General features: G+C 41.8%; 7 protein-coding genes across 17 annotated transcripts; 4 read left to right on the top strand and 3 right to left on the bottom strand.

The window, feature by feature from the left end:
• Positions 1 to 43,062: 43,062 nt before the first annotated feature.
• Positions 43,063 to 45,118, bottom strand: LOC117894601 (SOX domain-containing protein dichaete). Its single transcript, XM_034801750.1, has one exon. It carries the CDS (start codon positions 44,867 to 44,869, stop codon positions 43,682 to 43,684), a length of 1,188 nt encoding a protein of 395 aa, XP_034657641.1. The 5' UTR covers positions 44,870 to 45,118; the 3' UTR covers positions 43,063 to 43,681.
• A 9,281-nt stretch (positions 45,119 to 54,399) lies between these two features.
• LOC117893628 (transient receptor potential cation channel subfamily V member 6) lies at positions 54,400 to 57,436 on the bottom strand. Its single transcript, XM_034800310.1, has 7 exons — positions 57,013 to 57,436; positions 56,705 to 56,931; positions 55,851 to 56,638; positions 55,555 to 55,781; positions 55,341 to 55,492; positions 54,730 to 55,261; positions 54,400 to 54,664 (listed from the first exon to the last, which is right to left on the bottom strand). Exons 1-7 carry the CDS (start codon positions 57,409 to 57,411, stop codon positions 54,491 to 54,493), a joined length of 2,499 nt encoding a protein of 832 aa, XP_034656201.1. The 5' UTR covers positions 57,412 to 57,436; the 3' UTR covers positions 54,400 to 54,490.
• A 4,950-nt stretch (positions 57,437 to 62,386) lies between these two features.
• On the top strand, positions 62,387 to 108,992 carry LOC117895838 (peptidyl-prolyl cis-trans isomerase-like). 11 transcript variants are annotated; one of them, XM_034803780.1, is made up of 12 exons: positions 62,388 to 63,133; positions 75,502 to 75,650; positions 75,725 to 76,031; positions 76,263 to 76,331; positions 77,821 to 77,865; positions 89,481 to 89,519; positions 90,884 to 90,998; positions 107,244 to 107,378; positions 107,451 to 107,907; positions 107,966 to 108,114; positions 108,449 to 108,487; positions 108,756 to 108,992. In XM_034803780.1, exons 2-12 carry the CDS (start codon positions 75,518 to 75,520, stop codon positions 108,882 to 108,884), a joined length of 1,617 nt encoding a protein of 538 aa, XP_034659671.1. In that variant the 5' UTR covers positions 62,388 to 63,133; positions 75,502 to 75,517; the 3' UTR covers positions 108,885 to 108,992. The 11 variants fall into 11 exon arrangements, with proteins under 11 accessions (XP_034659673.1, XP_034659671.1, XP_034659676.1 ...); XM_034803782.1 differs by lacking the exon at positions 108,449 to 108,487 and having other exon boundaries at positions 62,387 to 63,133; XM_034803783.1 differs by lacking the exon at positions 77,821 to 77,865 and having other exon boundaries at positions 62,391 to 63,133.
• On the top strand, positions 80,825 to 81,615 carry LOC117895840. Its single transcript, XM_034803792.1, has 2 exons — positions 80,825 to 81,141; positions 81,217 to 81,615. The coding sequence occupies exons 1-2, from the start codon at positions 80,901 to 80,903 to the stop codon at positions 81,567 to 81,569; spliced, it is 594 nt and encodes a 197-aa protein (XP_034659683.1). The 5' UTR covers positions 80,825 to 80,900; the 3' UTR covers positions 81,570 to 81,615.
• A 1,617-nt stretch (positions 108,993 to 110,609) lies between the features above and the next one.
• LOC117895839 lies at positions 110,610 to 111,740 on the top strand. Its single transcript, XM_034803791.1, has 2 exons — positions 110,610 to 110,704; positions 110,766 to 111,740. Exons 1-2 carry the CDS (start codon positions 110,671 to 110,673, stop codon positions 111,656 to 111,658), a joined length of 927 nt encoding a protein of 308 aa, XP_034659682.1. The 5' UTR covers positions 110,610 to 110,670; the 3' UTR covers positions 111,659 to 111,740.
• Positions 111,741 to 112,813: 1,073 nt separating this feature from the next.
• On the bottom strand, positions 112,814 to 113,398 carry LOC117893868. The gene is made up of 2 exons (XM_034800641.1): positions 113,251 to 113,398; positions 112,814 to 113,190 (listed from the first exon to the last, which is right to left on the bottom strand). Exons 1-2 carry the CDS (start codon positions 113,276 to 113,278, stop codon positions 112,880 to 112,882), a joined length of 339 nt encoding a protein of 112 aa, XP_034656532.1. The 5' UTR covers positions 113,279 to 113,398; the 3' UTR covers positions 112,814 to 112,879.
• Positions 113,399 to 114,339: 941 nt separating this feature from the next.
• On the top strand, positions 114,340 to 115,710 carry LOC117893487. The gene is made up of 3 exons (XM_034800119.1): positions 114,340 to 114,439; positions 114,500 to 115,483; positions 115,555 to 115,710. Exons 1-3 carry the CDS (start codon positions 114,400 to 114,402, stop codon positions 115,620 to 115,622), a joined length of 1,092 nt encoding a protein of 363 aa, XP_034656010.1. The 5' UTR covers positions 114,340 to 114,399; the 3' UTR covers positions 115,623 to 115,710.
• Positions 115,711 to 136,802: the final 21,092 nt, after the last annotated feature.

The raw sequence follows: 136,802 nt of genomic DNA, 5'->3' as shown, positions 1-136,802 counted from the left end.
AGTTTTTCGAAATGCATTCTGGCTGTGCCTGTGCCTGTGTCTGTCTCTGTTTTCTGTTTGTCTATCTGGTCATTGTGTGTTTGTCATATTTATCATGGCAGTTGCTTTAGCTTTTGCATTTGCCATTGCATTCTCTGCACTTGCAAATAAATGTTAATGAGTAGTTAGACAAAAAGCGCTGACAATGGCGGACTTTGACTGACAGACTGACTGAGTGACTGACTGCAACTAAAATACATGATAATGTGATGAGCAACCTGATGAGGGATTTACCATCTTGCTGAGCAGCGGCGAAAAAGAAGCAACAATCGCAACGAAAAGAATTTCAATGAAGCTCTAATGCCTAAATCGCTATTGTTGGTTGGGGCTGGGGCTGGGGCTGGAGAGGTTGCCGAGTTGAGCATGGGGGATACATCCATACTCACTCCTGTCACGCTTCTCATTTTGAATAGAACATTTTGTAAAGACTCAAACAACAATTGGGGGAGGCTTGAGGTGAAAAGACTTCGTTGCCATGTAAATTTGTGCACTTTTTTTTGCTCATTAATGTTAATCAAAACGCAGAAAAAGACGAGGAAAATCATTCGAATTTTGGGTCGTGTTTTGCCTGCCGCTTGGGACTGAGGGACTGAGGCCATTCATTCCCATTCCAGTTCTTCATTCCCCTCAGATTGAAATCATATAGAATTTCATAGGCCACAAGACAAACAGTTTCTGCTCAAGCGATCGGAACATCAGCATCAATCCATCGAACAATTGTCGCAAACAAATGAGATTGCCATCATTGGGCCTGAGTGCGTTTAATCCTTGCGAATCCTTCCAGAACACATGACAGGAGATACAGCTACAGACCCTAACAAAGCCCAGATTTGCTGCAAATAGATAAGCAAAAGGAGAAAAAAATGAACCGCACTGAAACTGGCACACCGATTGATACGTCGATTTCAGATAACAATGAAAAACTCATATGATTTCTGCGTTTAATACCACAAAGGAACTTAAACTCTGGTATATCTATGGAGGTAACTTGCAAGAAATGAACAGTTCTCCAAAATGTAGTCAGAGTTTAGTGCGTGTCGAAAAAATCGAAATAAAGAAGGATAAGAGAGACGGTACGATTGGAAAACATACGACTTAGGGCTTTGCTGTTTCCCATGCTTGCAGCGGCTCTGGGGTCTGGGGTTTCGATAACATCTTGTCCTTTATTTGACGAATAATCGTCGGCATTTAAAATTACCAATCGGTTGAGAGACAGCCCAACTGTCTGTCCTCGTCATGGATGTCCCAGACTACTGCCAGACTACTTGTCCATTAGTACAGTCCATTCCAGTTCCCATTTTTATTTTACTTGTCTGGGACACTGACCAACTGTTTTTTAAAGCCTGTGAACAACATGATTAAGCATTTTGATAGGACTGTTTATGTCTACAATCAAGGCCAGGCACAGGGGGAAAGATAGCTCCTCTAATCAATTGATCAGTGCGACAGGCTGTCTGGACTACATATGAACTCTAGTCCAGTTCCGTTTAAGTTGTTTATTTCGCGAAAAGTTTAGAAATCAGAGTAGAACCACATACATAACATCGATTTGACGCCTATTTAAATATATACTTTTGTTTTCAAAATGCCCTAAATGTTGGCACTTGACCTTGCCTCACTTTTTTGAGATTTTGGTTGAGTTTTTTTTTGCGTTGCTCTCTTTGTAGACTGCTTCTGGTACATCTGTTCCTGCTGGTTCCTGGTATATTCAAATCTCGCTCTCTCTCTATCTCCTTCTTGCTGTCTCTTTACGTCCCTCTTGCGGGGAGGTGAGCATTATCCTGTCGGCCATTCGTAACGCTCCACCCGCTGCGTCTTTGTCCCATAGACATCAACGGGCACCGGGTTAGAGACAATGACGCGCACAAAAACACCTACGTGCCCGGCCTGAATGGCAGGACGCGGGCGGCTGTTGCCAAGACAATGGACATGCAGCAAATTGAAAATTCATTCATGTGAAACGAGGCACGCTGTCGGGGAGTAGACAGTCAGCAAGGTGGAAGTCTGACCACGTCCACGTCCAGGGGTCTTGGGCATTAAAACACCTTAAAGCGGATTATGGGAATTTTGACACTTTTTCGGCGTATCCTTAGCCCTGCCGAGAGAGGAGAGCCGAGAGTCGAGTGCCGCAGAGACCATAAGAGAAGACGTTGCGCCATTGAGAGATTCGTTCGGGATGTGATGCGACTGCTGTGGTTCCCTTGGTGCCGCCGCCAGGCTGTCTGGCTGCTCAATGAATTGTCGTCCTCCGACTCCGGCTCCTCTCCAGCATGAATGGACTAAAAAAGGAAAAAATTCCCAGCACAAAAGTCAATTACATGCATTCTCCTGCCATCCTCCATCCCAGCCCCGGTCAGGTAATATATTTTGTTGTATTTCTGTTATTTTGTGTCTTGTTGCGCTTTTCTTTGGATTCTTTGAATTTCTATTCAGTCTTTTTTTCTCCTTTGCTTCTATTTTTCTTACACAAATCTGCCAGTTGAAGGGTTTTCTTATAATATGATTTGTCCGTCACTTTGTTCATTTCTTTTGCCACTGTGGAGGCGTTAACTGGTGGGATGAGTTAAATGTTACGTATGTGTGTGATATTTTATTTTGAATTGGATTGTGTTGAGTTGAGTTGAGGTGCAACCAGTAGGCAAAGCATACATACATATATTCGGAATTAGACGGAAATATAATAAAATGGTTTCAATGGGATCTGAGGCTAACATCTAAGCCGAAAATAGTCCAGAGTCCTGGGCAAAATTATATTTATCCCAATATATTTAATTAGAAGAAGTAATTTAAAGGGTAAATATCTTATCTTATTTTGCCAAGACTCTTCACAGCATTATGCGAATCCTCGAATGAGAGCCTTTCCTAGTTATCAGTTGAGGGAATGGTAAGCTTTCCATGGTAGAATTACCCATTTCGCTTTACATTTTTAAGGGTTAACTTTTCTTGGCTCATTTCATTTAGTCCGCCAATGACTAGTGAGCAATTAGCGTAGTGTATTGTGGCCAGGCCATACTTGGCAGCTGCGACGCCTCACGAAGCACTTGAGGTAATGGCCAGACCACGATCAAGATGGAGGATCTTTTGATCCATTGAAGGATCTTGGGGAGGGGGCAGAGGATGAGGATGAGGCAGAGAAAAAGTAACAGCCAGATCAAGTCAAGTAAATTAGCGCGCCCTCGGCCCTGGTCACGGATCCTTTTGATGATGAATTCCTCTCGAAGAGTTACGCATCGTTTTGTGTCAAGAGTGTGTCGACTTGATTGGTTCTGACAGCGCGCGAACCTCTCCGAGAAGGACTCCAGTCGAAGGACAAGATACCGCTAAAGATGAAGCTGACTCACCCTGGTCGAATATGCAGCAGCTGCGAGACGGAAGAATGCGATGATCTCGATTTTGATCTTGATGATGATCTGGCTGATGGTAGTCACAGGTCGCACCGATGATGATGAACTGTTCAAGGCGACATAAGTGTAGCAACTCTTTGTTGATCTCTTTGTTTTGGAGAGGGTCAGCGGATGCATATGCAAATCAGAAAGGATTCTCGAAGCTGTTGCTGTTGCTGTAGCTGCTGATGAGCATTTATTGTTCTGCTCCGCATTGCGAAAGTGACCGTGAGGCCCTTGAAGACCCCTTTGATTGAATGCAAATTAAAGTTGAATCGGCTTCAGCTTCAGCTTCTCTTTCTTTTTTGTTTCTCTGAAATCTGGTTCCAAAACCCAGCGAGTTCCATTTCAAGAATAATTTGTGTTCTATATGATATCTAGTTCTGTCCATTGGCTGTAACAAATAAGCTGGCCAACGCAACGGTTAAGCCTTTGAAACGATTGTAACATTTGTTGGCCTATTTATTTTGGACAAGATTTTGCAATTATAATTTAACAAAGAATAAAACTTTCAAAAGCGACTCCGCGAAGGGAAGGGAAGGGCGGTCCCGATGCATAGCGAAATTTAATGGCCAAACTTTGTCAAAGAAAGAACATGCGGTCGAGCAGAAGGAACAACCGAAATGTAACCCTTTACCACCAACCCCGACAAAAATAACAATCGAATATCCAACTGTATATATGAGAATGTACATACCTACTCGTATCCATAAATGTAGTACAGCTGAGGAGGCGTTTCCCTGGTGGTCCATTAAAAAATTTGCCAATTTTCACATTTTACGCAATTTTTTTATCGGCAACGCCTAGCGATTGACAAATGTCAAAAATTGGGAAAAACTATTCTTAATGGCTTCATTAAATGGGCCCAATGCTCACTCCCCTAACTGTCAGCGTCCCATGTCTCTCCCTTGGTTTTGTGCCAACTTCTGTTCTAACCCCTTCTCATATACGATTTGCATTTAATTTTAACAAACATCGATTAATGGCCGTTACAAATGTTTTCCATTTATCTGCGTGTGTCGCCATCATTCCCCCTAGGTTGCCCTTTACGAGATCATACCCTTCTCTGCTGATTTTTTCTCGACTTGTTTTTGCAAATTTCTTTATTGCTGGAAAATTTGCGTATCGATTTCGCCAACCCTCGCTATAATTTATGCGAATTTTCGATACGCATCTCCGATAGAACAGAATAGAAAACTTTTCAATGATGGAACAAGAAATTGAATATGAAATAAATTGTTAAAAGAACAAACCCCATGGCATGATACGAGACCAATGTCTTATGGGATATCGCAGGTACATCGCCATCAAATTTGTGTTTTTTATACCCGGTACTCGAAGAGTAAATAGGGTGTATTGTATTTGTGCGAATAACGGTTGTATGTAACGCACAGAAGGAAACGTTTCCGACCCCATAAAGTATATATATTCTTGATCAGCATCAATAGCCGAGTCGATTGAGCCATGTCTGTCTGTCCGTCCGTCCGTCTGTCCGTCTGTCCGTCTTGTTTGTCGGCTAGTTCTCAGAGACTATAAGAGCTAGAGCAACCATCCAGACTGCTGTATGCTCACACTGAAACCTGTGCATTTCAAAAATGAGCCCCCTTCCGCCCCCGCAAAGGGCGAAAACCTCCCAAATCTACAATTTTGAAGATAACAGAATAACTAAATAACTAAAAACGCCATTCCGTAGGGAATGACCATATCTGTCAGATCACCAAATGGGGATCCGATTGGATCATTATTATAGCCACAATGAAGAAATTAATTTGCTTATATTTGTTTTACACATTCTCTCATTCACACTCTGCTTCGTGCAGTTTATGGCCTCTGCCCCTGACACGTCTCTGCCGCTGCCTCTACCGCGACTCTGCCCTGACTCTGCAAAGTGTGTCTCTAGGGGAGGGTGGCGAGCTAAAAGAGCGTGTTGGCGTGAGTAGTGTTGTTGATGTAGATGACAGATGAAGAAAAAATGTAAAATTTGACAAATAACCGCTAAGTTGCAGATGTAGTACTGAGTGCCGGGTATAAAAGTTGTGACGCGTAAGAAGCGTCTCAGACGTCCCTTCTCGTTTAAACTGTAACTAATAAAGAACATATAAACTTGACTGACTTCGGTAGCTGAAAAAATCTGTTCAATTTATACGAATTTAATTAGAAACTGAAAATTTCAAAAGTTCGAACGATAGAAGACTCTTGTTTTAGGGCCTCTCAGTGTTGAGTCGGTACTTGTCTGATAATACCTGTTCTAGTGCTTATCTGTTGGCAACCCCTGAACGATACTATGCCATATCTGTTTTCAGATCTGCGTGAAGATGACCAGTTTGTCCCGAACATCCCGCCACACATCCTTCCCGTGGAAGCATCCGTTCGCTTCATTAAGGTTATCTTTGGACTTGTTCCCGTTCTCTCTATTTTTTTTTTTTTCAACTTTTGAACCTATGAATTTAATTTAATTTAAATTTTAGCCCCGATTCTGTCAATTGCTGACAAACGGGGGCAACATTTGACCCTTGTCGACTTAACCAAGGCACCCTTTGTCTTATATCTGACCCCGGATTGAGTTTTTGAGCAACCCTTTTGTCACCTAAGCATTTGATGAACTCTTCCGGCCAACCTCTTTTCCTTCCCCGGCCCCTGCCAGCATCAAGTAATCACAGTAGTAGGCCCAGGTCCATGCAAAGACGGCATTCACATCACCAGGCTCATCAGAGGGATCATCGGGCTTGATCTCAGGCCCGGTCTGTTGCCTTGTCAGTTTTGATTAGTCGAACCACTTCAAGTCGCCTTTCCTGCCATGTCCTGTCCCGTGTGGGAATGCGCAGAAGCTGAATCCGTACGGACCCAGGCTATTACCTGGCTGGGAGTAATTCGAGTGTTGATCGCCACCCGATAACGCGATCGTTGCAATCTTTTGCAATTTTCGTTGTTCATTATGCGGAGTCCGAAGTTTGTTTGTTTGGCTGCTTTTTATAATTTTCACATGACCAAAACAGCTTAAGATCAAGTTAGCCATCTAAGCTGACAGCTGGCAGTTCCCTTTTTATGATGGTTTGCAAAAAAATATTCGTATGTAAGAACGCTAATCCCCATCCTTGGGTAAGCTCTACTGGCTCGAGTGCTATCCATTTCCATTTCCATTTCAATTTCATTTGTTTGTCTCGCCTTTGGCTGGATCGTTGTGTTGGCCCGGAAAGTTTTCCCAAAACATTGGCAAGTTAATCCCGAGAACCTGTTCCTCATGCAAATGAGCGACGATTTGAATTCGAAGACAACTCTAGATCCAGTTCGTCACTCATTCTGTTTTTCTACCATTCTAGGCCCTTTGGGTCTCTCCTTCGCGGGACTGATGATCAATAATAATCATAATGACAGTCTTAAGTGGGTTAGTATATTTGCATTTCAAATTTCTCCTCCGCCTTTGATGGATAGCTCTGAATCCTTACATCATCTTCGTATCCAGGAGCAATCAATCAGCTTAGCTCGGGGCAGATTCAGACTTCAGGCTTCAGCTTCATTACGATTGTGTGTGTGTGTGCATATTTAAATGGCAATTTTCATGCCAAGATTGTCAAGATGTAATCCCTCCCAAAGTCCCAGACCTCCTTTTGTCCACAATCTCTCTTTTTGTGTGGTCTTTCCCATTCTTATTGTGTGCGGTTCCTTATATTGAATGTCTGCCATTAATTCCTTTATAATTTGCGCCTGACTGACCAACTAAAAGAGCTTCACCTACTCCCAAACCAACTCGCCCTCACTCCCTGACTACAAACGAAAAATATGAAAGGAAAAATATCCCACAAAGAAAAAAGGAAACTGAAGTGCACATGAGTATTTGTCCAGCTTTTTTGTGTGTTTTTTGTCAAAGTAAAAGCCAAGACTTTGCGGGTGTCCAAGTCCAAGTCCGACCATGATGCCTTGGAGTGCTCTTCTCCCCTGGCCAGGGATGACTCTTTTTTCTTGTCTGCCTCCCACAACGGTCAGCCGCAAATCGGATTATCCTTAAGCTATTTTGGCACTTGTCCTCAATTCAATTAGGTCGCCTGAGAGGGCTTTGGTAGGTGGTTGGGCCTGGCAATTACCTTCTTGTCCTGTCCTTCTCTAGTTTGGGCAAGCGCAATCCCCCTGCCCTGTCATTTGCTGCCACTAATTGGCCACACCTTAAAAGAGGAAAGGCCTGTCCCTTCTTCGTTCTCAGCCTCATAAATTACAAGTTTGCCAATGTTCAAAAAGTCACAGGACATAAAAGAGGAGAGAAAAGAAAATTTAGCGCATCCCATTGCGGTGCCTTCATAAATTTCCTCTTTTTACCCTAATTTAATGATAATGATGATGCCTCCGCTAGCTACCCAAGTCCAAGGCCCATAAAATTTCAACTTACAATCTGAGAAAATGTGTTTTTCTTTCGCCTATCCAGGGGTGTGTTCCCCATACCAGCCCAAATCAGATCAGCCCAGCCCAGCCCAGCCCATCCCGGGCAAAGACAATAACCAGACTGACTGACTGACCCAAAGACCCGTTCCGTTGACATCTTCGCTTAAAAAAAGGATGGAAAGTGTAGAGGAAATTTGTAAAAATTTTATGGATACCCAAATACACGATGAAGGGAAAGCAGTTCCGCTTGTGAAATATCAAAAAATATGTGTTTCCACTGATTTTCCTAAAAGGAAACACTAAAGAAACTCTTTATCCATTCTGTCATGAACAATTTTAGAAATTTGTATCTGCTGCCTTGCTCAAATCCAATTTTAGAAAAACAAACTCCGATTTCAACAAAAAAACAAAACAATTAAAAAACAAATGCTACACGCAAGAAATTTACAATAAGTACATAAATATGTAAAGTTATTTTTATTGCCACAATGTGTTACTTTGAAATGCAACAGGAATGAAAATGTTTGTGATTAAAAGGAAATTCATTTATGGACGATTATTGCATGATATTTGTACTTATCCACTTGGATTATTTATTCTCCAATAAACACCATTTGCTATACCAAACTTCTCCCACACTAAATTAAAATATAAAATACATCTATTACTGATATGAAACTATTTCTGAAAATAACAACCAGTTTTGTAAGATACTAAAGGAGTGGAATGAATATTTCCCTTTATTACCAACTTTTTTAAGTCCGCTCTGTCCGAAACGAACTGAAACGAATAACAAGGGATTTTTTAGATTATTTTTTTTCGAGGCTTTTCTTCTGTTTCTTTAATATTCTTCCCTTTTTTTGTCGACTTAAAGGCGTGAAACACTGCAACAAAAGCGAACATTAACATTTTGTTTGTTTTCTGTTGTATTTCTCATTGTTATGCCTTTTTCGGTTATGTTTTCATATTCTGTTTAAGTAGTGGTGATTGATGCGCCCAAACGTGCTAAAAGATGAGGCGCAAAAGTGATTTGTATCTGTAAGACACACTCGCATGCTCTTGAGTAGGAGAAGGAAGCATCGAAGGGGTGAATGGAGTGCTGCTGTGAATTAGTAATTTGTTTTGAATTTTCTCTCTTAGCTAATCGAGCTGCAGTAGGGTGGAACATTTTAACGTGGAAGAAAAGTTCACGATATCTAAGCTAAATTTAGCTTCATAGGACAGTTTTCAATATTGGGTCTCGAATAGGGAAGTCATAGTCGACATTGTTAATTGGCATTGAACTTAAATCAGAATACCATAACCCATGGACGCCATCAATACATATGATGGGTATTTGGTGTAACCAAGATTAAAAACGAGAAGGGACGTGTGAGACGCTTCTTACGCGTCACAACTTTTATACCCGGCACTCAGTACTACATCTGCAACTTAGCGGTTATTTGTCAAATTTTACATTTTTTCTTTATCTGTCATCTACATCAACAACACTGCTCACGCCAACACGCTCCTTTAGCTCGCCACCCTCCCCTATAGACACACACTGCAGAGTCAGGGCAGAGTCAGCGGCAGAGTCAGCGGCAGAGGCAGCGGCAGAGGCAGAGGCAGTGACGTGTCAGGGGCCAGGCCATAAACAGCGCGAAGCAGATTGTGAATGCTGCGGGACGGGGTGGGTTTGGCTACTGCAAATTAATTTCTTCATTGTGGCTATAATAATGATCCAATCGTATCCCAATTTGGTGATCTGATAGATATGGTCGTTCCCTACGGAATGGCGTTTTTAGTTTTCTGCTATCTTCAAAATTGTAGATTTGGGAGGTTTTCGCCCTTTTGCGGAGGCGGAAGGGGGCGTGGCTCATTTTTGAAATACACTTGTAACAGTGTGAGCATACAGAAGTCTGGATGCAAAATTTGGTGGCTCTAGCTCTTATAGTCTCTGAGTACTAGGCGCTCATCAGGACGGACAGACGGACAGACGGACAGACGGACAGACAGACAGACAGAGACTCGGCTATTGATGCTGATCAAGAATATATATACTTTATGGGGTCGGAAACGTTTCCTTCTGTGCGTTACATACAACCGTTATGTGCACAAATACAATATACCCTATTTACTCTTCGAGTACCGGGTATAATTACTTTTTTGATGTTCACTTGTTCCACTTTTTCAAACATACGTATATGTGGTGCTTTCTTAAAAAGATAATTTCCGAAACTATCTGAGAAGAGATCTAATTTTTCCCATCGATCCACTATCCGCTGAGAGCTTTGCCCATCAGCTGCCTGATATTCGATCGGTCTGATAAGCAAGCTTACAACAATGACAATTGGCTTTTTCATCTAATACAAAGTTTCTTATAATTAAAATTTCGATGGACAAACAAAGACCAAACAAGAACGAGAGCAACAATTGCAGCTGGGGATGGTGGACAGTGGACGGGGGACTGGGGACAAATGGTGAAAGAAACGGACAGAAAGAGTAGCGAAACGAATGCGACAAAGTCCGGGCAGAGAAAGGCAAGACAAAACAACGACAGCAAACCAATCGAATGACAAAAGCCCACAAATCGGATTGTGGCTAGGGCAGCCTATTCATGCCGTTCAATAACTAAACAACGTACAAATTTTTGTATTTTGGTATTGGTATTGGTGGCATATTACCAAGAAACGCGAGCGGCCGTCTCTGAATCCACTACAAACTGGACAAAAAAAAAAAACGGTTCGATTCGGCTCGAATCAGCGGTGTAAAAACTTTTAGTTTCGACTGCTTCCCAAAACGGTTCCGTTCTTTCTTCATTACAGTGCTTCGGTAATTATAATTAGCGTTGAGAGAAAGAGTCTTTCACTTCTGTTCTGTTATTTTGGGGATTTTCTATCGATACTTGAAATTTTTGCAGTGGTATAAAAGAGAGGCACTCATCCCCAATCAGTTTAAATCCATCTATTTTATTTGTCATGGATCATCCCCATATGTTTTTCCCTGCTATTTCTGAGTTACTGTTCCAAAATAAAGTGTATCACAGTATGCCCTCAACAGCAGTTTCAGTTTTTCTACTATCGCTTTTCGTAGCAGTTATAAGTATTCGGTTTCCGCTGTTGACTTTATTGAATTGTCTAATTATTAAGCAATATTTGATTGATTGCGAATTTCATTTCATCTGTTGTTATGTTTTCTTAAGCTTTCTCGGGCTGCTGCCGTCCGCTGTTCAGTTTTTATAAATGGTTTCATGTATCTGTTGAATCTTTTGATCATTTTGTCGCTGACTCTCATTATTGTTATTACTTTTCAATCGTTATTTATATTTCCAGTTACCTATTAATTGTTTCTTTCGCAGCTCACATTATTGCAACAACTTTTTCGACCCAATTCCTATCCACTCTTTGCCATTGAATGACAATTTCCAAACACCTCAAATATTGGCCCATGAAAGAAAGAAATACTCGTACGAGTATGGTGGACGTGAAGAGCAGTGGGCTTCGAGCAAAGGGTCTGTTCTACTTGGGCATGGCCCCCACCCACATCTGGTCATAAATATTCAGTCGTGACAATGTTGCTGCGTCCAGGGCCTCAAATGAACTACACTACCGATGGACGCCATATGAACTACAAATTGCCATTAAATGGCATGTGGGGGAAAGCAGAGGCCAACAAAAAGAGAATTTAAAAATCCAAACAAATTTTACACATTTTTCTAGCTTTTTTTTCTCGTTTTATTTGGTGTTGTATTGGTTGTGCCTTTTTATTTGTCGCAATGCACTGTGGAGCAAGAGCTGTTAAGTGTATGGAAGGGAGGATAATACTTTCTTGTGGAATACACAAAGAAAGAAAACCATTTTGAAATATGTACTCCATTCTCGTAAGGCTATTTTCAGGTTCTTGATTCAATCGTGTATTAAATGTATTTGAAATGATTCCACTGTTCAAGGAAGTCCAATGCATATAACAAAATATTCGAAGCACTGTGCCACATGTAGCAGTCGTAATTCAGCCATTTCGCTTTCATTAGCTGCTCACTCACAAAGCCCACCCAGATTTCTTTTTGGATTGTTGGTGTTGTTATTGGAGACAGAAATGATCCCTTTGGCGCTGATAGGCGCAACATTTTTGGTTTTTTGCATTGATAAAGTGTGCCATAGCTTGGGGTTAATGTCGTGCCAATGATTTAGCACCTTGTTACAGACCAGGCCCAGCCCAGCCCAACTGAATGCCCAAGCCGAACCCGATCCGATCCGATTCGACTCTTAATTGCACTGATCGTGTGGACAGGACAGGCTTGAGGAGCTGGACTAGGGCCTGAGCCGAATCTGAGCCCCGAGGAAGGAGAAGCCCACCATGGGCGCGTGTCCAATTGGTTTTGTGTGGGTGCTCGCCCTGATTTGTTGTGATAAATAAGTGGCAGCCTATAGTTCCCCATAGAGGATCAAAGGAAAGGTGGAAGGATGGCACCTCATCTCCATTCTCTTATGGGTTTTCATTAACATTTTTTAGATTTCTGTGCAGCGGCTCGACCTTTTTAATAAGAACAAACAGGCCGTTAAGTCTGGACAATCGATTGGCGCCCCATGGTGCCCCATATATGAATTCTTGTGCCTCGCATAATCACCAGAAGAGCCCGCGAAAGACATAAAATTTGATTATTTATGGATGGCATTCGGCCACATATCCTGCGGCCATTCTTTTTCATATTTCTCTCATATATTCATTGGCATTTATGACACGACCGAAATTCCAATTGTTTCTGCCGACCTCCTGTTCGGTCTGGTCTGGTCTGTCTATCCGTCTGTCTCTCTTTCTCTTTCTCTTTCTGTTTATGTTTCTGTCCTCATGTCCAAGTGTAAGGGATCGCTGGAATGGGCTTTGATTAACCTTAAGCGCATAAATAGTGGATTCAATCAGACACAGCCGGAGCACAGAATACGTTTAGGAGTACAATGGGATACGGTCACAATAATTGCAGTCAGAAATCTGAGAGCAAAGCTCTCAAAGCTCTCATTCTTGTAAGGCATTATTTTGCTGGTTTAATAATTACTCTATGCACTATAAACCAATCAGCAAGTGGAAGGAGAAGAGGTTCAAAAATAGACTTATGCCCTTAGAGCAATTAAACATAAAATAAAAATTAATAACAAATAAGTATATTTTCCTTATGTATTAAGGTTTGCTTTTAAGACACTTTTCTTTTCCCTCAGCTGCTTTGAAATGTTCCACAGTGCCTGCTAACCGGTCCAAGCCGCGGCGAGCCGATCGGTCTCCGACGTTCTGCTCTCCAACTCATTAGGCTCGATTCTTCTTCTGGGGCCTTCACAAGAAAAAACTTTTTGCGGCAGCGTCATTGTTATTGTTGGACTCGGGAAGGAGTGACTTTTGTTGTGCCATGCTGTTGTTAGTATTGTTTGCTTGCACCGATACAGTAACAACTGTGGATGTGCTTTTGTCATTTGTGTAGATGCAGATATCGAATGGAAAATGGAAATGTTACTCTATTGATTATTGGATATTGATTGCTGTGTGCTGTGTGCTGTCTTTTAGTGCAAGGCAAGCAGCAACAAGAAACGAGAAAAGAAATCATTTCTCTCCTCCCTAGACATTCCAAGAGTCGGGAGACAAGTGGATGGGATGGGGGAATGGATATAGATGGGCTTGGGTATGGCCGCCACCTGGTCTGGCTGAGGCCAGACAGACTGGAACCACCAGCTGCGAGAGTGTATGTGAAGACTGTGGAGACCTGCCCTGCCACTCTGCTCCGCTCCGAGTCACTCCACTTAACTCCTATCGAAATGCATTTCATACAAAGTCATCGTGGCCGTTGTGGAAATGACAGTCGCCACTTTATGTGGGGCTGATCAATGGCTGGATCGCTTGGCTCTTGTCTTTGAGAAATGCATTTCCATATTGTTTTGATCTCAAAATTCATTCGAATTTCCGATTCCCAGAATTTTGACAGTTGCATTTGGAACGTTCATGAAATTCTCCGGCAAGATAAAGTTAATTGAGTTGTTTTAGCCCTGGCAGCTGATTAGTTAGGCTGTTACGGATTCCATGCCTGGACAACAAATGCTACGATGTTGTATGGCATGCCTAATTGGAAAATTGTTGTTAAAGTTGCCCCATTAGGCTGCTCCATGGCATTGTGCCGCAAGAGCCCACGCACCCACACAAAAAGAAGCTCAGCCACAAGAAATTTCATGCAAATTTATTTCACTTTTAAAATACCCTTGCAAATCCTATAACAAACATTATGAGAAGCTGGAAAGTGTCTCCAAAAATGTATGTTTATAGTTTACTTATACTTATGAGAGGCTATGGACTTGATATGTGGCTCAGAGCTACACTGAAAAGTCAAAGGTTTTTATTGATTTGGATGGTAGGACAGGGTATTAACATTTCCGAATTATGTTGCAAAGGCGTACGCACAAAGTTTCCCAGCGATCTTTAAGTCAGGATAAAAGATTCAATTACAGAGATCCGTGTGACTTTGCACCGAGGAGGCACAGCGCTGTAAATAAACAACAACAAACAAACATGGAGGGGGAAAAAAAGTTAAGCAAAATGCAAAAAACCCATCAAAATGATGGATGACACTTTGATGGTGCGCTGCACTTCAGGAAACCGCAATTGGCAAGCCAGCTGCCGCAGTCGCCTCAAGATCTCTAAGCGAAAGAAAATCAAGAAAATAAATTATAAATCAACAAACAGTAGCCAAGGTGATGTCAATGAATTTGAGATGCATGCAAATGCCAGCGGGCTAATTCCAATGCCAAATGTCCTGTGTCTTGGATTGGCAAAAAGGGCATCTTCGCTACGCAACGAGTACAAATGTCGCACAATCGATTCAAGATTGAAAACGTATGACGGGTGGTAGTTTCTCTTCATTTTCGCCACGGTTGCAATTCTCTATTGTTGTGCAATGAAATTGAATCTTTATGCATAATATATTTGATATTTGCATATACGTATGTACATATATCGCTTTGGCCAGATCGCTGGCACACACACTTGATTGGTTTTGAATGGGCTCTGGAATCAATGCATTTGATTTGCAAATTCCGACTGAATGCGGTTCTGGGAAGGGGATGGGGATGGGGATGGGATAGGGGGTAAAGTGATACTTTATTGAATTGTTAGTTAGCTTTGCTCTTTTATCTTCCGTCTGTCGGTTGCCGCGTTGTGATCTTTTGGTGAAGATGTGATCTACCCGAGGGGCGGGCCATTGATCATTTCTTGGGGGAAACCGCTAAACGAAATTTTAGTGATCGCAAAAACGTTCGCACAGATCTTTATGGTCATTCTATCAAGGATTATTTGGTGGAAAAATTCGCGGATATCTTTCAAAACCTTTGAAAGAAGTTGGAGTGATCATACAGATCGGGTTTCACATACAGTATTCAATGAAACGGTCATTTATTGAGAATTGAGAAGCGAACTATAGAAGTATAGGGGATCGTTAGATCAATGATCGTGTACACTATGTCATATATAATTGTGGATCTATTATATGTTAGATGAAAAATATTCAAACTTTTAAGAAAATAATTGAAAGGATTCTATGAAAAATTCTGCAAGCACAAATTGGCATCCCGACCCTTTTCAGACTTAATACAAATCAATCAATGCGTTGGATTTCATTTATGCAGAAAGAAGCTGACAACTTCTTTCCATTCTTTTATTTGCATTAATTTGTATGTAACCTTTACCAGATCCGTCAGCGAAATCCTATCCAATCCAATCATAAGTGCGACTCCTTGCAAGTCTACACATACAACATACTTCCCGAATGTTCAAACACTTCTTTTGGTGGCCTTTCGGGACGAAATTTCTCCTCTTCTGTTTCGCTTTGCATGTTATTGCAATCAGGATCGCATTGTTCGATCGCGAATGCAAAAAGAACCTTTGCCAAGTCCCACACTGATCTGCTCTACTTTTCCTGCTCTGATGCCAATAAATACACAACAAAGGAGTTAAGTTCAATTTCAACTCTTCCTTTCCTGCCGCAACCCTTTCCCAAAAAATGAATAGGAGAGGGAGAAGAGAAGGAAAAACTACTTTTTGCTGCCGCCCTTGGCGCGTTTGTCAATCCCTGACAATTACATACTTGCAAATTTTTTGTTCACAACCTTTCGAACTCAATTATTTTGCACCTTTTGAACCGATCGAAGTTCACAGATCGCAGATCAGAGTTCGCTCACATTGAACGCAAAAACTCAATCAAGTCGAAAACCCTAGAATCTTTTTATTCCTTCCTTTTTGGCAAATGTAAAAAGGTGCGTGACCCTTTTTTTAATTTCAACAACATGTCCTTTTCTCATCTGCTTTACTTTTTTTTGTCAACTACGCAGGTGAGATCCCCTATTTTTCATGATTTTTCGAAGGGGTGCTCAAGTCGAGGCCGAAATCCTGATTTGATTTCTTGACGGCGAAAACAAAAATACTAAAAGGAAGAAGGAAGAAGGGTTCAGGTCGCGACCTTTCCATGACAATCGATTGCCTAACGAAGGCGAATCTTGCAATTTTCTTTAATTTCATTTGACATTTTTTCCGTGATTTTCTGGGTTATTGTGTCGGTTCTGGAAATGGTTTTGAATTCGATCTGGATCTCATAAATCATTTTTAAACTTTAACCCTTGACTATCCTTGACTTTGCGATCTCAAATCGTACTCATGTATATGTATACGTATATACATATGTATGGATATACGTACATGCATACATATAAACTAGAGCCCTGCATGAAGGAGCAAAGGATTCGATTCGGAGGGATTCGGTATTGGCATCGTCCGGTCCGTTAGAATCAGTAGTTCATAATATACCCGATACTCAAAGAGTTAAAGATCTCAATTCGGTGATAGACATGCTCATTCCCTACGGAATGGCGTTTTTATCTTCAAAATTGTGGATACAGCAGATTTTCGTTTTTGCGGGGGCCTAAGAGGGCGTGGGAAATTTTTTAAATACACTTGTAGCAGTGTGAGCATACAGCCATCTGGGTGCAAACTTTGGTGGCTCTAGCTTTTATAGTCTCTGAGATCCAGGCATTCAACATGACGGACGGACAGACGGACGGACAGATCGACTCGGTTATTGATGCTGATCAAGAATATATGTATACACGTTGTGGGGTCGGAAACGCCTTCTTTTGTGTGTTACATTTTTCCTGCACAAATACAATATCCTCTATTTACTCTTCGAGTACCGGGTATAAAAATCAGCCAAATGCCAAGAATCTTTGCTATGAAACGAATGCCTCTGCCTGCCACTGTCGATGGCGAAGAGCTGCAGTGATCTTAGCAAGGCAGAAATTCCCACAATTTGCATGCGGCTTCTAATTATACAAATCGCTGCTGAGCTGCGGTTATTTAAATTTGGCCAAGACCAGCCAACCGTTATGTTCGGTTCGCTCGAGATTTGTCGTATGAGATGTATCCTATGGACTGATAAGTAAAAGCCGGCTTAGAGAGCGGCTTACTTCCTGCGTTGATGTTCCTGCGGCTGCCCAGCTGGGCTTGAGAAGAGAGGAGAGTTGAGCCTGGGAAAATCCACTGTGTGCTTCAGGTGCTTCTCTCAATGTCATCCTACGACCCTACCCCGACGACTGGCTGTGGAGGACCACCTGTTCAGTGCGTGTGTGTGTTGGCATTGTCTTGGCTTTAACTACCTTTTATTTGGGAATTTCCCAAAACAAATGAAAATAAAGTGCAAGGCACAACAAAAGTCAAATGGCCTCAGGGCACGGGCTCGCTTAAGGAACGGCAAGAGAGACAGCAATACTAACCAGGGAGGGAGACAGACCAGACCGACCGATCGAGATCAGTTACCACGACTGAGTAGGAGGCCATTGTTTTCTGCTCCCTTGCATCTCCTCTCTTGCTGTCCCGTCCCTCACACTTCGTAAGTGATCCTCTTGTCTTGTTTCTTCTCTTCTTCAATTGTATTTTTGTCTCGCTCTCATTGTGCGTGTTGTTGTCTCTTGTCTGCTACTTTTTGGTTCTTCCCTTTTGTTGCTGCCGCTGCTCGCCTTCTTCTCCACACATACTCCTTCATGTCTTTTTTTTGGCGACATGCTGTCTAGCGAGTCGGGGACAGGGTTGCACCTTATGTATCGTATAATTTGTGTGGGTCGCTGACTGCACATAGGGTTTCCATAAGGAAATGTGAATAGTTCTCTCTCTCTCTCTATTCTTGATCTGGAATCATTAATATTATAGGATTATTGCTTCGGACATGAGTGCACTCATATGTTTGGATGAGGGTTGTATTATGCTCTACTCTCTTGATCTGAGCTGAGCTGAGTGGGATTAGAGTATTGTAATATGATTGTTAAATGATTCGGTACATTTCTCCGAGCTTTGACAAACATACATACATATATACAATACATATGTATGTACATATGTAAATATGTACATACATAAGTACAAACATTAGAGGAAGACAAATTATCCAAAGAAAGTCGTTTCCAGACTTATTTCATAGTTTCCAAGTGATTCTATGATCTGTTCACTATATCTATTCCAACCATGAGGTGCTCTGTACAAAAGATTTCTTACTTTATTAGGAACCCCTGAGTTCATGGATTTACATGATACATTTTTAGTTAATAATTGTTTCAGATACATCAGATTTCAACAAGCTCTTTGGGTTCACTAATCGCACTTTATGTTTGCTGTCCGAGCATAGTCAGTCCAAAAGCAAGTTTAAACGGTTCAGCATAGTCCAACAACCCTTGCTACATACATATATACATATGTATGTACATATGTAAATACATGTGTACATATTTCATATATGGTCATACTATATACATACATACATACATACATATATATGTACATTTATGTATATTATGTACATAGATACATACTTATGTGGTGTATATATGTACATACATACATGTGTATATAGAATCAATCGATAATTTGAAATCATTGAGAATTAAGGCTGTAATGTTTAAGCTATACTAATTCGCATCGTTACCGTCAGCTCACAACATTATGAAAAACATTAAAATGATGAATTAGTCCATTTTCGGAAACAAAAATTGCTTAAGTAGATACGCTTTCGTTTAGATATGGAAGAAAATAGTTCACTATACATGTTCCTTATCAAACGTCACCCCAGTCAGAATGATGTTTATCATATCAGCCACGGCATACGAAACGTTTCTTGAATGGTTACAGTTTCCTTTCAAGATCCACTGAGTATCCATTCACACTTTTTTACGAGCCTAAGGGTAGAACAAAAGGAAACTAAAGTTCTGCCCTAACAACTCGGCTGTGTATCGAAGCCATTCTTTGAGACTATCAAACCAAATGACACTCCAATTTGGAGAGGCATTTCCACATTAATAAGCAGCAACACATTGGGAATAAAAAAGCATCGAAATAAATGGATGATAATGGAAACTAGACTGAATTGAGAACTGTATTTTGTATGGGGCGCAGTCAACGGAGAAGTCGTTGTCCCGGACGGGACCCTCTGTGTCCCAGTGTCTCCCTTCTGTTCCACCGGTTGTCACACACTGTTCTACGAAAAGCGTGTGGCCAACAATGGGATCTGATCCTAAGCAGACGCATAAACTATGGTCAATGGACAATGGCCAGGGCAACGGGGACTTCCTCTCCTGGAGAAAAACCTACCTGCTGCCACTATCCGACGACTGACTGTCTGGCCGAGCAAACCGATGGCTTATTGTTTTCGATCGCAGTCGCCAGTATGTCTAGCAAGATCAGCAGTTTTTGGAAACAATGGAACGTCGCCCTCATGGACGGTAGATTAGTAAAGAATTGCTGAGATCATTCTGAAATTTTATTTCGTTTCATTCATGGCATAATCTATTTTCTTTCAAATGTTTTATACACTCTCTCTTTCTGTCTCTGTTTGAATGGGCATTGGAGTGGCGACAAACTGTCTGGCAGGATCATGTTCGGTCACACCGGGAACCCAACTTGTCTTGTCTGGCTTGGTCTAGGTTAAATGTTTTATAGCTCTGAGCTGGGTCTAAGAATCATGACAATTCACTAAATAGTTTTCTTTTTCGAGGCTGCTCATTTGTAGGGAATGAAAAGAAATGCTGGAAAGACAAAGGAGTGGTGTCGTCTCACAGGCAAGTGTCGTCTCTAGATGTTGAGCTTACATTTCCTTTTGACAGTTGCAGTTTGACACATCATACCCCACCCTCAAAAATAAACCTCGAAGGGAGGCAATACCATCCTCCTGGCCACCCTCCTAGAAGCAATTGACCAAAAGCGACCCTAAAACTACGTACTCCTCTCGAAACAATCAACAATCCACCCCTCTTCAATTGCCAGACAATGGGAAATTTTAAATCCCGAAGCTTAGTATAATAAAAATTCAAACGAGCGTAAAACGCTAATCTCTGCCACAGAGCAGAGGTTGTCTCTGTGTACGTGTATCTATGTTATGCATCCATGCCGTGCCATGCCTTGCCATGTCATGCATCCGTAAGTACGTGTATCTATTCCATGTGCAAATTTGTTTATTGGAAAATCTGTGCAGCGATGCATTGATTGTCTACCAAATGTCAGATTAGATCAGCGTGGGATATGCTTCAGAGATTTTGCCCTTCAACGAAAGGACGGTGAGGCAGTTAGTGTGAGTACAGTCATGCCTGCTCAGCGGTAGCGGACCGAAATTGTTTATGAACTAATTAATGCATATTTTGATATATTTCATTGACTTATGTATGTTCGTACATACATTCATAGTTATCTATTCAGAGGTGAAAAACAAACCATTTCTCTCAGTGAGTTTATTTGAGGAGTACACAGTACTGGCACAGGACAGGGGTAGCTGCTCAATTAAGCCATGGCCAATGCTGTCACAATGCGCACTTAGTTGCTTCTCCATATATACAAAGTAATACCTCCATTTCCTATTCGATCAATAGGAAATATCAGGCCTAATAAAACGGAATTCCAAAAACATAAAAAATCGCCAACACAGCAGAAGGCAAAAACACTCTCTCTCTCTCTCTCTCTCTGTCTATCTTTTTTCTTTCTGTCTCCCTCTCAAATCCGCTGAAAAACACCCAACAACAATGAAAGGCGGCAACAATAACGAGAGAACAACAAAAAAAACTGAATAATAGGAGGAATACATATAAATATTACGCAGGATATACATATGTATGTTTAAGGACACTGTCGAGTGGCAATGGGGTGGGGGATTGGAGTAGGGAGGAGTTGGACTGTGGTGGGGGATTTATGTTTCAACAACTTCAATTGTTTCCTAATGTTTTTGAATTGCGTTTTTACCTTTTGTATCCGGAATTGTCTGATATTTACGTGCATATGTATGTTTATGTCTGGGTACCGCTCTTGTTCTGTGGATGGGGGAGGGGTTGAACGATTGTAGAAGCAGAGTTCAAAGATTATGCAATCGGGTATTGCATTTCCAGTGCTTAATATCGATAAGGTTAAGGCTTAGGAGTCTATATGGCAGCCTTCATCCCCGCCCTCGCAGGAATGTGTGACATTTCCATGGAATTTTCACAGAGACCCCGACCCGACTGAGAAATCAGCGCGGGCAAGCGTTAATCGTCCGCCTTCTCCGAAGCTGGGACTGGGTTAATTTCGGAGTTTCCTGTCTTCGATAAAAACGCACACACTAATAAGGCCAAACAGGCCCGATTCAGGACCAGCCCAGAACTCAATCCAGTCCAAACCCAGGAGCATTAGCATTAGTGGAAATAATAGATTGGCCAGGCAGTCAGCTTTTGTCCCTGGACACGCGTCCTTTTCACGGGTTTCAACGGGAATACCCACAACTACTCGCGGGGCTCTCGCGTCTGTTTCTACTTAGGATTAGGCTGATCATTGATCGCCCATCGTCCCACGCGGGTCGCTGATCAAGGTAACGGCCGTCATAAAGGTCACAGTTTGCCTAATAACTTTAGGTCAGAGAGAAGGCCTCGCAATCACTCCCACACGAAGCACTGACTGCTGATCGATCAAGGCAAGGACACTGACACACACATGGGTATCGTCGGCAGGCGTATCTATGATTTTATGAGGCCCTTTGAAAAATGGGTGGGTTGTATGAAGATCTCATCATGTTTGCTTGAGTGGCAGAACTAATTAATATGACTGACTGCTTGCAGTACAGTAATAATAATACTGTAATAATAATAATAAGTAATAATACTCCTACCTATGTACATTCAAAACCATGCAGCACCATTTTAGTAAACAATTTTCTTTTGCATGTAAACATAAAGCAACTGCTCAAAGGTAAATCAATTTCAGCTCCCGTTCAAGGTGTACTCCTACATCAGCAGAAAACGAACTCGTTTTTTTATCGCGCAAGGGAATAATATCTAAACAGAAACATAAGAGCACATACGTATGAATATTTATTCTTTCTTTTTATGGACCCATTCAGTTGGGGGCTTTTTGTGTTGAAGGAAGGTGCCAAACTGCGCAGAGAAACAATGAAAAATGGTTTATAACCCTGCCAGGAGAGCACGTGCAGCCTGTAAAGCGAACAGCAAAGGAATGGTGACCCCGACGGCTAAGAGATCATTGGGAATCGGTGCATCGGGGGGATGACATAGGATAAGAAGAGAAGAGAAGCTACAAAAGCTGCTCGAGGAGATGCTTTTGGTGGCATTTTTGCCGTCTTGCTAACAATATGAAAATTTATACGACAAGTCTGTCATATTTTTACAAACGTTATAAATCACACCTCCCAACAGTTACACATGGATGCGTGATGGTGTGATGGCGACGGTGATGGTCAGGGTGAGGACGAGGACAAGGTAATGCAAATATTGCTGCAAGGCACGCGATGCAACAGCTCTCCGTTCGGTGGTTCGCTTTTATTGCCCTGAGTCTCGTCTCGTTGCGAGAGTTTTATGGGCCTCATTTTTGCCTTGCGGTGGGTCTCTGTCTCAGTCTCTGTCGAAGTCGCAGTTCCACACTTCTTACGGAACTACTTCTAAGGAAAAAAACTGAGGCGCAGTGCAGAAAGAAAACTTGAACGAAAAATGCTAATTTGGTTACAGGCCTTGGCAAGAGCGAACCCTGAAGGGGACTTCAGGACAATTGTCATTGTCAATTGTTTGGTGGTTCTGTGTCGCGCGGTTCGCTTCAAAAGACCCTGCAGAGAATGACAGCACGGACAGTAGTAGCATAGTACAACGGCATACAGGACAATCACACAAAAAGGACAATTGCGTATTTAAAATTTTAATTTGGGTTAAGGAATTGTCTTTTTGTCTAGCAACAAGCAAAGAGAGAAAGAGACCACATAAAGTCATATTGGGAGGTCCTGGGACGCAAAGACAAAGGCAGCGTTTAGTGGTAAGTGTCCATCAAAATACAGAAGGGAAAAGATTTCTCTACTCCATATCCCCGTCTAAGCCACTGATGTTCCTTTAAAGAGATTATTTTAAAACAGAGAATACTTCCACATAGAACATCACATCTATATGCGGTTCGTCCATCTGGCAAATATTCACTTAGTCCAGCGAGTGACGCGTAAAAAAACGAGTGGATTTCGTGGATATCGTGCAAACCCGAGGATGAGTAGGAGCTGGCCTCTTCAGAGTACGGTGCGCGCTTGGCGGGGTCCTTAGTTTGATGGGGCTCGGCTCTTAATTACGTTGGATTCATACGCTTCTGCATGGGGAACAAGCTCTGGCAAATGTTTCCACATGCTTTGGCATTTCCGTTTCCACTTGGCGCCAACACCATATTCCATCCGCCCAATACCGTAGTCGTCGCTTCATTGTCCGTCTGTTGCCAGCTGCCGAATCGTTTTCAAAAGTCAAGTGGCGTAAATTAATTACAGCACCCATGGATTCCCTGAATGTTAGCTTTGAGAGAGCTTCCTGATATACGTGTATCTACTTTTCTGGCTTTGTTTTATTCTTGTCCAACAACATTATACACCCAAGGCCTTCTAATTGCTCGTTGGGGTTTTGGCTTTAGATCTGGGTTTGGAATTGGGCTTGGGTCTCGATTCGCTTAGGTGCCTGGCATTGTTTATATTTTTGTTAAGGAATAACGTGTTTTTCAGTGGAATCATGGCGACATTTTTTAATTGCGTATCGTTATTAGTGCATTGAAAACAGCGATTGCAATTAAAAGGAGCAAATATTTACATTAAACTGAGTTACTGGGAGTAAAAACCTTAGGATCATCTCATAAAATAAAAGACATTTTTGAAGGTAGGACTGATATTAAATTCAAAATGGAAATCCTCACTTTACGCATTCCGAAACCAGATTAATTGTTTTTAGAAGTCCGCTCCCGCTCTTCCCACAGGCCCATCTACCAGTTTCACCCCATAAACATAATAGAACAGTAATTAACACAAAAATCCCAAATTATAAAAATCCCTGAGACAACCCTCAACCAGCATAAAAACAGAATAAAAACTTTGCCACTTTTTTTGACGTTTTGTTGGTCCTTCTGAATGACCATTTATCATAGGCAGGAGCCGGGTCGAGTACACCCATTGACGGCCCATTTGCTACAGGAAGCGCGTTTTGCAGACAACACAATGGACAAAGTGGCCATCTGATGTCAGCCTGTTTGGTCAGGAATAGTATCTTGTAGATCTGTTTAATGTCATCGTGCTTGGACTCGGCTCTTCTCTAACTCTGGGACCGAAGGAGTCTATGTGCAACAATTTGACCGCAGTTGCGGCATATTTGAACCCAAATTACTTGAGATAAATGCGTACTTAATTTGCAAGACTTTTGAGTGGTGGTATCAAAATAATAATCAATGTTCCATTATCCCCTCAGCTCAAGCTCAGTTCTCTCGGGGACTGCGTGAAGATTATGAGCGACACGTCCCTTGGGTTCCCCCTTTTTGCTTTGTGCATGCAAATTCCAGTCGAACCCGTTCCGGGCTCGGTTTCTGTTTCGAGGGAAACCAACAAACTATCCTCCGCCTTGGGCACCGTCTCTTCTCTGGCTGTGCGAAAAGTTTTGTCGGTGCGAAAATTTGGACATGTTATGTGTTTGCCGAAGTTAAATAGCTGCCGGCTCGGGGTCAAAGGTTTACCAAGGATTTGCCGTGTTTTCGTTGTCCCTTTCCCAGTCCTTGTCCTTACCGTACCAACCATCGCTAAGGAAGTCTTCAACAAGGCTCTGATTGGAAAATTCAGTTAAGTTCTTATTCTTGCTCTCAGGCTATGGAAAACTACACTTGGTGCTGATGAAGCTAATGCAAAATTTCAGATCTTGCCACTATATAATAGCTGAAACGTTGAGTATTAATAATCATGAAAATCCTTCCCTTCGAAGGAATGGTTTTTTTACAGTCTGAACGTATAGTTATCTACATAAATTGTAAACTTTTGTTGCTTCAGATAATCCAACCAACCCGTAGTGCCTGTGCCTGTGCACGTTTGAACCAAATCAAGTGTCTTTATTATTTAGCTGTCATGGGAATAAACGTTTTTAAAGACATTTTCTGATTTTGATTTTGAAGCCTCGTCTTGCCCAATCTAGTCTAATCGACTGCGCATTAGCACGAGAGGTTTTGAATGCTTTATGCAAATCCAATTTGAGTTGACTACGATCAAGACAGGTAGGCGTGTTAGGCCTTATGGCATGGTAGCCCCATATTGTTACGTACAGAAATCAAGTTGGATCCAAGTGAACAAAAGGTGACCGAAACATTAAAACAAAAGTAAATCAGAGCTTAGTGTCAAAGATGTTAATTTTATGACTGCCTCTCGCTACCTTTTCTGGTTCGCATTTTGGTCGATATTTTTAGGTTCACCCAAAAATTTATGCAGTGGAAAGGGGCGCGGCAGCAGGCTCATAAAAATTCATTTCGAACGTCACAAATCTATCGATTTGGTTTCCATTTTTTGTTTACCGATCTGAGATCTCTGAACTAAACGGTCAGTGTTTGTTGTTCTCCTGCCCTCGAACGCGCTCCCGCATCTACAATTTTGTCATCTAAAAGAAGGAAATCAAGTCGAAAAAAGTCATCGTCATTAGCATGGTTTCAATCAGTTTATTGATGGTCTGACTACCAGCATTTAAGTGGATGGTCACCAGGATTGGATCATGGAGAAATGGATTGTGGAAAAATCTATTCTTTCTTCCACTCACATGAGCGGGTCAGTTATGCTCGTACTCTAACGATTTTAGCTAATTAATGCTAATGATTTCTACTGCAATACTCGAATGTTTTTGTGCAAGAAGTGTATGCGGTAACACGCAAAGAAGAGATAGTTATGCGGATCATGGAGTTCCTGCCAATCCACCGTAATCTCTTGCACGACCAGGGCCCCTGTCAAGGCCCCTACTTGAGAGGCCCAATCAATCTCTGGCCATTCAAATGCATTGTCACAGTTTGTTATGTGCTATGAGCATATATGTATTATAAGACACATTTCAAAAGAAACCTTTCTCTAAACAAACGCGAGCAACGGTTTCACCGCTTCCCAAAGCACGTGCCACTTGAAGATACAACAAACTCATAAGAGATTTTCGGAGCTCCAGCTCCAACTGTCGAAAAGTCCACCAGTCCACAGCCCCTGCCTGGCTGACTTTATAATTTGACGCAATTGTTATGGGATCGATTTGAAATGATTTTTGAATTGTCAAGGGCTAAGGAACTTGAACAGTTAATGTCAAACATATTCATATACATATGTATATACATATGTACGTAAATTGAGCATTTAAAGCGCTTTCAAATGTCACTGAAAATGTCATAAAACAAAATCGTGAAATCAAAATGGCTGCAGCCACAAAAAAAAAGATACAAATCTATCTTTCGGGTTGCTACTGCCAAGACAGCTACCGCGCTGATCCCCAGTTGTGATCACAGCAGGCGGTTCGAGCTTTAGATGTCTGCAATGGATTTGGGTTAAAAGCTTTTATTTTGGCACTGCCGCAATCGCAATCCTTGAGTCATCGAGTGAGAGAGCTTTGCGATTAAACTGTTTGGGTAGTCTGACTTTCAGATGAGCTTGGCTCGTTTTTGCATAAAATTAATCGAAGTGCTCAAGAAATGAATAAAATAATGGACAATTTCAAGCCCTACCTGCTGTTATTAGAGTATACCCAACGCGGCGTGTAGTAGCGAAAAGTTTTCTCATTCAGCCTCAGCTTAACTCAAGTTTTTAATTGGCTTTTGTTGTGATCACATTGTTGTTGCCGTGGCATTGGGCTGGGAGTCTGTTCTGTCTCTCCTTTTATTTCTATGCGAACAGAAAGCAATTCATCATAATTCATTATAGATATTTTTGACATTTTCCCGGGGCTCGGCGAAGCAGTGTTGTGGAAACTAATAAAGATGTCATTGGTCACAGGAGACAATCGCGATACGGTGCGATACAGCCCTAAACGGGTAGATCCATGATCGAGAACGCATGTGTCTGCTGCAGTGGGCCATAAAAATGGTTTATATCCATGGCTATCCTGAAGGCAATTCATAATTTTCATAATTTACGTTTTGTTTGCCAAAACATTTGGCGCCTCCAAGGAGCATTTTCCAGCAAATGGTAAAGGAAAATGGGTTCGAAATAGGGTGTGTTCTGTTGTTTTGCTCTCCGAGAACCGCAGAGGTTTCATCTTCAATAAGTCAAATTTATGGATCCTCTACCTACTCCGTAAATCATAGAAATGCCCTGGTCCAAGTGCAGCAGAATTTCAGAAATTCATAATTAATTTTTAATGCTTGACTGCTTGCAGTACTCGCTCCCGTCTCTCACTCTTTTATTTTTTCTCTGATTTTTGATTTATAATTCTTTCCTTTTCTCCTTTTTCACTTTCAACAATTCACTTGAATGTTTTCGAGTGCATTTTGGCTCCGAGTTGAAGCCGTTTAATGCCCGCGCAATATTATATTGTAATTGCAAAGTGAAATGTCATTATGTATTGCATTTTGTAGCCATTGAAGCAGCGTCAAGTGGTCGGGCCTGTTCCGGAACCGCAATGATGCACTGAGAGAAACTACATACATATGTATGTCTTCATTAAAGATTGAAATGCAATAACAATGTAAATTAGTTAAATATAAATTTATAGCTAGTTACACTTAACACTGATTTATTCAATGTTTGTATTTGTTACATCAAATAAACATTTGTACACATTTAAAGCCAAACTTGAATTATTCCATGTTCGTTGTCTGTATTCGTATTTCATTTAAACTTCATTTTCGAACCCATTATTTCTCCCAGTCCACCATGAAGGCTTGAGCATAACCCGACAGCTGGTGCTGGCCGCCTGCCAACTCGAGTGTGCGGAAAAAGGCAAACTCGACTCCAACAGCTCAAAAGACTTTTCGATTTCAGATTTCATATTTGCCGTCGGCATAACTCGACGGCGGAGACGAGTCCCGTCACACATGTGTTATATGTATGTATGTACATGTGTACAAGTGTATGTTTGTGTGTATGTATGACAGCTCCGACTTCCACTCCTACACTCCTTTGTTGATCCTTTCTTTGGCTAACTGTCAGCTGTGGCTAATTAAATGAAAGCCCGACAAGTGCTGGAACTCTCGCTAGTTGGATGCTGTTGCCGTTGCTGTTGCTCCTTAGCTTGGGTCTTAGATGAGTTCGCTCTCCTCTACTCTGATGTTGGGTGGCGTTTTTCTGCTTCCAGAAGCGCATAATTCTCAGAGGTTACATAACCCTTTGGCTGGCATGAGTGTGATAAACATACACATGAACATACATATGTATGTACTATGTAGGTACAAGCCCGTGTGTGTGTTGGTGTCCAACACCTAGGAATAATATATTTACATAGTGTGTGGTCTGCGGTGGGGTAGGTCTGATTAGGTTATGTTTACTCTTAACCACAAAACAATAAGTATGCATGCAGAACTTAAATGCCGAAAGAGTCAAATTATTGGGAACCAATTAATTGGGTTCCAGAGGAACGGTTATATTTGCGACTTAAGAGAAGAACTGTTAATCAGCTTAAACGCTTCTGTTAATTAACATTAATCCATCATGGCATTGTCGCTGATTTGAATATGGAAATTCAATAACAGACTAACACGTTAATTAACATCTATCTACTTACGAGTAATTTTATTTGTGTGGATTCACTCAATCCAATAACCTTGCATTTGATTCCTATTTAGCAACAATAAGTATTCCGCACTCAATTGTAAAACGCTTCGCATATTTAACCCTTAAATATGTTTTTGTACTCTTTTGGCCCAGCCGTTCTCAGCAAACCTAATTGTCTGTCTAATTGTGCGAACCACAGCTGGCCTCCTTCAAGGATATCAAGGAGTTTTCGGCAAAAAATAAAAAAAAACCACAGAACGTTTTTACCGAAGCTCACATCCTGCACTTCCCCCGCTGGCCTAGCCCAGCTGCAGTAGCGTAACGCGAAAAATATGCTAGTTCTTTATGTGAGTGAGAGAGAGTACGAGTAAGCACTCAGCCTCTCAATTATCGTTTCGGGAAATCTGACCCCGGCTCGGATTTTACTTTTTTATGCGAACCGAAAAAAGCGGAGTTTCTTTTTTGATAATTGTTATTTTTCGCGCACTCTTGAGTCTAATGAATAAATAACATTAAACATGCTCTAATGGGCGCGCGGTGACGCAGCGGCGGCGGTGGAAATGGAGGGGTGGAAAATCTGAAAGGGAGAAAAACATTTGCTTTGTGCGCATTCGACTGAAGTGGGCTGGGAGCCGGAGCCCGGAACACTTGAGCCCAGTTTCAGCCAGAAGCCGGAGAGAATATTATCCCGAATTGCCATCAAATGTGGCTAACTGAAGAGCACCTACAGGAAAGTTCGGACAGAAACTGTTCCAACAGGTGATAAATAATCGATTGATGTCGATACAGTTGCACCAAAAAAGTTTTCAATAAACAATTATCGATCTCGTATTTTGCTATCACCGACAAAAGGCAATTGTCACCATCGAATGTAAATCAAGCCACAGATTGGGTCCACAAAGGCCGCGCTAATTGGCAACGCCAATTGCGATCGTCATAGCCAAAATCGCACACAACGATCGACAATGGATAGTCAACACAATATAACAAATTGTAAATGCATCAATCGATATAACCAACAACGTATCGACGAGATCGAAGATGTGGTAGAAGAGTCGACCACTCTACCACGTGGTTATACATAGACATTTGCATACATATGTACATATATGCATGAATGTACATATTTACAGTGCTCAATGAAATATAAGTCTAGTAGTCTAACTCATCACTTTCAAAACTATTTTTTAGAACCGTCCAAATGAGCAAGTGATACATTTTTAATTAGACTGGAATGCAAGCTATAGAAACCCAAAGAAATCCCTTTTTATTTGAATTCAATCTTCTTGTTTTTTATGACTTCGGCAAAATACGTGGAAACCTGCTGTTCAATGAAAAGAAGTGCAAGTATGTTAAAAAAATTAAATTTAATTAGAAAAGTCAAGATTAATATTTTGTTGAAAGGAAAATTTGAACATATCGGTACTACTCTTTTTGGAGCGTAGAAGAAATCAGTGCCCGTTCCAAAAAAGGAGACCTAAGATTCAGACTAAAAACTAAATCCCTTAATATCTTATTTAACTATTTAAACTAGAAGAAGAACCCTGAAAAGAAACATTTTATGCTAATAACTTGTCATTTCGAATATGGTCGAAAATGGATGAATGCAAAATACTTAAAATGTATGGGAACAATTTTAAATAGCTGTGTAAGTGTTTTGACAGTTCGTAGACAACTGATTATGCAATATTTAATTACAAGAAGTTCCAGAAAGCTACGCGTCTCAGAATTATAGCACATGGGTACGCGACTAATTTTCGTGAAAACGCACGTAGGCTACCTGTGTCACAAGCACGAGAAACTAGGTGTATTATATGGTAAGGTATCTGATTACTGCCCAAATTCTTGAAAAACAGCATTGTTAGGTTGAGCCTTACGAGCTCCAGCCCACACAAGCTAGTAATTCCTATCCTGGCAGTAATATTACTATTGAAAAATGCATCTCAAAAGCATCTTTTAACAAGATAATGATATTTAACACGCAAGAAAGTTCGCTAGGAATTGAATTTCATTCGAAAATTTGACACTTTTCAATATATCATCTCATAGCTCAGTCCAAAATCCCATCGAAATCTTATGGTGGAATGTTAAAGAAGTTGTTGCCACTTCAAATCCGTCAACGAGAGCACAGTTCTGGCATGTGGCTTCAGAATTCTTGGCTAAAATCATATTGAAGCTTGGGCAGGACCTTATTGACCCATGCCAGATGGCAGTAAGGCCGAAGTGAAAAAAAAATTAGATTAAAGACTAAAGAAAAAACCTCAAGAAAGATGTTGAAAGTGAAAAAAAGGCATTCATTTAAGTTTAGTTGTTTTTTTTTATTTTACAAAAAAAACACTATAATTCAAAATTCCATAAAAACATGAAGATGCAATGCAAGAGTAACTTGATGTCCGCGGGTTTATAATACATACATTTCCGGCTTTCTAAAGAGGTATTACTTGTTCAATTTAGACTGGAAATATCTAAAAAATATTTTTTGAAAATTGTGATGTGCGGTATGTATGTTGCTTATCTGCATTATTTGACAAATTATTATTCCCCATCAATTAAAACTTCCTTCGAGATTCACATATAGTTTATAATTGATCAGAATAATCGATTAAGTTTATGTGGGAATCTTAAACATTTAATTTTCAATGAAATAATCGTATTAATTGGCTAAGATGTGGCTCTAGGGGAGGGTGGCTAGCTGAAAGGGCGTGTTGTAGAGAAGTGATGTAGATGTAGATGACATATGTAGAAAATATGTAAAATTTGATAAAAACCACTAAGGTACAGATCTCCTACTGAGTACCGGGTATACAAGTTGTGACGCGTAAGAAGCGTCTCACACGTCCCTTCTCTCTTTATTTTATATTAATCCATGTATACATAAGTATATATGTACATACATATGTACACGTAGGTACGTACATTTAGACACATACATATGTACATACGTACATATTTGTACATATCTAAAGATGATGTGTATGGATGATGCAAATCATCACTCCAGAAACCACACACCACAACAAAGACTATCAAATCATAGAAAATAAATGCAAGTCCCGAAATAGCCACTCAAATATGCGAGATGGCCAATGAAACAAAGCCACGCAATGGGACCCAGCAATCATTTTGTGGTTCCATTGAGGGAACGAAATCAACGATCGCATAAACAAGCCAAATTAATTGATAACCAGCCAGGGCAAGCGATAAAAGTGTGTGAAAAGAAATTTACAAATTAGTCTGGAGTGTGGCTAGAACACCGCAAAAGCTAAAACCCGCACACGCCCCTAAGGCCAGTGGATAATTTCGATAGGACCGCGAGATAAACATTGGGAATTAGCTGGAGAGGCAGACGGAACGAGAGCGACTGAGAATGAGACCAAACAACTGATGGTTATAATCAGATATTTTCGAATAAGTGCAGCTGAGGCGCTCGAGCTCAGAGTCCTCTGAAGTGGGCAGGCAGGCAGCAATTAGGGGTTGTACGGGTAGGACTTGGCACGGCAAACAAACGACTCGCGCCCCAAATCAAAAAAAGGAAAAAAAACGCAACAAAGTGTAAATAAATGTATTAAAGCAATAGCAAGTAGGGGTTAAAAAAATGTAACAAAGAAAAACATAAAATAGAAAGCGCAGCAGTTTTCGCGCCATTTGAGCCATTTACGGATAGTACAAACAAAACGAATATAAATGTAACAAAAACAAATAGAGATCATTGAACAAACAATGCCAATTTTCTCTTTAAACGCAATTGTTTTATATTTCTGTATTTTGTTTCTTTTTGCGTAACAGTAGCAACGGGCAGGCTGAAAAAAAACCCGTCCATAGGCGATGCGTAGGTACAGCCACAGTACACCTGTGCAATCGCCATTTGCTGCTCCATTCCATTCCCATCGAAACCGAGTGACGCAGTTACAGTTACCCAGTTTTTTCACCCAATTAATCCGCTTCATTGCGTACCAAAAGTCTGAACAAAATTTCGCCCAAAAACACAGCTTTCAAGCTATTCTCCCGAAAAGTCAATTTAGGTTTTCCTAAAATATGTTTTTGGATGCTACGGACGTTTGTACTTAAACATAGAATGAAATATGAAAGGGAACACGACGTAAGAATTTCCCAATGAACATATGCAATATTCACAATGCGCTTTTAAACATCTGGTGTTATTTACTCTTCTCCCTAGTTTAAGCAGTTTATTAGTTTGTTTTATAATGAAAATACGTCTACATCTGTTTTCATCACTTCAAATCGTAGGATTAATAAAAAAGATTCTTTGAGAAACAAGATACTTCTACAACAATGCAATTTTATGGATATAATATTGACAACAATTATTGTCACATCCTTATATTTTTAACACGAATTAGAATTTTTTTTAAATTCCCAACTCATTTTGATTTCTCCATGTGTGAAACATAATTTTTGTTGTATAACCTTTTGCCATAGAAACAATTTTGTTCAGGCGCTAATTGGTTTTACACGCCTCGATTGGCAGCAATCCTTTATGTCCGTGCCCGCTCTCCAGCACTTCTCCCATACATACATACGTACATATGTACATATATGTAAATATGTAGGTATTTATGTACCCCGCCGATACCATACGAGTACTTCGAGTACACAGCTCCCTCTCGATACGCTTTGCTGTATTTTGTACATGAATTCAGCGAAAAATGTCTCGTCAAAAGTTTGCATTCCGCTCTGCATATTTTTTATCCGACTCGATTGTGAGGCCATCGAAGCCTTTCTCTAGCCATACAGGCTGCTCCCTTTGCCGGGCTGCTCCTTTTTGTGACAGTTTCGAGTCCTTTTGTATGCGCAGAGATGAGTAAAAGTTTGGTCGGGTCGGCCATCAACAGTCGGCGAATGTGCACTTTAGTTTTAGTGGGCAGAAGAGTCGCAGATTGCACATCTGTGTACTACTAGTATTTCTGGTAATCCGATACCGGACAGACTCCGAATGTTTTGTGTAATAAATTCCGAAACACTACACTTCCGTCACATCATAAATCAAGCAAAAAATGTATCGAGAGGGAGCGGTCTCATACCGATATCGCATGCCCTGCGCTACCCTCATATCTATGTACATACTACATATGACGAGGGGCACAAAGAATTAACGTAATTATGTTCGCAACAAAATCTCGGCACGAATGGAGCGAAATTTGCAATGGTATCGAGCGTAAACGAAAACAAAGATCAAACAATGCCCAGACGAAATCAAACGAAACAGAAAACACCTTTTTTCTGGACATCTAATATAATGAACCTTAATGATATCCGAACAGGGGCAAGCAGCTGTGGAGTGTGGGGTGGGGTGGGGATCGCATCGGATCGGATCGGATCGCTCTATGATCGAACACTCGTGCTAAACAACAAAACCAATCGAGTGTTAAGCGGGCCAGCGGAGAGCAATCGAACCCTATGAATTACATAGCCAAATACACAAAAGTCAAGCTACAAATGGCCCAAAACAAATAGTTTGAAAACCGCTCTTGTTGTTCCTCTTCATTTGCATATCTGAGGGAGAGCGAGACAGGGGATACACTGTAAAATGTTACCTATTACTAACCTAAATATCAAACCAAGCAATTCAAAAAAGCAATTCGTTTTCCCAAGTAAATTCTATCAATTTACTCTTATTTCTATCGGAAACTTGGGGTTCTTTGGCTCAGTGTAGGGGCAGCAGGAAATTTGCTGCAGCTGAAAGATCCAGTTGACACTACCACAGCTGGTTGGTAGCCAATCGAGCCTGTTGCTCCTCTATTTGCTATCGTTTAGTGGCCAGCAGTCAAACCAAACAGATCTCCAGAGACCCGACTTTAACAGTAGTTGAGCCTTGTCGGGAGCTGACTCATAGCAAACGATTGTTAATTGACTTGTACACATTCGGCGGCCGCGTTGTTCTCTTCTTGACCTTTAACTGGAATTTGTCGCTTCGTGTTTTGTCAGTCTGAAACGGCTGTAGTATAGAGGCTGAGGCTATAGAACGATTTTCTGTAATTAACATAGCCCAGGCTCAAGGCTCGCCAGGATTCCTTTATATTGATTTTGTCGCGACTTTGTTTGAGCTCTGGGGAGACAGCGCTCAGATTCCATTCCATTTCCTGGTAATAACAGACCTCGGTGACAGGAGTACAAATAAAATGGACAATACCAACGTCATACATTCGATTAGTTCGAATAAATATCAGAATTCTTGTACAGTTCTTGATTGGAACTCCTCCAACAGAGCAGGTGTTAAACAACAGTCTTATTTGAGACAGAAACTAACTAAACAACTAACTAAGTTCTATCCCATCCATACCATTTCGTTTAAAATTTACTAAACAACAAGCAGCCATAGATATCACTTGTTCAACATAAATGCTCAATCATTTAGGTCAGGCACTGGCCAAACCTTTCATTTGGCTCTTTACATAATTATTGGAACGTAACATTTGTCACACAAATTGCCAGAGAGTGGAGTCGAGGCGAAAGTGTTTGGCCTGGCCCAACCCAGAGCCGGACCCAGCCGGACCCAGCCGGACGCAGCCGAACCAGAGCCCAACCCAGTGCCAGTCTCAGTCCGAACGTACAACACAAGTAAAATTGCGTGCCAAACTGCAACTAGCAGAAATTATCTCACTATTTGGATTGGCTTTTATAGTACTCCTATTTTGTTATGACAAAATGCAATTAATTGCTGGGATTGTTTTTAGAGATGAGCGCTAGAAGATTAAAGATAATTATGGGTTCTGTTTCCCGATCTGGATTCCTATCAGGGCCTCTTTAATGAATGAACCGTGCATTTCGTGGAATGCCCCAAAAGCAAAACGATGACTCGCCATCGCAATCATCATCGCCTTTGCTCTTTATTACTTCATTAAAACCGCATTAATACCGCTCTTCACTTGCTGTTCGATTTGTTTAAATCAATAATGAAAACAAACACAATGAGATTTTCGGTCAAGAAAAAAAGAGTCCAAATCAAAGTGCCACAACGAACAAGCCAAGCTGGAGGAACCAATCCCATCCCATCCCAAACCAACCGAGCCGTGAGGCTTCGTTGGACAATGCCGATAAATTAGAAAATAATGCGCAACCATTGTCCGCTGGCTTTGTTTCATTTAAGCGCTTTTGTTGTTTGCGTTTTGTTATTATTATGGGGGCCCCCAGACGAGGTCCAATACCCCATCTCTGGCTCCTACTCTGGTGTGAATCGGTGGGAAAGACTGCACGTACATATGTACATACGTACATCTCTTGATGTCCTCTTGGACGTGGGTGCACAGTGCTCAGACTGTACATTAGTCGAATTAGGGAAAAACAAATTCTTACATAGAACATCTAAGTATTTGGAGCTGTTTACTTTGATTATAATCACACACATAAAAAGTTAATATTTAAGCAAATAAACCCAATTTTGTTTTTATAGAGTATCAAATCCTACTTAATACATTTTATTTTATAATATTCCGTTCGTTATTCAGTCTCCAGACTTGTAGGCCCTCTTCTCTGTCTACCTGTGTTTATGCTCCACGTTTCTCAGCTCTTTCAATTTTTGTTGAATGCGGCTGATTACTCAAATTTGGTTTTGTCTACGATTCGTCAGGGTGATGAGTTCGATGAGTTGAGCAGAGTTGAGGCCAAAAACAGAAAACGAGTTGTTATTAAATGTGATTAGTGTCTGGCAAAAAAAGAGAGCACATTCTGGTGTCCCAACTGTTCTCTGGCCCTCAGAAGGCTACAGTTATAATCCTAAGCTATTGGCAGTTAGGAGTGCCAGACAACCATCTGGTGGCGTTTAACCCATTGAGGAGATCAGAGACTGACAAAGGGGGAAAATTCAGTTATCGACAACAACTTTGTATTTGTCTATTTATGTTTCCATTGCTGTTTCTTTCGGCCGTGTTTTGCTTTCTTTTCGGGATCTCTTTCTGTTTCTGTTTCTGGCTCGGCTTTCTTTTGGTTTTGTGTCGCATCGGGCATCGGGCATCGGGCACCAGACGTCATCAGACACAGCTGTCGCTTGGTGCGGACCTTGCGGATCTGGCCATTGTTGGGGGACCTTTTGTCCCGACTCCTGCCTAGTCCCCCCCATTCCTACATCTGTCCCTGGATCTGGCTCTGCCGCTCGCCGAGTACGGGTTATTTGTTTGTCCGCAGCGCTGTTTAGAGCCTGCACTTCCGTTTGGTGTTTGCCAAAAATGTAAACATTTTGCGTTTTGTGCGTAATCGGCAACGTAATCCCTCCTACTCCTGCCCTCCATTTAGCGTTATGTAATCGCTTGTCGGCCCAAACGAGGAGTTAATTATGTCATAATAGACGCTGCTCCCTATTCAGGACGGAACTCAACTCGTTCAGCCCGCCTCAGTCTGTTGTGCTCCCTCCTTGCGATCTGTTTGCCTTGTGGCAGTTATTTTGGGTTCGTCTGACTGCCGCACACGTCTCTGCTCTGCAGTGGAGCCCTGTAACTCCCTTTGTCCGATTTCTGCCATCGGGACTGATAGCTTGGGACACGGGACAAATCAATCCCCTAACCCAGCAAAAATTAAGCCAAATCCCTTCCCCATATTTTAGCGGAATGAGACAGAATGCAATGTTGCAGGATGCTTTGATTGTAGGCTTAAGGTTTAAGGTCCAGGAAATAGATTAGTGAAAGGTGTTTCTCAGTTCCTGAACAATTTCATTCCTAAAATGATACACTTTCTAACGCTGTTCTCATATCTTTTCTTAGTTGGTGCGTAAATTAACATTTGACATTTACAAATACATATGCACATATGTACATACATACATACATACATACATATGTATGTATATGCAATAATTTTAATATTCCCTTCAGAACCTGGACCCACCTTGGCTGAAACCTCTGTACCTTCCCATGAAAGTTTCCGTTCAACTGATCTCTTTCATCATCAGAGACCATATATCATCATCAGTGGCCATTGAGGCCCACAAAGCGAAGGTGACAAATTTTTAACAAATTAATAAAAATGAAAAAAAAAAAACATAAAAAAGAAGCCAAATGAGAAAAACACCCGCAACCAGCCACAAATCAAAGGCAGTTCAAGGGGGGAGGATTCGAGATGAGAGTGCCTCGGAACATGCTAATAAAACACAAATTGACGATAAAATTATTACAAATTTATGCAAATATTTGCAGCAGAGTGAGAGGAGGGAGAGGGTCGCAAAGTAGCTGCCACCCCGGGTGCTGGCCTAAGCAAATTAATGGGCAAACACTTGAGTTTGAATCAGGGGGCGATGCAGTGAAGATGGGTCACATGGCCATGGATCTGAGCCGGTCTGGTTTGGACTATCTGGTGGTGGTTTCGGCGCTCGGTACTCCGGACTCGGTGTTTTCTGAGTCCATGATTCGGGCAATAATTTATACGCCAATGCGCACGCGGCTGGCTGGATGAATGTGAAATGTCCTGCTGCGCGTAAACAGGAAACAAATTACGCTCGAGAGCAGTTATGAAACGCCATAAAGACTCGAGCGTCTCCCGACTGTTGTCCTCGTCTCACTGGACAGGAACAATAATGCATTAGGCGGCCGCAACCATGGCTGGATCGCATCGCATCGGGTCGACTCCAGATAGTTGCACACCCGGAACAGACAATGTGGCAACGAGCCAGGACTTAGCGGCAGGCGGGCCCACCTTCCGTTCCTGTCTCCATACTAATGCCACATGGTGAGGAGCGACCAAGAGTGGAACGGAAGCATCCACTCGCTTGCGCCATAAAAATCCTTTCAATTTTCTAAACCATTGTCATGCCAACGATGGACGCCCGCCAAGAGCTTAAAAAATGAATGGAAACGGTTATGAAAGGTACTCCTGAGGATCGATAGAATCGATTTGACCAAAAGATATACATAAATATATTTGAAATTTTTTCATTTATTTCATAAAAATCCCGCAATTCCTAGTTTGAAAACTGGTTATCCTTCCAAAAAGCTTTAAATCGGGGTAAAGTGTGTGCTCTCCAATTGAAGCTCTGAGTTAATCCAGTGGCGAATTTAACGGATGGTTTCCAAGGATTTAAGTCTTCTATGCCGGTCCTAGCATTCTTAGACATGTTATTGAATTAATTTAAACTTATTCATTTGTATAAGAGTAGTCGCAATTTAGAAACTGATTGGAAATGATCATCCAAACTTTTCTTCCTAAGCAAAAACCTTAGCAACTCTCCCTGTTTGGAGAATTATGGTTACTCTTCTTCTAAGCAATTCAAGCTAATTTGCATGCTAATGACGATGATCGTTTTGCTGCTTTTCACCCTTTTTCTATCTGGGTGCAAAGTTTCTGTGTGATTTTTCAATTCCCAGACGACAGTGATCATCAGCCAAAAATTCAGGGCGTAAGTGTTTTGGCACTCGACGCGTTGACGTCTCGAGCGTCCAGCTCATCAATCCCTGTCGCTGTCGTGGAGGGTTGGGCCCGGGCAAACCACATCAAACCACAGACAGAATTTGTCTCCCCGGGTCGGGGCATATTCTGCTTTGACAAATGTCTCGCACCTAATCAAATTTGATACAATTGAATGAGCCTCGGCCCCGCAGCAGTTTCCGTTTATGCAAATGCTTTTGGATGTTCCCGGTAGGTCCTGTTCCTGGTTCTGCTCCTGGTCCTGCTCCTGCTACTGCTGCTGCTGCTGCTCCTTCCTCTCATGTTCCTGCGCTCAGCAATCAGTTGTCAAGTCGAGGTTTGTTGCAAATTTATCATCATTTAATTTCCATTTGGCGTTCGTTCGTGCCAAATGTTAATGACGCTGTTGACAACGACTCGAGTACTCCGGGAGAGGCAAATCAACGTTATCCTTCTGGTTGCCTCCTTGCTGCACTTGCCAATGCAGTCTCCGTGCTGCTTTGACGCGCTCCATCCACCCATATACCCATCCACGAGCGACTCGTCCTCACTGACAAATTATGTCCCCATTGACATCGCTCATACGCCTCGTGGGTCTCTCGCCAGCGCTGCTCATTTGCCTAAGTGCGCCCGTTCTGTGGTGGAGGCTTTTAATTAATTGTTAGCCTGCGACTTATTGACGGTCTGGTTGGTTGGTTAGCGGCGACGAATTGGGGTTGGGTGCTACTTGCTGACTGAAATATGAGCCATGACACTGAAAAACAAAAATTTGGGTAAAAGAAAACAGTTCGCATTCACTTCTATTAGTTCTAGCAACTCTGATGTTTTTCACGTTAACCAAAACGATCCAATCCAGGCACGTGCTATTCAGAAAAACGTATTTCATTCCATCGAGCAGATCCCTTTGAAAGTTGCATTAACCTGCAGCATAGTGTAACTTCCCAGCAACCCTGCCAAGCAATTGCAATGTGAAACATTTTGACAAAAGCAACCACCCACAAATTAGGCTGCAGGCCTGGAGAGGAGGAAGAACCAGAGAGAGAGAGAGACAGACAGAGTCTGGGATGGCATGACAGACGATAGAAAACGTCGCCATGTTTAGTCCAAGTCACGGCGGGGAAGTGGAAATGTGCCGGCCAGAGCAAGTGGAGACATAGGGAGTGGAGGAATAATGGAAACATCAGGGAGATGCGGCTGCAACAGCCTGACCCCTTTGCAAGCTAACAAACCTTCATCCAGGCTCGGTTTATGGCACCCACGACGCAACCCGTCCCAGCACAACCCAGCACAACGAAGTGAAGCGGACCTTCCATGTAAAAACAATGCGAAAATTGCCACGAAATACTTGAAAATTAAATGTCGACGAGGTCGTTGCAATCATTTAGCCAGTAAATTGTATCACCGCTATGCTAATCCGACTGGGCCTAATCCGGCGGATTAGCGAGCGCGTCTTTCGCCTAAAAAAGTGCACAAAAATAAAGACAGTTTTTGGGAAAACTTTAACGAAATCAAGAGTCTGTTGTCTTTATGAGGTTAATCCGGGTCGGGCCGTCTCAGGTAGAGCTACGCAAGGAAACATAAAAGGAGCTAAAATGGCAACAGCCAAAACAGACATAGCTACAATCACAGATACAGAAAGATATACATATGTATGCCCAAAATCTCGTGACATTTTGCACACTCCTTTCTGGAGGACGCTAATCCCGGTCATAAAGTCGTAAAAAAAAACAATATTACGATGTGAGCATGAAATTATGTTTGTACACATCCCAAAACGGGCTAAGGCGTTGTCCGAGTTGTCCGAGTAGGTTTCTTGGGCGTTTGGCCATAAAATCTTCAGACAATCCTTAAAAACTGCTCACGTTCCCGATGAGTTGGATTGGAATTTCAATTAGTTGGTTTGCACGTATTAGCTCCCTTCAGTGGAGTACATGGGTGAATAAATATTAGGGCATTGGTTCCAATCTGCGATTTCAGCTTGGCTTGCCCTCTTGTTTGCGTGCTTGGATTATACATTTAATCTTAAGTTGATCACTTCCACAAAGGTGAATCTTAGTAAATGAGAGGTTATACCAAAGAAGAGACAACCTTAACCTCATTTTGTACCATATAATGTGTGGGACATACATTCTTACATATGTACATAAGAGAAATAAGTCCATTGTGTAACTTTTTTGTATATAGTTGTTTGTCGATCCGATCCACAAACGGTTAATCACTTACGAGTATCTCCTTTAATGTACTATATTACATTCAACCCCTACTCCATATAAACTTTACAATGATCTAAGCACCATTTCTCGGCTAGAAACAGTATAAAAAGGGCCCTAAGCCTGAAAAATATAATTTTTTATATAATTATTCAATATCACGTCAATGCTGGGTAAATATTTGTGAAACTTATATCTCGAATGGAGAATGGAATGGAGAAACACGACAAACAACAATACGCATAATAACAACAATAATCAATATTTGATATTTTAACACATTTGACATACACAGAGAGAAGGAATGGGCAGACGACTGAAGTGGAGATAGAGGTGGAAAAAGATTGAATGTAAACCAAAGAGTAGAAAACGGCAATCGAAATGTGAGGGAACAGATCAGAGGAGAAGACAATGCAAGTGGATTTATTAATGACCGAAATTATTCTTATTATTATTACAAGAAGAAGTCAGAGATCAAAACGCGTAAAAAACAACATCTCGTTGATTTCTTTCGCCAGGGGATTCTGTTTCACTCGGAGTGTGAGCAGCGGGCGGCCCCCCGTTGCTCTCCAAAAAAAAACAAAAATAAGACGGTGACCCCCAGTCAAAAGATCGATACACAGACGACCTTTTGTCCACACTATCGGATTCTGTCTTAGAGGCGCAAAATAAACAGCGCATTAATCAATAGAATTTAATACACAACGGCAAATAGTTGTATAATGCCAAATCAAATTTCAGCTTTTTCTTCCCTTCGCAGCGGGTGTAAAAACCCAACCTTAAAAAAATGAGCAAAATGATAGTAAAGATACATACAACATATACATATACATATGTATATATGTACATACATACATACATACTGTAATTACATACATACATTCATAGGTATAGACTTGAAACGATTTAGCTTGATGAAGATGCAAATTTAACCAAAAGACTCACTCATTGGAACTGATAATATTATGGTAATTCTCATGAATATTGGAATCGAATATGATTTTTGATGGTTCTGATGTCAGTAGAAAACATCAACTAATTATTATATATTATTGGGTCTGGAGGCGATTGAAAAATGAGGAACATGTGATGATCAAACTGTAAAAATCCAATTAATTGAATTTGCATATTAATTTGGGAAACTAAAATTATAAAATTGATCTTTCTCTATAAACCGAAATTATGTATAATTGAAAGTGTGAGCTGAACTGATTTAGTGGGCACAATCAGATTCGATTCCCTTTATAAACGTATTTTTAAGAAACAAAATTTGTAGGCATTAAGCGATATCCAAAAATTATAGTATTCTAAGTTTAAGGTTCATTATAAATTTCGATATTTGAAAGGTAGTTGTGACCGTTACTAGGATAGAATCGAGCTATGGGTATCACCCGGACATTATTTATATTACCTGTTCTATCACAAAATCTGTCTGCAATCGTTATATGTACATATATTGGGCATTTGAAGAGACATACATATGTAACTACATATGTACATATGTACATATAGATTTATGTACATATGTAAATATGTACATATGTATGTGCTTCTATTCATTTAAACTATGGTTTCAATTGGGAAGGTCTGAAAAGTTTCTTGATGAAACGGCATTCCTAGTCACCCGAGTTGTAAATAGTTTTCAAAAAATATACTTATTTTTGGGTTTTTGCAATATTTTTGTTTTATTCATTTTGAAATGTCTTTGTTTTGTGTGAGCTTTTACGTTTACTCCGCTTAGATTATAACGTTTTTTTTAGTACATTAATAATACAATAATACACTGATGTATTTATATACGACTTCTGGGGACTCTCACTCTGTAACGAAATAAGAGTGGACTGGGATATTTACAATTTGAGTTGGTTAGACACTAAAGACTACAACTTAGGTTAGGTCTGGTGCTGGGGTGCTGACACAAAAAACAACAAGGAGGATGATCTCTCAATGCTTAAAACTAAATAAAATTAATTTAAAATTAGGATTTTCCATAAATATATATCTTTTCTTTTGATACTTTTCTTGGTTTCCTTAATTGGTTAGTGCAAGAAATAAATTATAGTTTAGCGTAGATTATAGATGGTGTTTTGTGTGTATTGGCTAGGAGTGTGGTTTCTTGTGTGTGATTTTTCTTTCTTAAATCTGTTTAGAGATTTCACTAGAAGTAAGCGGGGAGGATTGATAGGGAGGAGAGGACTGATAGAGGTTGGCTTACTTAGAGCTTTTGAAGATTTAAAACCAGTGGATCACTTTGGGAATGCTTCAACAATTGTACTCTACTCTGTACTCTACGCTGGGACGGGACTCTAATAGAGGACCGGCACCGGTCGCCTTAGGGCGCTGTCCATTGAGCCGTCCATTCCGTTGGGTGTAATGGTTCCCGGCGAGGATCCTGGCGAGGAGGTGGACGATGAGGTGTACAGGCCAGCGGCTGCAGCATTGGCGGAGTGGGCGGCGTACAGGGAGGGTGCCGACATGCCCGAGTAGATGCCGGAGTAGAAGCTGCTCAGGGATGTCGGAGGAAGCTGGGGCGGTGCTTGCTGGGAGTCCAGCACCTTGTGGCCCTGGTTATTGACCGCCGCCGCGGCTGCGGCCTGCGACTGATGCAGTTTTGAAAGGGCCAAAGGATCAAATCCCCCGAAGTACGGCACCGGGTACGGCTGATCGAGATGGTGCGAGGGGGCAAAGTACGGAGGCAGTTGGTGGAAGGGATTGTAACCCCCGGCACCGGCTCCTGGACCACCGCCCAACTTCTGTTGTCCCATTCCGTTGGCCTGCATCTGGAGTCCGCCCTGGGGGCCTGCGGTCATGGGATTCTTGGGCTTGCGGCGCGGGCGGTACTTGTAGTCTGGGTGCTCCTTCATGTGGAGGGCACGAAGGCGCTTGGCCTCGTCGATGAACGGCCGCTTCTCGGACTCGGCCAGCAGCTTCCACTCGGCGCCCAGGCGCTTGGATATCTCGGAATTGTGCATCTTGGGGTTGTCCTTGGCGATCTGACGGCGCTGGAGCCGCGACCACACCATGAAGGCGTTCATGGGGCGCTTGATGTGTCCCTCCTGACCAGGCGATGTGGCCAGGCTGTGCATCCCCGAGGACTGGTGGTTGGAGTGCCCCGAAGAACCGAGGCTGCCACCGTTACCCATGCCACTGCTGCCCAAGCTGCTCTGGCTGCCCAGACTCCCGGCGGAGCCGATGGAGCTGTTCGGCGACAGAGTCTGCTGGGCGGACACGGCGCTATGCATGTGATGGGGCGTCATATGATGGTGGTGGCCCATACCGGCGCTGCTGGGAATGCCATTGCCGTTCGGTGAGCCGCCCATGGCAGCTAGACTCTGGGAGTAGTGCAGCACACGCTTGATATCCATGTCCATGCCGGGGCTCAGCTGCAGCTGACCCTGGTGGGCGTAGTCGCTTGGCGAGGGGAGCTCCAGGCTCTGGCCGCCGCCGGCGCCCAGGTGGAAGCCGTAGTTCGGGTGCGACGATAAGGTAGCCATTCTAACTGTTTGTCACTCGACAAATATTTTTTTTCAATCAACAAATGTTTTTTCTGTCTCTGTTCTTCTTTGTTCGGTTTCTTTTTTTTAGGAATGTATTCACTTCACTGTTTCTCACAAATGTCTCTGTTCTGTTATTTTTTATTTGGTTCTTTTTGTGGACTTGTGCTCTCAACGGAACGTCTCTGACTGGTTTCTAGAGCTGCTCGATGCTTCTGTTTGGGCCAACAGCTATTTTCTGACTGATTTGTCTGCGCAATTGTTGGGACCGACACGACTGTAGTCAAATCCAGTTTTTCTCTCGGTCCGGTCGCTGGGAGAGCGAAGCAGCGGAGCAACCACCCTGGGCACAGGTAAGTGGCGGGAGTGCGACTGTGATGGCATGAGAGGACGTCAGGCTACCTGAATGCTTGCCGTCGCTCTTCCTCGCTTTGGCTGCGTTATTGTTGGCTTTGTTCCATTGGCTCTTTTATATCGGTTATAGTTGTTCGCCCATTGAGGGGTGTGTTCAATAGACGAGTGAATAGAGCCAAAAGCTAACATCAGCAGAAGCAACAGCAACAGCAACAACAACAACGACAGTTTCTGTGTTCGGCTCTGCTTCGTGTTTCTTATCGTTTGCTGTTGCGACCTCATTTGGGTGTTCACAGAGAAAGAGAGTGAGTGAGAGAGAGAGTGAGAGAGAGCGCGGGTGGGAGCGAGAGAGAGGAGCAGAGGAGAATCTTCTCTCTTAGGGTCGGAGAACATTGATTTTTGCACAGATTTCCGTAATTGTTCTGCAGCGACGTTGCACTTCCGTGGACGGGCTGCATTGAGGGAGAGATGGGAAGAACAAGCGACTCGCTCTCCTCTCCCTCTTTTCATCTCTCTTTTGTACAAAATTCTTTCTTTCTCTTTCTCAGACTCTCTCATTCTGGCTTTCCCTATGAGCATGAGCATGAGCATGAGTGTGTGTGTGTGTGTGTTGGGCCAATCACAATGGCTCTTTGGTGTGAATTTTAGTCCATTGTGGGTGGCTGTGTGCGGCTATGTACAGGGTCTATATGGCCGGGGGAGCTGTAATTGTGTGTGTGCATGTGAATAGGACTTTTTAGTTTGTGAAAAGGACATGGAAACACGCTTTCCATTCTCTCGCTCTCCGCTCTCTATGGCCATTCTTTCATTTCGTCTTCCTTTCTTCCCCATTCTTTTCCCTTCCCTTGTTTTGTTGTGCTACTTCTTCCCGTCCGCCCAAAAAGGATATTACTGCAATTATTTACTTATTTGGCCAAAGAAAAGGGAGTCCGGATAAAGGAGCACACAAAGAAATGAGTGGAAATGAGGCGAAGCTCAGCCAAAATGCATGTAAAGTGTTCCTATATGCTTTCCCCTGGCTGTACGTGGAGTGGTCGTAGGACGTTGTAGGGTGGTATGAGGGTGGTGCGGGTGGCCACCTAGTTGCCTGTGATTACACAATGCCCGACAAAAGAATACGTTGAAAAATGTATAACGACAAAAAGCATATATTTTGATACTTTTCGTTGAGTGGAATTTGTTGTACTCTTACCCTGCAGAAGGTACTGTACTGGAATTGAATATTTGGATACTTTGCATGCATATGTACTATGTACATACATATGTTCATATAATCGTTTTTGTTACTCTGCTAAGATTTTATATGGTTTAATCTTAATTAAGCTTTTAATTTTGGGTGTGTACCACACGCACAATATGCAGCATTAAGCTGGTGTAATTGTGTCTCCGAAACAACCCATAGAAGCTTTAGACTCGAATCTGGCACTTTCTCAAACGCTCACACACCAACAGTGCCGTTTGCAATTGCATTCAAAATGCTCTTATACCTGACTCAGAGCATAGAGCATAGAAAGCTTTCAGCGTTCTTAACGTTTCCTTTGTGTCTCTGCGTTCGACAAAAAAAAGGAATAAAACAACAAAAAACTCAAATAATAAATAAAGAAGAAAAAAAACTGTTGATTTGTTGTGTAATGGAAAAAGTTTTGTTCCTGCAACGTTTTCCTTTCTATCCATTCAGTTTTTTCCTTAGAAAAAGGCGGTAGGGGGATCAAGGCGGAAGCACACATAAGATGTAAGGCTGCTGTATTGAGGAAGAGAGACAGATAGAGGTTTTGCTTTTTAAGGAGCTGTCCTTAGTCCCTGCGTGTACGAGTACTTCTGCTTAACTGCGATAATAACGTTAAATGTATTACAAATTTGGAATAAGTTGTATTCTCTTTTTTAAATGTTCATATGTACATACATATGTACATATGTGTGTATGTATGTATTTGTTAACCTATTAACCATTATCCATTATCCTTCCACCTTTCTCTGTGTTCTGTTTAACCGCGGCCCAACTCCTTCTCAGTGCTATGATTCACATTCTATTCAGAAGTCGCGCGTTTCATCGTTTGCCTCTCGCTTTTGGTGATTGTCATTCAATTGTCATTACGGGAACTGGTTCTCTATATACTCTTTTCATTATTTAAAAACAATTAAATTCAAAAACCATTGAAAAATTGTAATTCAACAATTATCACAATGCATGAATGACAATGAAAAAAATGAAACCAAAATAAAAGCCAAACAAGGTTACATTCAGCCTTTTAATCGAAATGATTGAATTGTTCAATTATTGATGGATGTATGCATATGTATGTACATATGTACATACATACATACATACATATGTATTTTTGCAATCTGAATTTCATGTATCCTTATATAATTCTGTATGCACGACACCTGGCATTCGATGAGGAAAAATACAACATTTTAGCTGGATTTTCTCACGTATTTAGTTCCGCCTTTGTTAATTTTGCATTCGAATCGAATTTCCCCATCAAACACTCTGCCACCCACCGGATTTATCTTTGGTTTCTCCTCGTTGTGCGGACGTGTCCATTTGATTGCTTCACAGATTTCAGCGCTTTTCTCATGTCATTCTAGTTAAGAGGATTTTTGGCATTCTCACGAATTTTCCTTCATTTCCCCCGATATTCCACTCTTCGGATGGTGTCTTCGTGCTCTTTTTGAGTTGAAAAATGAAAAATTATGGCATATTTATCAGGCAATGGGGTCGAGAGAAAGAGTCGTCGGGGCTGGCAGATCCTGGTTGGGCTAATGAAACATTTGGGTGGAGAAATAACGATAAGTAAGATGACGCTGAAATGTTTATTAAAAATGTGTAGAGAGTTGTGTATCCATTTCCAATATTTAAATGTATTAAATTAAATTAAAATTTCTCACGATTTAGAGATAACAATCTAACGCGTTTACGAATCTTCCTTAAATATACCCGGTACTCGAAGAGTAAATAGGTTATATTGTATTTGTGGGAAAAAAATGTAACACACAATGCCGAGTCGTTATAGCCATGTCTGTCTGTCCGTCCGTCCGTCTGTCCGTCCGTTTTGTTAAGCGCCTGGATTTTAGAGGCTATAAAAGCTAGAGCCACCAATTTTTGCATCCAGATGGCTGTATGATCACACTGCTACAAGTGTATTTAACAATTTCGCACGACACAATTTTGAAGATAAAAGATAAAAGAATGAGCATATCTATCACAGAATTGGGATCAGATTGGATAATTATTATAGCCAGAATGAAGAAATTATTTTTGAGTGGCTAAACCCACCCCGTCCAGCAGCTTTTTTAATTTTTTGGCACATTCTCTGATTCCACACTCTGCTCCGTTCAGTGTGCGGCTTTAGGAGAGGGTGGAGATGTAGATGTATATGTAGATGACATATGTAGAAAAAATATAAAATGTAAGATTCAAAAAATCATTAGGTTAAACATGTACATATGTACATACATATCTACATATGTAACCCTAGTGTGAATGAATATGTACATAAATACAGGTGTAAAAGTTGTAAAAAGCGTCTCACACGTCCCTTCTCGTTTTTTGTGTTCATTAATTTATACATTCATATAAATCTATACTCAATTACTTATCTAAACTTACACCACATCTCCTTGGCGAAATTATTTGATCATTTAAAAAATCATCGCCAAATATACCGAAACTATGCTTGTGAAACATGGGAACACAAATGCGAGCTACCTGTTAAGAGCCAGGCGTGATTTCCGACAAGAAATGGCCAAATTGTCTCCGAAATGTTGCTCTTCAGCTTACCAGAGGCTCAGACCATTAGGAGAACAAAACGAGATAATATTCAATAGAAACTGTCCCTATAGATAGGAAAAGGACGCCCACATGTGTCTCCGACTTCCGTTACGGCTTCACCTGATGATGCGAGCCGGTTCTGTCATGGATATTGCACAATCTCGTCCCGAGCAGGAACAACTTTTGTATCCGTTTTCCCCCATTGTTACCCTCTCTATGTAGTTCAAGGGAACTCCAAGAATGCATTTTGTTGCTTTGTTTACTATTTCTATATACAATGCTTTGCAGTGGACTATTTCCGGGGTCAGTTATTGTTATTGATAATAATATTTTTTCCAATATCATCCTGGACAAAGCAATTCATCCGTTTTCCAAACAATTTGCGGTATTTGCTAAAGGGATAATTGGTTGAGAAAACACGTGTAAGCCCGCATGACTTGGTCGCTCTGGTCGCGAAGGAATGTGGGAAAATCGAATGCCATTCAAATTTCGGAGCTGTCAGAGCGTAGGCCATCGATGGCCACTCATAATCCATGCTCGATTTGAGCTCATTACGGTTCCAGGTCCTAGATGTCATAACAGATTAACCAGGAAACCCTCTGATTCTGATTCCGATTCCGCCTCCTTCACTTGCTCCATGGTTCAGAAAAGTTCCTCCATCAGCCACTTCGACTAAACGATGTTAATTTCGTGAACGGGTATGAAGTGGATAGGGTTAGAGGTAGGCTTCCAGGTTCTGTTCTGCCTTTTCGTACCATTCCCTGGCTAGGGGCTCATCTTGAGGATTTTTTCTTCCCATTTGTAATCGAAACGAGCCACTTAAAGAGCTGCGCGATCCTTGAGTCAAATTTCTTTATACTTGGTTTTCATATTTCATTTCTTCTCATGTCTGCATATTTAGGGGTTGACTCCGAGGGGGTGTGCCGGGCAGCATTGTGGTGGCGGGGCAGCTATTAAAGTGCTTTGGTAGGTCTAATTTTTGTTTTCGCTCGTCTCGGGGCAAATCGTCGCCGTCAAAGTGCCCACTCGATGCGACTTCCACTCAAGTGCGGGCCCGGCCATGGAGTGGCCTACAAAGCGGAGGAGAGCTGAGTTCCGTTCCTGATCGGCGTGCCGAATCCCACGGTGTGTGTTTACGACCAACAAGCACAGTTGGAATGAGTCCAGAACGGGCTGTGTGTAACTCGGGGACGGTGTCGGGGTCGGTGTCTGGCCGGCCCTCGCTCTGGGTATAAGTCTGGGAGTACAGCCTCCGTGCAATGCGAGAGGAATTAGCTACCCAAATTGTGTCAAAATCTTGTGGCTAGCCCGAGGGCCAAACATCGGTTTGTCATAGAAGGGGGTGGTCGTGGGGCGTTTCCCCGGAAAAGCCTCAGCCAAATGAGGTCCACTCACCTGATGGGTGAGCGAAGGCCTGTCAAAAGCAGTTTATCGTTGGCGTTGACGATGACGTTTTCAACCCCTAACGACTGGAATCGGTTTGACAACCTGCAATCATCTTTGGTGCTGTTGGACGCCCACTTTTGAGAGGGTTTTAAAACTTGATTAGAAACTGCAGATAGGAGTAACTCCAATTGTTCCTTTCATAATATCTGCACAGAGATTTCCGATCCATCAAGAGCGAGCGATAGTTTAAACATACCGACAGATTAAGTTAATTGAATCTTTATATCAAATGGTCTTGTACACAGACAAATGATTTATTTCTAAAAATATCTGACTCCCCTTTTTTTGCTACCTGTCCTTTTGCTGTGTTTCCCTTTTATTTAATCGTATCCCCTCCCCACCAGATGGCATCCCGTCTGCCAAACTCAATTTCAATTACACTTGGCTGTTTTTCCTCGTTTTGCTTTGACTTTTTTAGGTGCGGCTTCTTCGCGTAATTAATTTCACTCATTTGGCAAATGGTTTCCCACAAAGTCAAAGGGTTTTATTGAGCGCGCTTAATGTGGCCAGAGATCAAAGCGGTCTTTAAGCAATTGAAAGACACCTTGACACAGGAAAAGGAAACACGCTCCTCTGGCCCCTTTGCTTCGCTTGTTTGTTTGTGTTTTCTATTTTCTATTTATTTTCCTTGTTGGAATGCAACATTTTCACTCAAGTGATTTGATTTGGCGAATTGAATTTTCATTCTAAGTATGTATGCATATCAAGACCATAGCTTGGAATATCAGAGGTCCCCCACCTATCCGCCACTCAATATCCCCGTCAATCAGTCAATCTGCCATTCAGTCACTCAGGCAGTCAGACTTGGCGGCGTCGCCGTCGACGTTGTCGTAGCTGATGTTGATGTTGTGCTGTTTGTTTGCTTAGCGTCCTCCCGCGAGACTCAAGTGGCAAAACATTATTTTGTTCAGGAAATTCAATTAAAACTTTGCGGTTTTTTGTTAGAATTTGTTTTTTTTTCGCTGTGGCTGCTGCTGCTTCTCTGCTGCTTTCAATATTCAAGTGGTTTTCAATCAAAACGAGGCGTATTATTGAACCTATGTATGGGGTCTGGGAGGGAGCACGGGAACCTTCCATGGGCAGGAGTCAGCTCGATATATTGAAGGTGAGAGTGAGGTGATTTGATTTTTCTAGGTGATTTGTGCCCACAAACACTCTCAATGGAGCAGCAGTTAATGGAACTAAAAGCAGTTACCGATTAGGGCTTTAATTTAGACATGTTGAGAATTTGAGTAATTGGCAATTGTTCATTGATCCCCAATCCAACCATTCCCGATAACATAATTCTTTTTTGTCTGACCATTTGTCATCATACTTTTTGGAAACTTGAACGGTCCTTCAATGCGATCCGAACTATTATCAAATCCACATAATCGATGACTGACTGGCTGTAAGGGATGAGAAATCGCAGCCACAAGTGTCGAAGCATGCCAATGACAGGCCGCCTGGCAGCCCTGCCCCAAACACACACAAATATCAAATTCAAATTCACTCAAAACAGCGCGTAATAAAATCAATGTGCTTAAAAAGTTTACCCCCAAAAAAAGAGAACACAATCGTGGAAAATCATCAATTTCACGTTTTGGGTGCTAGATAAATTTACATTTCCATATGGGTGAGTGGAGCCACTGGAGTGGCAGCAGCACCCCAATACTCTCCCTCCATGCACTGCCCAGTCGCCCAGTCGCCCAGTCGCCCAGTCGCAGTGTTAAATCAAAGAGCAAAGCTCAAATGCAAACAAAGTTAACAAAGGTCAAACCCTTTACCCTTGCCCAGACCTCCCCCAAACCCAAAAAAACGTTTGCCAAAAAAGAAAAATAAATTGCAAACATTTTCTTTTGAACATTGCTTTGCATAAATAATTTACTTTAAACAAACTCTTGAGTATCCGAAGAAAAGAACGCAAAGAAATCTGAGCAGTCAAAGCCAAAGGTAAATCGAATTTCCTTTGGTTCTAGTGGCAGTTCACCTGGGAAAAGTCCATAATTCTTCCTTGAATGCTTTTTTAACAATCTACCTTTGCCCGAGCCCAAGCCCAAGCCCAAGCCAACTCCCAAAGGCTTCAACTTGAGTTCAGCAACATTATTCAGGTTGTTTTTTTTCGTCTCGCTGTGTGCTGTGAAAGAACAGACCCAGAACAGAGCAAAACAATTACGATAGTTAAGGCCGAATCACAGACGGCATTTAAAAGTCATTTGGCAAACGCCCCTCGCCGAAACTGCGCTATAAACGGTGTTGCTCAAGGATCATAAAGCGGGTCCTCGGCCAATATTTTCCTGGGAAAAATGAGAATGTGAAAAACTGTTTGCATTAGCATTTCACATATTTTCCCTTCGCACATTATTTACTCGTACGAACCTTCCAGCGCTCAGCTCGTTTTTATTGTTATTGTTTTACAATGTTTGTGTGGGCCGAGCAGGGGCGTAATTAAACAGCTCTCCCAACCTTTTTTATTGCTGGAAATTCTCACAAGTCGACTGAGGAAAAAGCAAGAATCCTTACCAACTGCTTACTCTACAAATTTTTGCTGTAAAGTATAATTGTTTAATAAATAAAAATAATAGAAATATAAACACATTTTTGACAATGATACAAAGTTAAGGGTTCATTATTTCCATACAACAAACGGAGCTTAGTGATACTTATAGAAGCGTTCCTTCCACTCTGAAAAATAAAAAATAATATTACACTGCCGAGAAGTTCAGGGAAATGTTTTATGACGAACAAAATAATAGAGGAAGTGGGCGTTAATCGGGGCCTGGAGGTGGGCGTGCCACACCATTCACAGCTGCCACCGAAGCTGAAGCCAAAACATATGATTACCCGTCGAACTCGACACCTCAGACTGAGTGTGTAATTATTACATGTGGACCCACCCGGCACACAGAGCCAAAGCAAAGCCAAGGCCAACGCCAATCGCTAAGCCAAAGCTGGGAACATACTTTCTGGCCACACTGTGACATATTCAAATGGTTATTGTAGGAACGAGTCCCTTTTGTTGTGATCGCCAAGGGTTGGACACCGTATCATTAGCGCCACACCCGAGCGGAAAGTGTTTAGAAGGGGTTTGTGCTGGGAACTTTGGCTGGGATCGAACGAGATCGCAAAATCAGAAGACGGAGACTTTCGGCATGGCCATGGCACCGAACGCAGCGGGAACTAAATTGCTCTATTCAAACTCAATTAAAGTCAAGCTGCGGCAAGCTGGGCCTCTGAGCGCTCAGATAGTGAGTAGTGAGTGATCCTTGCTCTTTAACACTTTTGTACAGAACTCTAGGGCTCTGGCTACCCTCTCTCGTTGTTTCATTTCTTTGTGTTCGCTTGAACGCGAACAAAGGCGCTCGCTAAACGCTTCCGGCAGCGAGCGAACTAGAGGGAGAGCCTTGAGGATAGAGGATCAGATACCAGCGATGCCGATGCCGGTGCCGGTGCGGATCCCACGCATAATCCGACAACGCTCCCATTGATGTCAATCATCGATATCCCTCGCGATAGGGACACAACAATGCAAGGTGTCAGGCCTTTGTTTGCGAATATTTTTCACCCAACCTTCAATCTCCGGCCTTCATCTTTTATCCATTATTTGCCTTCTCTTTACTGCTGCTGTTGCTGATACAATTTCAATTACGTAATCGTTATCATCATGTGCAAATCGATAAGCGGATGTTGTCGACTCCGCCTCCCGTCCTCCGCGGACTCCATCTTTATTGGCCCAGACCCATAAAAGTTGTTGGCTTAATTCAAATGGCCGCCACTTGCCGCGACTTTGCTCTGTTTGCCAACTCATAAAGCGGAACATATGTATACATCTGTTGTGTCTTGTGGGTATGAGGGTGAGATGCGGGTGGATAGGACGGATTGGGCAGTAAGGTTCATTACTATATGGCACTTGTATACAGAACTCTATATTCATCTATCCGAAGGAGCAGTGAACTGTTGCTGTGGAAGTGACTGTATGTCGACTCTCAGTTTATTGCACAAATCGAACAGATTTCAACAAGGCTCAATAAAACTTGAACTAATTAAGTGCTGCGGGGGGTCGAGCCTCAGAAGTTGTTGTTGTCAGAACTCTCCGACTTGCGGGCGGTGCCAAAGAACTTCTCGTACTCCTGCTGGCGGCGACGCGCTCGTGCCTCCCGCTCCATTTGCCGCTTATTGGAGAAACGATGATGAATGCGCTTCATTTCCTGGACCTCCTTCATCTCCTCCTTCTCCTCGTCCTGCAAAAGAGAGCTTATGCATCACATCATTTGCTTAGAAAACGAAAACCCTGGGCAAAACCTACGGTCATATTGAGGCGCAGGACCAGGGCTCTTCGGCCATCCGACATGGGCTGACTGTAGTGCATAAAGTTCTTGAGACGCTCCGCTGGCGGGACGCTCCGCTCCACGACAAGGACAATCCGGGCCCACTGCCGCTGCCACTCGTTGCGAATCTCGGCTATCTTCTGGTAGGTATTGCCCATCATCGCGATCAACATGTTCACCAGCAGCACACTCACAATCACCATGAACAGGAAGAACAGAATCTTCGCCTCGTACTCGTGCTGTGTGGACACCATAGCCCCGTAGTAGTCCCCGAAGTTGGTCAGCGACATCAGGAACATGGCCACAATGGACTCCATCGGCGAGGGCATGGGATTGGACTCTGCATCCTGGTCTTCTGGCGTCGAGGGATTATCAAAGGTGAGGAAGATGATGTAGAAGGCCTGGGAGAAGCCCAGCACAAACACCAAATAGATGGAGACAAAGCGGAGCAGATCGCCCATCACCATGCGATATATCATCACCACGAAAGGACCAACGGTCTTGAAGCCACTGCGAATGATCAGACGAAAGTGCCAGCAGAGGCTTAAAGACTTGCTACTCTATATAATAAGTAACTGGAGCTATTTACCGACAGAAAAACAGAAAGTACGGAGCTGTGGTCAACATTATAAAAACCGTGACGTGGTCGTCGATCTCGGTAAGGCAGGAGACCCTCAGCCAGGGTATGGTCATCATCAAGGCACAAGAGAACAAGAACATGACTCTCGAGGGAGCCGTCATCTGTGGGAAAGATTAACACCCAAGGTGAGGGTTATGCATTGAGGAACACCCGCGGAACTTACCAAGTTTTCAACAAACATTTTATAGCCTAGAAATCTAGCCTCCCTGAGAGCCACGAGCAGATACAGGATGGCGCCCACAAAGTTGAGCATCTCGGCCATGATGCGTAGCTTGGCCAGATCGGACTCGAGATTCATAAGCGGACACTGGGCATAGCTCTCCCACCAGGCGGGCAAGACTTCCACCTCATTGGGGTCGTAATACTCCGTGAAGTTCAACCAGAAGGTTTCTGAAAGGAAACGGAAAAGTTAAAGACTTTCAGCGGGCAGGAGAACCCCACTTCGGAGCAGTACTCAACTGTATTCGGTGCTCGGGGAAGAGCCCCTCTTGCTCTGTTGATGATGAACATCAGAGCTCTCGTTTCTGTAGAGATCTAAAGTGCTGTTCGAATTTTCTTCATCCTCGCTCTTGGCATCCGGGCCTGGGCGCAGTATAAAGCTGAAAAGCGAGATCAGAAAGTAGAACGCGAACATGTAGAACTGCTTATAGAATCGGGACTTGCAGAATGTGTCCCATTTGGTCTTCAGGAGGTCTATGACCACGCCATCCAACAGCTCCAGATGCTCCAACTTATCCCCAAATACGACGAAATTCAGCACGCTGTCCTTATTGATGTTCCCAGTCTGCTCGTTGATCGTGTCGATCATGAGCAGGGGGTACGCGGCACAGGTGATGCTGCCCAGCTGCCAGTATATCTCCCTCTCGATGCTCATCACATGGAAGAACATCTCCACGCGTCCCAGCTTGGCGGCCAGCGTGAGTGGGGTTAGGTTCTGAATGTTTTTCACGTGGATATTGGAGCCCACCTCGTAGCCCACATCGAACATTTCCATTTTCTCGTAGATGACGAGCATGTGGAGCACGGTATTGCCATTGGTGTCCTGGAAGTCGGGGTCCGCTCCTCGGGCCAATACCAGACGGAAGCACTCCTCCTGCGACAGGCAAGCTGCAAAGCTCAAAGGATACTCGCCCCAGTAGACATAGCCGTCGTAATTGGTGATGGGGCACAGAGCCACGAACTCGTGATCTGGCGAATCCGTGCGCGAGAACTTTGTGTCCTCCGCCGACATGAAGGCCCCGCAGCAACTAATTGCAATAGAATCGAGCGGTCAAAGCGTTGGCGTTGGCCTACGGAGTTCGATGGGTACTCACCGCTCCTGGACATCGGCATTGGCATCCAGCAGATACTTTACCATTGCCGGATCTTCGTTCACTATGGCTATGTGCAGGACGCTCTCCCCGTAGTACTCGTCGCTCATGTAGATGTCCAGGATCAGCTTTGGGTAGAACTTGAGCAGCCGCTTGGCCAGGTCCGCGTGCAGCGAGGAGGCGTTGAGCAGGCACAAATGGAGGATGGTCTCGCCCACGGCTCCACGCTCCTGCAATGCATTGCATGCGATGCACAAAGGGAATAAATGGAGAGCGCTTCTTGACCCCAGCAACTGGACAGCTCCACTCACATTCAGATCCCAGCACACGAATCGGTAGGCAGTCGGGTTGGAGATGTACTCGGCCTCCGATACCTCGGGACAGTAGTCGTGGATGTTGAAGTCGTCGTCGGGGTTCTCCAGGGAGCGGATTTCGGGCAGCTGGCGCGTCCTTGGGCGGTCTCGATTTCGCAGCAGCACCAGTTTCGAAATGGGGAAGTACCGTCCTGCACCCTTGTTGTAGAGAAAGGGTTCGACCTTGGTCTTGATGGCGTGGTCGATTTCGGCGAACTGTTTTGTCTGGCAGGCGCGCTTCATCATGTCCACGAGAAGGCCTCCGCCCTTGAGATTGACAAATTTGTATAGGGCTTGGGTGGAGACTCCCGCTTGCTTCTTGACGCCGCTGGTCACGTTGCTTTCCGTATTCCCCATGACCACAGAATACCTTTAACCTCCTGGCTCGCTCCGAGTTGCGTTTTATTCTTTTTTTTTACTAGTTTTTGTTTTTATATCGCGACATTGCCGGATTGAATTAAATCTATCTGTTCAGGGAGTTCACTCTGTTATGGCAATTTAGTGTGGTCCTTGTCCGTTTGGGCTATCGACAAAACATTCCATCGAGCTCCTCGTTTCCAATGCAACAGCTGAACTTGAGCTCCATTTTCCTGTTTACCTCGCGTTGCCAGGCCATCTCGTACCTGTTGCACCCGTCCGCTCAACAAGTTCAGGTTTGTAGCATTGTTTTGCGTGTTCCGTGCGTATTTACTATTGGTTACGGAAACTTGTAGAATGCGGGTTAATGAAACGCCTTATCTGTGTTATTTTAATGCTTCATATCATTCGTCCGGAAGGTATTTATTTATTTATTCCCACTGTTTGACGCCGGCTGCGGTCCCATTCCAGACTGCATTGAAATTTCTTGGATTTTGCCATTTGGCTCAGGACTATTAATTAATTAATGTGCAATTTACTAAATTTAAACATACCAGGGCTGGAAAATACGAACAGTAAATTTATACATACATATATAATTTCGTATATATTACTCGTATAATAGTACACTTCATGTTGAAGTTCATGTGCAGGGTACATGTAAGATACATGTAAGAGACGAAAACAAAAAATGTTTTTTACACAGTGGCGCTCTCTATACTCCAGAAATGAAACCAAAATGATCAGCGTTTTTGATAATTTTAATAGATTATCGCTAAAATAAAATCGCTGAAAGTTAAACAAACTGCCGGTATTTATTTTGAAAGCTTTCAAGGTGACCGGAAACTAAAACAGATAAAGCCCCGGAACAGATTTCTAAAAGTCTGGCACTACGTTCTCATCAACATGTATTCAACCTGTATAAGACTTATATTTTCGAAACATTAGACACATCATTTTTCTGCAACATTCAAATAAAAAGTTAGTACGAAAATTCTAAAAATGCAACATTGGTTTGTTCCCCAACATTTCCTACAATATACGTACATATGTTGCAAAGAGAACGCCACATCAGTTGTAGCTTGAAATCAGTGGCGCCACTAGGTTTTTTGGCAATTTTAAGACCTTTGATGGTTATTTAAGGAACTCTGGCGCTAGTTCTACCAAATATTGCAAATATGGTGTGTGACTTTTCAGTCGTGACAAGTGATGTAAGAGTAGATGAAAAATGTAGAAAAAATTTAAAATTCAAGAAAAACATAAGGTTACGTGTGCACGAAGTACGAACAAGATAAAGCTAAGTACTGGAGTTAACACATTGTATGGCTAGTTTTAACAGGATTCCCACGAAACATATTGGTAAATTGATAAAGAAGTGGATTTCAGACCGAATTTTGCACTAAATATGAGTCTCGTGGACAATTTGACTCCATTCAATTGATAGCAAAATAATTAATTTAAAAAACCTCTTGATTTGGAAGTCTATCTTGTTTCTTTAAAAGTAAAAAATATTTATTTTTTTCATACTCACTCGTAGCTAAATTTTTTTAATTATTTTTCAAATGAAAAACTCCCGAGTCCTGAATATTTTACTTTGAAATTGGAAAATGATCTCCGCACGATCTCGTACGATTAAGACGTCGAAAGTGAGTTAAACAGAATTACAGTTAATGATAAATACATATGTATGTATAACCTATTTCATCAATCCAGACAATACGTAGAATCCATTCTAATTTCTGAAATGTTCTAATTAAATATATAATAATTTAATTAATGTTTTTAGCTCTTTTTTTTTAATTTCAGTTTGACTTTCAGTCATATATTAACATAAATTTGAACAGAATTATAAAACCAGGAAAAATTTGAGGACTCTTAGTTTAATTTTTACTTCAACTGGAAAGGCCACGCCGTATAATATCATTTCAGACCCGCAATTTCTTTAAAATGGCTGGTTCTAATATCTAATATATAGTATGTATAGCTAAAAAACATGTCAATCTAAGTAAAGTCATTAATAAATCATATAATATAGTAAATTAAGTAAAGCAAACTACCGGTTGACGATCAACAAGTGTTTAAATGACGTTACATTTCAGGCCCACTTACGTTTTTACACAATATGTAGTTAAAATGTAGAAAATGTGTAGTTACCGTGTGGTGTGGTTTGGTATATTTATGGGGTATTTTGTGTGCTCATACCTGAAACGCAAACATGAGTCCATCTAGCTTATGGGCCAGTGTTGCCAGTTTAGCTATTTTCGCAATAGATCTAGCGTTTTTCAATTTCTCAATTTACAGTGTGCTCATGTTGAGCAGCAAAAAATGAGGAGAGTATCTTGCTCTCTCTGCTGACCTAATTCTCTCTTTGGCATGTGACGGCAAGATAAGGTATGGCAAGCAGGTACAAAAAATGACGAGCTTTTTTAAGGCTCACACCTTTTTCGCACCTGTTTAAAGGATCCGTAATAGTGCTTGCGAGAGCTTCTGGAAGCAGAGGATATTCCTGACCGTTTAGACACAGGAGAGGCTTTCCCTGACCGTTTAGACACAGGAGAGAACTTCCCATGTAGGATTAAAATGGCCGGTGTAATTTACCGGCGCACCTGCAATTTTTTGTGACGTATTTACCTGTTGTCGACACCTTAGGTTTTGGTACAAATTTCGCACCATGAGAGCTCCCTTGGTTTGATAAGGGAGTTTTAAAAGCTCTTTTCCTTTGCGAAGGGATTTTGAACAACTAATGAGAACTTAATATACAATAAAATACATACATATGTACATATTGATATTTGACTATGGAAAATATATTGTATATATAATTTGTTTATTTATTTATTTTCACTTAAGAATTAACTGCTAATTATGGAATATGGAATAAGAAAAAATATAAATTAAATATGTAAATACAGAAGGGGAAGGAAAGATACAAATAAATGGTAAATGTTATATACAATTTTTTCAAGGGAACAAGGGGACTAGAAGTAATTATAATTAATGGTTCCTGTGCTTCATCAAGGGGAAGTTGTAGGCGAGTATGCAAGTACCAGTCGCAAAAGGACTAACTTTAACGTCATCAGCATACATATGTACATTAATGTAACTAAGTGCAAAATAACTTGAGGCAGGTCGTTCACAAACAGGTTGAATTCATGCAGAATACTTAGTGTGGTCTGGCCATGTAGACGGTTCCAAAGCTTTGGATACAAGAGAATCGAGAAGAATAATTTTGAATGATGAGAAATTTAGTTATAATGAAGTTATCAGGCGACTATTTGAGATTAGAGCTTAGATGTATTTTGACATCTTTCGGTGTGGCTCCTGGTATAAGACTAGAGACAAAGATTGCTTTGCGGGGGATCACTGTTATAAGAGGCCAGAACGAGCGAGCTGGAGGTACAGCAACTGAGTCCGAAGTTAGATTGACAGTGGTATGGATTTTTGAGGCAACTACAATGTTGTTAGGCGTGAGAAAGGCTGGAGCCTCTGACGGCGGATGGACATCCATCGGTGAAGGTTGGCCTCTAGGAATAGTAAAAGAGTCCATCTGTTTTAGGTGAGAGTATATACAAATAAAAGAAAATAAAATAAACCCAAAGAAATCAGTGATTAGTTAGACGATAATGATGATTTTTTCATCATTATCCGGTGTTCCTTAGGAAAAGAAAGGAGTAATTACAATGTATAAACCGGAGTCTAGTCCCAATTATGTTGTAAGGATATAAGAGCTGCCCCCCAAACCACTCCGAGCTTATTATAATATTTCCTTATGTTCCCTTTCCCTTTCAGGAAAACAATAGAATTTCTTTTTCTCTTTTGTTTTGCGCGCTATTTTTCAAACTATTCAATGTTATCAGTTAACATGGATCTGTTAATGGTTTACGCAAATTTACATTGGAGGTGGAGAACTATCGAAAGTTAACGATAGTACATTTTAAATCATCCATAGTGGTCGATAGTCGCAATAGAAAATTGTTTTTTTAGAGGCGGGTAGCACAAAAACAAAAAATTCTTGCCAAACTTCATATAAAAAAACTGAGCCAAACATTTTTGGTTTGAATTTTTGTTTCTTGAGTATCCAGCAACGTCAACAAAATCCACAGATTCTTATCGATATATCGGTTCGAAGTGCGTGTGTGGACTGAGAGAACAGCTGGTACACAGGCAAAAAATATATGGTTGACAATTATTTCTGGAGTTTGCGAAATGGAGGAAAAACTGAGCGCAAAAACGTAAAAGAGAGTCGAAATAGATCGTCGGAGTCAAATGGAAAATGAAATCATTTTACTGAATTTAATAAATTTCTTACTTACTTTCTCTGCTCTTTTGGCAATAATAATCCTTTGGCAACCCATTTGCATTATTGGCAAATGCCAAATTAGTTAGTTACGTTCCACGCACAAGCAAAATGTATGGCAAATTTTTGGATAGAGTTTTTTGTGATGTTGGATACCCGCCTTTTAAAGCGCGCAAAAATGTATTTCAGTGATGTGAAAAGTAAACTATCGTGATATATTCGGCCACTATCGAGTCTTCAAACCATCGATGGTGAGCTAGGTCGATAGTCCAGTACCGATAGTGCCATCGATAGTTCTCTATCTCTAACCCGCAAACCATTACAAAAATAACACAAAAAAATATCAAACCGAGGCATTTCAATTCGTATTAAATTATTGTTTCAGAGTAAATAAGTCTTTGCAAGCTAGTAATATCAAAATCGAGGAACAGTGCTTGTATATTACTTGTGGGATTTCTGTGCTCGATTTTCAGTGCAAAAATGAGTGTCTTGCTCTCTCTGCTGAAAAAAATCCTCTCTTTGGCATGGTAGGTAAAGAAAGGTAAGAACAGTAGGTGAAAAAAGTACGAATTTTCAACTTTTTCTCCCATTTCGCACCTGTTGAAGGTTTTCATATAATATAACATATGATGGATTTCGTTTGTATAATCAAAATCATTTTTGGTACAAAATTTAAACACCAACTAAACACAAACCGGACAAGAACACAACGTAGTATCGGGCAGAAGTTTCTTTTCCCACAATAATCTCGAAAATTATTGCAAAAATTAAATAAATTAAACGCCGCGAATATAATATCTTAATAAATAATATATGTCTCTGGCTTGGAAACAAGTCGGCGATAATTTGAAATAATTAAATTTTGAGACGTCGAGCAGGGTCGTCATTCGTCGTCACCGGAAAATTCGAAGCAAACAAGTCTACAACTGCAGTCGGACTTTTAGACAAAAAACTTTTGTCGTTCGGAGCGAGCCAGATTAGCGGAAAAATCGCGGCACAGCCAACAGTAGTGGTTGCCAACGTTACGCACGCGTACAATACCTTTACAAGAGCGAAAACACACCTATGCAAAGCGAAGAGTGAAGAAATGCCTGTGCGTTGAGTGAAAGTGCAAGAAAAGAGCCTCAGTGTACGTTTTTAAGACCATTTCGTATTGTTTGCGCAACAACAACAACGGAAAGAACAACAACAACAGCGACTACCTGTAGCAGCCGTATCATCCACAACCCTACACCAAAAATCCATCTGTTGAGCGTAGCCACCGGCTCTCGCGTGTGTGAGTGTGGTGTCTCTGTGTATGTGTGTGTGTCTACATTTGTGCAAAAATAGGTTTAATTGTTGTTAAATAAATTAATGCTATATTAACTGGTCTGCTGCTGACACAGCCACTGCTGATCTAATTGGGATACCAACACATTTAAACAGGTGCGTTAGCTTTAAGTACCTCTCTAATCTTTTCAGTGATTTCAAAATTCGATTGTATTTAAAAACTGTAGAGCTCTCAATGCATGCCAATTAGCAAAAACAGTCAGTGAGAATGACAGAGGAATGAAATAATTTAAAACGAGAAGGGACTTGTGAGACGCTTCTTACGCGTCACAACTTTTATACCCGGCACTCAGTACTACATCTGCACCTTAGCGGTTATTTTACATTTTTTCTTCATCTGTCATCTACATCAACAACACTACTCAAGCCAACACGTTCCTTTAGCTCGCCACCCTCCCCTAGAAACACACACTGCAGAGTCAGGGCAGAGTCGTGGCAGAGGCAGAGACGTGTCAGGGGCAGAGGGCATACACTGCGCGAAGCAGAATGTGAATGAGAGAATGTGTAAAAAACAAATATAAGCAGCGGGACGGGGTGGGTTTGGCCACTGCAAATTAATTTCTTCATTGTGGCTATAATAATGATCCAATCAGATCCCAGTTTGGTGATCTGATAGATATGGTCATTCCCTACGGAATGGCGTTTTAAGATTTCTTTTATCTTCAAAATGTAGATTTGAGAGGTTTTCGCCTTTTTGCGGGGGCGGAAGAAGGCGGGGCTCATTTTTTAAATACACTTGTAACAGTGTGAGCATACAGAAGTATGGATGCAAAATTGGGTGGCTCTAGCTTTTATGGTCTCTGAGATCCAGGCGCTCAACAAGACGGACGGACGGACGGACAGACAGACAGACATGGCTCAATCGACTCGGCTATTGATGCTGATCAAGAATATATGTATATACTTTATGAGGTCGGAGACGTTTCCTTCTGTGCGTTACATACATTCACTTTGTGCACAAATACAATATACCCTGTTTACTCTTCGAGTACCGGGTATAAAAAAAGCAGCATAGTGAAGATAGGTCTACCAATTATATTCAGTATGCTTCCCTTTTTGATCAGGAATATATTTACATATCCAAATACCATCTAAATCACCCTCTCCCGCCACCTTGGCTCGTTGTGGGCACGCAACGTGAACGCTTATTGATTCTCAAAGTGAGTGCCGCCGTATTCCCCGTCATTTATTTGAACATTGTTTTTTGGTGCTACTAAATAAATGACTAGCGCTCTGTTCGCGTTTTATGTGTGGTGTGGTGTGGTGGGACAGTTGTAACATTTTCCCCGAATGCGAAAATTCGCAATTGTTTTCTGTTTTCCTCTCTCTATTTGCTTGACTCTGTTTTGTTGCTCTCTTCTTGTAGTTGTTGATTTGAGCTATGTTCGTGCCAGCTGGTGCCGCCGTTGACTTTTTCCAGCTGTGGAGTTATTTCCTCTTCTTTATCTATTTCCCCGCACACCTCATTCCATTTTTAGTTTGAGCAAGTGTTGCGTCTAGAAAGAGAGCGGAACAAGTGTTTCCGGATTTCCTTGAGAAAGCAGCTGCCACAGGACAAAATCTTGGGCCCAAGTGCACCATCTTCCACTCAACGAAGCATCATCCTCTCATCCTTTTCCGCCTGTAATCGGAAACCCACTTTGGAGTAGATGGAAATCTGTAGTAGCAGCTGCTTCCTCCTACCCATACCATACCCTTACCCAATCCCCTGCATTGCATCACGCTGCACATGGTGCTTCCCCATGTAATTTGATATACTTCGTGTCCATTTCCATTTCCCCCGTAGAATCCATTTTGGCCTCTGTTTAACATTGTTTGGAGCTCCCTTTAAAAGCTATGTGCTGTGTACAGTTATCTCCCTCACGCTCTACCGTTTCGCGTTTCACGTTTGCACTTTGCATACTTTGGCCAAAAACAACAAAACGGCTCTGAAAATTAATTTTGCCTCGTTTTTTCGTTGCTTGGAATGGGTCGCCTTGGCACAGTTATGTGGCTTTGCTCATGCATTTTCATCATATTTCTTTCTTTTTGTCTTGACTAATTGCTTTCTGACAATACTTGGACTGTAGCTACATTTGGTTAGATCTTTTAACTCTTGGCGAGACACCCAAGGATCAAGACCCCCTTGATCGCTCGCCACACCTTCGAAAAATACTAAGTCTATGTACGTTCCGAGAGTGTTTTTTCGGAAATCGGCAATCAATAAATTACACTGACTGAGAATGCAAAAACAAGATTCATGATGTGTGCGGAGCGAGTCTCCCACATATGTACATACATATGTAAGGGTTGTTAACTGTAATTTCTGGACTGAACCTTGTACCTATTGCGCTTTTCCAGGCAAAAAGCAGTCCACCAAGCAGGCTTACTGTAAAACTACAACGCATGCCAGCTTTTGACTCGTATTGATTTGCGGTGATACTCGTTGTGTGCCAGAAATCCCTTTTTCGATAAGTTTACCAAATACGCTCGTACATAAATTAAATAAAAAACAATTTAGCATTAAAATCTTGTTACAAAAGCGCATTAATTGAAAAAGTAATGGCGATAAAACTGTAATTAATGATTTGAACTTCAAATCAATGCGATTCAAGGTAAACAAGTCGAAAAAAGATTTGTATTTGTTGTGCTTTTGTTTGTACACGACGAGAACGAACTCGTGCCAAAGCAAAAGAGAATCAACGAGGAGAGAAGCAGACAGATAGCCAGAGTAGCCAGAAATGCCAGAGTCAAGGAATGGGAATCGTGTCAGCAGATTTGTATTTAGAAGAAGAAGCTTTTAAGAGCTGTGCCAACTGGCGGGGGCGCCGACTAAAAGAGAGATGCAGCCATAGAAAGTGCAAGAGCAATGGTTGAAGCTGATTGAAGAGAAGAGAAAGATGACGTCTTCTATCCAATACACTGTAATTGGTTTGGACAACCTGAAAGCTTGTTGATTGACTGAATGACTGACTGGTTTAAATACAGACATGGAAATGAAAATGAATTCAAATGCAATTTCATCAATGTGGGTCAGCAGCAGCACAGGTTCCCCTCTGGATCCACCTGAGGCAGTTCAATGCACCGAGAGGTAGCCCTCAAGCACCAACTAGAGAATACCCTATCAACTAGCGCCCGAAGCGCGCCCTACTGCCGCAAAGAATTGCTTCACACGCTTGAAGGCTCCTACTCCGTCTCCTGCTTACGCCTTCTCTCCAAAACTCTCAGAGTTCGCATCACGCTAGAGGCAGAATACAGGGTATAGAAAGGTGTGTGTGTGTTTGGTTCTATCTCGTGTAATTAGTGGGGAAATGCACTTGGGGAATTAATCTATTGCCGTGTTCTGTTTGGTTGGGCTCTACCTTTGTGAAAAGACCGCATACGAAAGATCGCCTAAGTAAATAATTGCGGTAAATGCAGCACGAAAAGAACTCACAAAAGTAATGAAGAGGGAGTGGTAGGAGGGACTGCCACAACTTTAAACAGGTGTCGTCGCTTTTTATGACAGTCGCCCGCCGTCTGGAGAAAAGTGTGTTCGTGTGTGTGTGTTTCTGTCTTGCATGTGTTTCTGTCTTGCATGTGTTGCATGGGCATGCATGTGTTTTCATCTCTTGTTACTACCCTGCAGGACGGGTCATCGATGTGTAAGCGCCAAGCTTACCTGATAGTAATGCATTATTTATGCATATATGTATGTATGTATGTATGTATATACATATGTATGTATATTTTACCCAAAATGGCAAAGCAGCGACTCACTCTTCACTGCATAATTGTAATTACGCCGACGACGCCGACGCCAAACCCAAATTCAGTTACGCACCGTGAGGAAACTGAAAAAAGTAAGAAAAACGAGTAGGAACGTGAGACGCTTCGTACGCGTCACCACTTTTATACCCGGTACTCATTCCGATATAAACTCTGCTATTGTTGCTGATCATGAATATATGCTGTATATACTTTGAAGGGTCGGAAACGATGCCTTCTGTGCGTTACATACATATGTACATCCACTTTCGCCCACAAAATCAAGAAGGACCTTATAGCCAACATATGCACATGCAAATGTATGTATGTTTTTGTTTAACTAACTAAGCTCATCAATGATTCCAGTATCTTGAATTAAATCACTTCCTCTTACCCCACACATTATGTCTTGCTAGGTCCGTGTGTATTTCCTCCTTGACCTGCCTTTCAGTTCGATTCCTGGGGATGGCCCAGGCATGCCTGTCTGTCTAGTATTCCACCAATTGTTGTTCCTCTCTGCATTCCCCCCACTGGAGCCATTTTCTGGAGGAGCAACAGCACGCCTGCCTCATTATTCATTCAGGCATTCACCAAAAACCTGACAGGGAATTTTCTGATCACAGCCAGTTGTCCGCCCTTGGAGAATGTTAAGCCTGCAGGGTAGAGCACAAATTAGCGGGAACTGAAAACGAAACATTCACCAGATCTGGAAAATACAGAGAAGGCGAATGCGCTCCTCCCCCCTTGGGAGGTGCAGACAGTTTCGGGAGTAAAAATAAAATTATAAAACAAACGAGAAGGGACGTGTGAGACGTTTCTTACGCGTCACAACTTTTATACCCGGCACTCAGTACTACATCTGCACCTTAGCGGTTATTTGTCAAATTGTACATTTTTTCTTCATCTGTCATCTACATCAACAACACTACTCACGCCAACACGCTCCTTTAGCTCGCCACCCTCCCCTAGAAACACACACTGCAGAGTCAGGGCAGAGGCAGGGGCAGAGACGTGTCAGGGGCAGAGGCCATAAACTGCGCGAAGCAGAATGTGAATGAGAGAATGTAAAAAAAACAAATATAAGCTGCGGGACGGGGTGGGTTTGGCCACTGCAAATTAATTTCTTCATTATGGCTATAATAATGATCCAATCGGATCCCAATTTGGTGATCTGATAGATATGGTCATTCCCTACGGAATGGCGTGGGGCGTTAGTTTTCTTTTATCTTCAAAATTGTAGATTTGGGAGGTTTTCGCCCTTTTGCGGGGGCGGGGCAAATTTTTTGAAATACACTGGTTTCAGTGTGAGCATACAGCAGTCTGGTGCCAAAATTTGGTGGCTCTAGCTCTTATAGTTTCTGAGAACTAGCTGATCAAGAACTGATCAAGAATATATGTACATATGTATATACTCTATGGGGTCGGAGACGTTTCCTTCTGTGCGTTACATACATTCTCTTTGTGCACAAATACAATATACCCTATTTACTCTTCGTTTACCGGGTATAAAAATATGTCAACAGAGGCGTAAACAAGATTTGTATTTTAGTTTCGAGTACAAGAGTTCACAGGTGACAGTACGTCCTACAGTGCGTTTTAGAACTACATATAAACTTCATACTGTTCGCTAAAAGCATATTTGAACACGTTAACCCTCTGATTAAGCCTAAACATTCCTCCATTTCATTTATGTAGTTTCTATCACATTTCGTCTTTCAATTTTCCCCACGTTCCCCTTCCTTTCACTCCCTCGTTTGACCCAATTTTTCGATTTAAGTCTTGTAACAGAATATTCTCATTCTCTTCTTGTTGTATATTTTTCCCAGTCTGTATTCTGTATAATTCATCAATATTGCCCAATATATTTAGTATTTTTTCTGATTGTCTCTGATTGTTTGTCTTTTTTTGTGGGTGTATTGTTTGCTTTTAGAGGGCGTTTACCGTGGGGATTTAAGGGGCAGGCTATCATAAAATGTTGGCTGTAATAATGTATATTAATATTTTTATTAATAGTTGATTGTGATGGTGATGGAAACGGAGTTTTAAAGGTCACCACATGCAATTTGCAAATCACATATGTATGTGCAATGTGCATTCCAAACAGCTTGTGCTTGCTCTTTACCCGTCGAATTTTGCATTTGTGGCTCAGCAATGACAATTGAAAACGTTCCCCCTTGCAGCTTCGACCATCTAGAGCTGGTAAAAGCTGTCCATCCCAATGAATACTGACAATTTCTGCCATTTTATTGTTGAAATTAATTGAAACAGAGTCCCTTACACTCAGTTGGAACTGAGAAACTATCCAAGGCAGCTACAAGCTTCGGAGTGACTACGCTTCTGTGTGCGGGTGACTATTTAAGTGTATCATGCATCAATCCACAAAATGAAATATTAAAGTTTAAAAAATCATTAAGATTATTATTAGGTAAATTACCTGTGTGCTGAGATCGAAATTGGAGGAGAGCGCACTCAATAAATAATCACGTCTTCTTTGTCGGGTTTCTCCGTTGAAACGCCTTGTTTGAGAGCGTTCTGCCTTATCGGCTAGTTTGTTGTCCACTCTACCAAAGCCTGGTCTCCCGTCTTTTCTTTGACACCGCAGAAACTCGTTATCTTCTTGTATTTTTATAATCCGCATTGCTTCCGAGTGCGCAATGTCAAAAAAATTGTCAAAATGTTGAACAAAATGTTCTCTACGGCATCTATGCTTCTCAGATAATTTCTTGTCATTATTTTAATGTACACATAGTAGTTTCTTTACACAGTTGGGCAAGGATTTTGATCCAATCTGATCCCAATGTGGTGATCTGAAAGATATGGTCCTCTTCTACTGAATAGCATTTTAACTTTTCTCGTATCGTTACAATTGTGGATGCAGCAGATTTTCGGCCTATGCAGGGCGGAAGAGGGTGGGGCGAAATTTTGAAATACACTTGAAACTGTGTGAGCATACAGCCATCTGGATGCAACAAGACGGCTGCATCTCTCAACAAGACGGCTATACATACATGTATACCTTTTGAGGTCGGTAACGGTTCATTCTACGCGTTACATACATTCATCCACTTTTTCCCACAAATTCAATATACCCTTTTACTCTTTGAGAACCGGGTTTAACAACCAAGTTTTAATGTGTTGCACAATCAATCACTATTCTGAATAAATTACTCGAAAGCACGTTCAACGTCTGAAATTCATTTCAGTTCAACAAAGTACGAATTTCTTAGCGTTAAACACGTTTTCCAGCATTCAATTTGCTCGCTTGGATCTTCCTCACAAAAGACTCAGGCGAAACTAATGAGAAATGCGGGAAACAGCTGTGCATTTCTGTGGTTTACTTATCGATGCGATCGCCCAAGCAGGTAGCTTGCGAAGAAATTTTCGAGATGCTGCATTGGTGCATTTGTTTTCCACTTGAGAAAAGGATCTTTCAAAATCTCTGTCTGTCTCTCAAATGAGTTAAGGGTTTTCATTGGAATTTCGGCACTGTTCTGTTGAAATGTAAATCCCGTTCTACCATTACTGCCACATGGCCCCGGTCATTTATTGAGCATGTTTTTTTTTTTGGTGGCATTTGCTGTTACCCATCCCCAAGCATTATTACCACATCACAATATCTAAATAATTGGATAGACAGATTGATAGATGGATGGATGGATGCGTTACATGTGTGTGACAAAACAACCGACAAATACAATTGAAGGGGAATCTAACCCCACTAATTGTTATGCTCAGCTGTGGGAGGCTCTCATCGGATCAATTTCTCAATTGTTTTCTCGCACACAAGTTCAAGTTTATTAGTCACACAAGCCAGGGGGCGTATGGGGCATTAGGGCTCGGGGTATGGCAGCTGGTCAAGTCTCGGATAACATCTAATAAAAATAAAACTCAAACTCTGTTGCACGCCGCAGCGTCTGTTCGGTGCCTGTTCCTGTTCCCTCACTCAATCCCCCGTCCGCTACGGAACAACTTGTTCTATAATTAAACAATTCCATATTCAGATATACTCAAATGAATGTAGATCCCCATTCGTTTGTCGAAGGCGTATTCTGGATCTTTAGCATATGGCTAATGCATTATTCAATGGCTTATGAACTGCAGTGCACAAAATCATAGGAGGATGTACTCACGTAACTACATTTGGACACACCTTCGCCATTCATATCATAATAATTCTAGCTTTTTTATACCCGGTACTCGAAGAGCAAATAGTATATTGTTATACCCGGTACTCGAAGAGTAAATAGGGTATATTGTAATTGTGCGAATAACGGTTGTATGTAACGCACAGAAGGAAACGTTTCCGACCCCATAAAGTATATATATTCTTGATCAGCATCAATAGCCGAGTCGATTGAGCCATGTCTGTCTGTCCGTCCGTCCGTCTGTCCGTCATGTTTGTCGGCTAGTTCTCAGAGACTATAAGAGCTAGAGCCACCAAATTTTGGCACCAGACTGCTGTATGCTCACACTGAAACCAGTGTATTTCAAAAATGAGCCACGCCCCCTTCCGCCTCCGCAAAAAAGGTGAAAACCTCCCAAACCTGAAGATAGTAGAAAACTAAAAACGCCATTCCGTAGGGAATGACCATATCTACCAGATCACCAAATTGGGGCAGTATTGGATCATTATTATAGCCACAATAATTAATTAATTTTCAGTGGCCAAACCCACCCCGTCCCGCAGCTTACGCACTCAGTACTACATCTGCACCTTAGCGGTGTTTTGTCAAATTTTACATTTTTTCTTCATCTGTCATCTACATCAACAACACTACTCACGCCAACACGCTCCTTTAGCTCGCCCCCCTCCCCTAGAACCACACATTGCAGAGTCAGAGCAGAGTCGTGTCAGAGACGCGGCAGAGGCAGAGACGTGTCAGAGGCAGCGACGCGGCACTGCGCGAAGCAGAGTGTGAATGAGAGAATGTGCAAAAACAAATATAAGCTGCGGGACGGGGTGGGTTTAGCCACTGCAAATTAATTTCTTCATTGTGGCTATAGTAATGATCCAATCGGATCCCAATTTGGTGACCTGATAGATATGGTCATTCCTTTTGGTCTTTTGGTCCTTTTTTTGGTCATTCTTTTATCTTCAAAATTGTAGATTTGGGAGGTTTTCGCCCTTTTGCGGGGGCGGAAGGGGGCGGGGCTCATTTTTGAAATATGTAAACCTGTAACAGTGTGAGCATACAGAAGTATGGATGCAAAATTTGGTGGCTCCATCTTTTATGGTCTCTGTGATCCAGGCGCTCAACAAGACGGAAGGACAGACATACAGACGGACATACGGACGGACAGACAGACATGGCTCAATCGACTCGGCTATTGATGCTTTATGGGGTCGGAAACGTTTCCTTCTGTGCGTTACAAACATTCACTTTGTGCACAAATACAATATACCCTATTTACTCTTCGACTACCGGGTATAAAAACATAAGAATACATACATTTCAGTGTATAACACTTAAGAATAAGACATACATAAGAATACATACATTTCAGTGTATAACACTAAGGTAAAAAACGTGTGTATATGTACATACATAAATACTGACTGAGTACCGGGCATAAAAGTTGTGACGAGTAAGAAGCGTCTCATAACGTTCCTCCTCGTTTTTCTTTAATTTCCCACAATTCTTTATTCATTTATTGGCACATACATACATACATACATATGTATGTACATATTTCATATTTTACTGTTTGCGCTTGCGTATCAGGTAACGATAAATGTAATTAGAAGAAGCTGCAAACAAAGGAAAACGATTCATGGGAAATAAAATATACGGATTATGTATGTATGAACATACATATGGATTTACACACATTTTATAATTATGGACCGAATCTGTAGAGAGAAGTGAGAGAGATGGAGTTGTGCAGTAACGGAACACAAAGCGGATTGTCTTTCTTTTGTAGCTGTTGCAGCTACTTCGCCTCGTGATGCTGTTCCAACTGCACTTCGTGGCTGCTTCTTTGTTGTTAGCACTAATCCATGCTTAGTTGTGGATATATGTACATACATATGTGCATACATATGTACTTACATACATACATACAAACGATTACCCTATCAAAAGGTGAACATACTTCCTACACATTCTAATTTTAATGTAATGAAAGGTATCAAAGTGGTCCTTTGAACAGTTTATTTCTTTTGATTGCAGCTAATTGCAATTCGATCAAATTTGAGTGTGCAACGATTTGTCTGCGTCTAAGGGTATCTAGACCTTCGATCTCCCGATTTTATTTTGTAAGTGTATTTCTTGGTGTTTCAAGCAGATGCTGCTGCTGCTGCAGCTGACACAGATTGCATTAGCTGCCAAGAAAAAGAAAAAGCAAGTAAAATATGTTACGAGGAATAAAATAAAAACCTGCAATCAGTCCTTGGCAACTTAATCAAGCGTTATATCTGTCAGCGATGCGAACAGCGGAGGGTGGAAGCTCTCACACACCCCCAGTCCTGCCCTATCATAGTCTTATGCAAAACATTAAACCTAACAAAAATACCATTGCATAAGTGGGAAAAGTTTGTACATCTCTTCTTTGTTTTCTTTTTTAGTAACTTTCATCGATTTTTTCAGTGCAATTTGCTGGGGTTTTTGTTGGTTGTTGGGTTCGCCCAAAGTTTATTGCTCTCCTGCTTTGGATTCACTTATCCGCTTTTCACCTCTTCGCTGATTTGCTGTGATTTGTGTACCCGAGTATCATTATTTTCTCTTTGCTTTCTTTTGAACCCCACCCCGCTCGCATGTAATCATATATTTCTGCCCATTATGGCATATTATTCCAGCTGGAAACGCTTTGCATCGAATTAAGCAGACAATCGACATTTAATCACTACTTTATATTTATTAGTTTATTATGAAATTGGTAGCTCGGCTGAAAACGAGGTTCCTCCAACGCAATGTCCAAGTATTTCGTTTGGAGTACTTGAAGGGAAACTATAGATGACATATTGAAGGTTCATTTAATCCACAAGACAGATACATAAGATAAATGGCATAGATGTGGATATATTTATTTGGTAAAGTTTTATAGAGGAATCATTCAAATTTATTAGTAGCTTAATCCCGCTCTACTTGTGTGTGTTCTTGCCTTCTGTATTCGCCTTTCATTTCTAATCTAGTTGTTTATCCGAATCCTCATTCTTATTATACCAAATGCATAAGTATTCCGATAAGTGTTACACATTCCCGTAATCCCTGCAAAGTACGTTGACCTACTTACTCTTTAACAACTAACGGCCCTGACATATCAATCAAGCAACCAACAACATTACATTCGTCCCATCCTTCAACCCACCACTTCTGTGACAATTCAAACGAGAAGGGACGTGTGAGACGCTTCTTACGCGTCACTACTTTTATACCCGGAACTCAGTACTACATCTGCACCTTAGCGGTGTTTTGTCAAAACTTACATTTTTTCTTCATCTGTCATCTACATCTACAACACTTCTCACACCAACACGCTCCTTTAGCTCGCTCCCCTTCCCTAGACCCACACACTGCAGACTCGCGGCAGAGGCAGTGGCCGCACACAGCAGAAGCAGAGTCTGAATGAGAAAATGTGAAAAAAACTAATATAAGCTGCGGGACGGGGTGGGTTTAGCCACGGCTGAGGCAGAGGTAGAGGAACGGCAGGGGCAGACGCCACACACTGCGTGAAGCAGAGTGTGAATGAGAGAATGTGCAAAAAACAAATATAAGCTGTGGGACGGGGTGGGTTTTGCCACTGCTAAATAATTTCTTCATTGTGGCTACAATAATGGTCCAATTGGATCCCATGGTGATCTAATAGATATGGTCATTCCCTACGGAATGGCGTAGGGCGTTAGTTTTCTTTTATCTTCAAAATTGTAGATTTGGGATGTTCGCCCTTTTGCGGGGGCGGAAGGGGACGGGGCTCATTTTTGAAATACACTTGTAACAGTGTGAGATATAGAAGTCTGGATGCCAAATTTGGTGGCTCTAGCTTTTATAGTCTCTGAGATCCAGGCGCTCAACAAGACGGACGGACGGACGGACATACGGACAGACTGACATGGCTCTATCGACTCGTCTATTGATGCTGATCAAGAATATATATACTTTATGGGGTCGGAAACGTTTCCTTCTGTGCGTTACACACAACCGTTATTCCCCACAAATACAATATACCCTATTTACTCTTTGAGAACCGGGTATAAAAAGAAACGAAAGCGTGAAATATGTACGTATAAGAAAACAGAAAATGATGTGTAGGCAGAGCTCCAACAATTAAAGAAGAATTATAGGTAATTACTCAAACTTCGATCGGGAACCTCTCCTTCCATCCATAAAATGCTGTGAGGCCAAGCCAGTCATGGCCTTAAGTAAGAGGTAATTGCTGTTCAGGAACGGAAGTGTCCACAAAAGACCTCGACCCAATTTGGTTTCTGATAGACAGTAACTAATGTTGATTTTCCCTTGGTCGAAGTTTGATTAAAGTCTACGGAAGTAGAAAGTGCACCTGTTGCACGTTGGGCTCTCGAGAGTTACCATCGAATTGGTTGAATCGATAATGTGCTTAGGACTAATTACATTCAGGTTTTCATGGCACTGAAGGAAACATAGTTTAACAAGCACTGATCAGGCCCTGAGACCATATCAAATGTATTGGATAACCGGTTTGCGACCTATTGACCTGCATGTGATACAAATTCCTCTAGATCCAATTTCTTTACAAATGTTTGATTTTTGTTCCTTTTTCAGATCTTCCAAACTCAAGATGGCGCCCATGCCGCGCATTCAGTTGCCCAACAGCAACGCGTCCATCAAAGCTAACACAAACAGTTTTCTCTATGCGGAAACCATGTCCGGCGACAGCAGCCCCACCCCCAGCAGTCCGCCTTCCAGCACAGGTACAGTACTCACCTAGATGTACATAAACCCATGACCTTTGATCGCCAATAATAAAATTTTTGTGTGACCTTAGCGGGCGTTGCCAAGTCTCAGTGTTCGTCTTTATCCGATGGCGAGTCCTTCGAGGGCTATGGCGAGAACGAGTTTCCCGCCCAACTGAGAGAAGGGCGGAGCGGCTCCAGTCCCAACAACAACAGCATCAGCAACAACAATAACAATAACATTATCGGAAACAAAGGCAACAACAATCTCAGCGTGGGAAGCTCCAATTCCCACCACAATCACAGTGGAAACTCGAATGATGGGAACAACAATCTGAACGCTAGCGTTGGCATCGAGCTCGATCTGGCCCCGCATGTAGGATCATCCACGCCGCAAGAGTGAGTCGCATCAGTTTATATGTATAGAATGTGCAGGGCGTTATGGCATAAGTCACTGATGGATGTACGATATAAAGAAGAGTGGTAACTCTTTCGATAAAATTCAATCGCATTTCACACAATTATACCTGAAACGCACTGTATATACTCCTATATGTATATTCAATTAAATGTGTACATATCTACATATTTTGTATGGAGTGTTTCGACTAATTGTAATTTCATTTACAGCGATGATGAACTGAACATAATGCCCCGAGATAATTGGGCCAGACGCAGTCTAAGACGAACACCGACAAGGTAAACCCACACTCCCACTGTATTAGCAACTAGGTTCGCTCCCAAAATGGAAATCGAGTCATATGCGAATCTTTACAATTGCAGGAAATTTATAAGGCTGCACATATAATAAGTCTACTGAATACATAATGGCTATACGCTACCCCAACCAGTCACCAGTCCAGTCCAGAGACTTCATAAATTCAAAACTCTCAAACAAAAACCACACAATTTGAATAGTTAACCTTTACTGTATGCGCTCGAGAGTCGAATGTGTGCGTTGAGTTGAGTGTGTGTTGTACGAGTTTATGTGATTAAAATGCATACACAAAACCAGTTTTTTCTATGCTCGTCTTGGCCATATGATATGGCCACCATAAGCCGTGATTCATGCGTGCCTTTGTCTTCAAGTCGAAAATTCAATCACAGTCGGTGCTCGTGGAGTATGATCTTTGTGCACATGCGCATGTTCGATTACATTTCAGACTTGTTTCAAAATGTTCTGTTTCGGCTTCTAACATATAAACATATAAATTATATTTATAAATATAAAATTTGCGGGATTAATGCTAATGTAAGGGGCTAACATTCATACGGAAACAAACATTTGGATACCTAAGATAACAGGGCTGTGTTCATTGAATTCCAGTATTTCGATTAACCGAAATCTGAAAGCCCAGTCGAGATGCAAGGTATATGGAATAAGAAAGGTGCACGTTGTACTGTCTCATGATTAGTGAATGAAAATAACAATCTCTAGTGTAAGGGAATTCTAAAAGATCAAGAATATTATCTGGATTCTAGAGAAAGATTATTCCTTAAATATTAGTCAATCTTAAATTAACCGCAATATAATTGAATTATTTAAGATTAGTATATATGTATGTATGTATGATTCATCATGATAAAAGAAATATCCCTAGCGATTAGGTAATAATTGTAGATGAAAAAGAAAATATCTTGAGCGATTAGGAACGTTTGTGAGATGCTTCTTACGCGTCACAACTTTTATCCCCAGTACTCAGTACTGACAACAATAAACAAGCTTGAGAAATGCTGTTAGAGGGAATAAAGAAATTTGTTTGCAGTAGCTTCCCCCCACCCCTTCCATCAGCTTGCTTATTGTTGTCAGTCTTTATCGCTAGCACACTCTGCCTCATGCAGTGTGTGGCTCTTTGGGAGGGTGGCGAGCTAAAAGGAAATGTTGGTGTGAAAAGTAATGTAGATGTAGATGACAGTTGCAAAAAAAATGTAAAATTTAAAATTTAAAAAAATCATAAGGTTACATGCACATTACATACATATATGTATCACTAAGGTTGCACACATAAATTCATACATATAAATGTGCATACTTATGCTGACTGAGTACCGGGTATAAAGGTTGTGACGCGTACGAGGCGTGTCACACGCATCTCCTTGTTAAATTATAAATTCAACTAGGCTAAATGTGAAATTGCAGAGATTTGATAAAATTTAAAACGACAATTTATAAATATTTTTCTTGCAGCAATCCCGATACTTTATCTCAGCGTCGTTGGGGCTCCATGAGACAGTAAGCCAAAAATCATTTAACCTTTTGGTTTCATGTAGAATCCCCTCACACAAAAAACTCATCTAACTCTCATTTTTGACCCATTTGGTTTTGGCTTAATCCTTTCTATGCATACCACTCGTATGTACATACCATTTAACCATTTTAATATTTTTAGCATTAACGAATTCAAAAATTGAATCATATCAGAGTTTGTATCTATAATTTTTTTATTTTTATATTGTTGTGATTGAAAATTGCTTTTCCCAATTGAAATTCCTTTCGTTACCTCATTGACGGTTTTTCTCCATCCCATCTGCATTTGTTATCAGGGTTTCCCATATTTTGCGTCCACTTCAATTGTTATACAACCGAAAGATTGAGATTGTACAATTGAGTCTCATTTCCAAGAGATTTCTTTCTGCCAACCCCCAAAATACAAACAAAACGACAAGACCCGTTTGTGAGACGCTTTGTACGCGTTACAATTTTTATACGCGGTACTCAGGCAGTTTATCTGTACTTTATTGTTTTTTTTTTCAATTTTACAAAAATAAAAAGTTCTGCTGGACGGGGTGGGTTTAGCCACTGCAAATTAATTTCTTCATCCTGGCTATAATAATGATCCAATCCGATCCGATAGCCACTGGAAATTAATTTCTTGATCCTGGTTATAATAATGATCCAATCTAATCCCAAATCGGTGATCTGCTAGGTATGGTCATTCCCTACGGAATTGCATCTTATGCATGGATACAGCAGATTTTCGCCCTTTGTGGTTACGGAAGTGGGCGGGGCTATTTTTGGAAATGCATGGGTAACAGTGTGAGCATACAGCAGCCTGGAGGAAAAATTTAATGCTGATTAGGAATATATATACTTTATGGTGTAGGAAACGTGTCCTTCTGTGCGTTGCATACACCCACTTTCGAGCACAAATATAACATACCCTATTTACTCTTCGATTGCGGGGCGGCCCTGTTGGGCATCATAAAAGTTTTTATGTAACATTGGCACATTTCTCTGGGATTTAATTGCGACTGAGCCCATAATAAATATATCAGATTAATGGAGAGAGATTTTGCTGGAACGGAGGGAAATTAATGAGAACTTTGAGATGAGATCTGATAGTTATTTATACAACTTCCTCGATGGTTCTGCTTGGAGTTCACATGAACACGAGACCTTGTTTCCTGTTTGCACTCTCCCCTCCCATAGTAGTTTGGCTGCTTTTGTAAGCGCTCTTCTCTCGTTTGCGGAAAGGTTGAAGGTACAAAACTGTCCATACATACATATGATGCGGGTCTGGCTCTCACCAATCTCCTTTTCCCCTTGGTTCGGCTTGACTTGGCTTACAAGTTTCGCTGCCTCTCTGGGGTAGTCATGCCATTGGAATTTACCAAGAGAGCTCTTGCCTGGCCCGACTCTGGCTGTGGCTCTGACTCTGGCTCTGAGGCAGGGAGGAGATTGAGGCACTGAAAACAAGTTTGACTTGAGGCAAGGCAGTTATTTACTCTTCAGAATTTAGGCCGACACTTTTGTCAAGTCGCAAATAAAATTGACCCAAAATAAAATTCACTCAAAGATGGATGCTAGAGTTGTCCACTGGTTTGTCCACTGCCAGGTTTTCAATCTTGAATCCGTTTGGGACGGTCTGAGACGGTGTGGAGTATCTGCTGAAGTACGAGTAACTATATTACCCTCCGTTCACGGCGTGTGTTGATCAGTTAACCTTTTCCCTGACACATTATTGTCTGTAAAATTTCCGGACAGACTCTAGTGTTCCCAACCAGTCTGGTTTTTCCCCTCTTAACTGCTCTTCTCTTCTCTTGAAGTCTGTCCGTCCGTCTATCCGTCCATATGAGCGCTTAGTACTCAGGGACCGGAAGAGATAGGGCAACCGAGTTTTGCATCCAGATAAGAGAAAAAAGAGAAGAAAAATTAATTTGCGGTGGCCACCCCCACCCCATCCAGCATTTTTATATTATTTTTACATATTCTCTCATTCCAGAGGCCACACACTGCAGAAGCAGAGTGTGAATGAGAGAATGTGCAAAAAACCAATATAAGCTGCGGGACGGGGTGGATTTAGCCACTGAAAATTAATTTCTTCATTCTGGCTATAATAATGGTCCAATCGGGTCCCCGTTTGGTGATCTGATAGATATGGTCATTCCCTACGGAATGGCGTAGGGCGTTAGTTTTCTCTTATCTTCAAAATTGTAGCTTTGGGAGGTTTTCGCCCTTTTGCGGGGGCGGAAGGGGACGGGGCTCATTTTTGAAATACACTTGTAACAGTGTGAGCATACAAAAGTCTGGATGCAAAATTTGGTGGCTCTAGCTTTTATCGTCTCTGAGATTTAGGCGCTCAACAAGACGGATGGACAGACAGACAGACAGACAGACAGACAGACAGACAGACATAGACTCGGCTATTGATGCTGATAAAGAATAAAAATACTTTATTGGGTGGAAACGTTTCCTTCTATGCGCAAATATAATATACCCTATTTACTCTTCGAGTACCGGGTATAAAAATACTAACGGAGTACCGAGTATAAAAGTTGTGACGCGTAAGAAGCGTCTCACACGTTCCTACTCGTTTTGGTTTGCACTTGGCATTCAACAAAATACATATGTACATATATGGCCACGGATGGCGGAAAGTAGGCACTTTGAGAACTGAAGAAAATTTAAATTGAAAATATCTAGATTAAAAGATCTTGCAGGAAATTATGGCAGATGTGTCTGATGCTTATTCGACTAGAAATTTCTCAATGATGGCTTGTTTTATAACAATAATGTTATCAAACAAATTTTTAACTATTGAATTGTTGGGTTTCTTTTAAAAGATTCAAGATAAGTTATAGCCATGAGTGAAGACGCCAGAAAATCGATCTATTTTCTACCCCAATTTGCATACAATAAAAACGAGGATAAAAATCCACCAAGTATCCCTTTTAGGGATAGGCTTCTCGTACAAGTAAACAGCTCTGCTTTAGAATTCTTCTACATTTTCAAATAACTGTCTAAACGCTCCAAATTTTTGTGCAAAAATGTGGGAATATCGCCAGGACATGCACTTCCAGACGCGGCTGAAAATGAATCCTTTCTGCAAAGAATGGAAATCTGCTTGCTGGTTCATGCTGAACGGTTTTGAGCTCTACAACTCTGTGATGCAAGAACTTCTCTCCGTTGTATTGGTGGCGATAGCTGGCGTCATATTAGTGGTGCTGAAGCAATGGCTCAATCATGTGAATAGAGAGCAGCAAACCGCCCCAGAGCCTTCTGCGTCAGGTAGAAAAGATCTACTAGAGGAAAATCGAGAAATGAAAGTGATATCACCTTTCATAGACGATCTTCGTCAGCCAGACAATTTTCCAGAGGAGACTCAAAGCCAGGTGTTAAAGGAACCAGTCTTGGCCCACCAAATATCAGAATATGAAATGTGTCAAGTCTTCCAAGATTCATCTCCCGCACATCATGTGGAAACTCAAGCTAATCCGTTTACTTCGATTTATCGAGATCCGTCAAACGTTTTGCCAGTGGTCCCGATTGCCAGTGTGGCTGGATACTTAATGGAAAGCTGTACCAATTCGAACAGCTCTCGCCAAGTATCAGAGACGCATCCTAGGACGCAGCCAAAGATCGGAAACAAACCCCAATTGCTAGCAGCGAAGACAACCAGTCCTAAACCCAAGCCGAAACCAACGTGGAGACTCTAATTCTACCATTTGATCACAGCTCATTCAAATTTAAAGTTATTATTCGATAAACATTTGGCCGTAGTATCTTTTAATTGCAATATGATATTTATTTACTTAAGCTTTCAAGAAGAATAACCGTTCCTTACGCTTCAAGGTTAACACTTCTTTGAACCTCAATGTATGCTTGGAAAGGCCTTTAAACGCATTGAAAGCTTGTCCAAGTCTTTTTATACCCGGTACTCTAAGAGTAAATAGGGTATATTGTATTTGTGCGAATAACGATTGTATGTAACGCACAGAAGGAAACGTTTCCGACCCCATAAAGTATATATATTCTTGATCAGCATCAATAGCCGAGTCGATTGAGCCATGTCCGTCTGTCTGTCCGTCCGTCCGTCTTGTTCTATCGGCTAGTTCTCAGAGACTATAGGAGCTAGAGCCACCAAAGTTTGGCTCCAGACTGCTGTATGCTCACACTGAAACCAGTGTATTTCAAAAATTAGCACCGCCCCATCCGCCTCCGCAAAAGAGCGAAAACCTCCCAAAGCTACAATTTTGAAGATAGCAGAAAACTAAAAACGCCATTCCGTAGGGAATGACCATATCTATCAGATCACCAAATTTGGATACGGTTGGATCATTATTATAGCCACAATGAAGAAATTAATTTGCAGTGGCCAAACCCACCCCGTCCCGCAGCATTCACACTTTGCTTCGCGCTGTTTATGGCCTCTCCCCCTGACACGTCTCTGCCTCTGCCACGACTCTGCCCTGACTCTGCAGTGTGTGTTTCTAGGGGAGGGTGGCGAGCTAAAGGAGCGTGTTGGCGTGAGCAGTGTTGTTGATGTAGATGACAGATGAAGAAAAAATGTAAAATTTGACAAATAACCGCTAAAGTGCAGATGTAGTACTGAGTGCCGGGTATAAAAGTTGTGACGCGTAAGAAGACGCGTCTCACACGTCCCTTCTCGTTTTTTAATCGTAGGATGCATCGTCAAAGAGTACCAAATGTCTACGGAAATCTTACCGCTTGATTTTCTCTTAAAATTTAAAATTTGGAAGAAAACTATTATTTTGTTTGAACAATTTTATTCAAAAACGTTAAAAGAGTTACCAGATCCGATAGTTAACTATGGCACCTTGCCTGCTGTTAACGGTATATGTCAGCCAACAGACTTTCCGTAATAGTCTGGCAATGCTGCTCCACCAGCAACCCTATCGCAGCAGAGCAATCGTTGGCGCTGTTGGCCTGGCTCTCATCTCTCTATTTCTCGCTCTCGCTCTACACACTTGTTCGCTGCCGTTGCGCTGCCTCTTTCTGTTATGTTATGTTTATTTTGCCATGGCCTGTTGTTGCCGCTTCGAGCCATGTTGGGGAATGCGGTTAGTTCGAGTTGGAACTTGGCTGTAAACGCGTGCGTCGGCGTCTTTTTCCCGATTTAATTATTTATTATGTCCCGCACAGAGAGTCTGTGACGAACAGTGTTCCGGTGGTGTCTACGTATAAGAAACAAATAGACAAAAAGTATGTGAAAGTGTGGGTTTTGTGACCAGACATCGCGGCGAATGCGAAGTATTTTCGCAAACTTAATTGTGATTTTTGTTTTGTTTTTCGGTTTTGGTCATAAATTTCGCTTTCCATGAAATAGAAAACGTTTTTAATTTGAGCAACTCGGTTTTATGTGATTTTTTTTTACATACATAGTTTTGTGGGTTGTTGTAGTTTACACTTTGGTAATTTATGGCGTCACGCCTTAATGACTAACGCTAAAACACAACAACAAGGCAAATAATAGTGTTAAGAAGTAAAACTACTACAGTGCACATTCCCAGGCAAAGCTACCAGAACTTATCCAGCTTGTTCTTCCCCATCCAACGCTTAGCCATCGCCTCTCCTCCTTTATCTTCGACATGTCGGCCTCGTTCCTTACACGTGACTTGGCCGTTCTCGGGAGGCCCACGCCCTTTTGTGCTGCACTTTTCGCTACTCCATTCTTAAAAATCAAAAGATCTCCCTTTATGCTAGGAATAAACGAGGAGGGACGTGTGAGACGCTTTGTACGCGTCACAACATTTATCAAGAATAGTTATATTTTATGGGGTCGGAAATGTTGCCTTCTGTGCGTTACATACATATGTATATGCACATCACTTCTCACGCTCTTTTAGCTCGCCCCCCTCCCCTAGAGCCGCACACTGCCCGAAGCAGAGTGTGGAATGATAGAATGTGCATCATATCTGAGAACTAGCCGACAAACAAGAAGGACAGACGGACGGACGGACAGACAGATATTGTTATATAGACTCGGCTATTGATGCTGATCAAGAATATATGTATATACTTTATGGGGCGGAAACGTTTCCTTCTGTTGCGTTACATATTTATGTATGTACATCCACTTTCTAGCACAAATACCCTCTTAAAAACTCTTAGTTCTAATTGATTCTCAATTTTAAATTTTGTAGTGTTGGCGGTAGAATTGATGTGGAGGTAGATGACATACATATGTGTAGAAAAAATATAAAATACGAAAAAAAAAACACTAAGGTACAGAAACATTTATACATTTATACTGACTGAGTATAAAAGTTGTGACGCGTACGAAGCGTCTCACACGTCCACGACTTCGGTCTATACTCTTACTTAGACACTAATTTATGTTTCAACACCCTTTTGAGACCACAAGTCGAACATTTTCTTTTGCAATTGGAGCTGAAAAAGCAATTATATACTTCAATATAGATCTTGGGCGCAATCAAATCGAACCCATTCCAACACCGTGAGAGACCCACACTCTCCGATTTGGATATTTTTTCTCGCCTTCTCGCGATCTATCAATCAAAATCGAATCATCTTTATAGCCTTAATTACCCGTGGAGCAGCCGTATAAATGTTACCCGTCAGTTGTTGTACACTTTCATTGTTAGTTGGTCAGCGAAGCCGTCTTCCGACTGCAGTTTTCCTTTTGATTTCGCTTTCGGAAAGCTTTTAACGACGTTATCAGAGCGATGTTTGGCCACAAGAGACGCGTGTTCGTCAAATATTTACCACAAGACGGAAAATTGGTGTTCGACTTGAGGAGATTCGTAATGAAAAGTGAAGTGTGGCCAGGTACCCCGACAATCCAATCCAATCCGATTCGAAGCGAGGAGGAGTTTCCATTGCACAAGTGTGTCTATTTTGTCGGTGATGATGGGTTCGACCCCGAGTCGGTTTAAACTCCTTTTTCGTGTCACAAATTGGATGAGAAGCTGAAGAAAAGTGAGGTTTATACTGTAGCTCAAGTCAACAACTGATGCAAAGGTTGCGGTGATTCATTGAAAATGATTGAAAGTGAATGAAACTGCAATGCAGACTCGAATAAAATGTTAAAAAAATTAAAAAAAATCTAAATCATACTTCAAAGTCTTCAAATAAATCTACTAAAAGTCTAAAACTCACGTAGTGCATTTTTTTAGAGGACTTCAATGGCCAACAGGGCCTAAAGAGTGATGTACTTAGAGCTGATCCATAAGCCAATATACATACATATGTATGTATGTACATACTATACCGGTTAAAGGCATCAAAAGCGACTCAATGACGTCCACAGTGCGGATTATAACAGCAGAAACTGATAACCAAATCAGCTAACCGAAAGATAAAAGTTTAGCGGAGTTCTAAAGAGATCTCACCTAAATGGATGATGAGTATTTTGACTACTTTCCTTATGACCGCCGTCGCAGTCATATGAGAAAAAAGTGCGTATTAAATTCTCACTAAATCATTTCACCATGTTTTGTTGCTGCACTTAGCTGTATTCATTGTGGTTATAAATATATATAGTATTGTTAAGAAATCAGTCAGTAAACAGTCAAGACACGGCCAGGCACCGCAGTAAACGAACCAACTAAATGTATTTGTCCATCTATTTTTAATAGATCCATCAACTTAATTGTTGGTATCTAAGTATCGTATGAGCCCTAGAGATTGCGCAGAATTATAATTAATTGAAATTTAAATATAAGAGATCTATACGTTTTTTTCACATCAAGATCATGTTTCACAAACTTTCTCTCTATCTTGTCATCTACCCTTTCTCCAATCCGTGCTTTTAGCTAAACTCTTCAGACATTATTCCCTAATTAGCTTATCAAACAAAAAACTAACGTACAATATCCAAGACACCAAATATTCTCGTAATAAGACAAAAACCTGTCTAGGGCCCCCAAAACTTAGTGCTGAAAAATGTAGGTTGTTTTTATAGTTTCAATTAGTTGAACTTCCCAGGCATCTAATGACGGGTTTCGGGAGCGGAGAGGAGAAGCTAGGTGAGCGAGTGAGAGAGGTGTGTCTGTGCCTTTGGCAACTATTTTCGTTGCTACTGAAACAGAAACATTACCCGTAACCCTAACAGTAAGTCACGGTGTATTGAGGCGTTTCGCTGGGAATAGTCTTTTCTGCAATAGAAAACTTGATTTGGGCAGGCCAAAAAGTTTCCAGCACTCAGATGGAGAGAGGAGCTGACAGTATCTGGGTCAGTCTCGACTGGCTGCGACAGGTGCTTGTCCAAATTATTTTAGTAAGCTTTATGGGTGCCTTTGTTTCTGCATAATCCGATGGAGATTGATTGACTCTCTCGGGGATTGGCGTGGTCAATAAGTAACTTAGACAATCGGAAGAAAGAGATGAAGAGAGAAGGTGGAAAAGCAAACAAACAAGCAGAGGGGAACAGAGAGAAGTATACTAACAATAAAGAAACAAACATACAAGCATATAAACTTGACTCGATCCATTGTCTGTAGGTTGCTTGAATTTTAAACGGCAAAGTTCAAGAAACTTGGCACCTCTAGACGATTATTTTATGTTGCTTACTTTTTGTTTTGGAAGGCCCTCCGACTGGGCCTGGACATGAGGATCATTAAAGTTTTCTGGCTTTGCCTCTTTGACTTTTACTTCAGTATAAGGTATAGAGCCTAACCTCGCAACAATTGCGGCAAAACAGACTGCAATTTCTTTTCTAAACCCTTACTGGTTATGAGATGGTACCCTTTGTCTGTTTTTCTTGGTAATAGAGTGAGGGCCTCTCCACTCTTCTTAGTCAATTAACAGATGGTTGCTAAAATGGGCAAGTGATGATGGGAGCTAAATAAAGTTGATTAGAGATCGGGGATGTCAGATTGCACTTTAATAAATCAACTGAAAAACAGGAGATGATTAGATCTGTTCAGGAATTATTCTGCTATAGCTTTTCCAAGTAATCAAAAAACTCTCCTCTAGAACTGCAGCCTTGTTGCTTTTACATATTTTCCACCTCTAATTTTACGAATTTCATAAGCATTTCGTAGAAAAAACAAAAAACCTTACGGCTATACAATTCATTCTAAACAACAATTGAAATTCCACTCCATGCACCCACCACTCCCTCCGATTCCCACCCGCTTCAGCGGACCCCTCTCTCAAAGGCTAACGAAGCGGAACGCAATGCGGAGGGACGGGCTGGCTGCAGAGGGAGAGCAAATGAACGGTAATTGTGGCTGAAGAGTGCGAGAGAAGGATGAGTGTGGGGAAGGGAAGCCGATTTTGTTGTTCAACAGGTGCTTGGGAGAATGCTTTGACAGTTTTTTCAACCCCTACCTCCACTTCTTTCTTTTCCTGTTTTATTACCCCGTATAGCTTGTATGGAGAATCAGAATCTCTCCAGACCGAGTTCCGAGTACATTGGAGTTATGTTATGACCTAAACTCTGCTATAAAGAAAACCAACCTCAGACCATAGCTTCCGGCCCACGTTTCGATTTAAATTTTGACATTGGGTGGAGGAAAACATTCCCTCGAATCTGATTCTCCCTCTCCCCATAGCCGTCGATATTCAAGGTTGCCCAAGTGTTGGAACTGATTTAGTCAATCAGCCTCCACTGCACTCTTCTCCATTCCACTCCCATCCCCACCATGTGCTGCCGACGACCTTAATCATATTTAAACAACTTTTTTGGCTGTTATAATGATTACAAAAAAGCGATCGTTTTTTTTTGTTCATAATTAACTGTCTTTATACCCGGTACTCGAAGAGTAAATAGGGTAGATTGTATTTGTGCGGAAAAGTAACTCAGAGAAGGAAACGTTTCAGACCCCACAAAGTATATACATATATTCTTGATGAGCATCAATAGCCGAGTCGATAGAGCCATGTCTGTCTGTCCGTCCGTCCGTCTTGTTGAGCGCCTGGATCTCAGAGACTATAAAAGCTAGAGCCACCCAATTTTGCATCCAGATTGCTCCAGATCCAGTATGCCCTCACTGCTACAAGTGAATTTCTAAATTTCACCCTGCCCCCTTCCGCCGCCGCAAATCACGAAAACCTGCTGTATTTACAACTATGAAGATAAAAGAAAACTAAAAACGCCATTCGGTAGGGAAGTACCATATCTATCAGATCACCGAATTGTGATTAGATTGGATAATTATTATAGCCAGAACGTTCAGAAGCATTTTTTATTTATTGCACATTCTCTCATTCCACACTCTGCTTCGTGTAGTGTGCGGCGTGTAGGGTAGGGGGCGAGCTAAATTGCGGGTTGGCGTAAGAAGTGATGTAGATGTAGACGACAAAAGTAGACCAATGTGAAATGTCAAGTTGAAAATCAGAATAAAAAACAACAAGGTACAGATATACTAACTGAGTACCGGGTATTAAGTTGTGACGCGTAAGAAGCGTCCCACAAGTTCCTACTCGTTTTTATATTGGTCCTGCTGTGGTTTTTGCTGGTTTAAAAACAGAGTTTATAAAAGAGACATAAAACCCAGATAAGAATAATTTTTATCTATGAGTATGTGTTTATGTGGTCGTGCACACTTCTATGTTAGGAGTACACGTACACTCGAAACTGGGTTAATGAGTTCACTTGGGCCATCATCCAGGGGGCCAGAAGAAGAAGGACAGTGAGAGAGGTGGATTGATAAAAGTTTGAGCACTTATTTTCGTTTTATGCACATTTTTATGTAATTATCCAAAACGAAAACCACTTGCGGTTTTGCTTATCAACTCGACAAACGCAGCTAAATATTTGCAATGAGATCATCTTTAACTGGAAATCGCGAAACAGAACTAAAAATCTTACAAATTGAGTGAATGGCAAAGTTTTAGGGGAGTTGTAAGATTTGGGGGACACTGCTTTGAACGTTTTTCTTTTCTGGACCAATTTCTCGTCGATATGTTCCCCTTCATTCGGCTTTGATGATTTGAAATCGCAAAATGTCTCCCACCTCTGACCTACATATATTTCCAATGTACACGTTCTGTGCAACAAAGATACTTTTTATCGACACACACTCCGAATTTATACTTTTACTCAAAATGAAGCTGTCTGTCTCCTTATTCCTTTACCCGCAATTTTTTTCCGTCATCGCTATATTTATTCCTCGTTTTTATGCTGCTGGCCGGTTGCTAGTGCCACAGTTTCTGTGGCGAGGCTGACGCGATTCGTTTTTTCGTCACTTTTGGCTTTCGACTTGATCGCGGGGGTGGCTTTTCCATTGTTGTTGCTGTTGTCATTTCTCTCTCCTTTTATGATCACGTGGTTTCTGGATTTTTCTTTGTTTTTGTACAAGTTTATTTTCCGCTTATCCTTTTTTTTTTTATCCTCTTCAATGTCAGGCATTTTTTGCATCTGCCATGGGGATGTACAAGCTCGTGGGAGAGTTTTAATTTTCGAAATTTGTAGTAAGCTATTAATGAATTCATATAAATCCAAGACATTTTTATCAAAATCTGAACAATCAAAACCGTCTCAACCGATTATATGAAATATATATTTCTTACATACATGTATATAATTTTTTAGTAATTTTGGGTACATTCTTAGCGGGTTGGGTAGCGGCATTCTTATTGATTTGTATGCGCCATTCTATACATAAAATATTACAATTTATCTTGTTATTATTTTACAGTTCTGGCCGCAGACAGATTAGCACCAATGCCTTAGCCAGGTAAGTCTCATTACTGGATGTTTACTATACTCGTATAATATAAAATTATAACTAATCTGACCTAAGATCAGATTAGTCAGAAAGATCTCCGTAAAAACAGTAGTAAGAAGCAGCTGCAACTTAAAGTATTTTGTGTTTCTGGTTTGGATCTCTACTAAAAAAAAAATGTAAAATTACATGTACTAGTAGATGTCTCACTTCCATTTCCTTGCATTAGCACCACCTAGTGTTCAAAATAAGTCTTTATTCCCTCGGCAGGTGTCGCTACGGAGCCATGTAGTTGGGCTTAAATTTACATTAAAATTATCATTTTTGGTGGCTTATTCGCTTAACTTCGCAACCCGTTCTCTGCACTCTGCAGTCCGTGCTCCCAGCACCATTTTGACTGCTGTAATTGCTTCTGAGCTAAGCTTACAGTTCGCTGTCATCAACGAAAAGCGGCAACAGAGTGCTGGGCTGTTAACAGCGCAGCTGCCTCGTTAGCGCCGCCATGTTTTTTGGCAGCTTTAGGAACATTGGCGGTAAATTTGCGGTCCTTTACGGCCATTTTAGGAACTTTGGATACAGCTTTAGGGTGTCTAAATCAATTTGATATTCTGTGAATCATTGAGATTGTATGCGTGAAATGAGATTGTGAACATCACAACTACACCTGAATCTACGATTCAGACTCATGGACCAAACGCAACTTTAGCGAATAGGCCTGCGACGGGCAGGGCCAAATCAAAAGGGCGGTTTCTTACACACATCAGGTTTCGCAGAAATCGGCCTGCTCCAGGGCGCTTTTTAGCAGCCGATCCTAGACCTAGCTTCATTATTAAAAAAAACATTTGAATTGGAAGCTCTCCTGAAAGGCCAAATGCACCGCATCGTCTGACTCACCTATCTGCATGCAGGTGTGATTAGTCTGCTTAGAAAGGGCGCGGGGGTATTGAAGATAGACTTAAGAAATTTATTAATTAAAATTGGATAGAATGATAAGAGAATTCCCTTACAAGTCGTCGAACATATGTATAATCAGTATCGGGATTGATTTAGTCATGTGGTGCTGGTTCAGGGGGTGATAAGCTGGTGATGTTATTTTCTTCTCGAAAATTTAGTTTCTATCTTTTTGGGATTGCAATTTACTAAAATACCATAAAACACATATGTATGTACATAAATATGTACTTATGTAAGTATATGAGTCTTACAGTTTTAGATCACAAAGTACAGTTTTAATTTATTGAGATGTGAGTGAGACTAATGCTTGCCAAGATAGATGACTCCAATGTACAAATTATTAATTGAAAACACCCTAGCAGTTTGATTTTTGTATTTTATTTATTAGCATCTAACTTCTTATTTTCCTTTCGTTATTTTAGTCAGCTCTATAGATCATCGAGCTTTAACTCCTCGGGCCGTAGCTCCAACTGTGATACAACCGAAGACATGTACAGCGATATAAGCTTGGAGAATCGGCATGACTACGATTATAGGGTAAGCATAATCACCATTCTCCATAACGGAAAGGAAGGAGTTATATAAAATTTGACAATGAAATGCGCTAATTTGGAAAATTTGAATTCCTATTGGATCCTATTTATTCGTTGCATTAACTTTTTATACCCGGTACTCGAAGAGTAAATAGGGTATATTGTATTTGTGCACTAAAGTGGATGGATGTAAAGCACAGACGGAAACGTTTCCGACCCCATAAAGTATATACATATGTATGTACATACATATATTTTTTAACAGCATCAATAGCCGAGTCGATATAGCCATGTGTGTCTGCCCGTCCGTCCGTCTTGTTGAGCGCCTGAATCTCAGAGACAATAAGCGCTAGAGCCACAGAATTTTGCCTCCAGACTGCTGTGATATCACACGAACTAGAAGAGCGTGTTGGCGTGAGAAGTGATGTAGATGACATATGTAGAAAAATGTAAAATTTAAAATTTAAAAGTATCCACTGAGTTACAGATGTACTACTGAGTACTGGGTATAAGAGTTGTGACGCGTAAGAAGCGTCTCACACGTCCCTCCTCGTTACAGTTGTTTTCTTGCACAATTTGCCCTGAAAAAGTGTGCATTGAATAGCGGAATATAAGTAAATCACAGAGGCAATGATTTGGCGGAACATTATTTGACAATGTTAATGTCTGACGACATTTCATCAAAGAAATTATCAATGAACAGGCAAAAAATGCCTTTAACGGACTGTAGACAAGTTCGCCAAGCCGATGTTATTTCCCAAGATTCGCGAATGTGGAAATCAGTTTCATTGATACGAAATTTCAAAAATGTTTTCCATTGAAAAAAAGTTCCCTGGAAAACTGACTTTGTGACTTTTCACTATGAGATAAAACGTGTTTTCTCTACCTCCATCGCCTGCCCCCATCACCTTCGTTGGCATCTTACAGATTGGAGTTCGTGGCTACCTGGCAGGTGAAACTTTAGTTTTGGTCTTGTGTGGGTTGCTTTTGTCTGCCACGATCCAATCCGATCCGATTATTATATAAAACAATTGAAAGAGATGGCATTTCACTAAGCTCTCCCTATCCACGGACCGACTGAGTACATTACCGTCTCAAGGTCATTGAAATGTACTCCATCGGCTATTCAAATTATTGGCAATTTAGTTTTTCACCCGGCGGGGTCAGTGTTTCCTTTGAAGAGCTTTTTGATCAAGTGCCAAAGAGGTCGAACAACTGCAGATATTTTCACTTTTGAACCATGGGAAAAGGCTGTAGGGAGATCTCGGACAATATTAATGTCGGAGAACAGGTTTTTAATATCTACTATTTCTGATATTCTTTGGATTTTATACGAGCAAATAGAGTTACACAATTCTGCAATTTTCGGTACAATTAATAACCTCAGCTTTTCCTTAAATGTTAACCATATTCTGAACATTTATTTTTGCATCAATCAAACAGAAATTTAAACAAAAACTTTCTATTGTGGATATGTGGACCTCTTTCCGCTGAGGAACTCTCATTACTTCTGAAGGAAACTACACGAGGAAATTGCTGAGGTGTAGGATGTGAGTGTGACAGGTGTAAAATTCGTAATTAAAAAAAATAAACATAGAGAATCTACAAAACACACTTGAAAGGGGGAAAAGAGAAAGCCGAAATAGGAGAGGAAAAAATAAAGCTTTGGAGATTTTGTCAAAAATGCTCACGTACGAATCAATTTTTAAAAGGCTGAAAGTCCGCAATTTTCTTGTATGCAACATGCCAACGGGAAACGGAAGTCGATTAGTAGAAGGGAAGAGGAGAATAGGCAGATGGAGGGTAGAGGGTAGAGTAGGGTCCAGAAGATCATTACAAGTCATAGAAGTTCCTTGCATTTCGTTTGATTGTTGTGTGAAACTTGGCGTGAATACGAAATGAGTTGAGAGACAAAGAATCGGGAGACAACGCAGAGGACTCTTGCTGCGTGCTAAATTGTCAGTGGAGCCACAATTGTAAAGTTATTTTAAGCTTGTTTAAGAACTCAAAGTGGGATCCCGAACTAGTGGGACTGACTGATACAAGTTTTTCTGGCATTCGTTTCTGAACATTTTTTACTGCATCTCACCTTGGCTTAATGCCCGGGAAAGTGTTAAGCGTATCCAACAAGATTTTCACTGAACCAAATACGATTTTCTTTTTAGATTGTCTTTCACTACTTTTGGCCCAATTCCAGCCCTCACCCTTTTTTAATGCTCTGTTGGAGGCTTAATTATGCTGAGGTCAGTTTTGGTTGAAATATCTGAGGCGGAAGAAAAAGAATTTCCATCTGTTTGGCTTATATAAGGCTTGAGGACAGTGATTTTCCGTATTCACATTGCTGACGGAAGAAGATCACAATCTTCTCTCTCTCTAGCTGTGTGTGGTTTTGCCTCGTCGCACTTATGCAATTATAACTGTAGGCCCACAAAAACAATGCCACAATTGCAATTTGTTCAATTGTCAGAGACTCGCAGAGAGACCCGCACAGATGGCACGGGAAAGATCTATTTGGGTTAATAAATGCACAACTGGAGTGCCTCCGATGACGAAATCACTTGGGGAGTTGCCCAAGCAAACTGTTTAAGATTTGGTAATAGTTCAAATTAAATATCTCACCATCTCTGAGGCAATCTGAGTCGGCTCTTTGCTCTGTGGTGAAGGCGTTGACTGGAAGCAGCCACATAAGCATCGCATAAACAAAAAGACCAGGACCAGCCAGGTGTCTGCTTGCCGAATTCATAAATATAATAATGAAATACTCAATGAAGTAAGAACATAAAGACGGGCAGAAACTGCAGTTCTGTTGTTTAAAACATTTTCTAGAACCAGTTTTCTATCAATCTCTCAATTTCTAACCAAAAACGGTATTTGGGGTAATACCCGTAATACTCGTAACCTCCTCCTCCATAACCACTGGGAAGCACAGCAAAAAAATATCCGAAAGAAGATGGTCCCCACAAGAACTAATACCGTGCCACCTGACGTACCAATTTCCATCGATCGATCCATCATCTAAAAGCTGCAAAGAAAAACGGTTTCCGTACCCACACCCTCCCTATAAAGAGGCAACTACTAATGGGTTCCCCACCTGCGATGGCCGTCTTATCGATTAAACAATTCTGGTGGCACCTTTTGCTACCACTTATTGAGCGACACCCACCTTAAAACCACAGACCCCGAACCCCGAAGCTCAGACCCGACACAACATAAAAAGCATGAGGCAAAACCGAAAGAAATACTAAGAGAATTTCGTGGCGTGAACACCATAAACGAAAATCGATTTTAACCCAAATGTAACGCTGACCCAGAAAAAGCAAAAAATACACAACTTAAAGACAAGAGACCCGAAGAGGCTTGGAATGAGACAGGGATCTTGGAGACAGACCCTCACACACACACCACGAAATTAAGCATAAACGTTGCAATTATTATAATTAATGCAAAAATGCCTTAAAGTAGACCGAAAGAGAATTAAAAGCTCCAAAATTTTTACGAAAACGTTTAGCACAAATGGGGAAAATTGCTAGAGAGGTTTCTTCTCTGGGTTGCATTTACCATCACTTCATTTCCATAGCCCTTATCTTTCTGTTTTCCTACCAAATCTTTTAAAAATTTGTATTTTAGAAGTAAAACAACGGGCCTTCCCTGAGACATTAGCTTATCTTACCAATTCTAGTGGGTGAGTGTAAAAAAGAACTCCGACAATTGTTTCTCCTCCCTGCGCTATACGCCTCTTCGCTGTGTGCTCTATCTAAACTGAGAAATCGCCCTAAGAACTAGCCATAAGGTGGATTTATGTATGTATGTACATATGCTCCCACACGCACACACCACGCTCTGAAGAGAGGCGCCTGGGCTGGGAGTGAGGGTGCGGCTCTTGCTCTGGGAGCAGTTGCCAAGCACAAATCCTACGCCTTCTGTTAGTAAGCCATTACGTCATGTGTAGAGTCTTGCATTTATTTTTGTTTTAGTAGCTTTTGCCATTTTGTTTGCACACGGTTGTACAAGGCAAACCGGGCGTTACATTAATGGGTAACTAGTCTCGTCGAGTCCAACTGGGATCGGGCTGAGTCGACGCTGAGGTTGCACTTGCCACAGCCCGGCACCAACTTTGGGTTGACTCTTTCGCTATTTGGCCGTACAACAATTTATGATAAATAATGAGACAGTTACTGCTGCCAGCCTGCTGGAGATTTAACAATTACGGCCTACGTGCGGATCACTTGTTTTTATGCCACATCAACTTGAACTCTTGACGGTTTTTGAGGAAGAAGAAGTGAAATTAAATCTGTAGGTTGAAGAGCTTGCTGATTTCCAATATTTTAGTGTTTTCCTGGGATATATATCACTCGAAATAAATATTGTATAAAAATAAAGCATTATCAAACATCCGACGAGTCAAAGTTTATCTTTACAATCTCCTTAGTTGCCAGCCAATCTTATCGTATACCAACCTGCCTTGGCGGCCCCCTATTTAAGTATCGCCCCGAAAACTAACAAAACACTGAAAATACGAGTATTGTGTACACAGACACTGCCTAACAAAAACAATTATGTGTCTATATCTTACCCTAAAAGCTTGGCAGGGGTGTTATATTGAACACAAACAAATATCTGCATTGAAATTGGTTTTGCTCCTTCTTGAAAACTTTGATAGTTCTGACAGCTACGAGCAACTCTTTTATTTGCCATGGTACACATGCAAATAGTCGACATTTTGCCTAGTTATAAGAACACATACTTAACGGGTTTTTGGAAAGACATGGTTGGTAAACAAGTGAGAATGAAATTCAAATAAGGCTAGGTTTTGTTCATTCACCGGCTCGGATGGGGGCTTGAGTTAATTATATAATAGAAGCTTTAAAGATATGGTAAACTATGTCTATATATTATAACAGTCTACTGTTGGAAATTAACTTGACCATTCCATTGATCTAGTTAGCTTTTCTTGAATTTTTGTATTTCATCCCCAGAAATTTGAAATATTTTTGTATTTAGAAGGCTGTGAAATCGAATTTGCGTAGTCTCAGTCCGGATACTTGACCTCTCCTAAATAAAAACGTATTCCAATTTCAACTTTTCGGGTGGAAGCATCTAAATCTTGAATTTTCCTGGCACAATAATTGAAATTAATTTTTCCGGTAAATATTCCCAAGAAATATTAAATAAATTTTCGGTTTTGAAAAAATAAAATTTCTAGATCCTGGCATTTTTGCGTTCGTTCAAGAACTCGGCAAAAATGTCTCTGCCAAGAGTTTACTTCGATATTTGTGCCGGAAAGGAGAAACTGGGACGCATCGTCATGGAGCTGCGCTCGGATGTGGTCCCAAAGACGGCGGAGAATTTCCGTGCCCTATGCACCGGCGAGAAGGGTTATGGGTACAAGGGCTCCCCATTCCATCGCGTCATACCAAACTTCATGTGCCAGGGCGGAGACTTTACCAATCAGAATGGGACCGGTGGGCGTTCCATTTACGGTAACAAGTTCCCCGACGAGAACTTCGAGCTGAAGCACACTGGACCGGGCGTCCTCTCCATGGCCAATGCTGGGGCCAACACCAATGGATCGCAGTTCTTCATTTGCACTGGCAAGACCAACTGGCTGGACGAGAAACATGTAGTCTTCGGAAAAGTCGTCGAGGGTATGGAGATTGTACATAAGGTCGAATCGTTCGGTTCCACCACTGGAAAGACCTCCCAGCCAATCCTCATTGAAGATTGCGGCGTCTTATAAGGAGGCAATCACTCGAACACAAACCAACCACCCCAATAACACTGAAAAAAAACAACATGTTAATTTACACCCATCTTCAGACACACACACATACATATTGTTCTAACAAATGAACTAGTTCCGTTCCGTTCATAAACAGTGTTGGATACCATTGATACCATTAAGGCATTCATAAACAGTGTTGCATTCAAACCAAACAAAGCCTCAATTAAAGGAACTGAGGCATTGAATGTATTGTTTTGTGTTTTAATATGTACGAGCTTACGTCTGAATCATTTTGAGATTTGCATTAGTGGGACTCTATCTTCCCTGATCTACATACATATCCTTAATATTTCACCCATTTTAAAACTGGTTCCCTCCTTTTCTTGCAGCCTATCTATGTACATATGTATGTATGTGATGTGCTTCCCTGACTGGCTTTTCTTTGATTTTCCACCCTATTACTTTTAATTGACTCACTCAATTCTGTTGAAGCGCTGCTTACAAGCGTCGCAGCTGATTCTTTTCACTCAATTCCGTGGCTCCTACTAATGCTACTAAGGTAGCATTAGTCGCATTTTTTGTTGCTGCTTTACTTTGCCTTTGCTTTTGCTATACCCTTGACGGGGGTATATTGATTTTGAGCAGATGTGTGGATAGTTTGGTCTTTTCATTGGAAGCTATTGGCATAATATAGATGAAGAAACAGTTTCCCGAATTCAACCAAACTATTTAAATTACAATTTGATACACAGCTGACATCCGTACGATCGATCTCAAAGAGTATCAAAAGCATCGAACCCAAAAACTAGACCTCCTCCCTCGTAGCTTGCTTCTGCTTCTGTTTTTGGGCAAACAAAACAAGTCGCGGACCCAGCTGTGCGACGACGCCAGCAGAGACGCCAGCGTTGGGCGCTTGGCGCTCGCAGGGGCCGCTGGCGCTCTGGCTCTGCTCAGATTGCATTTAACTCTTGCCGCGTGCGCTACACGAACAACGGAGACTGACGGAACGAAAAGTCGTCGCGCTGGGGTCGGCCCTCTGCCGCTCTCTCTGGGACTCTCTTTGGTGGCTTTCGCGTGCAATTGAAAATGCAACTGCCGTTGCCATTGCCTTTGCCGTTGCCCCCTGCCGTTGCACCCTCTGTGGTGGGTGTCTAAATAGTTTGCAACCAATTTTCGTGCCAAAAAGAAAAGAAAAAGTGCCCAAAAAGTGTAAATTCCGTTTGCTCTATCAGCAAAATTATACTATTTTGTTTGCGTGTGTTGGTGGCCTTTTTATCGATCCAATTCGCTTATCAGGTGTGTCAGGTGCCTTGGCCTGGCCGGCCTCGGGCACGGGCACGGTACTGACGGATCATTAAACGATTATTTAATATGAAAATAAAGTTCAGCATAATGGCGATAATACACTGTTAATTAAAGCGTTTGTTGTGGAAAAGCCTTACGTGTTTGTGCTCCGCTGTGCAGCCGGCTAATAAAAATGTATAGCCTCCCTCACATACAGCCCGTCCGGACCTTTGCAATACCCATTCCCGAGTGAACATCCCCATCCAATCCCGAGGCAATTGGTTGATTGATCACAAATTGAAAAGTGCGGTTGAATAAGTCTGCGAAAGCGTTTTATGGAAAAATGGAATCAAGTGTGGCATCAAAGTGATAAATGATGAAATTTATGTCAAAGAAAAAGAAAAGCATTTGCAAATGATACAAAATTTAAAAAAACGTATCTGAATAAGACAACATAACAACTCAACTTTTTTTAGTTACGGGAAATAGCTACCATTTAGACATTTTCCTAACAATATCTAAATAAAGTTTAAAGTTAAAGGTTTCCCCACAATACCTTCCAAATCATTCGTTTTTCGTTAATTTCGTTCAAAAAATATACACAAATGCCTAAGAGTATATATGCCCTTCCCAATCTACCAGTCTCAAGCATTTTCCATACCGTTAGCTTCGGGAAAATAGAAAAAAATTCTTTCATTAGCAATGTAAAGTCAATTAGCAAGAATATAAAATAACGGCACACTGCTCATAAGCCATAGGAAAAGAAGGGAGAAGAAAAGTGGATAGATGAACCGGAACTAAAAACAAACCATGAAAAAAACCAATAAGAAGAAAGGCCTAAAAACAAACAACAATAAAAACAGACAATGACATCAACAGATGAAAAGGGAGTGCAGATAAAAGCCAGAGTCAGAGCCCATCCTGCATGCGTCCCCTTGCCTTTACTCGGGTTTGGTTCGTGTCCACGCTCATTCACTTGCGCTTTTGTTTGTGGATGCGTATCGATGGGGGAGGGCAGAACTGCAGGCCGTCAGCTGCTATTAAATTCCTCATAATTATGCGATGATCTGAGTCAAGACACATACATATGTACATATGTGGGAGAGCGATGAAGGAGAAAGAGAGAGAGCGAGCAGGAATGGGAGACACCCTCCCATCCTCGGACATATGGCGAAAAATTGTTCTTGAAATTGTGAATTGTTGATTCCCATCCCAGCCGTAAACGAGCGTTTCGTTTCGTGCGTTCTCTGACTTTTGTTTGTTGATTATTATTTTTCCTATTTATAAAGATTGCTCTCAGTCTCTCCCTCTCTGCGGATCTTCGCTCTTTCTCTCTGGGTGTGCTTTGGGAGATTGTGCCCATGAATTTCTGGATCCATTCAGTTTGTGTTCGCGTTTCGCGGGTTTCAATCGACACTGGTTGCTGTCCTCTTTTGTTTTCTTTCTGTACATAAGAAAAATATTGAGTTTTGTTTGAAATGTTCCATTATACAATGTGAACATTTTCCTGAAAAATCTCTCTAGATGAACCGACAATGGATCGGAAACTCGTTTGCTCAAAGATTGAACGTGCTCTTTGTTGAGTTTTCCATTTCCAACATTTTCTTACTTTGTTGCATGAAAAATGCGCAGAAGAGTAATATTTGCATCTAATGAGCTGGTGGGGCGATTGTATGCAAATATTTTGTGGAATTCAATTTTGTAGCCAACGATAGTTTTCTTGTAGGAGTACGAGTAGGTGGCTCTTCTATTTCAGCCATTTGCAAGACAGAAAATTGTTGAACCGATATTGAAATCTCGGTAGACAGAGCTGTCAGAAATGGAAAGTTTGCTTCATTAAATATTAATGTTTTAATTGCGGTGGTTCAGTTAACAAAATGTTTGTGTTATTTTCGAGGCACAAATGTATGTATGTACATATAACTAATTGCAACTCCATTAATACTGTTGGGAAAGTGCTCTTGCTGAACTGGTTCCGTGACAATAACTCGCGAGAAGCTCATTCTAAGAGGCCCAACAGTTCCTATTTGATTCATCTCAATAAACTAGACGAGAAAATTATCAGTCATGAACTCCTACAGCTTGTTTGACCTTTCTTCATTTGTATGTTCACAATTATTTATACATATATGTGTGTATGTATTTGGCTTCGGCAAGGGCACCTCACCTATAATAGTCGTCGAATATTGCGATAAGTCTGGCAATGAATCGCTCCCATTCCCCATTTTTTTTTTTTGACTGAAATAAAGCACAAAACGGAATAAATAGAAATACGAATAGAAAACTTAGGCAGGCAGGCATTGCATTTTGTGGTAATTAGAGACTTGCTGGATGGTCAGAATCCAAACAAAAGAAATTCCAGAAAAACGGGGATGGCTGCCGTTGTGGAGTGAGGATATGCAAAGAGGAATTTTTTGTTGTCTAAGAATTTTGCCTTGAAGTCGGAACAAAAATTGTATTTAATGCTCTGCTGACTAAGCAAACAAGGGATAGAAGAATGCAAGAGAGGGGGATAGAGAGAGAGACAGAGACAGAGACTAACAGTGATTTGCCCGAGTTGTCTGTGTGTCTTGTGGATTTAATTTTTATGCAAAGCCTAGCTGAGATATCTGGGTGGGAAGACACTGTTAGAATCATAGGTAGAGTCAGGGGCAGAGGTGGATAAGAGTGAGACAGCAAACAGCTGTTGTCTGTCTGCCCGCCTGCATGGACCCCGTCAAGCCGAGAATTGAGGTTATCATCTTGCCTCAATTTCACCGTTTAGTCTTGGTCGTCTTTTCGTGGGCGATCGTCTAAAAGGTGCATTGAAAATTGAAAATAAGAAAACATTTAAAGGGATATTGGGTTAATTTTGGCTTAGCTGGAATACATAGGAAAACGTTTAAGCTAACTCAATGTAAATGTTACAGATCTGGCATCGAAGTTCCTAATTCCCCCGCTTCTGTTTACAATGCCTCTGGCTATTTACATGTGTGTATGCTAAACAAGTCAATCTTTACGACACCACATAAATGCTTTATCTCTGGCAAACAAATCCAGTGGTTGTGGAGGGTACATCTGTTCTTGCCCAGAAATAGATCGATTTTACAAGCGAACCCCACCAAAAATTTCCCCAGATCAGATCTTGAGCGGTGAACGCTGAAAGATGCCTCATAAAATCTGTCTGCAACTGTGTAAAGATCCTGAAATATTTCCGTGGAAAAAGGAAAATGTGATTAAGGCGCTTGTTTCACTCACTTTCAGTTTTCATCGTTTTCGAACGAAAAAAAAACAAGTTGGTAGACAGGGTCTTAATATTGGAGTTTATTCACCAGACGACCGTCTGGTTGGTGAAAGTTGTTGTTAGTATTGCAATGGTCCATTGACAAAATTGGACAAAGACCATTGGATTTTGTGGTCGGAGTGCTTTAACTTTTGTTGCTTTCTTAAATATTTCTGTGGTTTCAGTTTTTAGGCACATTCTTCCTACATTTGATCTTCCAAATCTTGGAGCTACTGGGATGTTCACATCTCCGCAAACAACAATTAGATTCAAATTTATTATGACAGGCCACTTAAACCCATTTGAAATGAGCCTCTGAGCAAGCAATTGTGCAGAATTTGTGTAGCATCTTTGAAATATTCATCTCTGGTTGTTCTGTTCTCAAATGTGTGTAATTTTTGCCTTTGTCTGCTCTGCTCTGCTTGTGAATCATGCAATTTATTATAAACACTCTGGCAGAACAGGGAAAATTCCGTCAAATTCATGACACATTTTCATTTAAGTTCTCTAGCGGCGAGCCGAATTGAATCATCAATTTGCTGCAAGAGAATACGCTCTTTGGCTACGTTATGCAATTCTACAAGTTACAGAAGAACTGAAGATGGCGAAGAAGAAGAGCTGCATGCTCCAGCAGATTTGCTTCTTCTTAGCTGCATTTTGCAGTTGCTGTTTTTGTTTTTGCGATTATCTTCACGAAGTTCATCAATTCCACTAGGAAATTAAACTCAGGCAGAAACCCAGAGGAACAGAGAAACTAAACCCAGTCGTGTGGAAAGAACCAAACCTGGAAAGGGGCGCAGAGAGTGAAGATACGGGTTTGGGTTGGGGTGATGGTAGGGTGAAGTCCAAGAAGTTTATTATTGTTCTTGAACTGTCTTCCTCGGTTGCTTCTTTGTCTGTGCAGTCCCTCTTTTTCTCATTGCCCGTTTCCTGCATGAAATTCAAAATATACAGCCCGGCACTGCCTCTGTTTTCTCTTCCTCATCTTTTCCCATTATTTCATGTCGATTTCTTGCTCTGCTTAGTGGCCAAATCCCAATCTAAATCCCCAACAATTACCTTTCAATTTGTTAAGAACTGTGCTAAAGGCCATCCGAGATACGAAAGCAGAAATCATTTGCTAAGCTTCTATTTATTTTTTCTGCGCAATTCATTTCTGGAAAGCTCTTTTGTTTTCTTTCGACTGAACTTGGTTCAAGACCACTTTTGGGGAGACGTCTTTGGGCACAAAGCTAACTGTTTTTAATTGTGAGAAAACAACTTGAGGGAGATTACTAGAGGGGAAATGGTAGACAAAGGAACAAGAAAAAAGTCTTTCAAATTTAATGATAAATAAACTACAATAAATTATGGCAACTGTGAATGAAATTTACGGGCATAAATGATAGGACTTTAAACTATTATTTAATACGAGTCTAATCCGAGTCTAAAGCGAATAAAATATATGTGTTTTTTCGTATAGTAAGCCTTTAAATGCTTCGCAAAATGCCTCAGAAAAATGATTGAAATATAGAAAGAAACACATCTGAAAATATCTGAAAAGTGGTCCTACAAAATTAGGACACAAAAAACAGTCTTTCCAATATAAAAGTAACATAAAAAGCAGCAAAGAAAATACTCATCAAAGTGACAAAACAAATTAGTGCCACTCCCGGGTAAATCTATAAAGCCAAACTTAAGAAAATATAAACACCAAAAAAATCATGAATAGTCAACCTGCCAGCCAGCCCGATAGCATCGATTTAGCCTATGATATGTGGGCGGGCCAATTCGAGTTTGTCGGACCCACAACGAACCACCCACAGGCGAAAAAGAACAACAACAACCTGAACAACAAGTGCCGGATCGGAGGAGCAGCACAGCAAAGCAGGAAACTTTCGACGGAGAGTTTGGAGGATTTGAATTTGAACTTTAACACGAGCTCCACGCAGAATCCACTTAGCAACGCCTACAGCTTGGGCGGTGGCGTGGTAGTCGGTGTGGGGGAGTACGAGTACTGCGGGTTCGGCAAGCATCCACCCATCCTGATCGATCAGGAGACCTTTCTGAGCCTCAATCCGGCCGACTTTGAGGATATAGTGCCATCGAACTCGGAGCCCAACTCGTTGGTCTTCATCGAGAACAAATTGGAGACTAACAACAACAGCATCGAATCGAACAACAACCACATCAATAGCAATAGCAATAGCAATAACAATAACAAAGTTTACAATTTGGAGACATTGACAAGTAAATTCAACAACAAAACCAACAATACGAACACCAACGGATTCAAGTTGGAGAATTTAAAGAATTTCAAAAACAAACTGCTCTGTGATTTCGAGGATAACAGCGGAGGCGGTGCCCCAGGCGGATCTGGAAACAAAATGAACGGCGCGCTCAGTGCCGAGATCTGCGACAATCTCAACGAGCAAGTAAGCAGCCCCATTATAAGTGTTGTACTCATAATTTACCCTTGCTACTGGATTCAGCACTGCTGCGGTTAATTCCATCAAAAGTTCAGGGTTCACTGTTCACCGTGGGGGGTGCCGGCAGCCTTTTGACAGTTGCTTGTGCCACCCACCCACTTATGGCTCGCATGTCATGACGTATATACTAGACATAGCATGTCAATAGTGCCCATTCGCTATAAATTTGGTACACTAGAATGCAATTAGCTTCATTCTAACTTTGTATGGCATTGGCTCAACTGCTTTTCATTTTCGAGGTGGAATTTTGCTCTTATTTGACCTTTTGACTCGGGTGCTGCTGAAACTTTGAACAGACAAAAAATATTATGCTGGAAACAAGTGATGTGAGTGCTATACCATTTATTGTAGGATTTTGAAGGAGTTTCCCTGGTACTCCCCATTAGTTAGACCTTTTTTAATAGAAATTCTCACCAAACTGTGTGTAGTTTCCTTGACATATTTACCTTCTTCAAAGTCACAACATAGACAGAAATAACATTTCAAAGTCGAAGAAACTGTTCTGTGTGCCTGGCGTATATAATTTGCCAAACATCTGCTAACTATAAACAGAAATAAATTATATTTTGCGTCAAATGAGATCAGCATCATCAGTCACTCAGAGAAGAAAAGAAAAGAAAAACAGACCACAAATTTAGAGAAATTAGGTGGAACAACGAAAATGAATTATTAAAAACTATAACGAAATGTATGATTGTGGGGGAAATTGTGCCAACGAAATTAAGAGTGAACTAAGCCCAAATGCGTAGAGCCCTTGAGGTGCGGTCCCCGATCCCCGGTCTCCATAGTTTCGACAATGAGAAAGCAGCTCTTGGAACGTTAATTTTAAAGACGATTGCTCTAGTTACGAACTTCCATTAGAGACAGAATAAAAGCAAGAGTCTCCGGCTCGCTTTTCCCCCCCTCATCCATATAGAAGAAATATGGAAATATTCCACGTATTTATGTACATAAGTAGGTATGTAATTGGCCAAGCATCCCACTGTGAATGAGAGCCCAGAGCCGGGGAATATCTTTCCACACTTGCTGGAGATCAGTACTTCTGCGATAGCCTCCAGCGTATGCCTCATTTGTTTACTACACCACTGAATTCATACATAAGTATGGGCATTGGGAAGGCAAAGCTCATTTTGATAAATGTTACAAGTTCGGATCATTGTTTTGCTGGGAGGAGGAAGTCCAGTGTGTGCTGCAATCGAACATGGCTTTTGGGGTCAAAGCTAATGCTGATTATAATGCTCGAATGCTTAAAGATTTTCCAATTGTTTTTTTTATTCTCTTATATATGATCCGTTAGCGAGTGGACGGAAGCCCAAGTAAAGGAAGCCGATGATGCTCGTTGGGTTAAGTAATTTGAATATAAAGATATCACTAGACCAGCACATCAGCAGGTCATTTTCCGCTGGAATAAGCTGGAGTACAGGGTGTTCTGTTGTAATTTGCTTCTTTCTTTCATTTCCAATTCATTTCCAACTTATTCTTCGGCTCCACAGCTGTTGCGCATTTCCACTTGCCGTTGAAAACTTCCCATCATTCACTGGCACCTGTCAGGCCTTCAACTTGTCAGAGCGAAAACTGGAAAAATCAAAGTGCAAGTAGCGGCACTCTGACCCTAGAACACCTTTCCACTTCCACGTTTTGCCGTTTTCCCCCCTCTGAGGCCGACTCCATCTCCTTGGGAGCTGGCATGTCATCGTCACTTGTTACTCAATTTGTCTTACAGTTTTATAGTTTTCTCTTTATGCCCCAACATCATTTTTATTTGTATAGCTTCTGCACTTGGCTCACTTCATACCCTGTACTTGTAATTGGTTACTTGGTGGGTATCTTCCTTTCAGAAGACGTATGTCACAGGCGTTTACAAACAGAGTAACCAATGCCTGTACCTCCGCCTATTGATGGATAAAATAGTTGGCCTTCTTGGCACAGGGAATCCCATCGTCGTTCTGCCTTGTGTCTTTCTCTTCCCTTTGTTAACGCTCTGAAGAACGGTTTCTGAATGAGACTTCTGTTTTTTCCTCCGCCGCGTCTTCCTTCTCTATTTTTTCGGAAGAATTTTGTAGACATCTAAATTAAATTCTAGTTTTTTGCCGTTTCTATATAGTACTAGGAGTATTTTGTATTTCTTTTTTGTTTTGTTTTGGCATGGTTCATTGTACACATAGTACACAGAGGCCCAAAGCGAGAACCGCCATATCGCACTGTGAAAGTTGACTCAGCGACTCACTCTCTCGTCTCGCATTCTCTATTTCTCTCTCGATCAGAATCATTTTGTTGGTTTTTTTTGGGAGGGCCTCTTTTCAGTTGCCGCCCCGCCGCGTTTAACGTCGATTGTGCTCGTGTGTTCGCTCATAGAGTTTAGTGTGCCCTCCGCCTCCCCTGCTCACTGTATACTACGTACATACATGGTTACTGTGTATTCTGTAAATCCAGCAGAAATTGTAGACTGGACTGCGAGCTGTGGCCCGCAAATTGCATTTAATTAAGCCTAATTGAACCTTAGGCCAGACGGTTTGGCAGCCACTGCAATGCGACCCCGACTGATAGACGCAAAAATGTCGTTCTCTAATTGAACTTCTCAATTAACAATTTTCAGAGCATTAGAAAATCAGGGGACGTGTTTCAATGGGTGTTGCGATAGCTTTAAAGTATTCAATCTGTCGGCTGCTCAGGCACCCTTTTTTACTTAGCCCTTATCAAACATTCAAAACATCCTGTGCGAGTGTGGCCTGAATTCATCTTACATACTCATACTCACTTATCGCCCAGCAGTATTTGATAGTGTGGGTAAATCATGAGTAATCCCACAAAATGCAAATTCACACAAATATCGACGTAAACTGATTTTTACACATGTCCGCGACTCTAGCTTGTATGGCAAGAGCCAAATGCAAGACGCCAACGAGAGGAAAATGTTTGGTTGTTTTTCTGCCGCCTTCTGCTCAAGTGTATGCCTATGAGGCGTATGCGCAATATTTATGAGATAAATGTGAGATCCATATGGGCAAGGCATGCGAGTAGCACTAGCCAACAAAAGTGTGTAAGCAAGTACATACCTAATGTAGTTTCGTTCTGCCTGGAACCATTGAGAAGTGCATTTCATAATCAGTAGCGTCGGTTCCGCTGTTCACTAGTGTAATTAACATTGTCGTTGTCGCTGGCTTGGTATTTTGTAAGAAAATAAACGAGCCGGCGGCCACATTCGCAGTCTGCCTCGGCCATCAACCGAGCAAAGACGACGCAAGAAAATATTTAAAATCTTTCCATAAAGTAGAGTGGAGTGAGGAGTGAGCACTCTTGAGCAATAATGTAAAGAAGAAAACACAAACATTTACGTGTAGACTTACATAGGCAAATGTATCTGAAATATCCCATGGCTGATGTGCAGTTGGTGAACGATCTGCTCCTTGATTTGCGGCACATGCGAAACGATTGTGTTAGTGGGGACACGAACCACATAAAGTACTTTGCACTCATAACTCTTCTCTCTTCTTTCTCTGTATCTCCCGCCAGCTGGAGCTGCTGCAGCGCAAGGTTGATGATCTGTCGGATACACAAAATATAGCCGAGGATCGAACAACGCGCACCAAGACCGAGTATGCAGTGCTCCAGGCTCGATATCACATGCTGGAAGAGCAGTTCAGGGAGGTGAGTAAAACATGTTGCATGCTTTTGAAAGCACTGAGCTCAAGTACTTTTTGCCATTCGGCATTTGTTCAGTCGGAACTGCGCTCCGAGGAACGTCTGGCCGAGGAGCAGAAACGTCACCGTGAGATCCTGGCCCGCGTGGAACGCGAAGCCTCACTGCAGAATGAGAACTGCCAGATGAGGATCAGAGCCACCGAGATCGAGGCCAACGCCCTGCGCGACGAGGCGCAGCGGCTGCGTGTGCAGTGCGATAAGCAGGCCAACGATTTGCATCGCACTGAGGAGCAGCTGGAGCTGGCACGCGATCAGATCGCCGCCCTGCAGCAGGAGTACGAGGAGCAGCAACAGACTCTGCGCAAGCAGGAGATAGAGAAGAAGTCTACGGAGGAGCTGATGCTGGAGCTGAGCCGAGAGCTGCAGCGTGCGCGGGAGGAAAATGGGGCGAGGGCCATGCCCACCACATCGCCGGAGAGCATAAGACTGGAGGAGCTGCACCAAGAGCTCGAGGAGATGCGCCAAAAGAATAGATGTGAGTGTTCAAAATGGTATTGTACCGCAGAAATCAACTAACAACCTTTTCTCCGTAGCACTCGAAGAGCAGAACGAGGAGCTGCAGGCCACCATGCTCACCAACCAGGCAACCATGCTGAACAATGGTGTGGAGCAGGGCCGCCATCTGCTCAACGGCACCCTGGGCAGCCTGGCCCAGGAGCTGGAGGAGATGTCACAAGCGCAGGTGTGTACCGTGTACCAATAACCCTTCATGAGGTTGCCTCATGCCACACGCTTCAGCTTTTAGTCTCTGCTGTGTTGTCCAAACCCAATCCTTGATCCACAGCCCACGATCCACAGTCCGCAATCCAATCCAATCCATACCTACCTCCACACACCCACACACTCACACACACACACACACACAATCAGCGGCCAAGCCACAGCACACGAACAGTCACCGCTAAAAGATTACGAACGGCCGATTGAGTCTCCTAGTGCTCGTACCGCATTGCGTCCCCTGATATCTAATTGCATACTCGTACTCTGTATTTATATTGAAATTTATTGTATTACAGGATTCTGTGGATTCAGCCACATTAGCATCCTTAAGTCAGGTAATGCTTGAATCACGCCACAATTAAACCCACTCAAACACGGTTTCGGAGCCACTGTGCACGCCTTGCAGTTGTTGAATTTTTACCATTCTTTTGACTTAATCTAAAACTTAATCAGAGGGCTCAAATCATTGGTCTATAATCATTTCTCAAGAACATTTTGGTGTGGTCTCTAACTTCATGTTCTACATTTCTAAACTCAACTCTATTTTTATGTTCCCATAACATTTATTTAACGCCGGAAATAATCGAACATTTTATGTTACAGCTGCAACAGGCCTTCCAGGAAAAGGAAGACGAGAATGTCCGGCTCAAGCACTATATTGATACCATCCTACTCAACATTGTGGAGAACTACCCCCAGCTGCTGGAAGTCAAGCCCATGGAGCGCAAGTGAATCTGAACCAGAAACAGAAACAGAAGCATCACCAGAACCAGAAGACACTGGCGGCAGTGTCGCAACTACCTAACACCAACTAAAATGAACAACTAAACTAAACAAAACTCTATTTTACCTTTACATTTTAAGCTCTAATCTATTTAGTTATTTATACCTAACTTAACACACTTATTTATTTTATAACATTTTATTGTACAGGTTTAAACAAAAACAACACAGAGTAGGAGGATAAGAAGGAACGAAAATTGTATGTCTGAAAACGAAAATCCTTAAATTGTTTATACATATGAATGGAAATTTAGTGTGTTGTTGCAAATGATTCAAAAGTTCTGTGCAAGTTTCATTGTTCGTTTGTATTTTGATTTTGTATATTATGTGTTGTTCAGGCCTAAAGATATTAACTATAAATACTGTTAGCTCCTAAGACTTCAAATTCGTTTTTCTTTCAAATGGAACTGAAGCCAATCACCTGGTGATCCAATGACATGTTACGATAATAGCTTAAAATGTTTGTTTGAGAGCTGTGTATAGCGCGAGATGAGACACTATATCGAATTGTTACCGTCTGAAACTAAGTAGATTATTTCCAATTTTCGTCATGAAGGTGTAGCGCATTACCTATTTCTATTACACATATGCTTTTTATACCCGGTACTCGAAGAGTACCTTGACTAGTATATTGATGAGTATATTGAATTTTTGAGCGAGACTTTATTTTTGCACATTCTCTCATTCCACACTCTGGTTCGGCCAGTGTGCGGCTCTAGGGAAGGGGGACGAAATGAAAGGGCGTGTTGGCCTGAGAAGTGATGTAGATGACAGACGTAGAAAAAATGGAAAATTTAAAATTTGAAAAAAAAAAACTAAGGTACAGATGTACAACTGAGTACCGGGTATAAAAGTTGTGACGCGTAAGAAGAGTCTCACAGGCACCTTCTTGTTTTTCAATCTTTAATTTATCTTATCTTTCTACCTATCTATCTATCTACTTATCTTTCCCATAAAGCAGGCTATCCCTAAAGTAGTTGCAGAAATCTATCAAAAAATTTGCGTTTATGGTATGGACAATCCCAGGATATGAGACGGAGTTTTAGTTTGAGAAGAAGGAATTATCATTAGAAAGATAGCAATCATAGCTCTGAACCACATGTCAATGTATAGCACAGTTACAACTTATAGATCCCCATACCAGGGGCTCTCCATACATACTACTCGTAAATAAATACTGTACGTACTACTTACTCTGCATTTTGTTTATGACCCCAATGAAGTGGACGCAAAGTGAAAACATTTAGGGATCAATTCGATCCCTAATATAGTGAACTCAAGCGGTCAACCCTATAGGAACTAATAAATCAATACAACTGAAGCAATTCTTGTGTAATACGTAAATCAAAATTAGATTGCCTTAAGTGAATTTGTTTCGAGTGTTTAAAGCCTTAGATAGCTCTTAAAAAAACAAACAGTTCATTGATTAATGATACTAAACTGAATACCAAGGGTTTTTTAAAATGTAATTTACCAGATGCAAGTCGAAGAACTTAATCGAAATAAAGAGTAATATTTTATAAAAAGACAACAAACATTACGCGTTGCCCTGAAAGCAAGTCGATGCTAATTTGGAAAAGACGTTCAAATGCAATAACCATAAATGTTAAATTTATTAAGGAAACCCGAACTGGGGAACAGGTTCTGAAGGAGTGATTGCGTAACAGTTGGGGGGCTATATAAGCTGCGACACGATGCCCCTAAAGGACAGAGAAGATACGGAAGGTGACGGGTAATGATGTTCAAGCTGATTTTCTCTTCGGCCGCAGGTGGATATGGAGTATAAGCATACGATTTGGTCCCTAATTTTCTAATCTTTTTCCTTTTTAGTGCTGCTGTGCGCCATCCACGCCACAGCGCAGGTTGTGCCAAATGCAGAGATCGGTCGGGTTACCATCCAAGTGCCGTTAATATCTAATGGAAAGCCCGTCATTCTGGGTAAACTCGAGAGTGTTGAGGTGGCCCGCGTAGAGGAGATCAAGCAGGGAAAGATCCAGGTGGTCAATGAGGTAGTGGTGCCTCCTACCCTTAGCAAAGTTCGGAGTACGAGATCAATTGTAGATCGATCTTATACGGGAATACGAAACGAAAGAATACCGAACCCTGGAATTCCTAATAAAGGAATACCTAATCCTGGCATTCCAAATTATGGAATTCCGAATCCTGGCATTCCCAATGATGGAATACCAAACGCAGGCATTCCTAATCAAGGAATACCTAATCCTGGCATTCCCAATGAAGGAATACCGAATCGTGGCATTCCTAATGATGGAATTCTGAATCCTGGCATTCCTAATGAAGGAATACCGAACCTTGGCATACCCAACCATGGCATATTGATTCCCGATTCCTCTGTGATCCAACCGGTGGCTATAATGCCAACCCACCGCACCACCACCAGCCCAACCACGACGACAGTAATGGCAAAGCGTGTGCCGTCCAAGAATTGCCATCACCTTCTGATGTTTGGGATGTCCACCGTCTCACCCTTGAAAATGGTTGCCACTCCGCCGGCAGAGAACTGCGACGAGCTCTGCACCAAGCACGAATACACGCCCATCTGCGCCCACAACGGAGAATGTGTCCACGAGTTTGCCAATCAGTGTGTAATGGACACGTTCAATTGCAAGCATCGGGATCAGTCCTTCCGCGCCGTTAGTGAAGATGTTTGCAGGTTGGAACTGTGTGCCAGACGATGCAAGGAGGAGGACTTAGCTCTGTAAAGAAAGCTCTTACTTATTTTATACACCTTAAATTCATACTTTTATCCGTAAAACATAAAATACAAAAATTGTAAAATTTAAATTCAAATCTATTGTCTTCACATTTTGTACAAAAATTAACTTGCAATTCACTACTTTTCTTTCTAACGTTTAGGAATTCATTGCGATATCAACGCAACAATTTTCAATTTATTGTTGTAATTGATAAAGCGGGGCTTACAATTTAGCATTTCCTTATGGACATTACTTAAAGAGAGATTATAACAATTGAAATATAAACAAATATATAAAAATGAATTTGTTTAACTGCCCATTTGTTGCAGCTTATTCGATCTCACTGCGACTTTAGTAAGGAAAATCCGTGAATACCTTATTTATCGAACTATTGTAACTATAACGAGAAGGGACGTGTGAGACGCTTCTTACGCGTCACAACTTTTATACCCGGCACTCAGTACTACATCTGCACTTTAGCGGTTATTTGTCAAATTTTACATTTTTTCTTCATCTGTCATCTACATCAACAACACTGCTCACGCCAACACGCTCCTTTAGCTCGCCACCCTCCCCTAGAAACACACACCGCAGAGTAGCGGCAGAGGCAGAGGCAGTGACGTGTCAGGGGCCAGGCCATAAACAGCGCGAAGCAGAGTGTGAATGCTGCGGGACGGGGTGGGTTTGGCCACTGAAAATTAATTTCTCCATTGTGGCTATAATAATGATCCAATCGGATCCCAATTTGGTGATCTGTTAGATATGGTCATTCCCTACGGAATGGCGTTTTTTTCTGTTTTCTGTTATCTTCAAAATTGTAGATTTGGGAGGTTTTCGCCCTTTTGCGGGGGCGGAAGGGGGCGGGGCTCATTTTTGAAATACACTGGTTTCAGTGTGAGCATACAGCAGTCTGGTGCCAAAATTTGTTGGCTCTAGCTCTTATGGTCTCTGAGATCCAGGCGCTCATAAGGACGGACGGACGGACGGACGGACAGACAGACATGGCTCAATCGACTCGGCTATTGATGCTGATCAAGAATATATATACTTTATGGGGTCGGAAACGTTTCCTTCTGTGCGTTACATACAACCGTTATCCGCACAAATACAATATACCCTATTTACTCTTCGAGTACCGGGTATAAAAACCCTACAGAACACTTCGTTTCGTGTATAGTTTAATTTCTTTATTGATTTTATACTACAACCTCATAACCAAAGCCGTCTTTACAGCCCAAACTCTCTGAGATCCGACTCTAAGCACATGGGCTCCCAGTCCTTGGTGCAGCGGTGATCTTCCACAAGGCTGAAGTGCTTCTGCGGATTGCGGCAGTTGTAGGCGGCCATGCTGCAGCGGCTCTCAAACTTTAGCAGGCACTGTCCGTTAGAGGCGCAGACCGAAGGGTCCCTCTCCGTGCAGTGATAGTGGCACTTGTCGTCATCCACATGGTCCTTGTACACCCTTTGTCCATGCTGGTCAATGCTGAGATTACTGTTACTGGGCAATACCTTTGCCACGGCACATCCGGCACTGACAACTGTAAAGAAAACCCAGTTTTAGGGGGACAGACACTGGGAGCGAAGATATCGAAACTTACGCAACAAGAGCAGCGACAGGCGATTCATCTTTAAGCTTTGTAACGGTTGTTGGCTGTGACTGTTGTTCTACTGTCTACTGTTTTCTTTGTGGATCACCTTGCTGTGTGTGCAGCAACTGTAAAACGGTGGATGCTGCAATTCTCCGCCTTGCTTTTTATATCAAAATCAAATTTCAGCTGACAAAAGCTGTTGGTTTCTGGTGTCTGTCCGTCCCTGGACCTGTCCATGCCCCGTTTCTTTCCTGCCTTCCTGCATAATCCTTTATTTTAACACCTGCCAGAGATATAAAATTGCATCATCATCATCATCATCATCATCGGCATCAACGGCTTTGCCTGTCATTTTTATTCTTTTCTGGCTTGTAATTAAATGTTCTCCCGTCCGGCTAAAATAAGACCCTGAAACGCCAAATTTGCATATTTTTTGTCATCGTTTCAATTTGATGTGGTGCCTTTTGGGGGTGTTTTTTTTTTCTTAAATATTTTTTTCGGTTGAAAATCCCGTTGGGTTTCCATGGCGACGCATGGTTGTGCGCATTCAGCTGTGGCCTTGGATGATGCCTTGGGGTTGGAGTCGGTTGCGAGGGGAACCAATTAGTTTTCAATGAGAATACTTTTCAATTTATTTGGATTATTAATAAAATGTACTTCAAGTGACGTAAAATATTTGGAGAGCTGCCTGACGTTGTGGTATGCAGACATTTTCATTTCATTTCACTTCTATCCCACTTATCCCCGCTAAAACTATTATTATTTGCAGAACCGAGTCGCCAAAACTGGATAGTTTCCTAAAATATCTCACTCATTAATCCATATAAACATTTACTGCCAAACATCTTAAGTATTCTATAAGGAAGCGATCAAAGCCATATCAGCGATATGTATGTACCACCTGGGAGGTAAAACACTCTCCAGACAAGTTTCAGCGCCGTGTTCCGTTGAACGAGACCAAGCGAGAACCTGTTCACCGCCTGAATTATAATAAAATCCATAAATGATATACTCATATGTTAATACGAAATCGTGACAAGGCAGGTGATGTTAAGGGATCGGAAAACACTTTATAAAGTGAGAACTTTCGGGATTTCAGGCACAGAACGTCTTCGAAGGCCAGTGCAAAGGATTGCAGAGGCCAGCTTGAACCAGAAAATGAATTTTGCAAACAAAATGAGAACGTTGTTGGTGATTGGTAAGTCGTATCCATTGCTTCACTATGCGAGAACCCCAGTACAGTACTGGACTTTTGCAGCACTCCTGTCCCTGTCTCTGGCGCAGGCCACGCAGGTGCGGCAGCCCACCGAGGCAACCACAACGACAGGGAAACCTCAGCAGGTGGAGCTGCCGGAGCACATACAAACACTGATAACCAATCACATCCATCACGTGCTCCAGAACGTCAAGAACAAGCCTCAGAAGCCCCACACATTGACTGGCACTGTGGGGGCGGCGAGCAAAGGGAGCGTGTCGCAAGTGGTTGAGCCCTTTTCAGGTCTCCTTCCACCACTTGCACACTCTAGTGATGTCCACATCCCTGCCCCTGACCAGCCAACGGCTTCACCTGCGCTGCAACCTACTCTACAATCGCTGCAAGCTAATGATCCACAGGTGAGGGTGATAAATCACGAGGCCACCGGCTCTCTCCTCCATCAGGGGCGATTGGTGGCACAGAACAATGTGGTGATGCCACCCGTTCCGTATGTGGTGCTCTCTCTGCCCGGCCAGCAGCCCGTCGGTGTTGCAGACAAGGTGAACAAGCTGCAGCAGCATGTCAGCCAGGTGATGAAACAGGCCCAGCTCCACATTCCTCTGGCCATTCAAGAGGCGATCAAGATCAAGAAGGAGCAGCAGAATCAGCAGAACCAGCACAAGCAGCAGGAACAGAGCACGGATGAGGTGAAGGATCAGAATAAGGAAGAACAGAAAAGCCAACAGCCGGATAAGGGGAAACATCAGGATAAAGAAAATGAAACGTCGCCCCAGCAGGACTCCTCGTCAACACCACTGCCAACGAAAAGCAAAACAGGTCGCTCCCTGGACAAGTGGCATCACCACGCCAACCAGGTGCACATCCCCCAGTTGATTGCCGAACATGGAGAGGAGATTGAGCTGGGCAAGTGCAGCTTCCAGTGTCCGCGTCAGGCCCTATCCATCTGCGCCAGCAACGGCAAGTGCGTAGTCAACTTTCCTGGCCAATGCGAGCTGAGTCAATGGAATTGCTTCAATACCAAAAATGGTAAGCTCTCTGCAGTCAGTCAGAGTAGAATTCTTTGCCTGGTCTGAGCTTCTGTTTTTGTTTTTCTTTAGTTTTCCATCAAGTGCACGATTCCCAGTGCCAGAATACCATCAAGTGCTATAAGCGAGACATGATGTAGAAAAGTCGCAGCTCAAGGGAATATACATATCTACAATTATGCAGAAAAATATCTCACAGTTTAATAAAGAATTTGTTTTAGCCATGCAGAGGAGGATTATTTTATTAGTATTTTATTATTTATTTACACAGTCAAACCAAAACTATATTTGGGAATATTCATTCCGAAATGTGACAAAATTTCCAAGATTTTCTCTGTATCTAGTCGTTAAATATTATGTCACACACCAAGCAAGTATAGTCCCCCCTCCACTTGCTAGCCACAGTCCCAGCCCCAGCCCCAGCCCCATTCTCATTCCTAAGCCAATCCCTGTTACTTGTGAGGATGTTTTCTTGATATTCTATCTTCACTTTCGCCACACTTTTGCACGCTGTACCATCTGCTCCTGGCACCCAACAACAACCAAACAGAACGACAACGACGACGACAATCATCCAATTTGTCAAAATGGCTTATTAACGGATTTCGGTTAGAGCCCCGCAAAAGAACGCCATGAGAAGGCGCAAATAAATGTCATTATCATTGATTTGCCAATACAAATGCCACAAAACAGATATGGACATGGGATGGAGATTGGACCATGAGCTGAAGTTGATGCTGGAGCTGTAGCTGGAGCTGGAGCAGACAGCTGTGCCACTTTGGTTAACAAAGTTGGCTAACATTTTTGTGGCGGCTTATCAGAAAATGTTGCCGAATGCAGAGCGAGAGACACGAAAAGACGTCGAGTTGGATTTCCAAATGGAGCGGGGACCCCGTTCGGCTGTCAGCTCTGGCAGCGATAAACGCTTGAAATGTTCGCTGGAACTGCAATGGGATTTTTGGTCAATTAAAAAGCACTCTATGGTTTCTGCCAAGAGAGTTCAAGGTGAGTTTCAACATTGAAAGAAAGATTTCTATCTTCTTCTCCGGGCATCGATTCCTCCTCCTCTTGTTTTTTTCCTTTTCTCTTACCCGAATCCATGTATTTACATGGGCATAGATCTTGGGCTTCTCCTGCCCCATCCAGGACTGTTAACTATTCTCGCAAGCATGCGGAATCTACGACATCTATTCGCCTTTTGGGGCCCATAAATTTTCCACTTTTCCATTCGCAATTCCCCGCCTGGGGATCCTCCTCGCGTACTTCTCGGTGTTCTACAAATGTTTGACTTAGTTTCGCTCCATTTGGGTCCGTTGCTGCTTCTTCTGCTGCTGCACTGTTGGGCCGCCTGCTGCGTGTCTGCCACGCATGCGCCATCGCCATCCCATACATCGTCTCCTCTCTCCTCTCTCCTTATCCCGAATCACCGCGGTTCTTTCTGAGCCACACAAAAAATCGCCGTTAACTCTGCTGCCGCTCGCTTATCTCTGCCAAATGCTTGGGTTGGCTTGGCCTGGTCACATTTACTTCTGCACTGCACTGCGAGAAATGATGCGAAAGTGGTTTCCGCTGCTATTGCTCTCCACTCTGAAGATGCTTTATGGTGTTAAACTTTAAACTGAATACCTTATATTTAATAAACAAAAACAAACTGTCCTGTTGTATTTTTGGAGAGCAGCTTTAGTTTTGTAATTCTATCTGCCTTTCGCAGACAATTATTAAATTTCCTCTTTGGGTACTTGGCAATCTTATTTCAGTTATGTTTGTAAATAGCTTTCCATTTGGCCAGCTTAGTTCTCTCAGTGTCTGTAGGCTGGCTCTGGTTAATGCGAAATGCGTGAGCTGTAGGCCGTGCCGCATTTTGATGGCTCGGATGGCTTCTGCTGCCGCTGCTTCGGCCTGGTCGTGGGCTTCTTGGGCTAGCAGCAGAGCAAGGCTACCAGGCAGAGCCACCAGGCAGAGCCACCAGGCAGAGCAGCGGAAATGCAATTAACACTTTGGGCCGTAATTGCGTGCCAAATGCATTTCGCTTGCTCTGTGGCAAGTCCACGGCATTTGCAATGGTCCAGGATGGAGCAGGGGAGACACAGCAGAGTAGTGAGAGAGAAGGAGAGGGTAGAACAGGAATCTGGGGGCTTGCCTGGTCCTAGTCTTGTTTTGATTTGCTTGGCTCATTTGCAAGCAATGTGGTCATAAATCAATTTGGGAATGCTCGTTGACTACTGTCCATTCGTTAGACTCCTGTCTGCCTTGTGGAGGCGGAAGCTTTGGATGATGAAAGTATTTGAAAGGGTCACATCCATGCGAAGATGTCAACGTCTCTTACTTCTTACTTGGAGGAACACACTCAATAGATATATTTTCAAAAATGTTCTTTGAATAAGTTGACCTAAATGTTGAATTATCCAGATTAAGAATGGCTGTAAAACTGTGCTCTGCAAATTAATTTATGGATTAATAAGCACAGTGTCGATTGGGCCAGATTATTTCAGGAACTTTGACTCCCTGCCTCGTTTTATTTTGTTGAATATCATCTTCCATGACCCATACCAGTTAGCCAGTTAGTCGAGATTTCCACACAGTTGGATACCAATTTGGTAGCCAGATCCGGGGAGGACATTTCCCGCTTATAATCGGCCATAAACGCTGTATTTAACTTTTCATTTAACTGAAATTAATTGAGTAATTTGATGAGAGATTTGATTTGAGAAGCAAAAACAAAAAACAATTCTTCTACCAAGAGGGTAAGCGGGAAACGGTGGGCGAATTGTGGGTGGGTTGGGGGAAGTCTAGGGAACTGTGGCAGATGCAGATTATAAAATGGCTCGCAGGCAGACAAACTGAAACGAAGCCAGAAAACAGAAAACAGAAAACAGCAAAAATGTTATATAAAGCATATTAAGTTTGATGGCAAATGACCGCGGGGTCAGGCTGGGGTAGGGAATTAAGGGGGGACCAGAGTCCAACACATGTTTTGATGATGATGCGCGCTTTTGAAGTCGCTGGGAGTTAGGCCTCAACGTGGGTTCTACACCGCCAGACAACCGTTTAAAAAGGTTTTATTTACACCGAAGACAGCTCCAGAAGAAGACTGCGTCGCGGGTACATGTATGTATACAACTATGGATGTACATATGTACATATGTATGTATGTATATATGAGAGGATCTTGGTCTGGGTTTTGGTCTTGGCCCGGTCCAACATGCAGCGCAATTAAGTTGCCAACAACTTTGAAATTATGCAATTATGGGTATGAGAGATTGCCTGGAAATTACATGAGGAACTTGACGAACAGCAGCGCAGCTCAAAGCATCTCAAGTGGAGCTTAACGGAGAGAAGAGAAGAGAAGAGTAGAGAGGTGCTGCGCATGGAGTCAGCCTACTTGATTATTTATTAAAACGAAAGTTAAACAGCGAAAGGAAGCAATTTTCCATATAAAAGAAGCCAGAAACAGAGCTCTGGTTCTGGGCTTCTGGGCTGCTGAAGCTGAAGCTGAAGTAGCCACGATTCGCCTTGGTCGTGTGTCTATGCAAGTTGGCTCGCCCCTGCTACCAGCTACCAGCTACCAACTACCAACTACCATCTTCCAGCTCCCCCCCATTGCCCTGCTCAGCCTGTCCCGCGTAATTGCCATGTTTAAAGTGTGATTAATTTGTAATCATCAAAAAGGCAAAAAGAGGCATGTAGGGGAGCTGCTGGAGCAGCATCTGAGCAGGGAAGCTGGGGCAAATGTTTGCATTTTAAGTTTCCTGGCAAAAAGCAGAAACTTGGCCATGAATGGCTCCAGGGTACTCAAAGGGAAGGGGGATTGGGGGACAGCTGTGTGTTCCCTAAGTAATTGAGTTTGCTCGGTGATGCGTTGAAACTTGGGGGACTGAGAGAATAAAGAGAGAGAGAGAGAAGTCATAGAGACCTGGGCAATGGAATGGCAGAGGTGCAGATAATGCGCCGGAGAGCAGTGTTATGCATAATGTTTTGGTTTATCCTCACAGGTTGCAGAACCGTTGAAGCTACAAATTCTGGATGGTGTGGCAGAAGAATTAGTTTAGAATATAATAAATACAACTAAAAAGAATGCAGACTTTTATTAAAGATAATATTTTAATAGGGTTTCCAAAAATGAAAGAAATCATTAAAGTGTAGAAAACTTCCAACGGAAATGGATTATGTTCCACCGCAAGTTGGAAAGCCATTAAAGAAGTTATATTTCAGAGAGCATGCTGAAATCAGTTTCCAAATGAAATGGAGAAAGTTTCCACAAGGTAGTACGGGTTGGAGATTGGTCAATTGAGAGGCAACGAGTTAATTTGCATAAAGGATTTTCTTAAGTGCTTGGCTGTTTTCAGCCGCAAGAAGCCGCGTTCGACTATCAAAATTATCCATGAAGGAGAGACAAACAACTATTTCGAGACTTAACTCCGCGTCCAATTCTTTCATTTTTAAACAGTTGGCAGTTTCTCTGGCCAGCTGTTACCGTTTGGTCAGCGTGAAAAAAATGACAGGGGCCGAGCTGTCTTATCAATCGTTTATCTGCTAACAATCGTGATTGGGAGTCTTGACGTTGCCAATTTCATTAGCTGACAACTTTATTAGCACCTCAGAGACAGAGAGGAAAAGAGGGAATAGCTCGAGAGAACTATAAACACGATTCTCGGCATTGGACTGTGGATAATTACAGACTCCGGCTGTGCGAATGCATCCAGCAGATACGCGTACAATCCATAAAAGCCATCGAAGCCAAGCACAGTCGCCGGAGCATTGCCATTAATTAAGCCAAAGTATAAATCTGGCATTCGGCTACAGCTTAGGCGAAAACGAAACAAAGCAGGAAGCAGCCAAAGTCCTCGTCTCACCCATCACCCGTCAGCCATCAGCCAAAAGGCAGCGACCTGGCACTTCGACTCGGACCGCCTGCCGCGCATGAGCAGAGCGGGGTGGAGTGGAGTGCATGGGCCTGTGGATCCCCCAGTCTCAGTCAGAGTTGCAGTACCGACCGTCTAGTTCGACATTCCAAATAATTACAAGCTATAAAAATTTATGAGCGCCAAGGATTTTTTGCCACTACAAAAAGCGAGTGCGTGTGTGCGCCTCGGGTGGCAGAGCCAAGTGAACAGCACACAAAAAAAACAAACGTGTATCTATAAGATACAATGCGCTCACCCATAAAACATTCGCCGCAATTGCAGTAGACGCTCCATGCCACTCGGGGCTACCGGTTCCTCTACCAGCCAACCCGATTCCCGGTTTGGCTTGCCTTTTGTTCTGCTTCGTTCCTTTTTTTATGCTTTGATTGAAAATTAAGTTGTGCCCCGACTTTTCCAGCCTATTGGGTGGCTCGCTTCATTCTTCCACTCGACCACTCAATCACTTGCTCACGATATGTGTTAAAATTCAATTAGAAATGCCGGGAAAAGAAAGAGATTTTCAGGGGTTATTTTTATTAGAACTTTTTTTCTGCTGTGAAGTCCTTCATATTTTTAGCGTACTATTATTAGCTTTCAGTTCCGTTCATTCCGTCCTCATTAAATTTGCTATTATTTAATCAGTTGAAGTAAATACTTGTCTACTCATTTATAATCAATTTAACTTTTTTTATCCGAAATAAAGATATCTATCCAAGATTTCGATGTCAATAGTTTGAGTTCTTAATCCTTATGCCACATCCGCTTGACCCTCGCTCGTACATTATTGATTCCGTCGCATGTCCTGTCTCTTCGCAGCCTCCCTTGAGGCCATCGGTCAGACAGGCACACTGACATTCGATTTGAATTGTTGTCATACAAAGTCAACGCAGTGACTTCCCCGCCGCTCCATCACTGTACCCCGCCGTACCGCAGTACCGCGCCGAGTGATGGCTACATCATGCTCTTACACTTGATTTACGTCTAACTGTAATCGAATAATATATCAGGCAAGAGGGTAACCGGAGGCCCCACCGGATAGGCAGGTAGCCCCAACTTTGTATGTACGCCAGCCACGAAAACCAATCCAGTCTGCGGCTGGCCTGCTGCCGGCTCTATCTGCGTTTACACCTATTGCTCCATCCCACATGCCAGCGTATCCCCCCCTCCGTGTAGTCCCTACTCAAGCGAACTTAACGGCACGACAACCTTAGTCAAAAGCTCAGGCATAAAATCAATTACATTGACAAATGAGCAGCTGACAAGCGGAGAGGGAAGACAGGAGGGGATCCAGCAAGGAGGGAGCATGTGTCAAGGCGTCCCAAAAGCGCAATTGCCCCTCAGGCCATGGATGCTACCCGGGACTCGGTATACGCAACCTGCACCGTGCTTCAATTATTCCGAAATTCTAGATCGATTTCTATCATTTTCGAGAACATAAACTTCCTTACTTTTTTTTTTTATTTAATCGCTACAGCGAAATTGGTTGGTCGCAGACGATGAGTCCGCATTGACCAGGTACAAATGTTACTACAAATTTTGAACTCAAAAAAGAGTTGTTTGCCGAACGAACACTAGAAATAGAATCAATCTTCCTTACTTATAAAAAATGTTAGATTATAGATATGCATTCTGAAATCTTTTCCTTGGTTCCTTGGTTCAGCAATAGTTTTAAACTTTACCTCATGGAAGTGTTGGTTGTAGAAAGTTTTGGTAAATGAATCTCCAGAATGATTTCTCAATTACTTTTAATTAATATTTAGATTCGAATTATTTTCTTAAAAAGACCCAGTCCCAGTACCATAATTGCTGATGAGTTGTTTACTCTGTATAATGGTCCTTAGTGTTGGTTGTAGAAAGTTTTGGTAAATGAATCTCCAGAATGATTTCACTATTACTTTTAACTAATATTTAGATACGAATTATTTTCTTAAAAAGACCCAGTCCCAGTACCATAATTGCTGTTGATTTGTTTACTCTGTATAATGATCACTGCAGCTACGGCTTTGTCTTAAACCGTTTACAGCCACTTGACCCACGGTAGGGTAGCGGTTGCCTGGCAATCTCCATGCTTAACATGTAATCTGGCGTTTTGGGGCACGCGGCCACATTCACATTCTCCATCCTCGGTTCTGCAGAGAGCCTCCATCATCCAGCAGTCTCCTGCCACTCATCCTCCAGCCCCCGCACCAGTCCCATCCACAACCACCCATCCACCTATCCACATCGTCGTCGCATGAATTATGTGACTTATTAAAACGTCATTCGAGCTGACAAGTTGCCTTTGCCACTGTCGTTTGTCCACTTGGCTTCAGCTTACCTGTGTCTCCCCAGGTCCCGTCTATATCTGATTTCAGAGCCGAGCAGGAAACTTCTAATTGTTATATACTGTCCATCCGACTTGCCTCCATTGGTGGCGTGTGCGTTCGTTCTGTGTGTCTTTCTGTGTGTGGTGGGCCTTTGTTTGTGCTGTGGCACTGTGGCACCACGGCACCTCCGCCTCCATCTCTGGATAATCAATGAGCTGCCAGCTGTCTGCTGCCTGCATGACTTTGTCAATTTGCATCTATAATTTTTAAATTGATTGACTTTCGGGACTTGCCTCTGTTGTCGCAATGGCCAACATTGTGATGACATCCACACACAGAATTGGCAGAGGCTGAAGGTTGTTTCGTCTTCGGAAGTGTTGAACTGCTCTCTTTTATTACATCTAACAGGTTGGCTTAGTGGAGGCCCTGGGCAAATGAGTTCAATCGGAGAAGCTTCATTTGCATGCAAAATTGTTTTATTTTTGATACATATTTCAAAGAAAAGAAAAGGTGATTTTTTCTTGGATTAAATCCATTTTTTCTTGGATTAAATCCATTTTAATTTAGTTTCAGTCTCTTTCGATCCGTTCCATTTAGATTTTCAAATTCGAATTCACTATGATTTTATTTTCATTAATTCCACTTCATTCCATGTTCATTCCTTCCATTTTCCTTGGCCCTTGCGCTATATTAGCTATGTGTTGCCATTGTGATATTTATTCAATAATATTTAAATCCCTTTCTCACAAATCTCACTCCAAATCCTTTTCACTGGAATCTCCATTCTCCGTCCACTCCATGTCAAGGCCTACACATGTTCCATTTAAAGTGCACATCTCTTTTGAGGCGACAAATGTGACACACCATAAAACGAAATACCCTGTTCTTACTTTGTATTATTTTGTACTGTTATTCCCACACCTTCTTACCCACCCACTGCCACTCACTGTTTTATTATACCCGGTACTCGGAGAGTAAATAGGGTATACTGTATTTGTGGTCGGAGCAATGACGTTTCCGACCCCATAAAATATATAGAGTAGTCGAAATAGCCTTGTCTGTCTGTCCGTCCGTCCGTCTTGTTGAGCGCCAGGAATTCAGAGACTATAAAAGCTAGAGCCACCGAATTTTTCATGCAGATTTTAAATATTTCGCACCGCCCCTTCCGACCATACAAAAGGGGGAAAATCAAAAAAAAAAATATCCACAATTTTTAATATAAGACAATTCTCTAGGGAATGACAATATCTATTAGATCGCCAAGTTGGGATTAGATTGGATTATAATTATAGCCAGCAAGAAGAAATTCATTTCCAGTGGCAACATACCCCCTCCGTGCAGCAGCTCTGCTAGAGCTTTCCTATTTTTGTCATTCTTTCTCACTCGTACACTCTGCCTCATGCGTCACTAGGGGAGGGTGGTGAGGCCAAAGTTAGTGAAGTGATGTAGATGAAAGATGTAGAAAAAATGTAAAATGTAAAATTCGAAAAAACCACTAAGGTAAAGTATACTGACTGATTACCGGGTATATAAGCTGTGACACGTACAAAGCGGCTCACAAACGTTCCTACTCGTTTTCATTCATTCTGTTCCGTCATAATTTTCTACTCGTCGTTGGTGGTGCTGGAGGATGCTCCTGAATGCATTAATTAAATTTAATTAAAATGTGTCAACTGAGCTTGTCATAACAAATTCGTCTCACATTTGAGTTACCCCTCACTCTGACTCCCACAACCACTCCCACTTCCGCTGTTGGCCAAAAAGAGACAACAACAAGCAAATGGCTCATTAAAAACTTTTATGCTGATGAGATGGCTGAAACGAAGGCTGTAAAAACTTGGCCAAAGAAGTGCGGCCAAGGCAAGTGCTCCCTCCTATATGTATAAACATATGTATGTACATATGTATGTATGTACATACATACGTGTGTATGCGTTTAGTTAATTAGAGGCGTAATAATGCAGACCCACAGCCGCATTCCCCCTCTCTGTTTCCCTTTTCCACAGGTAATTCACGCATACTTTTGCATCCACACGAATCCACCAACACGCTTTCACGAGTACTCGTGCCATATTCTGCCCCATCTCGCACATTTCCCCATCAAGTGACTCTACGCCAGGTCACAGCTTCCTCACATTATTCTCGCTCACTTGCTGCGACTTCTTCTTAGTTTTTTTCCAACTGCCTTTCCTGTGTCAATCCTGTTGCAACACATTAACCGGGCTAAACTATAAGCAGTGTTGAGCAGTTAACATCTTCCTGGCAACTTGATGAGGTAAAAGTCACCGCAGTTTTTGGTGGATTTTGAAAGGATAATGAGAGCTGATTACCAGAAGTTACGGTATAAGTCTACCGAGGATATCTAAAGAGTGATTGGCTTATCATGATCATCAGCGTATAATCACTTTCTCCTCTTTAGGTCTAGAAGTGTAGAAGATTGATGAGCTGATGATTTAAGAGATTTCTCCTACAATTATCAGTTTAAAAATATCAAAACTCCATTGAATGGAAAGTTACAAGCTAGGATAAATATTTGGAATCGGGTCTTAACGTGCAATTCAATTCGACTCAAGTCAAACTGTAACTCAAGCTTAACACAAATCGGAGCTATGGCTGGGCTAATTAAGATGTGATTTACCGCATCCCCATCATTTCTCCTGTACTTCTACTCCTGTTCCAGGAGCTGTTGCCGTACAAACACACCCGTGGGTGTCGTTAATTGAAATTATTATACTTGTCTGTGGTATCATAAATGCGACTCGTTAAATTTGTATGTATGACACTCGGGCACCCATTCTGCACTCACATACTCGTATGTGTGTGTTTGTGTGCGCATACATATGTATATGTATGTGTGTATCCCAGATGTATTCAGGCTCATATCCTGCTCATTTCGCGCGTAGTCCCTTCTGCCCTCCTCCGGCTCGTGTCTATGGAGTGTCTCATATTTGCATGGCGTTGCCATCGCGGCGTCTCGTCCTCGTGTCCCCATTCACCGACAAAATGGAAATTTGTTGCCGCATTGCTCATAGCGTTTCCACACCCCTCGACCACCCACGTTATCCTACGCCTGTCATCCTGCCAACCTGCCCCATGTGTGGGGCCTTTTGTTGCTATTTTAATGTGTCAAGTGTTTTATTTGCGCGTGTTACCTACTTTGATTTTATTTTCCCGCTCGCGAGGCCAACCATGGAGGACTCCATTCCCTCCCCAAAGGGGCTGGGGTACCTCCCAGAGGGGGGCTGGGCTGGGGCAGGGCTGGGGCAGGGCTAGGGCATTCCACTCGTGTATCCCCCACTTGCTTTTATGTTTAATTCATGCGCAAATTGTCGCGGAAATCTGACGTCAAGTGTATTAAACACCATGCGCTGCTTTTGATTTATGGACCCAGTTGCTGCCACTGCCGTTTGTGGTGGGTCCAAGGGGGGAGTTGGACACGGGGGTATGGTAGCCTGGCCGTCAATTCCAATAGCGAAATGAAATTGTTGCTAATTTATGAGAGAATAAGCGTAAGCCACACCCATCCCCATACCCAGTCAGTACCCAGTCCCAGTCCCAGCCCAGGTCCAGTACGGGAGACGACTGTTTCAGGTCCGTAAACCAAAAATTCGTTGGATGCTTAATGAGCTGCGACAGCTGGGACACATTAAAGTCCTGCTTTAAAGTTGAACTGAATGGGATTATGCGAAGGTAACTATAAATCGCACTGGAAGATACTTATTAAAGCTGGGAAGCTGAAAAGCTGAGATTTTGCTTGGATCCATCAATCTATGTGGAAGAACCTAAAGAATACTCACTAATGCTCACGAGTGATTTAAATTATGAATTAAATGGTTCTGATACATTTCTGGTGAGGACTTCTGATTCGTTAAGATTAAGGATATTATATTGAGATATTATCGCACATTCACCTCCCAAAATTTTAACAGAAGCTCTCCACAAACATACCAAACGTTCCACTACAACTATATCAAGCACTTGGAATAATCTGCCGTGCTAAATCTCTGCGGTCAATCATCTATAAAAGGATACTTAAATTGGCCATTTAAAATTAATGAACACAACAATTTGGGCGAGCACACCCCTAACACGAGAAACGGCATTCAGGCTGAAGCACAGCACATGCAGAACAAACTTGTAGGTAGATGGCAATCTATAATGAAAGTGTGGCAATTGCCTAGGGCTTGGATGATAATGGAGCTATAATTATGTGTCAATTATAAATGTATTAATCAAGCAGGGAACAACCAGATAGAGAAGACACTAGACATGGGGAAAAGCGGGTTAGAGACGTTGAACGTTTGGTTATCTTGAGTGGAAATCAGTCATACGGAGGCATTCCTCCCAATCCTGAGATTCACTTTGAGCGAGGTTTCGAGGCTTATCTGCCTGAAATCACTCAACATCTACCGAATTAATTGACGATCCTGCCACTTTGTCTTCCTTGTCTGCATATCAAGTGGCTGTCGCTGCAGATTCAGCGCTTTCGAATGTTTTCGAGATGCATGGCTTCCCAGATGCTTCTGCCCAGATAACTGGTCGCAGTCGAAGTCGAAGTCGGAGTCAAGACAGAGGTAGAGGTAGAGGCCATCCCAACCAGGTGGGCTCCCAATCGATGCCAAATCAGGAAGCCAACGCGCCAAGACAACAACGGAAATCACTCGGGAGACTCGCAATAGGAGACTCGATCATTATGCAAGGCCTGCCCAGAAGAATCCCACTCCGGTCTCGTCTTCCCTCTTGTACTTGTTGCTGGTGTCTTCTCTCACTAGATACATAGCCGCGCACAGAGCCCGGTCTGCTGTAGGCCGTTTTAATTGCTGCAAATTAAACTATCATTAAAATATGTAGAAAATCTGGGGAAAGCACACGCGAGCACGAGCAGCAATATCAATTTCATATTACACATTACATACCAGTCCAGCGACCGCGACAAGAAAAAGAGAGAAAAACTATATAGGAAAATGGAAAAATGGCAAATTGATTAAAAACCATTAACATGTTCTTTATCACTCAACACACATGGCCAACTGGACTGAGAGGCGAGTGGCTGAGTGAGGAGTTGATGGCAAAAGGGTGCGGTGGTGGCAGAAGTGGTGTTCCCGCTCTTCCTCGGAGTGGCTCTGAGTGGGATTGGGTGGGATAGGCTGATGTTGGTTCCAGCCCATGGTTAAACTGCAGCAGCAATGGGCTGAAGGAGGAGTTCCTCAGTGGGGTGCTCAAATTTTATGGCCATGCGGTGATGGATGGTTTCAATGAACAGGATGTTGACATTCAGATGGGGTCCCACGAGGGGTAATCACAAGGGAAACGAGTACTCCTCACACATACGAGTCTGTAGTTGCATGTGTAATATAAAATACGGCCATAGAGTTCTAAGTACTGACATACATTTTTATAATAATAATAATAATCGGGAACTCTCCTTAAGGGCTTTCACCTCTCTTCTTGCATCCGAATCTAATCTAATCTAATCAATTGCATCGCCCACCGATAGCCAAGTGCCATTCCTCTTCCGGAAAACTTTACCCAACTATTGCAAAGTTCACTGCAAACTTTCCACTGCACTCACCAGGGACTTACCCCCCTCAACAGCCACTTCCTATTTTCTATTATGCGATTCATCAATTTTATTGTTTCCCCTTTCTCTGATTCGATCCGTGTGCGTACGACTTTGGTTGTCGTTTTTTGTGCCATAAAACTATTGCAATTCCAATTTAGCAATTTCCATTTGGAACCGCAACTAATTTCAACTTTATTATTTGAGCTCGAATCGGGCAATGGCCAGTCGCCAGTGGCCAGCGACTGGGAGAAGGAGTCAAAGGCGATAAATCACTCAAACGGCTAGTGTGCCAGGCCAGAGAAGAAAACTGATTAGAGTTGGGCTTAGCGAAGAGGAAATGTCTCCAAGTGATGTAGAAATGTTCATGGTTCGTTGCTTGTGAGCGGGTTCGGGTCCTTCTGGCTTTCGCTTTCTTCCCTGCCTTTTGGCCAATTTCCCGGATATTTACGCAGTTGACATGTGCAACACGTGCGCTGACAAATCATCGTGGGAGTGTACGGGAGTGTGGAGGCATTAACCCCTTGCCGGTAAGACAATTTAACAACCGAGCGAGAGCCAAGCTGAAATAATTTATTGACACATTTTGCCTGCCACACCGTCTTGACCACTGAGCAGAGCTCTGCTTTGATTTCCTCGAGCTACACGGCCACCCCACACTCCCCCAGCAGCCCTCGCCCACCCCCAACAATTTCATGCCCAAGCGAGCAGAATAGCTCCCCCTCTGCAGGGGCAGGGGGTCAATAGCCGACAGATATTCCAATTTTGCGATGGCAAAAGGGAAACTCTACTCTCGTAGAGTACTCGTGTCTTTCCTTATTTTATTCTGCTTTATTCGGTTTTTTCCCTGCCTTAACACTTGACTGGGCTTAAATGGTGGTGGTGCTGCTGCTTTTGTCGCTTGTATTACACTCACTTAGGGCCAATTATGGTTAATGCCTCAATTAAGCGGCAGTTATGAAAATTATTGACTTGCGCTGAGCCTCAGCCTTACCCAGGCATCGCCAGTTTCCACCTTTTAGCAGTTGCAGCTTTTCATTGCTTTTGTTGCACCTATTCTCTGCGGCCATTGCAGCTAATGGGGTAAGTGCAAGTCTCTCAGCTTCACCTGATTAGATGATGGGCTGCCTCTGGGTGCAGTCGTGCTACTAAAGTTTACGGTCACTGGCTGCTCCATGGACTTTGGGTCTTCGTTCCTAGCTGAGGTTGAATGCACCCAATTCGAGCCAACACAGATATTGCGCTAGAGACAAAAGAAAGCCTTTCATGCCTTCCATTTAATGGACATTTTGGTGTCCCAGTGCAATGAAAAGCAATCTCTTGAAATTAAATACAGTTTATATTTTATTATACCCGGTACTCAAAGAGTAATTAGGGTAAGGAAGAAGAAGGAAGTAGGGTAGAAGGAAACTTTTCCGACCCCATAAAGTATATATGTATATTCCTGACCAGCATCAATAACCAAGTCGATAGAGCCATGTCTGTCTGTCTGTCCGTCTTGTTTGACGCCTCTTTCTCACAGATTATATTTTGTGTGAAGACTCATGCAGAGTCCTCTTTTATGGTAGAACACTGACGGTTTATTTATTTATATTTATTCATAGTTTATTCCATTAGTGTTTGTTTGGCTTAATTTTAACAGATTTGATGTGCGTATTACGATACTCTGGCGGCGACTGTCGGTTGCAACTCAGTACTCCGGCTATCGATATCTTCGGTCAGAGACAGACGATTAGTAAGTGTGACCGCTTCTGGTGTTTTTGGTTCCTACCGTACCCCAATCGGATCCCACACTCATGTGATATCACACTAAATCAAGTTTGTTTCAAGTAGAGTTTCTCAGTAGAGAATGGCCATATCTATCTATCAATATAAGAGTAAATCTATTATATCCATGTATCCATGTCCAGTGCCTTTTTCCCATTCAATATTCCCATTTATCTCTTCCACACACCCAAAACAATTTTCTTTTTTTAAATTCTTCAATCTATTTCTTTCTCACCCCACTGCTAATGCACCCGAGAAAAACAACTTTATTTAGCTGGCACTCAGTTCGTGTCAGCTCAATCTACAGATGTTCTTTTGGGAAACTCACGAGATCCAGCTGGTGGTATCTTTCGTAGTGAAATCCACACAAGTTGTACAATTTACAGGTTTTTTTTTTGCTACATCATGAGGGGTATCCTCTCTCAGCATGCACTCGTGGTGTAGCTACCAAACTGTAACCCCTCACTCCAGCTCTCTCGGTGATCTATTCAAATTTCATAACATGTGTCAAAGTCAAAGCGAGAGGCAGCAGTTAAATGGTAATGGTTCAAGTCCCTCCCCCCTCCACTGCATACATGGCTAATAAGATATTCTCAGCGAGCTCCTTTCCCCGAACTCTCTCTACTGCGCTCTTGGTTCCCTGCTGCCCTGCTATCCTGCTCTCTGATTAACATTGGGAAGCCTGCAGTGCGAGCCCCAGCTACCGTTGGCTGGAGTCTGGTTCTTATTCTTTTTCTTCCACTGAAAAATTGGACTTAAATTTAATTTTTTTTATTCGTTTTTCGGCTAGCTCATTCATGCTGCCAGGCTCTCTCAAAGCTCCGTTATAGTCAGCCTCTGTCCAGAAACCAGTTGGACCATTCCCCGACCCCGTTACCGAACCCCCTTCCAGACCTAGTGTACCCAGTGCGACTCTCGCAGTTGGCAGCTTAAGGTGAGCACTGCATGGTCGGGGGGATTACTTAATTATAAAGTAACTTGGAACATCAGTGGTAGGGGAGGGAGTCAAGATGTAAGCGACACTAGAAACGAGAAGGAAGGCTCCTCCTTCTGCTAGAACCTTCTCCTTATCCTTATCCATTGCATTTGCAATTTTTGTATGCTTCTTTCATTTTTTTGTCAAGGTGCAACTTTCGCTTTAGATCGAAGAAATGTGGAAGTTGTGTAAGCTTTCTTTTTTATTTTTGAAGAGTAAGAAAAGTGTTGTGTATCTTTCATTACTAGTTAAATAGTATTGAATATGATAACAGCTCAGATATTATTGGTATTCATTTCCGAAGAAATAATTTGCACACAGATAGTTCTTTGGATAAATTCGATTAGGATTGAATAAATAATACACAACACGATTTCTCCGTTTCTGAAAAATACACCCATTTATATTGGCTTAAAGTGGTTTGGTAGAGCATTCGAAATGCATCCTTTTCAATTATTTCCTCTTCCTTCTCCCTGTAATTTTTTTGTGTTTTTAGCCTTCTGCATTTGTTTTAAGATTATCAGCGAGTACAAGTCAGAAGCACCAAAAAATTGCTGTAAGCTTCGCAAAAACCATGACATTGACAGACACTTAAAGCTGCTTAGTGGCGTTTCCAGATAGCTAGCAACGAAGTTGGTCCTTTGCTTAATTTTTCCCCGCCTGTCGCAGCGGCACGACGCCCGCCTCGTGCTTCCCTGGCCATCTATCTATCTATGGACATATGTATGTCTCTGCTGCAGAATTTTTAACTTTTCCTTTGTGGATTATTTGCATAGAATGCTTAAAGCCTCGCGTAAGCTGCTTCTCAGCTGCTGACAGTGGCAGGGACTCCCATTTTGCTTTAATTAGATAATTTGCCAGGGTCCACACCTGAGGGCACCCCCGCTTGGCGCTCTTTTGCATTGCTACGAACTCGCAAACATTTCATTATACAGCTTAACGAAATATCCAATGCAGCCCAAGGACAAAATGAATGAAAAAATGCCACCCCACACTGCCATAAAAAACTGAGCGAAAAAGAAGGAGTGAACAAAAAAGGATAGGGACAAAAAAGCAAAAAGCAGGAAGCACTTTACGGAACTTTAGCTGGACCATGATTTATGAGCTGATTTGCAAGACCTAAGGGAGATTTTATGCTGCTTTAAATTGATGCTGAAAGTGACATTTCAAAAATCTAAAAATCACAAAAGCAACTACTTATAATGCGGCAGTTAAATCCCAATTCCTTTCACTAGTTTATTGTTGCATCTATTACATACATACACTACCGATCATTGGAAAAGATTCAAGAGTTTTCTATATGAAAGTTTATTATAAAAATGCAGCAACGAATGATTATGGAAAAATATATTTTGATATTTATTTATATTATGAATTAATTTGTGTAAGTACCCCAAAAATAGGGTCAGTTTTAGCGATCACTCGAATTAACTAAACTAAAATATTAGGCAAAATCTTTTATTATAAGCTTAACTGAGCTTGGAGTTGCTTTGTAAAGTCGTTCAGGATATTAAAATGAGAGGGTTTTCAAAGGGTTCAATTAAAGTTCGCTGCAGGCCTGTTTGATGCCATTATGTCATATTTTAACATCTTCAAATTGTTGACGATATCCTTTACGTAAAAACCATCTCCATACGACCCCTGACAATTCTGAATCCAGTCTTGAAATTAGAAAAAAGTTCTCTGCGTCTCGTAAGGGTACCACTACTCCACACGATTTTGCCGCTTCGATCCACACTTACACGTGGTTGTAATGAACATAGCAATTCTTTAAAGCTGATGAATGCACCTATAAAGTGTACCCAAACACATTGGGGTGTTAGCTTACCGTTTGAAAAATATTAGCCTAATATTAGCTAAAAAACTCTTTAAAAAAAGTTCTGCCATAGAAAAAAAACAATATTTCTAAAAAAAAATTGAAGTCTATCAGAAAAATCGGAAAAAAAGTTGGACTTTGTCGAGTAGTGTCCTTGCTCTGTTCTTCTCGCGTTTTTTTCTAATACAAAAATTGTAATTTTAATTTGAAAAGAACATATGAATTTATTTATTCATTCATGATCTAAGAAATAAAGAACACTTTTTTATACCCGGTACTCGAAGAGTAAATAGGGTATATTGTATTTGCGCGAATAACGGTTGTATGTAACGCACAGAAGGAAACGTTTCCGACCCCATAAAGTATATACATATATTCTGGATCAGTTCTTGATCAGCTAGTTCTCAGAGAGTATAAGAGCTAGAGCCTCCAAGTTTTGGCACCAGACTGCTGTATGCTCACACTGAAACCAGTGTATTTCAAAAATTAGCCCCGCCCCATTGCGCCTCTTCAAAAGGGCGAAAACCTCCCAAAGCTAGCATTTTGAAGATAAAAGAAAACTAACTTCCGTAGGGAATGACCATATCTCTTAGATCCGATTGGATCATTATTATGTCCAGAATAAAGAAATTATCTCTAGCTCTTATAGTCTCTGAAAACAAGCCGACAAACAAGACGGACAGACAGACAGCCAGACATAGACTCGGCTATTGATGCTGATCAAGAATATATGTATATACTTTATGGGGTCTGAAACGTTTCCTTCTGTGCGTTATATACAACCGTTATTCGCACAAATACAATATACCCTATTTACTCTTCGAGTACCGGGTATAAAAATATAAATCTCTGCAAAAATCTGTAAAATCTGTACATATTACAGTATTTTATAACCAAAGTAATAAGTCCATTATTACCATCCGTGTTCCAATTCCGTCTTAACGGTTATTTTCAACCCAATTCCATTAAAATTTTCATTTGTTTCTTGTCCATCCTCCTGAGGCGCTTACATTGAAAAATTATAACGCAAAGTATTTTCAACTTAGAAAATAAGCAGAAAATGGCATGTTATGCATTTCTCCTGTGCATTTTCTGCTGCTCCTTCTCCGCTTAGCTGCTGTTCCCCCAGTGACCATTTGATTTTTCCTCTCTTCCATTACGAGCCATTTTTTTGCGCTACTTGCGCCACTTGCTTCCAGTCTTCCGCTTACTGTCTTTCTAGATATTTTGCTGAGCTTCCAGCATTCTGTGCACTGTGCTCTGTTCTCTGTATTTTTTATTTAAGTTGGCCTTAAAACCATTTTATGACACCATAAGTACAAAACAAATAAATTCCCTGGTCACTGCCACGGACCGCACGCTTTTTCCTCTAATGCGCACTGCATTCATCATGCGACCCGTTGGCTCGTTGCCGCCCCGCCCACTCCACTCTCGCGTTCCTTGGCTAGCCGTGGGGAGTACCTGAAACAAAAGAAAGAATATGATAAATAAATGCAAACCAAACCAAGGGAAGAAGGGAGAGTATTTCGCTACAATGCGAAGGATTCAAGACAGCATGCAACAGCAACAGCTGCCCCCGCTGTTATCTCTGGCTCTCCTGCCACCAGTAAAGGGAGAACAAAAATTGGCACAAAAGAGAAAAAGATGCTGAAGATGGGATGCCCTCCCAGTGACTGCAGAGCATTGTACACCGAACAGAGGGAATTGTTTCAAAGGAAACTTAAAAAAAAAAAAATTTATTAATATGAGAGATAAAACAAAGAAATAAATTTTTTGTATTTATTTATATCGGAATAACTTTAATAACTTCATTATATTTCTAGTGTTCGTTCGGCAAAAGAAACTCTTTTTTTGATTAAATTAAAAAAAAAAAAAAAAAAAAAAAAAAAAAAAAAAAATAACTTTAAGGATTGATAATGTACGATTGTTTTGTCCCACTTGCTTCTAAACAAGTATTCGAATTGTCAAATTTAAATCAAAAGTTGACTAATGGTCCTCCTCCGGCAGATGATTCGTAATACCCTAAGCCCAAGGACTCGGTTGCAGGAAAAAGCGCAGCTCGGGACTTCATGGCGCCGCAGCCTGGCAAATAAGTGTGTGCGCTTTTGGGTTGATTTATATGGTCTGTCCCGAACCCACTGAGTACACACTGCCCGAACGAACCGAGGGGATATTCTGGAGGATACTATATGTACTCGTGTGCACACATATCGTCCTGCATCTGTAGCGTGCACTCGCTCAGTTCCAGATTTTGGTCGCTGTTCTGCGGTGGCCTCATCCCTGTGGACGGACAGTGTTGGATGGGGGTGGGAAAACTATTATTATTACAACGCTCTGCGAAAATGCGTCCAGCGATTTCAGTCTCGCCCTGTCTGGGCTTCTTCTTCCGTTTTCGTTTTCCTTTTCCTTTTCTGTTTTTAATAAAACATGCAGCAATAAAATTCCAGCTGTGTTTACGTGATTGGAAAACGATTTTCCATAGCGGCGAGCATGAAAAATTGTTTGGCCTCAGCTATCCAAAAAAAACCAAGCGAAAAATTCCTTAAATAAAAGAATTCCCTTTTATTTTCTTTGCAAAATGGTGTGAAAAATGCAGCAGAAATATATAAAACGTTTTCATATTTTTATTGCGCAGATTAAAATGATATTCGGCTGGCCGGAGAGGTAATTGTCAGCAAGGTCGGGCCCCCTCCCCCGCCACGGTCCATGCATTCTTAATGAACATTTCTTGAACATTTTATGGGTACCCCAAAAGGGGAGCCAATAAATTTTCATTACCTTAATTCATGTTTTATGCACGCCGAAGTTGAAGTCGCTGCTTTGATCTGCTGCCCTCAATCTACACTTTTCCCCATACATTGTACATATACATACATATGTACAGATATATTTATATATGTATGCTGTGCTGTGCTGGTCAGTTGAATGGCTCTCGACATGAAGCTGCTGCCGCTTCACATGTTAAATCCCAGAATTTATGATGCTGTGGTCAATTTGGAACATATGGCTCTTCCTGGCTCCTTTTCTTCTAGCTTGTTTCCGCAAATTGGTTTTCTTCGGAAAAAAGGGTTCGCTTTTGGGGTTATATTTGAGGGATTTTTATGGATAAAGTTGGCGATGAGTGGTGAGTATATGGGGTTGGAACAACAGCTGGGTGCCAAAATGTTGAAATAAAATAAAATTTAGAGTCTTTAATAAACATTTCCAGTGCCAACAGCTGAAATTTGAACTTTCGGAAAGGTTTGAATGTATTCAGTGACAGTAGCAGTCTGTGATTGTATTTCTATTTCAAGGGCATTTTAAGCTAATATCCACAATTCATATATTAAAAATTCTATTATCCAAAAACACTTGACTATTCTGAGCATCATATGCCAGCTTTCGAACAAAATTTATGACTTGACATGAGAGAGGGCTAAGCCTAAGAGCTCTCCTTTCTCCGGTGTGTGTGCCATTTATCATGTTTAATGCCTTTGAGTGATTATGGGGATGCTGCTCGTACCTGCCAGTGCTCCACTAATATTTTAGCATCAGTCTCAAGATGTGGGCTATAAATTTGTCTAGATTAATTATTTATACACGGCTTGGAATGCTCGCATTCCCATGAGCGGAGGTAAAAGCAAATGAATTGCAAATTTAAAGTGCTGACAAAAAACTGCAACTATTCGCATAAAAGTGAAATGTGATCTAAGCTGATGGACGGGTGTAGCTGTATCTCGAACTCCGGCTCCGTTGATGCATCTGTTGGCCAGGCTGCCAAAACAGCTTTGAGCTTTGAGCTTATTGAATTATCCGATTTGTGCATCAATTGGCAGTCTTCCCGTGATGCTAAAGTAGATTGAGACCAGAAACTCGAAATGCAAATGCAATCGAATAATTTAACTAAGAACTTACCTGATGCCGACTAAAGTTTGTGGAGCAACTTGGACCGTGTCTCACAAGTCAATCGATAAATGAAATGTAATCCTCATGCAGATACCTCACCGAAGGG

Source organism: Drosophila subobscura, chromosome J (genome assembly GCF_008121235.1).
Source record: "Drosophila subobscura isolate 14011-0131.10 chromosome J, UCBerk_Dsub_1.0, whole genome shotgun sequence".
In the NCBI taxonomy this organism is placed as follows: domain Eukaryota; kingdom Metazoa; phylum Arthropoda; class Insecta; order Diptera; family Drosophilidae; genus Drosophila; species Drosophila subobscura.
Note: the sequence above shows the minus strand (reverse complement) of the source record. Positions and strands in the feature narration are given on the sequence as shown.

Excerpts from the sequence above, each read along its gene's own strand:
- LOC117894601 (XM_034801750.1), bottom strand. The coding sequence starts at position 44,869 with ATGGCTACCTTATCGTCGCACCCGAACTACGGCTTCCACCTGGGCGCC.
- LOC117893628 (XM_034800310.1), bottom strand. The coding sequence starts at position 57,411 with ATGGGGAATACGGAAAGCAACGTGACCAGCGGCGTCAAGAAGCAAGCG. Across the intron at positions 55,262-55,340 it reads TACTTTCTGTTTTTCTGTCG|TGGCTTCAAGACCGTTGGTC; the intron begins GTAAATAGCTCC and ends GATCATTCGCAG. Across the intron at positions 54,665-54,729 it reads TCCTGCGCCTCAATATGACC|GACGAGGAGAAGGAGGAGAT; the intron begins GTAGGTTTTGCC and ends TCTCTTTTGCAG.
- LOC117895840 (XM_034803792.1), top strand. The coding sequence starts at position 80,901 with ATGTGGGAATATCGCCAGGACATGCACTTCCAGACGCGGCTGAAAATG. Across the intron at positions 81,142-81,216 it reads CCCAGAGCCTTCTGCGTCAG|ACAATTTTCCAGAGGAGACT; the intron begins GTAGAAAAGATC and ends TTCGTCAGCCAG.
- LOC117895838 (XM_034803779.1), top strand. The coding sequence starts at position 102,966 with ATGAATAGTCAACCTGCCAGCCAGCCCGATAGCATCGATTTAGCCTAT. Across the intron at positions 103,677-107,243 it reads GCGACAATCTCAACGAGCAA|CTGGAGCTGCTGCAGCGCAA; the intron begins GTAAGCAGCCCC and ends ATCTCCCGCCAG. Across the intron at positions 108,488-108,755 it reads CATTAGCATCCTTAAGTCAG|CTGCAACAGGCCTTCCAGGA; the intron begins GTAATGCTTGAA and ends TTTATGTTACAG.
- LOC117895839 (XM_034803791.1), top strand. The coding sequence starts at position 110,671 with ATGATGTTCAAGCTGATTTTCTCTTCGGCCGCAG. Across the intron at positions 110,705-110,765 it reads GATTTTCTCTTCGGCCGCAG|TGCTGCTGTGCGCCATCCAC; the intron begins GTGGATATGGAG and ends TTTCCTTTTTAG.
- LOC117893868 (XM_034800641.1), bottom strand. The coding sequence starts at position 113,278 with ATGAATCGCCTGTCGCTGCTCTTGTTGC. Across the intron at positions 113,191-113,250 it reads CCTGTCGCTGCTCTTGTTGC|TTGTCAGTGCCGGATGTGCC; the intron begins GTAAGTTTCGAT and ends TTTTCTTTACAG.
- LOC117893487 (XM_034800119.1), top strand. The coding sequence starts at position 114,400 with ATGAATTTTGCAAACAAAATGAGAACGTTGTTGGTGATTG. Across the intron at positions 114,440-114,499 it reads GAGAACGTTGTTGGTGATTG|CACTCCTGTCCCTGTCTCTG; the intron begins GTAAGTCGTATC and ends GGACTTTTGCAG. Across the intron at positions 115,484-115,554 it reads TTGCTTCAATACCAAAAATG|TTTTCCATCAAGTGCACGAT; the intron begins GTAAGCTCTCTG and ends GTTTTTCTTTAG.